Raw genomic sequence first — 121,896 nt, forward strand, 5'->3', positions numbered from 1 at the left:
CTTGTCACATATCTGAATTGCTATGTAAGGGGCAAGAATGTCAGTCTCATCTCTCAGATAAGGAGAAGGGCTCACAAAGAGGAGAAACAAGTTGCTCAAGGTCAGGGTGAGTCGATGGCAGGGCAGGCTCCTTGACTGAGATCTCCCAGTCCTCAGGCCTGGGCTGCACACTGCCCCAAGGCCATGCCAAGGGTGCCTGAAATTAAGTATATCTCCCACTTACATAAAGAAGAACCAACCTGAATGAACATTCTTGCCAGAGTTGGAAATTAATTGAGACATTTAAAGTTCAATCAGTTTCATTCTGCTGATAGGAAAGAGAGACTTAGCAAGATCACATGACAAAGCCAGGTCTATGACTTGCACCCAGTTCCTGGGGTTCCTGACACTGGATGTTACCTTCCTATCTACCCATAAAATGGTAGGCCTGGGAACCCCCCACACAATGACCTGGAGTCAGCTAGGCCCTCACCATGAGCCCACTGTCTGGAAATCTTAAGACTCATACTGTATTGGCTTTGGCCACCAAAGAGAAGAAACATGCTGCAATCCTTGAAAACTCACAGCTGAAGGGGGCGGGAAGAAGCATGTGGAGCCTTGTACTTACAAAGTCAAAAGGGAAAACATGTGTTTCCCATTTGTCTTGGGATGGGAAAGAAAAACTTTTCCTTTCACTTAATCTTGGTTCAAACAAACAGAGAGACTGCCCTTTTTGTAAACTCACCAAATGTCAAATATTGTTCACTAGCATGGCATCAACTTACTAAGCCACTACATAGCCACTTTCCTCACGTAATCCCCCCCGATTAGAAGGCACTTCAGCCTGAAGAGGGGCAACTAAACTAATACACATTTCCTCTGATGAATTGAATGAGAGTCAGCCCACAGAGTCAGGTTTCCAAATCTATAACCTCTGATTTCAGCCAGAGCCCGGAGGCAGCACAGCTTCACTCATGACTCAGGATTTTGTGAGTGAAAGCAAACACGTCAAGTGATATAAGAAAATTCCCCCATTCCCCCATCCCCCGGTGCCTTCCCCCCTGGGGAATTCAGTGGAAGAGCACTGGGTGTGTTGAGGGTGGGAGGGCTCATGTCCCTGAATGCCAAATTGCCTGGCACACCTATCACCATTGCAGCATTGGGTCAGCACCTGACAAAGGAAGTAATCAGTGACAATTCCTTTCCTCTTGGCTCGTGATCTCAGATAATTATGCTCCAATGTGGGTGAGAACCTCAGAAAATAAACCAAGAAACAGAGGGGCCAGGTCTGAGCTAAAGGGAAGTGTCAAAGGGAGGGGGTGGAGAGGCAAGCCTACCTTTGAAGTCACTTTGTTTGTGAAAGGTCTGCTGCACTCTCTTAAGGAAACTCCACTGGAATGAGGTTTCTGTGCATGGGGTTTAGGGCTATTGTCTTTGGCTCCAACTTTCACCTCAAGCCCTAGCTAGGACATGTATAAATCCCATAACAACAGCCTGACATGAAATTGCTCACCCTCTCATTGCATCAGGGGACTTTTATTCAGGTGGATTTTGAATGCCTCATTGTTTAATAAGACAGGAAGTTTATTCTCAATGTAAATGAGGAATCTCCCCCCGCCCCCCGACTTCCCTCCTTGGAAGATTTGTACAGAACTCTGCCTTGTTATCCCTAGTCTGGCTACTTCCAGGACAGCAGCTGTGGCTAGCAGCAGCTGCCTGATTTCTTTCTCAGAGTTGGAGTTTTCTTAGGACTAAAGCTTTAGGCAATCTTTCCTCTGGAGGTGACCTTGGGTGATGGGTCATGGTTCCACCCAGGGACAGGGTAGAGTTGGACAGTGTGACAAGAGCTGATCTTTTTTTTTTCAAGTTCTGCATTTTGATCTGAGGTCTCTTTATGACACATATACACAGAGGGAAGCCCCATCCCCAAACCTTATGATGCCTTTTCTCCTCCTTTGGAATATATCACATGGTGACCAGCCTGCAGGTGGAACAGCAGGCTAGGGCTCTGAAATCAAAATGTGCCAGACTAACAAGCATCAGCAAGATACCTGATTCAGAACTAGGGTTCTACTCTCTATTAGTACAAATCTCTGATAATAGAAACTTTAGAAAAAATTTTGTGGGCTCCCCCATCTCACGCCACATCCCATAGATAAACTCTTTAAAAGGTATAAGAATAACCCTCTCAACGTTTTGCTGGTCCCCCAGCCAAGAAACTGGCTGAGAGAGACCTTCAGAGACAAAGAGTTCACAGATTGAGACCCTCAAAGAGAAAGAGTTCACAAATTCATTGCCTTTTTTTCAGGGGGTGGGGTGGATCGAACTGGGGACCTTGCACAGCAGGCGCCGGAACCACTGAGCTAAATCCCCATCCCTTTATTGCCTTTTTAATCAAAGGAAACCAGACATAGGCAATGAAGAGGAAAATGACTTTGTAGGATGAGGAAGCCCTAATTTATTGGGTATGTGCCTCTAGAATGTTTTTTCCCACATATCTTAAAATAAATAAAGTGTTTTTTGTTTTGTTGTTTTTGTGGTACTTGAAATCAAACCCTGGGCACTCTACCACTGAGATACAACCTCCTGCTCTTTATTTTATTGTGACACAGGGTCTTACTAAATTGCCCAGGCTGACCTCAAATTTACGATCCTCCTGCCTCAACCTCATGAGTACCTGGGATTATAGGTGTGTACCACCATGCCTGTCAAATAATATGTTTTTAAAAAGAGAAAGAAGCCCAAGTGTGGTAGAGCCACACCTGTAATCCCAGCACTCAGAAAGCTGACGCAGGAGGACTGTGAATTTGAGGCCATCCTGGACTACATAGTGAGACCTGTCTAGAAAAAAAAAATGAGAGAGAAAGAAAGAAAGAAAGAAAGAGAGAGAAAAAAGAAAAAAGTAGGAAGTCAAGCACCATGCATAAGACTAGGGATTAATCTAAAGTTAAATTACCATCACAATTGTCTTCCACACCTTCCCAAGAGTCACTATGGTACACTTATTTGTTTAAAATTGCAATATCAACCAGAGTTGTATACATGAGTACGTATGTGCTTACGTTAGAATCACCTAATCACCCCCAGAGCTTTATTCACAATCCTTGAATGTCTGAGTGCTCAAGTGTCTGCTGCTCAGATTCTGGTTTAATTGGGCTGACCTAGGATCTGGACACAGGCTTTTTTTCTTAAGCTCTCCAGGTGATTCTAATGCATGTCTAGAGTCCCTTTCCACTGATTAGGCCAGTCCCCTAATGCAAACTCCCTACATTGGCCCACGATATTAGGCCACACATGCTAGCTTCTCACACAGCATTTTCCCCTACTCAGGCACTGGCATTTCTCTCATCTCCGTGGTCCTAAGCCTGGCTTTACTCTAGACTTCAGCATCTGGAATCTGGGGTCCTTTGTGACTATATCATGGCAAAAAATGTCTCTCTAAAATGCCCTCAAGGATAGCTTAGCAATTTAGTTAACACCTTCATACTCAATAAATATTATTCTATTTGTAATGAATCTGTTCATTCTCATTAACGAGGTGAGAAAAACCAAGCTGTGTTCAGTGGCATGTGACCACTTGGCTGGACCCTTTCTTGGCAAGCCAGTGAGCCAGCTTCCTAAGGGCTGGAGCAAGCACATCTTGTGCAAGGCTAAGTAACTACCTGCTGTGAACCTGCAGGAACCTTCAGGGCCTGCCACAGAGCTTGGCATGTCATAGGGGCTCAGCAAACTTCTGATTAAACAATATTAAGTCTGCAAATCCAAGGTGCTTCCCCAAGCTAATGTGGTTCTGGAAATTCAAATGACTGGACTGAGAAAAAGTTGTCCTAGTGATTACAAAATCTCCCTTAGAGAATACAGCAGCAAGTGGCAGAGCTAGCAGCTGTCTTTCCTACCTCTTCCCCTTCCCCAAACTGCCTTGGAAGCAACATTTCATGCCATTGCAGATGTAAGGCTTGGGGGCTTTCTCTCCACCCAGAACTAATTTAGTTGATGGAGTTATAAACCAGACCCTCTCTGGGTGGGGATGACCCTTTGTGTTGCAGTTTATAAATGGTGGACAAGGGGACTTTCTTTCATCTGTGTAAGCACCCAAGTAGCCCAAATTCTCAACATTACCCACTTCATCTCACTCTGGGCTTGTTTCTGGAAGGAGATAATAGATATTGAACCAGTATTTGTTGGTTAGTGGTGCTATTTTGCACTGTATTCATAGTATTTTTGGTTAATATGTTCTCATACTTGGTAGGACTGGCCTCTCCCAACTCTTTTTCAGAATTGTCCTTGTCATTTTCTCTCTCATTAAATCTAGATTTTAAATTTTTTCCCATAAAAACCAATGGCTTATTGGCTGAAGTTCACTTTTTAAATTTTTTAGTACATGTCTGTGATACATAACGAATATACTCATGATGGGAAGTTGATACCTATATATATTAAATCTTACTCATTTTTACTTCTCCTTTTCCTCCATTCTCATCTCTCTCCCTCCATCTCTAAATCCCCTTCCCGTCTCCAAAAGATCTTCCTCCCTGTTTCCCATCTTGTATCTTTTATTTTGCTCTTTAAATTACAGTGACACTTCAGTTCATGAATGCTTTTGTTTGTGAGCAATTTGGTTCACAAACAGAAGTGTTTGGGAAAATTTTGTTTTTGTTTGCAAACTCTGCATCAGATAACGAACATGACTGCAGCCATATTTTCCTGAATTGTGGAACAAATTAAGTTTATGAACTGAGGTACCACTGTAGTTATACTTGTGTTTCTCATATAAATACGGATTTTTAGAACAATAATAAATCTTGCCGGGGTTTTGATTAAAATCAAAATAAATCAGCAAATTAATTTATTGCATGAAAAAATTTAAATTTAATTTTCCTATTTATGAAGACGTTTATGAAGATTTTCTTCAAATCTCTAAATTTCCCAGTAAAATTGTGTAGGATTTTTTTTATCAGGATTCCATTTAGATGCTGGAGGTCCTGAGTTTAATCCCCAGCAACAAACAAATATACAAGATCCCACAAAACCTTGTTGCTAAGTGACTTATAGTTTCAGGTGCTGCTGTGAATAGAATATTGCGATTATGGTTCTCAGTAGTCTACAGGTAGAGATAAATGCCTTGAGTTTGTTTATCTTGTGTTTCTCTTGTATCCAGTCATTTTTCCAAACCCTTTTATTAATTCCAGTAGTTTTTAGCTGTTTCCTTTAAAATTTTAACAGAGCAGCCACATGATTGCAAAGAATGACATTTCATACTGATGTACAAGTCAAGGGGAGTAGTGATCCAATATATTAGCATCCTGGGGCTTCTGTCACACAGTGCCACAAACCAGGCAGTTTAAGACAACAGAAATGTATTCTCTCATAGTTCTGGAGGTCAGAAGTCTGAATCGAAGTGCCAGCAGGGCTGATCCCTTCTGGAAGCCCTGAAGAGAGAGAATCTGTTCCATGCCTCTATCTTGGCTTTCCCAAAGTTGCTGATAATCCGTGGAAATCCTTGGTTTGTAGCTGCATTACTTCAATCTCTACCTCTGTCTCCACATGACTTTCTTCCCCCTATGTCTGTGGATATCCAGATCTCTCCTCATAAGATATCAGTCCTTGGATTTGGGGCCCACCTTAACCCAAAATGACCTCATCTTGACTTGGTTACATCTACAAAACCGCTCTTTCCAAATAACATCAGTGGAATAAGGGGTTAGGACTTCAACATACATTTTAGGAAGATACAGTCTCATAGCAGCCACGGCAGGGTTCATGTCTCTGACCAGGCTACATTTACAGTTTGAGGACCACATTTCAAGATGTATATCAAAAATATTGCTTTTTATCTTGATGAAGGTGACCACACAGTGAAGGATTCTGCACCCACATGGTGTGAGAAATGGTTAGAAGAACTATGTTCACCTTGGCTCTAGGCCTCTGGAGGAGTATAATGTCCACCTTTACATAGCTACAGGGTTTTCCTGGTACTCTAAATGGTATAGTTCCAGGGGATGACACTCAGAGGGAAGTTGAGTTTGGCTTAATATAACTTTGGCTCAAAGATCCAAGCTATCTATCAAAGCCATGTACCTGCAGCAATAGCATTACCTCATTCTTCATTCATCTGACAAATAGGGACAAAGCAAGTGATTTGCCAGGCAGAAGGTCCTAAGCCAGACCTTGGGGCAATGACAGGCTTCTGAGAGAACCAGACCTTGCCCTCAGGAAGCTTGCAATCTATTGAGCCCAGAAAAGGTTCAGGCAGCCTGACTGAGCACATGAAGTAAGATGTTTCAGGGCATAGTGGTCTTTAAAATCCTTGAGAGGCCATATATAAATGAAACAGTGGTTTGGGGGGACGGGGGATTGGAAGATGAGAACATGAGTGAGATGAATTTTTTAAAAACCAAATTTAAATGAACACAGGATTTTCTTTGGCAGGACACATGCAAAATAGCAAGCTCCACCATCACACATGTCAGACCCTCAGAGGAGAATTTTTATCTGCACAAGTCTCAGATTCCACTCTCCTGCTTCCAATTACAGTGTCTCAGCCATACCCCACCCACCCTGAGTAACAAACTCTCAACAAACAAACAGCCCAGACCCACAATGGCTGCTGCGGTCCAGAGCCACCTCAGCGAAGAAACCAAATCTTTCTCCCACATTTCAGCAGACAAAGCATCCCGGACTCTAGGTGTTTCCCCTTCTGCCTGGGACACCCAGCCAGGGAAAGCAAAGCGAGAAGCACTAAATCGAGTGTTTTCAGCAGAACCAGGCCCTGGGGTAGAAGGGAGAGGCCTCTGCTCTCAGCGGCTGCTCCTCCTTAATGAGCCAAAACAAAGCTGGTGCCAGGGAAGTTAATCTGCCCTGAGACAGAGCAGAGCCGCTCCCTGAGGTGCCGAGGGAGCCTTGGGCCCAGGGCACTTTGAGGAGGTGCTGGAGGCCTCTGTGAGGCCCTGGTGAGGCCCTGGTGAGGCCATCCAGGGCTCTAGGAAAAGGAGCCCCTGTGTGCTTGAGTGTTGCCCTTTGGTCATATGAAAAGATAAATGCATGTTTTAGAAGATTTGTCGCTGATGCTGGGAAACGCCTGTTACTTCACATCAAGGAAGTTTCAAAAATCAGAAGAATCCATCTGGTCCAGATCATAGTGTTTTTGCCCTCACTGGCCATCCACGCCCTGCTTTTCCATGATGTGGACACATCCGTACCCAGCAGGCACACGTATTCATATACCAGATGGATCTATCCACCCTTGCAGACACATATCCTTATGAGTTTATACACACTTCCACATGCACACATTAGTGTGCACACATTCACCTCACACACAAGCACCCACATTCTTCTGCATACATGTACCTTCACATACAAACATAGCTAGATGTGTGCACACATTCTCATGCAACACAATGCTCTCATGCACAAATTCCTGCACATGTGTATCCTCACAAACACAGGTGCACACATGTTCGTACAAAACATACATCCTCACATGTAAATGTACACTTCATACACACACATATTGTTTTTGGTTTTGTTTTATTGTATTTTGTGGTGCTGGGGATGGAACCCAGGGCCTTGAACATTCTAGGCAAGCACTCTACCACTGAGCTACATTCCTAGTTGTCACATATTCGTTCTTGCTGATGCTTCTCCCAGAGCTGATTCAATTCTCTCCTCAACAAGACAGGTCCCATGACATTTTCCTGGGCCAGGTTTCAGTTTGAAGCTAGGCTAGTGCCCAGCTTAGCAAAGCCCCAGAGCCCTATGCTCCGGGGAACTTGTCTCAGTGACAATGGAAATTAAAACTGAGGTGAGAACAGGAATTTGAAGGTAAATACTTTAATTGAGAAGGAAAAGGAAAATGGGAAAGGGACTTCAGCTTGATAAGAAGACCTGAAGGAGCCACAGCTGTAACAGAGATCAGGCTGGCTGTTCACAAAAGAAAGGGGCCAATGTTATGGGGTTGCTGGTGTGGTCCGGGAGTTGGGAATTTTCCACTGGGTCACAAATGTGAATTTTTTAGAAATTTCTTCCTCCTATGTTAAAGGGTTTCTCCCTTGTGTAAGATATGCATTAGCAGGTACTCTCATCCTTGAAGACTTCATGGCACACACACACCCTGCTGTTACAGCACAACTGGCCCTTGTGATAAAACTGGGGGGTAAGGGAAGGGGACATTCCATATACTGTTGGCAAGGGAGGAAATGGAAGAAGATACATCTTCACTGTCTGGGCATCCTTCCATCTACTGTCTCCTTGAGGGTCTGTTCTACTTCACTACCACCATCTATCTATCATGTAGAAAGCCAGGTTCTGGGGCCGGACCAAAGTGATCCTCCCAGTAACTCAGTGACTGAGGGTAAGTTACACAAACTCTCTGAGACTGTTTTTCATCCAGAAAGGGGACTAAGAACATCCACTTCATGGAGTCAGAAAAACTGAAGATGAAGAGGTCACATAGTATAGGTTTTCAGGAGAGAGTTCATTCCATATTAAGGCCACTAGAGCTCTCCAGAGTCTCCAATTTTCCAGGGCCCTGGGCACATCACTTTGGGGATGGGATCTAATGAAATCCAAGCACAAAATACTAAGCACAATTCTTATTGTTGCTGGTCCAAGGCAGTTTATAAGGTATCTGGCTGTAGTGCACCCCCACCCATTTATGAAGTCTGGCCAGCCAACACATTTCCAGGGATCTTCTGAGGAAAAAAACAACTGTGTTTGAGTATTTTCAAAGGTGATGGGAAAGATGTAGGTCTTCATGTTCAAAACTACAATTGAAGAAAAACAGTTGGAAATTGGAAAAAAAAAAAAAAAGAGAGAGAAGGAAGAGAAGGTAGGGGAAGAACATCCAGAGAGACAGACCTGAAAGAGCTCCTGGGGCTGCTGCATGAGACATCTGGAACCATGCTAATGGGCATGAAGGGAAAGAGCAGTCGCCAGCCAAGCCAGTTCTTGGCACAAGCCCTGAGAGCCGCCTGAGGGGGCTGGAGCAGACGTTGGGACTTTTTCCCTAACTTATTACAGCTTCCTTCTGGAGCTGGCCCAGCATGGCATCTGAAACACGGAAACACGGTCTGAATTAGCTTCCCACCACCAGACACCTCTGGGCCTTGGTTTCTTTGTCTGTAAGGTGGGCATCTTCAGCTTGAAGATGAACAAGCTGTTATCTTTGAGAACAAAACAGAAATATAATTTTGTGAGAGTCTGACACCATACTAAGTTCTGTATATGCTTTGTCTCACTTAATCCTTTAAGACAACTCTGGAGGTGGAGGTAGCAAGTTACACTCATTTCAAAGAAAGGAGAACTGCTCAGAGAGGGTATGAGCTTAGTCTAAAATCATGGAGCCAGGAAGGAAATAGGGTGAGGATCTGGGAAGAGGGAGATGTTTCAAACCCAGGCCTGATTGCCTTATGATCCAAATGCTCTCTGGCTGAGGAAGAGCAGTGTTATTCTGCATGGTTCTCCCCCACACGGGAACAGCCAGGATGCTTGGAGCCCAGCTGCCGGAAATTGCTGCCTGCATGACCTCAGCTAGCCTCCTCCTTTTACAGCTGGGGAAAGTGAGAACTAGTGACTGGCCCAAGGTCACATTGCATCCTGTATCCTCTTTTCATTCCCGGACTTCAAGCTCCCCAAATGTCCCAGGACAACGCTGGGGAAAAACCTCCAGAAACATTCCCTTGGGAAGGCAGCTGGAAGGTGGGGACAAGCTGGGGGGCTCTTGTGACCCAGTGAGGAGGCAGTGATGAAAGGATTGTATTTCCCCCTTTTGAGAAACACTTTGGCATCAGATGGGTCTGGGAAGAGGCAAGAAGAAACTGGGAGGAATCTGGTTATAAGCCATCTGGAGCTGGAGTATGCACCAGAAAGCAGCTGCCCTTTCTGCTTGGTCCCATTTCCTGAATGTGGTCACAGCCCTCTGTGCACGGGAGGTTCAGCCACTGTCAGGCACTAGCCTAATGGAGAAATTCTAACCTCCTCCCTAACCAGGGCAGGAACATTCCTGCCATGCAATTGGGCAGGCTTCTGTCCTGTGGGACTGAGAGGGATGACCACACACTAGCTTGCTGACTCGGAAGTAAGTCTCACGTCATTGCCTCCAATGGGTGACATCTCAATCGAGGTCAGCATCACTATGCAACTCCTGTGTGTCAGGGAATGTGCCTAGCATTTTCTTTTTCTTGATTTATCCTCACTACGGTGCTGTGCAGGAACTGTTACCTGCCTCCATGTACATTGGAGAACCCAAGGATTTTAGCCAGGTGAAAAGGTAATGATAATGATGGAGCCTGATCCAGACATCTGAGGTCTGAGCCCAGGCTTCTACTCACAACATCAAATGGCACCTGTCACTGCTACCTAGCACCTCAAATGACACCCGAGCATCCATCAAGCTAATGGCTCACATCTTGGCTGTCACCCCCCTGCCCCACTTTCCCCTTTGAATTGGGGATTGTGACAGAGACAGAGCCCTAGGACATTCCACTCACCCCCTCCAGTTGGCCTTGTTCACCCAGGGATGAGTCAGCTGGAATTTTTGGACATCCCAGGCTGTGTGGCTATGGTACCAGGAGCTGTCAGGAGGCAAGAATTCAAAGAATGCAGTTCTGTGGGGCCAGCCAGAGCCCCCCCCACACCCCGTCTTCCCAGGCCAAATCCACAGAAAGGCTTGGGAGGCAAATGTCACAATGTTTGTCAAGGGCTTTGGACAACAGGTGCATGTGAAGATGAGGACAAAGACTGGCTCTTCTCTGGGGCTGCCAGCACAGTTTCGTGTCCCACCCACACATGTCTGAGTTCCAGGCCTGGATACTTGGAGCCCTGGGCTCTGGGGAAGGGCAAGAAACCACAGATTAGGAAGTAAGGGAAAAACATGTCCTAGCCCTTTTAAAAGACAGAAACAGTTGACTTCCTTTCTTAACTCCAACTTAGCCTTGTAATTCTGCCATCCTGGAACACGACTTTGATTGTGTCACTCCTCAAATGTCTTTATGCATCCATGTGGATTTTTCCAGCACTTTCTCTGCACAGAGCACTAGACATGGTGGTAAATAACATGGTGGTTATCTTTCCCACGTGGAGCTTTCCTTCTAGACAGGGGTTCAGACAGTAAACAAGTGAATGCGTGATGAGCGGTAACCAAGGAACACATCAAGTCTGTGATGGGAATCGGGAAGGGAGCTCCTTTAGAATGAAATCCACCCCTCAGAGTTGTGTGCTGCCTACATTTGTCACCTCTGTGTCTATTGAGCACATGGTGCTTCCCTGTTTGGCTGCCTTAGCTGGTGTCACTTCCTTCCCTAGTTGCCTCTTCCACCTTCCTAGGAGCTGTGCTGACCTGCCATCCAAACCCTTCCTCCCCCAGTTACCATTGCCCACCATTTCATCTCCCTCCCTGGATCATGAGCCCCTCAGGGACAAAGAGCACGGTCATCTCATGCACCAACATCTTGCCTGGTAGGACTTTTGTCTGACAACAAATGCCCCAGAACTTTTCACTGTGGTGCCAGGCACTGACAAGTACACAATAACTCTGTCTTTAGGGAGGGGGCATCCTGGAGTCTGGCTGACCATGGAAGGTCTGGGGGCAGTGGGGATCTGAGCCATGTTTAGGAAATGCTGTGCCAGGAGCCAAGCTGAACCCTAGGGATTCAGGAGGTCTATAACACACACAGGCTGCTCCGGAAGGAGGAAGGGCCGAGGGTAAAAACTGTTTGATCAGGCTGTCTTCCGGAAGCTCAGGCCCCCAGATGTAGCCTTGATTACCTATCAAGATGAGCAGATGCCAAAATTCACCCAAGGCCTTGCTGACGCAGGGCACTGGAGAGAGAAAAACCACTGGGCTGATTATCTTGGCTTTATCCACCACATCTGTTTTAGCTCAGCATCACTGCTTTTCATCTTTAAAGTGATGGCTGCAAAGTTAGAGAATCTCAGAGCCGGGAAAGGCCCCCAAGATCCTCATATCTCACCTGTTCTTTTGTAGATGGAAACGTGTCACTAAAAGGCCATTTCTCAGCCACAGCCACATAGCTGGTAGGAGGCCTCGCTGGGACCAAATCATGGCTCTCACCTCCCAGGCCAGAGCTTTTCTGTTTTCCAAGCCGTTTCTCTGATCTCACCAAGCCATTTTCAGGTTTGCCCTGTCAGGCTTCGTAAGTGACAGTTGCTGGCCACAGCTGATTCTCAGGCTCTTCCCTCCCTTCCCCACCGGAGAGGCAAGAGAGATCCTGCTCTGGAACCAAACAGATCACTTTGCTTGTCGTCTGATGTCTTGCACTATCTCCGCCACAGGCTCCCCTCCAGGAGTATAGCCATCTATGCACACACCATGTCATAAAAGAATATCATTCACCCTCCTGACAACCCTGAGAACCACAGGCCCATTCTCAACAGCAGAATCACACCCTGCACGAGTGCTGAGAAGCCAGAGAGAAGCCACTCTTCCCTGCCTATCCATGCTCTCCTTGGCATCTGAACCCCATGTCCTGAGTACTTCTGTTGGACAGTTACCTTTCACCCAGGCCAGTAGGCACACTGTCTGGAAGGTGCTTCACATCCATTCTGGGAAGGAGGGGTTATGATCCCTACTCTTCCCCATTTTTCCCCCTTTAACAGATGTAGATATTGAGGCTCAGAGAGGTTATGTTACCTGTTCATGGTCACCCAGCTAGTGAGTAGCAGGGTTAGAATTCAAACTTAAATCTCACTTCAGAGCCCATCTCTTTCCACAGGTCCTTTCCATGAGCTTTGAAAGAACTAGAGGTATCTCAGGATATCCCTGCATGCTCAGAAATAGTTCCCCCACTGGCTTGTTCAAGGGCTTGAAATCGTTCCCTTGCTGGAGTCATCTCTCAGGTCACTCCAACCTGGCCATTCCTTCCTAGGGGACAGGCTGGAGAGAAGAAGGAGGAAGCTACATGAGAAGCCCCTGGGCTTAGCCAGGCACCACAGCACATGGCTGTAATACCAGCACTCTGGGAGGCTGAAGTAGGAGGATTACAAGTTTGAGCTCAGCCTGGGTAACTTAGCGATTTAGTCTCTGCCTCAAAAATAAAAAATAAAAAAGGGCTAGAGACACAGATCAGAGTGAAGTCCCCAGGTTCAATTTCTAGTACCACAAAAAAAAAAAAAAAAGAAGGAAAGAAAGAAAGAAAGAGAGGAAGAAAGAGAGGAAGGAAGATAAGAAAAAGTAGAAGTAGTCTCTGAGCAAAGTTGATTTTTATAGGAAAGACCTGAGGCTTGACAGCAAAGCCCAGAAGGCTGAGGGCTTGGGCAAGCTTGGAGTTGACAGGAGGAATAAGGGATAAAGGGACCCAGAGTGCGACCCAGAGGCTGGTGGGGTCAAGGCATGAGGGCTCCCTCGGGGGAGTACAGGGGCCCCTCTCAAAACCCTCAGAGGCCAGCTCCAGAGCAGGGACTGGTTGGGGTAGAAGGTAGAAGGGCTCAGCATGATCAGGAGGCGTTCATTAGTCAGCAGGGAGGCTTATGAAAAGGCGAATTGTCCGGCCTTCCTTACTCACTGGGCCAACTAGGTCGTCCCTAGAGCCTGGGGAGCTGGGCTGGTATCGGGAGGGAGCAGGAACTCCAAGACAGTCATTGCCCAGGTTGAAAGGCCACAGCCTCGGGGGGGGCCAAGTGCGGGGCCCTACCAGGCTTTGGTGGCCTGTGAGTCACAGCCCTGGGCTGAGTTTCTTCATTGTCCACTGTCTGTAGGACAACAGGGCCAGAGCCCTGGCAGGAGGTCTGACTCCTCCCTCCTGGGATAGCAGGGAGCCCTTGCTGGCTCATGGGCACCCGTCCCAATCCTCACCCACTGATCTGCTGCTCCCGTCACAATCAGCAGAGCTGCTTCATCTCCCTCCAGCTCCGCCTGCTCCATTCATTCACACAGTCACTCGTTCTGTTGGCTGGTTTTGCCCCGATCTTTATTTGCAAAAGTAATTATTGACTATCACTAAGCCTTCAGAAAGAAGGAACTGGCACATGCTGCAACATGTGAACTTGAGGGGATCGTGCTAAGGAAATAGGCCGGACACAAACGGACATAGAACCTATGACTCCTCGTACATGAATGAGGTACCTAGGGTGGTTGGATTCATAAACACAGAAAGTAGAATAAGGGCTACTAGAGCCTGGGGCGGGGCAATGGGGAGTTAGTGTGTAATGGATACAGAATGTCAGTTTGGGGAGATGAATAAGTTCTTGAGATGGATGGTGGTGATGGTTGTACCACAGTATGGATATGCTTAATGCCACTGAACTGTACATCTGAAATGGTTGCACTGGGGCTGGGGATGTAGCTCAGTGATAGAACTCTTGCTTAGCATGCATGAGGCCCTGAGTTTGATCCCAGGCACCAAAAACATAAAAATCTCACCTTAACTACTATTAATAGTTTGGAATATTTCTTTTCAAACCTTTTAACATTCCTAAGTAATCACGTATGTGTGGCTAAAAATAAACTCTGAGGTAGGAAAGGAACACAGTCCCCAGGTGTTAGCTGTGTTCCTTGTCTCCATCTCTTTGAAGGACAAAGTCACGTCTGCCTCTCTGGGTGCCAGCAGCAAGGTCATGGCAAGGTCATGTCAAGGCATTAACAATACCCAGTATCCAGTGATGTCTTAGACGTGTCTGGCTCTGTGCTAAGCCCTTTACACGCATGAACTCACTTAATCCTTACCCCAGTGTCATGAGGAAGGTGTATTTTTATCCCCACTTCAAAGTCCATCTAATAAATGAAGACTTAGAGGTCTTGAGAGTAAAGGAGATGCACAGGTCACATGGCAGAAGGAGGCGGAGCAGGGATGGACCGTTAGGCTGTATTGCTGGAATTACAGAGATATCTCGGCCACATGTTTCCCTCCTTCAACACAATGGATCTTTCTGGGCACTTTCAGGATTTGTAATAATCCCTTAATTTCTGGCTTCCCTGTCAGCTTTCCCATGGAGAAGACTTGTGCCATCTTGCTCTCTACTTGGTCTTCCCAAAGCCCCGAACATAGTAGGTGTTCAGTAAATATTTGTGGAGAGAACAATTCTCATTCATTTCTGTTTGATCTTCCCCCACAGCCCTGTGAGGCAGCACATTAGGGAATATGATTGCCGCTGGTGTTAGTCATCTGGTAACCAGTCAAAATGACTCCCTTTGGGTCACACGGCTATGTCCTCTGAGCTGGAGTCTCAGGCTTCTGGCTTCCCTCCCGGGCATCTCCAATTCTGTCTTGGCTCCTCCTTGTTAAAGGACAAAGTATCAATTGGGAGGAGGAACCCTTTGAGTCATTACCAGCAATAATAATTACAATCAAATTCATTGTAATCTTTAATTTATATTATCCCACATCCTTAGCACCAATGAAGTAGGTGCTATTATAACCTCTAATAGATCATTCTACAAATAGAGAAGTTAAGTAACTTCCTCTACATCCCATAGCTCAGATATGGCAAGCTATTTCTTAGCTATATATGAGATTCTGGTTCCAGAGCCCATAGGCCACATGCTGCAAAAATGTTGATCCCAAGTAATATCCTCTGCTGGACCTGTGGCCTATGTGTTGGTGAGGATGGAAGCTGAATGAAATATATCCTTCAGGCCCTCCTTCATCCAGTCTATCATAGTCTGTCTTGGATCATAGAACATTCACTGAGACCCACCCGTGTGCTTTATAAGTGGCCTTAGGAGACACACAGCCAGAGCAGGACAGCCCTCCCTCCCTCCCAGGAAGCCTCTGGCCTGGCAGGAGAGGCAGCTGTGAAAGACACAATTACTATTAGAGCAAAGATGTGTGTCACCAAGAAGAGTTAGAGCTCCTAATGGCACCAAGCAGATGGGAGCTGGGGAGTACTGCCCCTTGGAGCTACACTGGCAGCTGAGACCCGAGGGCAGGTAGGAGGTCAGGGAGCAGAGAGCCAGAGAACTTTCCAAGATGAGGCACAGCCTCAAAAGGAGCTGGGCTCTGACTATGACAGAGATGGTTAGCACAGCTGAAGCTGACAAGAGAGGAAGCAAGCAATTGATAGGAGGGGTGGGGGTTGAGCCAGTACCAACTTTCCCAGTGCCCGAGTCCTCCCATTTGGATCTAGGGCTACTGGTGTCCTTACTTTCACTGTCATCCTCAGACAGCAAGTGGGAAGGGCAATGTTAAAGTCTCCATTCCTTGCCAGGTTGCCAGACTTGGGTAGGGCCTCCAATAAGCATTTATTCCACCACGCCATGTGGCTGTAACTGACAACATGCTCAGTCTTGTTTGACCTTTGCAGTACCTGGAGGGAGGGAAGGTAAGCAGATATCAGGTCCCTGAACAGAGGAGGAAACTGAGACAAGAAGAGGTGGCAGCTTCTGAGGTCCATGTCCCCTTTTCCCAGCAACCTTTCCTCCATAAGATGCATGTAATAGCACCTTAGTCTCTGTTCCACAGGAGGCCGTGGGGGAGCTCTCGTGACATAATTCAGGTAAAGAGGACAGCTGGTAAAGACTCAAGGCTGGCATTCAGTAAACGGTGGCTGGCATCATTACCATTATAACCACAATCGTGACTGTTATGATTCCTACCCTGAGTCCTGCCCTGCTGTGAGCCAGCACCGTGCCAGGGCTGGGAGGCAGGGAGGTGTAGAATGTTTCCTGCTCTTAGGAAACATACAGTCTAGCAAGGAGGCTGTTCAGCTTTGACTCACAGCAGCCAGTAAAGCACCAAAGGGTTAGGAGACTCTCATGGGCAAGTGTGCCAGGAGAGGGAATTAGGCTGTCCTTTGAAAGGCCCTTGAATCGGGAACCCCTTAGATAGTTTGTGGTGGGTGTTCCCAGGGCTGCAATGGTGGCTGGGGCTGGCAAGTTAGTGAAGGTCATACCTGAAGGACCTGGAACCATGACTCCATGTTCATGAATGAGCAGGTGCCCACCTCCTGGACCATCACAGTCAACAAAGCTATAAAAAACTAAAGGCTGTACCACTCTGTGAAGTGTCTGAGCCGCAGACAGATCCTTCTTTCAGTAGCATATATTTGAATTCTTTTCTAACTATAGAAGTAATTTCTTTTTAGACGGGGTCTCATTATGTTGCCCAGGCTGGCCTTGAACTCATGGACTCCAGTGATCCTCCTGCTTCAGCCTTCCAACCAGTTGGGACTACAAGCATGCACCACTATGGCCCATTTAGAGAAGTAAGTTCTGGGGCCAGGGACTTAGCTCAGTGGTTTTACCGCCTCCTGCACAAGAGCAAGGACCTGAGTTCGAGCCCCAGTACCAAAAAAATAAAAAGAAATATAGAAGTAAGTTCTGTACAATGCAGAAAAGGTAGAATGTTCATGTACATGGATGCACACACTTACCTACAATAGAAGGAAAAAACAAACTGGCTGGTAGCCCCCCACTCAAGATAGCCCTGGTTAACCTATCAGAGTATAACCTTCCATTTGTGTGTGTGTGCGCGCGTGCACGAGCACATGCATTCACGCAGTACAAGGAATTAAACACTAAATGCTGAACACTGAATGCTAAGCTACATTTCCACCCCTTTAAAAATTATTTGTTTATTTGTTACTTATTTATTTATATACTTGTGTATGTATGTATGTACTGGGGGTTGAATCCAGGGCCTTCAAACTGAACTACAGCTCTAGCCTTTTATTTTTTGTTTTGAGACAGGGTCTTGCTAAGTCAATAAATTGCCCAGGCTGGGCTCTAACTTTCATCTTCCTGCTTCACCTTGGTAGAGTGCTTGAATTACCGGAATGAGCCACTATACCTGGCCAACCTTTCAATCTTCTGTTTATTTCCTGAAAGGGCCAGTTCCAAATGCTGCAAGAACGGGAAGCCCAGGGAAGTTTGTGGTACCCAAAGAGTTCCTGGATAACCTTGAAGAGAAAATGGAATTAGGATTTGGCCTTAAAAGAAGGGAAAGATTTGGAAAGGCCACAGTGAAAGAAGAGGAGTTCTGGAGAAGGGAATCAGCAAATGAACAAGTGGCCTCTTTGGAGCACCTGCCCTGGGGTCAGCCTGTCCTATTATGTGTAATCTCAGTCCATCTTCCCAACAGCCCATGGGGTGGAGACAAGAAGAATGGCTTCTTCTGAGGGTGAGGAAGCAGGGTTTCCTGCCCCCAGGGATGCTTCACTCCTACAGTGACAGTGGGAAGCCTGGAGTGATGCCTGGAGTGGTTAGTGGGGACTGGGCCCTCAGGGTGCCTCTAAGGAAGGAGGACCCGAAGGAGCCAGGACCTGGGACAGGGTGAAGGAGAGGCGCGTGAGGGGACCTCCCATCTGCTCCAGTCTCAAGTTTCAGGGCCTTATCGTGTACTGCAGACCCTGACAATCACTGCTGCCCATCTGAAGCTGGGCTTCTTGCCCGTCAACCCCCGCCCCATTCTGAGGCCAGAGATAAGGTAGCCCTGGTCATGGGGCTGTTTGACTGTTGGTGGCCAAGAATAAGCCATAGTAAGGACAATGGCCAGTCGGGAGGCCTCCCCAGTGCCTTCTGACTGCCTCCCCAGATTTTTCTAGGTGAGAGAAAAAGAGCAGGCTCGGGTGATGAAGACAGCAATAAGAATAATATTTTAAACTCCTCACCACTCAGTGTGGTGATGCACACCTGTAATTCCAGCGCTCTGGGAGGCTGAGGCAGGAGAATCACGAGTTCAAGACCAGCTTGGGCAACTTAGTGACTTAGCCAGACCCTGTCTCAAAATTTTAAAAAGAGGGCCAGGGATTTAACTCAGTGGTTCCACCCCCTGCCTCACATGCGCAAGGTCCAGAGTTTGATCCCCAGTGCCAAAAAAAAAGAAAAATTTTTAAAAAGAAATTTTAAAGGGCTGAGGATATGGTTCAGTGCAAAGGCCTTAGGTTCAATTCCCCATGCCAAAAAACAAACTAAACCTCAAATCGTGCCTTTTAGTTCACAAAGGGGTCTAGTTCTGAGGCTGCCACACATGGCCTATGTGACTGTGAGTGACATCACCTCTCTGAGCCTGTTTCCTCAGCAGAAAAATGACAACTCTAATGCTGTCGTACTTTTGCCAAGGTCAGGGTCCAGCCAGCCTGTCCTCCCAGCCCCTTGCGCTCCCCAGTGCCTCCCTCTCTCTCAGCAGGCACCACTTTTGCACTGTGCCAGATGCCCAGGGCCTTGCCAGGCTGGGAGTTGAGTCAGACCTCAGTCCACCAACTTGCTGCTGGGGTGAACGAGCCCAGACAGCCAGAGAATTCTTGTCTCAACCCAGCAGCCAGTATTTCCCAGGCCCAGAGGAAGTTGAGTGGGGGGGGGGGGGGAAGAGGGGAGTCCCGAAGGGAAGGTTCTGATTTTGCCAGTGCAGTCTTTTGTGCTCTGGCATGCCAGGCCAGGGCTGTCCACTCTGCCAGCAATGAGACTGGTCTCCAACAATAATGTTTTCCCCCAGGTTTTCTACAAAGCATCAGCTGCTTTCTAATTCAAACCATGAGGAGGAGGCTTACATGTGCTGAGTCTTAAAATGTAGGAGAATACTGCTTCACAAGAGAGACAACAGCCAGTGGGGACAGGGCTTTGGCTAAGGGTCCCCTAAACTAGAGGCTGGAGCTGCTCCCCAAACCACCCCAAGTCCTGCTCAGGCCTCCCCAGAACATGCCGGCTGGCCCTTCATGCCACACTTGCCCACCAGGGCCCACTGTTTACCAGAACTTGTATAACACTCTTGAAAGGATTCTCCTGCCTGTTGTTGGCATTAATATTTATTGAGCATGGGTTGCCTGCCAGCGGCTGTGCAAAGCACTTTACAGTGACTATGTCTCAACCACTTACTAGTCGTCCAGTTCCAAGAGGAGAATGAGGAGGCTGGGGGAGGTCCAGAGACTTTGCCTGAAGTCCCTAGTCTCATGAAGGGTGGCCCTTTGGCCAGGATTGGACTCTAGGCCTCTGCTGCTAGGCCTCATTGCTCAGCGGGTTTAAGGTTTCTCACTTCACACCTCTTAGGATGGCAAGAATCCAAAAGTCAGATGACAGCAAGAGATAGCCAGGATGCCTAGTTGTGCCACACACCTGACATCACAGCACTTGGGAGGCTGACACGATAGGATCACAAGTTCATGCTCAACCTGGACAACTTAGCAAGATGCTGGCTCAAAATAAAAAAATTTTAAAGGGCTCAGGATATGGCACAATGGTAGACTGCAAAGCCCTGAATTCCTTCCCCAGTACTTCCAAAAAAATAAAAATCTTAAGGTGCAACCTTTAAGGAACTCACATGTGAGGGAGGACAAGGATACCAGCAAGCACAGACTGGGACCACAGGAGATGCAATTCAGGTGATTTAGAACCAGGTGATATTGGACTGTACCCTGATGAATGAGTCAAGCAAGAAAATGAGGGGCAGAAAACTATGCCACAAGTGGAAGGGGCGGTAAAGCCTGCTCAGGTCCTAAAGGGCTGAGGGGCTGGATAAGGGCAGAAAGAGGCTGAGAAAGGGTTCCTGAGTGGTGCAGCAGGGAAAGGTCCCCACCATCTGCTGCCACTCCCCTGTGTTCCCTTGACCAAAGCCCTGTCCCTCTCTGGACCTGAGTTCTAGCAAAAACCCTCCCACCTCAGAAGCAGTGAGTCTCCAAGGCTGAGCTCCATCAGAGTAAAGAGGGGCAAAAGATGGTAGACAGGCAGGCAGGAGGGTGTCAGAGTCTGGGGACAGAGGGACTGAGGCTCTCAGTGTCCCCTCCACCCCACCTCTAGGCCTCCCCAGGAAACACAGGGCCTGAGGAGAAATCGAAACAAAAATGCAGGTGTCTCTCCCTGGGCAGATTCCAAGAAAGCACAGAAATGGGCTTCCAGAAGAGACAGCTCGTGAACTTTGAAGGGAGGAAGGAAACCCAGGCCACAGAGGAAGCAAAAGAGAAGGGTAGGTGTGAGAGAGAAGCAGATGCCCTGGGTGTGGCCACACAGGGCATGCTACACACACACACACACACACACACTCCCATGAGTACTGCCCACCGATTGCTCCATTGGCCCCCCCATTCCCTAAGCCCCTAACACTCTAGTACTTCTACTCTGTGGCCTCTCTTAGTTCCTGTGGCCCTGGCATTTATAGGTCCTGAATCTGGAGCCAGAAGATCTGAGTTCAGCTTTTGGTCCTACCATGTCTTAATGACCTCAGTTCGCTCATCTAAAATGGGGAATCACCATTGCTGCTATCAGCCAATTCAGAGGAAGGCAAAGTAAGATATGAAAATACTTGATCCCTTGCTACTGAGGAAGCTAAAACAAGAGATCAGAAATTCAAGGCCATGTTCACTACTGGGTGTGATGGCTTATGCTTTTTATTGCAGCACTTGCAGGGCTGAGGCAGGAGGATTGCCACAAGTTTGAGGCCAGTCTGGGCTACACTGTGAGTTCCAATACCAGCTTGAACTACATAGTAAGACTCTGTCTCAAAAACAAACAAACAAACGAAAAAAAGAAACAACAAAAAAATTGCGAAGCCAACCTGGGCAACTTAGTAAGACCCTGTCTCAAAATTTTTTAAAGTATAAGAGGGCAGAGAGTGTAGCTCAATGGTAGAACACTCCTGGGTTCAATTCCAGTACTAGAAGGGGGAAAAAAAATCCCAAAAATGTTTGGTCAATCACGGAGATGCAAGGGCAGCTTGATGACCATGGCCATGATAACATTCATCTCTTGTACTCTTTTGAGTAGCAATTTCACCTTTTTCATTTGTTGACTCTTGGGCTCACAGCAATTATCAAGGAAGTCCAGACAGATGTCCTTACACCCATTTGACAGGAGGTAAAGCTGACGTTTATGGTGAGCAATGGGAATGTTGATCTCCTTGGGCCTTGTTGGCTCTGAGCCAGAGTTGATGTGATCCCTCTGGTTCCTCTAGGGTAGATACCGGCCCCACACCCCAAGTCAAACAACCTGGGTGGCCTGGAAGATGTGCAGTATGGCAGGAAATATTCACAATCATATTCTCAAATACCCAAAGGCCTTGTAGGCGGAAGCTGAATGAGGCTAATTCTAGGTTCCCAAGGACAGATGGAAGACGATGCCCTTGGAGGAACATGGAGAAGAGATGCCACCATGTCGAGGTAGTAACAGATGGAACTAGTAACAGATGGAACAGGCTGCCTGAGGAGGAGTCTGAGGATAAAGAAGGAAAAACCAATCCAACTCAGACTCAGTTTCTCCTGCTGTACATTCACAGCACAGAGCTTGCCTATGGCTTCAAAATGTGTGGGGATTTCTCCCCACCAGCAAGGAAGCATGACCCTACTTCAGGTATCCTCTAACCCAATCTACTCTGTCATGGTCTACCTGGAAGAGGCATCCAGTCCCACAGGTTGGGCTCCATTTCCCAGGACTGCTGTGTGTCTCCCCTGCACACTCTGTTTAAGACACCATCACATACCCAGGGTTGTCTTACTTGTGGTTCTGACCTACTGGCTAGAAATCAAGGTTCCCACAAACCCCTCTCCAGGTTCAATCAAGTTGCTGGAGTGACTCACAGAACTCAGGAAAACACTTAGGTTTACCAGCACAATGTAAAGGATGTTACAAAAGGGAACAGAAAAAAAGTGAGGCATGGAGAGGAAGAGACAAGAACCTTCCATCTCCAGGCATACCACTCTCCAGGGAGCCTGTGAGTGTTCAGTTTTCTGGAAGCTTCCAAACCAGCCTTTCTGTGTTTTTAGAGGACTTCCTGCACAGATTGAGTGGAAAAACCCATCAAGCCTCTCTGTTTCAATTTTCCTTGGCCTCTCAAAAGCATTCCTCCCTCTAAGGTGTGGGACATGACCCCTCTGAAATGATGACATACTATCAGACAAGGTAGATCAGAGTTATGACCCAGGAACCATGACCAAAGATTCACATATACATAGATAGATGGATATCTCATAGGACTTCCTACACTATGTGTGCTCGTAGGATGTGATGATCAGCTAGAAGCAGTAGTACAGAGGGGAACGTTTCTATGAGAGGCATTAGCTTAGATCTGGGCTTCTCAGCCTTAGCATGAGTGACATTCTTTGAAGTGTGGACCATTCTTTGTACCATAAGGTGTTCAATAACATCCCTATCATCCACCCATGAGATATTGGCAGTACTTGCATCTCTGGCAACCAAAATATTTCAGACATTGCCAAGTTTTCCCCGGTGCAAAATCATCCCCAGCCAAGAGCTATTGGTTTAGATGGCCTTTGAAATCCCCTGAGATTCTATGATACCATCATTGTAAACAAGGAACCACAAGAATCACTGTCATTTTTTGAGCCATGTGTGGCTTGCATGTTGCTGAGTCTTGGATGCGTCATCTCATTGAATGTCATAACTGCCTTGCTTGGTACCTCTTCTTACATCACTCTCCCCTACTCCCTGGCCAGGCTTCCTCAAACTCCTCCTCATGTCCCAGATGATGTGTCAGTCTCACTGCCAGCCCTCTCTGCCTCCCCCCTTATTGCATTCTAGCACACATTGCTCGCCTGTGCGCTTCCATGCCTGTCTTCCCACTGGACAGCAGGCCCCTGGAGAAACACCTGTGTCTTGCTCAAGTCTGAGCCTCCATATAGGAGATATTCAGACATAGGCACCAGAAAAGGGTGCATCCATATACCTAGCCCTGTCAGCTGTGGCTGCCTGGCCCTGCAGCAGTAGTGTGACACTGGCCTGAGCTGCCCACACGTCCCCCAAACACTCCCTCAGGTTGCTGCCTGCTGCCAGGCAGGTTCCCCATTTCTCTGTGCATAGGATTCTGACCCAGACACTGCCTGGTGTCCACAGGAAAGACCAGGGGCAGGACGTGTGGGCGGAGTCCTCCCCTGTAAGAGGAAATGACCTGGATAGAGAGGTGACCACAGCCTTGTCCACCAAACCCCAGACACCTGAGCAGTCCCTTCCTTCCAAACTGAAAGGAGGGCACTTTGGGATAAATAAGGGAAGCCCAGTAGAGTCCTGGCCTAGAACAGTCAGGTGGTAGGTGTTCCATTAACTGAATGTTCTGATTGAATGGAAGTCATAGCTCTCAAGATGTCAGGAAGTCTGCTGCCCTTTGAGGGACTGTGTTCATTTTTTTTTTTTAAAGTGAAATCAATTTGAACTAATTGGTGGTTTCCAAGCTTTTGTGGGTGTTTTTATTTTGTCTGTAGCAAAATAGCCCCTGCTTCTTAAAGGAGAATCTCGTGCAATATCCTTAAGTGGCCCTGGGTCACCTCCCAACCCCACAGAGCTCCCCAGAGGTCCAGCTGGAGCTCACAGAATTTCTCTAAAGCCCTCTGAACCTCAGTAGTTTGTGATTCTATATCCAAGCCGACGTAGTGGTGATATGTACCCCCCACATTACAGGGTGGGTAGTGAATGACTCGAAGGCCCTTCTTGCTAGACCTGGGGTGATCACTGTGACTCGGGTTATCTTTGAACATACTGAAATGGAAAATTGTGGTCATCTGAGTATTCTGTTTATTTCTGTGGGTCCTTGGATAAACAGGAATTCACAGTACCCGGCAAAGATAAACTTACCGAACTCACTACCCCCAGAAAAGGTTACAGGTCAAAGACTTGAGCACACTGAACAGGCCTATGTTTTTGATGACACAGACCAGAATAGAGAACATCCCAGCTTTGACCCTAGCCAGATAACAGCTGGCACAGCCAACAAAGATTGACTGTCACGAGGTCAGAGCTCTGAAAACCCATAGGAGGATTTATTTATCCCTGTGATGTTTGCCCTGTGGTCTTCTCCCCTTTTTGCTGACTGAGAAACAGGCTCAGAGAGGTAGAGTCCCTTGCCAGTAGGTAAGGCCAGAGTGTTCAGCTTTATCAAGGGGCTCTGATGCCACCACGAATCTGGACGGGGTCTCTTGACCTGGAAATTGGGGGTGTTCAATGAGTTAACTTTGCCAGGTAGCTGGTGGGGAAGCAGATGGAGAAGGGTTTGCTGAGAAGAGGATGTCTGTGCTGATCCACAGGCCGGGTGGGCAAGAGACAGAAGGAGGCAGTAGGAGCAGCATTTCCCACAGAGGGAATAGGGTGTGCTGAGGAGCAGAGGTGCTGCCAGGGACTCCTCCATCTCTCACTGGCTTGAGTACTGATGAAGAAGGATTCCAGGATCAACACTTCAGAGGACTAAAGTTTCTCCTTCCAGAGTCAGATTCCCAGGCTTAAGAGACCCTAGTCCTTCCTCTGGGGGAGATTTCAGATATTTATGATAATCTCTAAATCCAGTTCTTGTTGGAGCTGGGGAAACCCTTGAGGAATTGTACTGGTTCCCTCTGGCTGCCTTAATAAATTACCACAAGCCAGCTGGCTTAAAACAACAGACATTCATTGAGTTCTGGAGGCCAGATGTCACAAGGGCCACACCTGTCTGATGGCCCCAGAGGCTATCCTTCCTTCTCTCTTGCAGGTAGCTTCTAGAAGGTGGCTCCAGGTGTTCCTTAGTTTATGGCTGCATCACTCTGATCTCTGCCGCTGACCTCACTGTGATTTGTGTCACAAATCACCCTCAGCCTTTGTCTTCTAAAGGGATATGTCATTGGGTTTGGGACCCCCTGGATAATGTGGGACTATCTCATCTAGAAATCCTTAATTCCATCCACAAAGGCCACTTTGCCAAATTAAGTCACATTTTTGTGTTCTGGAATGTGGAAGTGTCTTGGGATCCATTCATCAGCCTGTTTTGCCACTGGGGATGCTGAGGCTCAGGCAGGAAAATCCTCTTGCCCAGGGCAACCACTCAGTGACACAGGGTGCCTCAGGTACCTCAGGAGCACAATGTCTATCACCTCAGGGGAGCCCCATTCTATAGAGGAGGAAGTGAGATACAGAGAGGTTGAGGAATGTGCCTGAGATCACACAGCTTGTCTGTGACCTACACTCTCCTTTGGGAATCCCATGTAGCTCCTGGTGTCCAGAACAGTCCTGACTTGTAGGGGTCAGGCACATATTTGTATTCCTCTGGGTGTCTCAGGGGCTTTGGCAGGCAGAGCAGTATTCTGGTCTAGCTGGGGAGACAGATGTGTCCAAGGACATTTCATAGGTGAGGGGGCAGTGGCCTGCCTCAGAGTGTAGGAGGAATACGCTCTGGGCAGAGGCTAAGGTTAATCATCCCTAAGGAGGAAAAAAAGACATCCAGAGGGAGAAGTCTGGGAAGGATGCTCAGGGCACAGGCTTGGATGTACAAAGGCAAGAGTGAAGGAAGCAGGAAAGAGCATGGTGTATCCTGGGGACCACACACAGATCAGTTTTGCTGGAGCACAAGCTAGAAAGTGGCAAAGAATGAAGCTGAGAGCTAGGCAGAGCCCTGGCTGAGGCTTTGGACTTGACCCTGAGGATACTGGGGAGCCACTGAGGGTTTAAGCAGGAGATACCTCAGTGAGTTTGTATTTTAGGAAGATTACCTTGGTTCTAGCTTTGACTTGGACCCTGGGCCAAGCCTGATGAGGCCAGAAGAGAGGATATCTCTGCAGGGACCCCTCCTGAGGGCTGCCACTCAGGGCTCAGCGCCAGCCTCTTACTTCCAGGTATAGAATGAAGCTGCAATTTGGGACAGGAGGAGCAGTGCTTGATAAACTCCTCTCCTTCTCTCTTGCTGTCCAAAACCCCAGGTCATGGCAGGAAGTCTGGGGGCTCAGAGGAGAAAAGATCTGAAGCCATAACTTAGCATGATGCCCGAGTCATTAGAGAAGAGTGCACAGACATGCTGCACACTCCACTGTCCCCTGTAGTCCTAAAGGTCTGAGAAATGCCACAAACGATTTTGTTAAACCTAGTGTTTCCTAAACTTTTTTATACAAAGTTTTTTAGTCTTCAAATACCAACTCCCTTGGGAATGGAAAGCAATAGAATCCACTTAGGGCAACCCTAGCCCAGAAGAAATTACCAGATCAAGGGTGAGATGGCTCAGGTAATCTGATCTTTGCCAGAAAACCCACCCCTTCTCTTGGCTTCTATTTTCTCCTTACTCCTACTGGACAGCAGTCCTGTGTACTGCAGTGACCACATGACCAACCTGTAAGGGGAACCTTGTGCTTCCACCTGGAGTTCCAGTGGTTGGCCCAGGGCCAGGTACAGAGTGGATACCAGAGTGAGAGTCTGCGATGAGGTCTGCCTCTCCAACAGAGTTACCAGGGAATTAAATGCATGGAGGCCTATGGTGTGAGTCTTATACAGTAGATTTTAAGACCCTGCATGCTTGGAAGGAACAAAGTTTTTATATATGTTTTATATATGTTTTTTATATATGTTACCCCCTATGGATTTGCCATGTGCCTAAAATTCCGCCATTAGTCACCTACTTGCCTTAGGGCACTGAGGCCCCCAATGAAAATGTCATTGTGTATCCTAGTGTGTCTCTGTTGAGCCACCAGCACTCTACACAACCTCATGTCATCACCACTGGCAATTCTAAATCTAGACAGAAACCAGTCTGGACAGAAGGATTCTGAGCCAGAGGGCACATAGGGTGTAAAAGTCATGCTTCTGGGTGTTCTGAGGGGCTGGGAGAACATGGCTGGACCACTGTCATGCAACTACCCTCAATCAGACAGGATTGGGCTGTTGCCTACCTCCAAGGACACCTGTCCCTGGGGGCTGAAAGGGGACAGCCAAGGTTATCCTATATGGCCAGAATAGTCTCTGGCCCAGGAAATCAGAGCTAGGCTCTACAGGAAGCCTGTGAGGCACAGCCTTCCTCTTGGGTCAGGCCAGGCTTGGGGCTGAGAGCTGGGGACAGGATGCTGCCTTAGGGAAGGATGTTGCTGCTGGCCCTGGCAAGATTGGGCCCTTCCTCCCCTCCTCCCTACTCTCACCTCTCCAGGTGGCAGCCCTGTGGCCAATGGCCCCTCCTCTCTGACCAGACGGTGAGATGAAAGGCGTTACTCTTAGGGGTTTTCCCCAACAGAGTTTAGGAAATACACTGCCTGGTCAATACTTTGCTCAATACTTGACCAGAGTGAACCATTTCTTCCTGTAAGTGGCCCTGCCAAGGCCATACAAGCAGCAGGTGGGGAAACTGAGGCATCTGCTCTTTCATCAGATCTCAGTCCCTCCCCAGGTTCTACCACAGTACCTGCATTGTTTCTTTCAGGACATTCTGTCACTAGCTGACCCCATATTATGTATTTACAGGTTTGTTTATCATCTCTTACACCAATTTGAATTGAGGAGCCATCAGAGCAGGATCCTGTGTTCAGCTGGTGTCTGGCACATAGTAGATATTTTGTAAATGTTTGTTGAACAAATGGAGGCTATAGGAATTAGGACCTAGAGAAGGGAAAAGACTTTGCCAAGGTCATTTGAAAGTTAGTGAAGGGACAGCTTTAGAAGGGTCTTTCTCCCCAGACCAGAGCTCTTTCTGATTTCTTCTAGACACTGTGTCCTTAGGGTGACTGAGAGATTCTGCTCACCATCTTCTCCATGTATGGGTCTTCTGCTCATAGCAGGGGACAGTTACTCCATGGGTTCTAGCTACACAAACTTCACCCTCAAGCAATTATTTCCAAGCATAGACCAGGGCTCAGCAGACTTTTTTTGCAGAGGGTCAGATGCTAACTATCTTAAGTTCCATGGACATTAAGGTCTGTATCACAACGACTCAATTCTGTTATAGCACAAAAACATAGCCAGAGGCAATATGTAACAACTATACATGGCTATGTTCCAGTAAAGCTTTATTTACAAAAATGAACAGTAGGCCAAATTGAGCAAATCTGACTTCAGGACAGCCAGATAATTGTAATGTCCTATGTTTTATATACAACCCCAGGCCTTCGGGGCAGTTTGTTGACCACCTTGGCATAGACACTGGGTTGACTTGGAACTCAAGATGACAAGAAAGGGGCAACCATGAAATGCTTACTGCACAGGTGGCACTGGGATGGGTGCCTTCCGTGTGTTATTTCATTTGTCTTCCCAGCAGCCAGTGAGGTGAACACGTAGTTTCCCCATTTTACCTATGAGGAAATTGAGGACTCAGGGAAGAAATGTCAGTAGTTTCAGTTTCCAGAGCTAGATCCCAACCCAAGGCAGCCAGGCTCTGAAGCCTACATCAACCTCACTTTATAATGTGAAACCAGGGCTCAGAGAAATAAGGAGATGGGTCTAGGTCACACAGCACTCGGGAGGCCTGCCAGGGACCAGAATGAAAGGTACCTTAGTTCCCTTCCCCTTCCTGCCCTTCAGCTTTCCAGGGCCCCTGTCTCTTAGCAGCCTCCCTGGCCTCTACCCAGTAGATGCCAGAAGTGGCCAATCAATAGTGTGTGACAACCAAAAGTGTCTCTGGACATAGCCAAATGTCCCTGGGAGGCAGACTTTGACTCAGACTTTGACTCCCTGAGGTGTGATCCTCTCAAGGGGCTCACGAGGGGGACCTGCACTCACCATCCCCTCCAGAGGCCCACAGAACTCCTCAAGCCTTTTGCAGAAACTCTCTGGACCTCTGGAGTGGTATCAGGAGCTATTGGGAAACCCCAAAAAGCAGAAGTAACAGTTTATCTTGACCAAGGTGTGATAAAAATCAGGATGAACATAGAGAAAATACTAGCTGTCGTGTGCACCCTTGTATCCCATAATAGCAGCCTTGATTCCCAGAGGTTCCCAGTCCTGAATGTGCACCAAGTGACCCCGGAGGTTGCTCTGGGGCCAGTCTTGATGGACCAAAAGAGACCCAGAGGGTAGTCCCAGAGCCTCTTTTTGGTGTTTTTCTCTTGGCCCACCCTGCTCTGTCCTCTCCAGCAGGTGTCTGGAGTTGATTCCCAAAAGCCCCCTAGAGGAAATGAAGTGAAGAAAGTTGGGCCCAGGGCTGCCCTTGGGGAGATGGAGTAGGGAAGGCCCAGGGTGCATGGATCGTGCCATGTGGGTGGCTGGCTGCTTTGCGTCAGGCTGGTCTGGTGGAGACAATGACCTCACCTGCCCGGAAGAGCCCTTGGCCGGCTGCTTGAATCTGGGGTCGGGGAGGGGTCCCGAGGGCCAGACAGAGAGGAGCTTCGGGCTGAGAACACCTCCCCCCGGCCTGGCTGCAGCCCAGCTGGGCTGCCTGTGGTCTGGCCCCAGAGCAGGGGACAGACCTCCAGTGTGGCTGGCACCCTCTCAGCAGCCTCTTCCCAGCCACGGCGGGGAAAGGGAGAGGGGCTGACGTGGGGCTGACCTCATGCCTGTCTCCCCTCCTCCAGCGTCTCCCTAGGCCTTCTCTGTGGCTGAGAAGTGAGACCAGGAGAAGGGAGGCAAGCAGAAGATTCAGCAGGCTGGACTGGGTGAGGGAGACAGAAAGGCTCCCCACCCCCATACCTCCTCTGCTGCCTGTGGAAGACCCGAGGTTCCCCTTAGGAGGGTTGCTGTGGGGGTGGGCCAGTGGGGAGGCTGTGGGAGTTCCAGAAATGAATCAGGGTGGAGAAGACAGGGACAGGGACAGTCAGGCAGGAGAGGCAGGGACGGCAAGGGGACACCTGGCGCGTTTGCCTTGCGTGGCATGTCTTATCACATCTACTTCTCTTAATGACCATGGAAGAGTCATTGACAAATGAGGAAACTGAGACATAGAGGAATTCAGGAAATCGACCTAATCTCCCACAGCTGAGAAGAGCAAAGCCAGGGCTCAAATCCAGTCACGTCAGAGTCATGGTGCTACGCTGGGCACTGAGCCTCAGCTCTTGTCAGAGGGGATGAACAGAGCCCCTGAGAATCGCATTGAAATGCAGATTCCATTTGAGCTGGTTTGAGGTGGAGCCAAGAGTCTGTATTTCTAAGCTCCCTGGAGTGTGGACTTGGCCAATCTGTGCTCTACTCATTTGATATAACGGAACAAGGTTAAGTGTCTGCTACAGGGCACTAAAAAATGGAAGCTATTATTGCTATGGCCCATGTCAGGTACCTACAATGTGCTCTGTGCATAGTAGGTGTTCAATAAACAGTAGGTCCTTGTGAACCATGATCATGTGAAGGAAGAACTTGGTGAATTCTAAGGTCCTGAAAAAACATACAATTGGAGCTAAAATGAACTTAGGAGACTCCAGCCTAAAGGGATAAAGGGATACTTCATGGATGAGATAACATCTGAACAGGTCCTGGAAAAGCCAGAAAGAATTTTCTGCATAGCAAAGGAGAAGTGACATTCCAGACAAAGGGAAAAACCAGAGCAAAGGTGTGGAGAGGTAAAAGGACATGGCATTTAACACATTCCCAAATCACTGTAACGGCCAAAGGGAAGCCACATGGAGAAAGAGGTGAGCCCAAGAGGTTAAGTTGACCAGGACAAGCTATATGATTTGCAAAATGGAAACACCAGGCCCCTTGCTCAAAAACATGCATTTTAGGGCTGAGGATTTAGCTCAGTGGTTCCACTACCTGCCTCGCGAGTGCAAGGACCCAAGTTCAATCCCCAGTACAAAAAAACAAAACAAAACAAAAAACATGCATTTTAAGAAAACAGCAATGACCACGAACAAGCTCAGGACCCTTTTGTCTGAGGACCCTGCACAATGACCTGAGTTGCACACACACAAAGCCAGCCTTGAAGTTGGGACCTAGATTTTAGTCTACAAAACGGAACTGACCTTACCCTGTTGAGAGTTTGGGCAGGAATTTTGAAGGCTTTTGAAGTGAGGAGGTAATTTGATTAGCCTGGAAACTTGGAGATGAGCACGAAAACTATTGTAACTGAAGGAAATAACAGGATTGTGTCAGGGACATAGAGTAGAAAGGAGGACCTCAGGCCTGATGGAAGCCAATTTGGACACATTTGATGCATACAGGTGGCACTGAGGTCTTGGAAAGTGCTGGGTGGGTATATTAGTTCTATTTAGTTAATCTATTTTCACTTACTGTAACAAAATACCTGAGACGATCAACTTAAAGAGAGGAAAGGCTTATTTGGCTCACAAATTTGGAACTTTCAGTCCATGGTCAGTTGGCCTTGTTACTTTTGGGCCTGTGGCAAGGCAGCACATCATGGTGGGAGGGCACATGGTGGAGCAGGCTATTAACTTCATGGTGGCCTGTAAATAAAAAATGAGACAGAACTGGACTGTATTCCCACAATCCCCTTTGAGACCACCCCAGTGACCTAAGACTTCCTACTAGGTCTCATCTTTAAAAGGAGCCACCACTTCCTATTAGCAGAACAGGCTACCAATCAAGCCTTTAACACCTGGGCCCTTGGGGGACAGCTATCTAAGCCATAGCAGCATCCTAACACAGTACCACAAACTGGGCAGCTTAAAAAACAAAAACCTGCCTCCACCTGCCCCATAAGCACAAGGTCCCAAGTTCGATCCGTGGTACCAAAAAAAAAACAACAACAAAAAACAAAAATCTATTCTCCCACTGTTCTGGAGGCCAGCAGTCTAAAATGACAGTGTTGGCAAAACCAGGCTCTCCCCAAAGGCTCTAGAGGAGAGTCCTTCCTGGCCTGTTCCAGCTTCTGATGGCCCAGGCATTCCTCACTTTGTGGCTGCATCAGACATCTCCATTGGCACATGACCTGTCTCCTCTGCTTTGTGATCTCTCATAAGGACACTTGTCCTTGGACTTGGGCTCACCTGGATAATCCAAAATGATCTCTTGGGGCCAAGGATTTAGCTCAGTGGTTCCAGCGACTGCCTCGAAAGCACAGGGTCCTGAGTTTGATACCCGGTAACAAAAAAAAAAAAACCCAAGCAAAATGATCTCATTTTGAGACCCTTAACTTCATGACATCTGCAAAGATCCCTTTTCCAAAATAAGGTCACATTCACAAGTTCTGGGGATTAGGACTCACCGTATCTTTTGGAGGTCACTATTCAAGCCACTACAGCAGGGACACCGGAGACACAGCTGAGTGAGACTGGACAAGAGCAGGAGCAGACAGGGGACACTGAGCTTTCTGAGCCTGTGGGCTGCCCATGTCTGGCTCTTGCCTGTGACACACTCGCATTCTGGGGAGCTGAGAGGGTTCCAGCTGGCCTACTGGGCACAGAGGCATGGGGCCTAGGGTGCAGGGCCAGAAGAGCGCCTGCTGACAGGTAGAGCCTTCCCGGCTTTGATTCATTGACCGTCTGGGCAGGAGCTGGACCAAGCTGCCTGAAATTACAAAAATGCCTCACATATTTTCCTCTCTGCCAGCGGTTTTGCTCTCAGCCAGCAGAGCAGGCCAGTCTGCTCGCTTACCCCTGCTCAGTCCCCATGCCGTGGCTGTCTGCGGCTCTCCTTCTGCATCCCACCAGGATGCCTGGTCATTAGGGCTGGCTCAAGTGGGCGGAGCTTAGCCACGTCCTCATAATTGAAATATTTGCCTCCTGAAGTGAGGCCAAAGCAGGGTGGAGCTCACCCCAAGTCAAAGGGACAGATTCAAGCTGAGCCCTCTGCAAGGGCAAGAAGAGATGCAGGAGGTGTCCTAGATGCTGCAGTCAGTGGCCCATCAAAGACTTTCCATCTGGGTCCAACAGGACCCAAAAGGCCCTGGAGCAAAGCAGGGTCAGAGACTCAAAGTCATCAACCCCCAAATCCCTCACCAGACATTGTGCATGCTTCTTAACTCTCTCCTCCCAGCATCCGACGGGATCACCTGGCAACCCTCTTTCAGCTTTCACAGATTCTCCAGAAGGGAAGAAGTCATCTTATGTCCCTTTTGTGGGTATATTATATGTCAATAAAAAGGTTTTTGAAGCCAGACATGGTTCACGCCTGTAATCCCAGCACTCTGGTAGGCTGAGGCAGGAGGATCTCAAGTCTGAGTCCAGCTTGGGAAACTTAGAGACTTAGCAAGACCCTATCTCAAAATAAAATTAAAAAGGGAGAGAGCCAGGGATTTAGCTCAGTGATTTCGCCGCTTGCTGCGCGAGCGCAAGGACTGGAGTTCAATCCCCGGTACCAAAAAAAAAAAGGCGGGGGGGAGTGGGGATGTAGCTCAATGAAAAGGCCCTGGGTTCAATCCCTAGCACCATTTTTAAAACAGATTTTGAAGCCCTGAGAGCATGCAGAATCTTTTGAGTCGTATGCAGCCCCTACCCTACTTTCAAGTCTCAGAAGTCCAGCGCCCCCCTGGGCCAAAGCCCCAGTTTGTGCCTGTGTCAGACTGGCTGCTCACAGAATCCCCTTCACTGGGTTGCACTTCACAGGGCTGGACTCTGGCTTTTGCAAAGACTGCTGCAGAAAAAGCCCCCCAGGAATCCACACGTGCTAAAAGGGGAGCCCACAATGTCACTCACTACCTGCCATGGTTTCAGAGAAGAATTCCCTTTGAGACCCAGACCCACTCCCAGGCTCTACTTCCTCTGCGCCTCCTCCCTCCTAATTATGAGAATCACATAATAAGATAACATTTCCCTTTTTCCTTTAGCTGCCAGGAATCTCAGAGCCATCTTTGAAGTTCAGCCATGGTAATTACATGGCGCTTGTGATCTGAATTATTTATTTTCTTTCTTTCTGTGGTCTTATTTTCTCAGTCTGTTTATATCTTCTCTGATGCTGATTCTCTGACTCTTTTATTGGTATTTTTATTATGTATCTTCTGTTATAAGCTGTGTTAGATGCTATTGAGAACAAAGAGGACTTTAAATTAGGAAATAAAGGCATTTCCTTTCCTTTATGATGTTCATGTGTATTGCTGCAAACATGGTTGTTTTGGTGTAGTAAATAAATTCCTTTTCTGTATCATCTTTAAATTTAAGAATTTACCTGGGAGATTCTCTTTCTTCTAGTTGAGCCCCTTGAGTATGAAGTCTGCTGCAGAGAAGCCTTTATCGGTCTTGACCAGGAACATGAACAGGACGATGACCATAAACATCAACATCAAGAGCATCTCATGGCTGGGGTGTAGCTCAGTGATACAGCACGAATTTAGCATGAGCACAAGGCCTTGGGTTCTATTCCCAGGCCATATACATGCATATCTGCATATGCGCTCACGTGAGCACATGCACCACACACACACACACACTCTCTCTCTCTCTCTCTCTCTCTCTCTCTGTCCCACCCCATCCTCAGTTTCTTCATCTGTATAATAAAGTGAATATGCAACCCTAACTTCACAGAGGGGTAGGGTGCATCTAATGATAGGTGAGAAAATGCTTTGTAAACTCTAAAGTGCAGGCCCTCATTGAGCCCTTGGACTTGTATATGTAGTAGGGTAGCTGTTGGCAATTATCCTCTTAGATCGGAGGGCCCTATGTTCTGTTGGATTCCTGAGAGCAGGGATGGGGAAAGGCTCGGCTGGGAATCTGGGCAGCCCACGTGCTCCACCTCATACCTAAGGTCACACGGCCTCTGTACCTATGTGTCCTATGGGCCTGAGACTCAGGTTGCCCACGAGGGAACAATCTGTTTGTCCACTCTGCTCACCCCATTCTCATCATCAGCCGAGAGGTGGCCTAGAACTCAGCTGTCTAAATCGTCCCTTCCGCATTCTCTAGGGGAGAGTGACCCTATCAAGGGCAAAAAAGGCACCAGGGATCTAAGATTCATTCTGCTTCACATCTCCCTCCACCCCAGGATGGTCAGGCTGGGTCCCAAGAGACACAAAATTCACCCAGCATTTCTACCCCTGCTCTCTGGTTCTTTTGGGAGATAGAATGACACCCACCACTTACTCTTCTTGCAATTTCACAGAAAAGAGAGCTGAGCTCACAGAACGGGTCCCAGGCTGGATTGAGCAGTGATAGAGCCGGACAAGGGCCCTGGCTGGCCCTTCCCAGTCAGCAGGCCACCTCCCTTCCTCTACAGATTGTTTTGCCTCTCATTTGGAGGGTGGCCCAATAACCAGTTAGTGGTCTATTGTTCTTTCTGGCCTGGGTGAGACCCTCTCCCTGGTAGAAAATTCCAGACACCTGGACCATCTATCCAGCCCCACAGATGGCCACCATCCCCGTCATTCCCTCCCTTTCTGTGCTTTGGCATTTGTTTTGTTTTCCTATAGTCTCTTACCAAAGGTTTCTTTAGAAAAGCTTTACCCTTGTTTTCCCTTGGTGATGGAAAGGATACCCCCACCCCTGGGTACTGCAAGGGCCTACTGGCAGGTATGGCCTCAGAGAGCTGGAGGGCAAGACCTGGGGCCACTCCAGGTCTCTGTCTGTGACTACCCAATTTGAACCTTACTTGCTCCCCCAAAGAAAGGGTCCCAGGAAGCTGGGAAGAAGGTTGCTATGAAAATTATGCTCCCAAGTGTAAGGCAGGACTGCAGCAGGGCCACTATGAGCTGCTCAGGCCCAGGAAAGACTGACTGAGAAGTCATCAAGGTGGCAGGTCAACTCTGGCCTGTGTAAGTGCAGGAAGGACTTTCTCCTTCTTGCCCTGGAGTCTTTTAGGCCTATCCTTCTTAAGTCCTTCTGGGTGGTCAATGACCATTTCTGGATAATAGAGACCTCTGCAACTGGTATCTTCCAAGTCCCTAAAGTTCCACATGGAGGAAAGAACATGAGATTCGGAATTGAAGAGGTGGCTCTAATTGTTCCTAAATACTTCAGATGGCCCTGAGCATTTGGTTTCATCTCTCTGAGCCTCAGTTTCTTCCTCTGTTAAATGGGAATAAGTCAGTGGGGTTACTGTGCGAATTTAGTGAGCAGCCAAACAACACCCCTCCCCATAGATGAGCGATTCATCCCCTTCCTTGGTGGCATCCCATTACCTAGACATCATCCACTTTCTGCCTGGCCAAAATTCCACTCACCCACCCTGTCAGTGCCAGAACCCTTGGCCAATGGAGGCTCCCCACTTTTCCCACCCTCCTGCCCTTTATCCAGCTGAGTCCCACCCAGGTGGGCAACCAGGACAAGGCCAGTCCCTACCCTTCCTGTCTCCCCACATGAATACACTCCAAAGTACTTGCCAAGATTCTTTATTAGTTTCTCTTTTTTCTTAAAAAAGTATTCCTTTAGTATAAAAAATAAATATTTTAAATATGACATTGAATAAATAAAAATAATCTGTCTTTATGAAACATTCCCACAGGGTACATTCATCAAAGAGGAATTTATCAGCCAAGGCCAAGTCCTTTCCAGTGGAAAGGAAGGAGGGAAACATCTAAGGCCCCACAGTAGGCCCACTGAGCTAGCAGTGCAAATGGGAGATGGAGCCCAGGTACCAGGGCCAGGTATGGGGGCTCTAGATTATTCTGACATAGGAACATCTGTACTATCTGAAAGGAAATTGCTACCTCGCTAGATTCTGAGGCTCCAACCCCATTCACTAAGTCTGCTCTGGAGACCTGGCAAAGCAGGGCTGAACTGACTTAATTAGGGTTGGGGATAAGAAAGAGGATGAGGAGAGCCAAGTAAACTAGCAGTGCTTTTGTGGTTTAAATTTTTAAATAATAAATAAGGACCCCTATACTTCTTTTTTGATAAACTGCAAAATGACTGTCTAGCCCATCCTCTGCAGAAGATCCATCCTTTATCCTCTAGCCCAGGCACATGACCCACCATGCCAGGTGGGAGTTAATACCAATAGGCAAAAACATGGAAATGTACTGCTCGCAAGGCTGTTCACATAAAGGCTCCATAATTCAGTGATACTGTGCAAAGTGGGCGCCGATCTGCCGGAATTAGATCTAGAAAGAACACTGAGGATTGAGTCCTTCAGGCAGAGTCCAGGCTGGACAGAGAGGTCAGGGAGCCAGGGGTTGTGCAGGGAAGGAGAAGATTCTGTTGGTCCTGAGCCTTTTGAGGCTGCCAGGTGGGTCCAGGCCAGGGAATCCATGTCCACAGGGAGATGGGATGATGGCAAGCTGAGCTGGCCCCAGGCTACGGAATCATCCATCCTGGATTCCAGACAAGCTGTCTTTCTTTTTGCTTGGCTCAGAAAGTGCAGCCATTCCCAAGACATGCCGAAAGGAGCAGAAGAATAGAAGAGTGGCAGGCTGTGATCTTGGGACAGGGGTGTGACCCAAATTGAAACAGCATTAGAAGAGGCACAACTGTTATGACCCCCTTGGCCACATGCGCAACATCTTAGTCACACTGTTGGGACGCACAATTCCTAACCTTCCTTATCTCAGACCTCGGGGCCCACCCACTGGCTGCCCACCTGCCATCCAGGTAAAGTGCTTAGAGAATAAGAGAAAAAGGTACAAAGTGAGTGTGAAGTACCATCTTCAGTACCGTAATCTTGTGCCTGAACTACTAGGACTGCCGCCTGCTCAAGGTTTGAGAAGCAGCCAGAATGCTGCTCTCAGCAGCTGCCCTGGTTTGGCTGCCTCCCTCCCTCTCTTGCTCCCAGACCGAGGGCGTTTCTCTGCTCTTCTGGCCCCGGCGTAAAGGAAGAGATCAGATCGGGTTCCCTGCCTGGGAGCCCAGACATGGGTGGGAGTGGGAAGGAGGCACTGTAGCAGGGACCACAGCTTCCTGGTCTGCTTCCCAAGCATCTCAGGTCTCACTTTCCCTGCTCCAGAGCACAGGGGCAGCTCCTCAGTCCGCACACTGCCCCAACATCCTGCACACACACTTGGTGGGTGTTTAAGCCACCCGAGGAGCTTCTCCACCATGCAAGAGTGTGCAGGGTCTTGGGTCAGGCTCATTCCCATTGTGTGATAAAGAAGACATGGGAGCAGCCTTGCCCACTCCCCCAGGGCCATTCATTTCCACTGTGAATGGTGCCAACACAGCACAATTCCAGGGGATGCTAAAGAGCACGGTGGGAAAGAGAGCTCCTTCCCCTCCACAAACTGGTCCAGCCCCTGCTGCCTGTCCCTGACACCCCCAAGTCTAGAGAGAAGGGAGCAGGAACTCTAGCCAGATGTCTCAGACTCTGACCCCCTCTGAGCTTCACCTGTAAGGCTAATTCCACTTGTAACATGTCAGCTTCTAGACCAGGCCCTGCCAAGAGGCTCAGCTCTGGTTCCCTGCTGGGTAGGAAGCAGGGGAAGGGATTAACTTTACCATTTAAAGCACCAATAAGTTAACATAAATAGGACATCATAATAAATAGATAATCACGGTGGGCCAGACACACAGCAAGCTTGGATCTCAGGCTTCTCTGAGACTCTGACCTCAAGTTCTGTGGGCCTTTGCTCTAGGGACTCAAAACAGGTTCTGGTCCCCGTCAAGTACCTTTGTGTGACTTCACAGGGCCTCTACAGGCCTCCAATGTGAGCTGCTACTCTGAGCTACTTGTCCCCTTCCTGTCCCCAAGAGGAAGATTCTAGGACCCCTCTGGACCTCCTCACCTGTCTCTGCAACCTGCCCCTACCCACTTCCATGTACCCGATTCCAGACCCAGCCACCAGAGATCCTGGCCATGCCAGGCTGTAGGAAAAAAAGGTGCAGAGAAGAGGAAGAGGAGCCCATCAAGGCTTTGGGGGCCTCTCTTCCTTCCAGCATCTTCTTTCCCAGGCTTGAAGGTGGCCTCTCTGCCTCCCCAAGAGCCTGAATACCAGTGCCCAGCTGGAACCTTCTACCTGACAATACCTAGGCCTAAGCTTTCTGATCATGTTCAAAAGAAGACAGCATCCTACCCCTTCTCTATCTTCTACCCACTAAATTTGTAAGGGACAAGGAGTTCTTCAAGACCTCAGTCCCTCTGGCCTGTCCATGTCCCAACTAAGCCTTCCAAAGTCTACCTAAGGAAAGGCAAAGCCACAAATGGCCGTCATTCCACTGGGAGCTGGTGACACCCTTCACGGCCTCACTGTCAGGGGCTGCTCTAGACAACTTGTTCCGTTTGAGCAAGGTCTGAGGGGACAAGTGGAAGCAGAAATGCTCCCTACATGTCACTCCCCAGTGTGACACCCTGGTTACTGTCTCCCAGAGGAAGGGTGCCTCCTTCTGGGCAGTGCTGTATATAGGCCCTGACAAGCTGGGAACCCCTTGGGGGCTGCCAGCAGCCCCCAGTTGGGATAAATGATGCCCATCAATGATGCCCAGCCATACTGTGAGAATCTCCCACATCTGGATCCTGCTCCTGAGATCCCTCAGTCCGTGACACACTTCAAGACCTAAAAGGACTGAGTCACTACGCCAATGACTTGCTTGTACTTCCCCAGCAGTTGACATCCCAGCTTCTTCTTCTGGAAGACATCCTTGCCTGAAGTGTCGGGGCCATAGGCCACGTCCACATGTGCCACGTGGTACTTGTTGCACAGACGGCAGTGTACATTGCTGAGGACCCCCCGCATAACATCTGCAGTGGCACTGAGCTTGCTATGAAGGCTGAGTGCATTGGGGTTCAGGAGCTTCTGGTCCTGAGTGATGTTGCCCAAGGAAGCACCAAGGTAGGCGATGATGCGATACAGCTCCACCAGCTTGGCCTTCTCCGTGCCATTGGCATGGAAAGCCGGGAAGTCCGTCACATTGGGAGCGCACAACTTGTCCAGGTTGCTGGGGAATGGATCCCCCTGGGCTGTGTACTGAGGAGCAGAAGAGCAGAGGGCAGGGGGAGTCAAGGGTTGGAATCCAGCCCTGCTACCAGCCTCCAGCCAAGCTTGAAAGCTTCTGTTTCCCCACCTATAGCATGGGGACCCAACTCCTTCCCCTGCAGGTATCCAGAATTGTCATGAGAGCTGGAAGTAATCACAAACGTAATCAAACTTGCTAGTGATCAAGGCCTAGACCAGCCATGGGGAACCTTTTAGAGCTTTCAATGATAATGAACAGCCAGCTGCGGCACGTGTGCCATAGGTTCGCTGTCACTGGCCTAGACCGTGTAAACAGTTGTCATCATCATCACCATGACCATACCGGGAAGGAAAGGAAAATGTGGCATCTCACTGGTGACTCCTCAGCGGGTACACCACACACACTTACTCTTTCACTTACCACACCCACACGCTCCCTCTTCCTGGGCGTCCCTCCAGACACCCACAGCCCCGCTTTTCTCCTTGTCCACTCACTGCCTTATTCCCCTTGATCTATCACAAGACTAGAAGCACCAGGGTCCTCCTCATCCCACCTCTGCCCTTCACTGGCCAGCCACCTTGAGAAAGTGGCTTCCAGTCTCAGAACCTGGGGACATGAGGAGGAAGGGCTGGGAATCTGGATGTCAGTTAACCAAACCTATTCTCACTGCCTCCTTCCAGCTCCAAAAGGGTCCCCTTCAGACAAGGCCAGCTACCCATATTTGTAAGTCCCTCCCTCCAGGTATCCTGCAGGGTAACTTACATAGAGAATAAAGAGGGCATTGGCGCTGCTATTGAGCTGTGCCAGTTGGTTCCTGATCTGGCTCATGACGCTGCTGTGACATTGGTGACGCGTGGCACAGGTGGCGTTGACAGAGGGAAGAGGGCTTCCTGCACCATATTTCCAGTGCAGAACCAGCAGCAGGGGCATGACTCCTGGGAACAGGAAAGGGAGCGATGAGCATGATGGGTGGCTTGGGCTGCATAGCACCCTGGATGGGAATCGGCCAAGGGGCTCACAGGACAGGATTCCCATTCTGCCCTCTACCTCATCCTCTGGCTCCTCTGGCCATTTCTAGTTTTCCTCTCATCTTTTTCTCTGTCTCCCTATCTCCAGATCTCTAGCTCTGCTTCTCTCTGCCTTCCCATCTCTCCCTACTCTCTCCTCGGTTGAGTGACTGGGCAAGAATGCAAGAAGGAGCCCTTCCACCAGCTGGAAGCTGGGCCCAGAGCAACTGTCCAGCCTTCCTTCAGGAAGGTGAAGGCTCCAAGCGTCCTGCCCTCTGTCCAGGAGGCATCATTTTCCAGGGGAGAGGAGATCCCTGTCCTCCCACCTCCCAGGATGGTCCAGATGCCTAAGCCCTGCCTCACACTCACTGGCCCATTTCAGGCCAAACCTCCCAAAGGACTCCCTGGGGACAAGGTTTGGGAGCTTCTGTTGCCCCTCTTATCTAAGCTGCCACTTGATTCTGGCTTCATGAGCCAATTGCCCCTAATTCTGCTATCCTCAGCCCGTCTCTGTCCTTCCCAGTGTGGCCACTTCCCTATCCAGGACCCTCAACTCCACCCCCAATTCTGCAAGTCCCTCTTTCCAGCCCCAAATCTTCCATCCTTTGGGGTGGGGCCCCACCCCCTCCCCAGAATCCATTCACTCTCCCCCCGGGTCTATTGTCTCTGGTCCCAGGCCCTGGGTTAGGGCAAGGACCACCTGGCTTTGGGAACGGAGAGAAAATGGTGCAACCAGGAAAGAGGAAAGGGAAAAGGTCGCAGGCAGCTGGGGCCGGGAGGGTGGAAAGTGAAAGGTGCCAGGAGAGCTGGGAGCTGTCCGGGCCTGTCCCGCTCACCCCTCCCCCCAGGCGCCGGAAACCCCTTCACCGCAGGCACCCCAGGCCTGCCTTTCCAGGACCCAGCAGAAGGCGCCTGAGGGTCCTGGGGACTGAGAGCAGCGGACCAGAGAGGCTGGAGACCTCCGGCAAAATCCCCCTACGGGGACAGGAGCCTCAAGTTCACTTCCTCTGGGTCTCCTTCGCCTCCAAGCATCCCCAGGCCGTGTGAAGGTGCCAGAATGGCTCGGGGAGAGGGCCCGCACCCCCATCTCACCTAGCGCAGACCTCACGCTTTCCAGGCACTAGCAGTTGGAGGCAGCACCTGCTCCCGTCCCGAGCCGGAGTTTGCGAGCTGCTCAGCGGCCCGCGCCCCTCCCAGGGAGCAGCCCGGGACGCAGTTGGAAAAGAGAAAGCGGAAAGAAAGAAAGAAAAAGAAAAGAGGGAGGGTGAATCCTGGAGAAAGCGGAGAAGCAACAGCAGCGCGGGAGAGTGGTGGAGCGAAGAGGAGGAAGGCTGTTCGGCCCCCTCCCTCGCCTCCAACCTGCAGCCCGGCGGGCTGGGCGCACGGAGCCCGGACCATGTGCCGCGCTCGCTCCCGGTCGCCTCCCAGCGCCTCCGGCGGGCCGGGCGGGCTGCTCGGGCGCCCCAAGTGTCCGAGCGTCTGCGGCGGGAGGCGTCCCGCGGGTGCTTGCCAAGCGCCCCAAGCTGCCGCCGCTCCCGCCGCAGGGACGCGGAAGCTGGCACGGGCCAGTTGGATTTACCTGCTGCCAAGACCTTCATTATGGACTGGACTCCAGAGGGCCTTGGAGGAGACCTGAGATGCCGGCCGTTTTCAGAGGTTCATGCTCAAACGGGGAATTTGCCTGATTTATATACTGGAGCCTGTGTTGTAAGACAGAGAAACAGCTATATTTAGCCGGGATCCCCGGTCCAGGAAGTTGCTTGAGGTGCATCATAGGAAATTATGAATGGAAGAAAAGTGAGAGTGAAGGGGGGTGGGACAAGTGAGGGAGGAGGGTGGGGAGGGCAGATTTTTTTTCCCTCTTCTAAGAATTTGATTGATAAAATTATAATGAAGTCGTCAACAGAACGAAGGCCCTGTGGTTTTCCTGAGAGGCTTGCCCTGGGTGGTGCTTGAGGATGGGCCTGGTGGGGACAGAGCCCCAGGCCCTCGGTGAGGGGTCCCTCTAATCAGGGGCAGCCCACATGGCCCTGACTCACCTAGGCTTGGGGAAGTGGCAAGACAGGAAAGGCAGGTGGAGACTGATGCCTGTGGTCCCTGATGGGGGGCTTTAGGGGTCAGCGGGAGGAGACAGACTGGGGCCTGGCTGAGAAGAAGGTTCCAGGAAGAGGGGCTGGGGCCTGGTTTGGACTTTAGACAGTAATAAAGCAGAACTGAGCATGGGCACTGGAAGCCACCTAAGAGCTGGCCTTCTCCAATGTGCCCATTGCCACTGGGCAAAGAGGGGCTCCAAAGGGAACATGCCACCCAGGATCCCAGAGGGCCAGGCCCCGGACAGCCAGCAGTGCACCTGCTCTGCTGACCAGCTGAACCTGTTAGGCTGCAGAGGGGCTAGGAAGATATGAGGGTGGCTGGGGCCTGTTTGGGGAGGACAGTCTGGGGAGGAGCTCCGAGAAAGGAGCTCAGCATTACCCTTCTAAACGGGTCACCTGAAGCAGAGACCGAAGGATGTTTGGCAAAATCACACCCGGGCTTCTTCCTCGGGATGGCGAAGGATGGCTGGGGAAACAGAAATAGCAGGCATCCCAGACCCTCCGTGAGAATCCCTTGGAGCTCAGCCTCAGAAAATGATGGTGGCTTCCAAAAAGTGCTTCTGGAGTCCCTTGAGACAGTTCTGGTGTCCACCCTGGGCAAGTAGATTGGTGAATACTTGAGGGGCAGCAAGGAATGGTGGGGACCAGGGCAAAATGAGCAGAGGGACTCCTCCTCAATGAAAAGCAGAATAAAGAAAAATAAGGCAATTGCGTTCTGGCCAGACAACATAATACATCTGGGGCCATGCTCTCCCTACAGGTACCAGGTGCCTCTGTACCACGAGCTGTCTTCTTACCTTGGGGACACCACCCCAACTCTCCTGCCTGACCCTGGCCCAAGGTCCAGGATGGAGAATTGGTTTTTCAAGTCCAGGGGGTTCTTGCAGCCTTGCCTGACCCCTGGCCACCTCTTACCCATTCTCTATGCCCCCAGCTCCCGGCTCTTACCTCATCCCAGACCTGCCCAGCTCCTCCCCCAGTCTTGCCAAGATGAACCCTCATGTTGCTGCTCTCCCCTCCTTCACGCACTCCATGCCCTAGCCAGGCTCCTCCATGGCTTCCTGGCACAGCCCTCATGTGGAGTGATAAAATTGCCCATCCCAGCTGGTACTTCCCAGCAGGCAGGAGGAAGGAGAGCCAGTCTGGCACTCTCCCAACGCCTTGTCTCTTTCTTGGGGTGCCATGGAGGGCCCCATCTGGGGTCAGTGCACACCCCCAGGTTCAGCAGCCCCACCCCTCCCATGACCTGACCTGACCACTCAGAGTGCAGGAACTCTGGATCAGCCTCTAGTCCCACCCCGCCACTCCCCGGCCTGGCTCACTTAACCAGAGACCCCAAATCCACCTGACCAGAGCTGCATTGTCACCACCATCTAGCAATCCCTTGTCCCCCAGCCCCAGCCTCTCAGTAGGTGCTCTTATGCTCCTAGAAGCCATCATCTGTCCCCCTTTGTGCCAAGGCCCAGCCCTGCAGCCTTCTCAGGGGACTTCCAAGCCTTATACTGCCCCGTGGCTCCTCAGACCGCACTTTAGCCCTACAGTTCACCCCCAGTCATGGTTTAATCTCAGCCCTACCCAACAGAAGTGGGGACAGGGTCTAGAAGACTGGTGCCAGAGCCATCAACTCCATCCCTGACTGGCTCTCTCCTGTGCCTCAGTTTTCCCTCTCACGATACCTGACTTAGTCCGTGTTCCCCAAGTGCTCTGGGCTCCTCGGAACCCCAGGCCCAGCCTCCCCCTCCTGTCCATGTCTGGGGACCGCCTGCGCTGGGCCTCTGGGGAGAAGCTGGACAAGGTCTTGGAGATGAGTGTCCGTGAAGAGCCTGCAACGTGGCTGTAGCTGGAGTTTGTTTTCTTCCCTCCCTCTCTCTGCTGCTCCTGCTGCTGCTGCTGCTGCTGCTGCTGCTGTTGTGTGTGTGTGTGTGTGTACATGTGTTTTCCCCCTGCTCCCTCACGGAAGGCATCCTCCCTTGTTGGCTGTCTGCTTCCAAGGTCATGACCTGAACCCCACCCTGGAGTGGCAGCCCCAGCCTGGCCCCTTCCAGCTCTGACTTCATCCAAAGCCTGTCCAGCTCCTGCAGACTGGGCCTGCTATGGATTTGACCAGTCTCTGGATGAGTAGGATAGTCAAGGCCCACACAGGGACCCCTTCAGTCTGGGCAGGGACTGGGGTACTGTCCTGTCTCTGAGCAGTAAGCAGGTCAGCTTCTCCCATATGCCCTTTGGCTCATGTAGCCAACCAGCAGTCTTTTTCTGTTGATTTTCACTCAATATACTCAATTCTCTCCTAGAACATCATAGTTGCTTTTTTTTTCTTTTGGTACCAGGGATCGAACTCAGGTCCTTGTGCTCGCAAAGCAGGTGGCGGAACCACTGAGCTAAATCCCCGGCCCATAGCTGCTTATTTTTCACATGAGAAAACTGAGGTTCAGGAGGCAAAGCCCTTAATCAAAGCCACACATATTTGGCAGTAGAGGCAGATCTGGAACCCACGCCTCTGGCTGGCAAGACCCCCATGGACTGTAGCAACACGTCACTCTTTGGGGGCGGGGTGGGCTCTTCTGGAAGTCCCTTGACCTCCTTCAGCCTCAATGGCCTTGTGCTGCTGGCCTTTGTTTCAAGTCACCATGACTTTCTTATTCCTCAATCTTTGTGGGCTTGAATGGGGGTCTACTAGTTATCTGGACTCCTAGCAGCAGCTGTTTAGGTGATACCCAAAGTAGATGCTAAGAATTTTTTGAGAGCATTTTATACTTTCCAAAAGCTGTCCATGCCAAATCTCTCCTGGAAAGGAGGTGTGGAAGGCTGGTGGTTTGAAGTGCAGACTTTGGCCTCATTCATAACCACATTGGAGGTTTGGCTCTGCAGCTTGTGGGCTGCGTACCTTTGGGGGAAGCAGCCAGCTGCTGGCCTGTTTCTTCATCTGTAAAATGGGAATGATGGTAGCTACACAGTGGGTTTGCTAGGAGGCCACTGTGGTTCCAGGCACCCAGCAAGTCTTCTACACCCCAGCATGGACTGTGTTGATTTCCCTGGGAAGGAAGGATTCTTGTCACCATTTCACAGATGAGGAAACTTTGGCACACTCCAGGGCTAAGTGTGAAATGAGAAAGAGAGGGGACATCTCTGTACCCCACGACCTCCAGTTTCAGGAGAGCTGCAGAAAGATCAGGTGGGGTTGGGCTGGCAGTGTGCTTGCCATCCTTGTGGTCCCCCACAAGGCCTGAGCTGGGGCAGCTGCTGACCCAGCCTCACCGCCCCCAGGAGCTGATTCACTCCCGGGCCCCATCTGAGAAGGATGGGACATAGCTCAGCTCAGAGGGGCTTGAATCACCAGCCGCCCCCTGCGGAGCGCCCCCCAGGATGTGGGGGTGGGGGCCAGCCCCCTGCCTGCCTGTCTGTCTCTTTCCTGGGCCCCCAGGGCACTCAAGAGAGGGCTACATGGCAGTGGCTACTGACGGGGTGGCAGGGAGTTGCCCTCTCTGCCAGGCATCCTGTGTGGGCAGCCAGCAGCCGTTACTCAGCAGGTAAGCAGCTCTCTGGGCATCGGGAATTCCCCAAGACCAATGACCCAGATACAGAGAAACCCCCACTGCCCAGGCCATCCCCCTCCTCCCTCCCTCCTCCCGGCTCTGATCTCAGTTCTCTGAAAACCAGACTAACCTTAACCCCTGGCCTGGATGTTTCCACCTGGGAAAGGAGCACAGAGTTCTCAGATGGGCCTGAGGGTGGTGAGGGGTTAGTAGCCAGAGAGTGTTTCCCAAGATCAAGACTGGGGACAGGTAGCCAAAGGAGACAGGAGAACTCGGAAATTCCTGGCAAGCCCTGGCAGTTTGGTGTCCTGCCAAAAAAGGCAAAAATACCTCATTATCTGATATTTGAGAAATGAAGGTGTGACCACCTGTGGCCCCTGCCTCCACCCTACAGCTCGTGGAGCCATCTGGATACCTGGAGTTGGCAAATCAGCTTTGAGCAGAGTGGGGCTGGGCTGCTGGTGGTGGGTAAGAGCATAGCCTTATACCCAGGCAGACGTGGGTTCAAATTCTGCTCACACTGCAAACCAGTTCTCTGTTCTCTGACCCTGGGCAACTGACTTCTCTCTGAACCTGTATTTGATCTGATAACGAGGATGCCACCGCACCATATGAGGTTGCCCTGGGGACATTACCTGGGAAATGCAGATCAAGTGCTGGCCATTTAGACTCAAACACCATCCCAAGTCAGGCCAGCAGTGGCCTCCGGGTCCTCCCAGCACATAGAGCTTGGTGCGGGTCCTGGAGCCCCAGGGAGCCTCTCAGCCTCAGCAGAGATGTACAGAGCACCTCCCTGCCCCCATGGCCCTGCAGAGCCCAGCCACACCGGCCTGTAATCTGCCCCTTCCTACCCTCACCCCACCAAATCGCTGCCTGTGACCAGCAACACTCCCTAGGGCCACAGGAGCCAGAAGCCACTCTGGCCTCCTGCCAGCTGCCCCCAGCATCACCCTGACATTTCCCGGCTGGTTCTGCGTCAGGAATCAACCCTCTGGAGGTGAATCAGAGTGGCTGCATTTTTTTCTTCATTTCTGATAGAAATTGCAAGGGAAGCAGCAACCCACAGAGCCCTGCTCATCTGCAGGGCAGACAGCTGACCATGGCACTGCGTAGGGCCCGGTCTCACCCAACTGGGCTCTGGCCTGGGCATCTCCACCTGTAGGATGAGTCGCTGTATTCTTGGATCACAGCGCCTCAAGGTGGTGGCATTTGGACTCTGCGAGCACTTTTACATCCTCCAGCCTCCAAATCGCTAGCCTGAGATCATCACAGGCAGAAGTGGAGACCAGTTGTTGTCACACTGGAGATCTCTACCTTCCAATGGATCTTGAGTTCAGCTTAGAGAGTTTGAACCAGCACTTTCAAAAAGGAAATGGAATGGCAAAATCATTGGCCTCATGCAGAGAGCAGGCAGGCATTGTTCTGTGAAGCGCCCCCGCCTCCCCACCCCCTCCCCGCTGTCTCTTGGTGTCACGGTGTTTGTCTTCCGGTAGCAAGGTGCAGCATGTTTCTTGCTGTGAATCACAGTCAAATCTGAGAGCCGCTGGTATCAGTGATGCAAACCAGGCCTAGGAAGCCTGAGTGACTTGCCCAAGGTCACTCAGCAGTTGGTAGTATAGTGTTCCTGTCACCTCAGCTGCTGCCTGTTCTAACTTAGGAATGGGCCAGAGGTGCCACAGGATAAGATGGGAGGGTGTGGACCAGGTACCCACAGTGCAGGCAGAGACCTGTGCCATAACAAAGGCCCTCCCGAGCATAGCCTCTCACCATCCCCTCCCTTCCCAGCCTCAGACCCCTGGGCTCCCTGCCTTGCCCTACCCCACCTGGGTGGGGCCTGAGACAGCCACAGACCTTTCTTCACTCCGAAACTGGAGCCCTTCATCCTCACTGCAGGGTAGGTGAGGGAGGAGGAAGTGGCCACAGCCCACCCTCGGAGGGCAGCCCCAGGCCCAGAGGCCCAGCCCAGGTCCAGAAGCACCCTTGGGAGTCCCATGGGCCTGGTGGCAGGCCTCCGTCTGTCTGTCCATCTGACTGGGTCTGAGTAGACATCACTTTTTATTTTCTTGCATAGTGAGCACTTAGGTGTATCTTTGCACATCTCTGCCCAGCCCTGTGTATGTGCACGTGTGGGTGTGTTTGTTTGCACTGCCTGTGTGTGACTGGGAGAGAGCCAGGCTGTACACACCCCGGATGATATTGTCAGTCCTCTGCATGCATGTTTGAGAGAGAGAGACACAGAGAGAGAGGAGGGAGGGAGAGGAAGAGAGACTCATGCCTGAGTGAGTCTGTGCAGAACAGCAGGTCTCTAGGTACAAGGACTAGATGGTTGGGAAGGCAGGACCGTGTGCACACATGTGCATGTCTGTGTGTCCCTGTATGTGGTTCAGTGTGCATCCCAGAAATCCCTGCTCGTCACCGTCCAGGCCCCGCCCCTGGGAACCATGTGGCAAGCTCACGTCACAGGGCCACCAACAACTCGTTTCCTCCCCCACCTGACCTGGCCCCCCCACCTCGCCCTGGCCACCCTGACTCTTGGCTCAGGGACAACGCTGATGTCAGAGCTGAGCTGACAGCTTCTTTCTCCCACTGGTTTTTCCAAAAGAGAGGCCACAACGCAGCTCCTATTAAATAATCTCACTGGGAGTGGGGGATGTGTCACTCAATGATTTCCTGAACAGGAGGCAATAAACAGAACAGGAAGCAGCCATGGACACACTTGGCCTGGAGCTGGCCATAGAGGGGGGCTTTGTCCCCTCTCTTTCTCCTCCCCCAGAGAAGCTCACTGAGGCCACCTTGACTAGACCAAGAGATGATGCCAGGGAGGTAGCTGGGACCCCTCCCCAAACTGTCCCTCAGTGCCCAGGAACCCTGAAGAAATGTTCTGAGGATGCTCTGAAGAAGATGACAATGGTAATAAGATAGAAAGAGTAAAGTGGTTTCATCCCAATGAGCAAGGAGGGTGGAGGGGATGAGACCTGGTGGTCCTCTTCCCTGAGAAGAGTGGGGAAAATGAGCTCCCTGAAGTCAGGGCAGGGACAGGAGCAGCCCACTCCTGGCACCTGTCTCCCACCACTGCTGCACACTTGGACCAATGCAGATCTTGAGGAGCCTTCCAGCCCAGCTTCTCATCCTTTCTGGGGCACAAGGCTGGCATGTCACAAGCCCCAAAGACCTCAAGAGCTACTCTCCACAGACCTGGCATTTAGCTCAGTGGTTCTACTGCCTGCCTCGTAAGCACAAGGTCCCTAGTTCGATCCCTGGTACAAAAAAAAGGAGCCACTCTCCTGCTTCCCCAAAAGCCAATTATTGTAGAGTATTTACCAGACCCTGGATGTTCTCAAGCCCTATTCCCCCATGCTTTGTGGAGGGCACTTGAATCCTCCTTTGACAGACATGAAAACTGAGGCCCAGTGAGTGGAATGATTTGTCCAGGATCACAGTGTCTAAAGGCCCCTGCCCCACACAGCCCCATCCTCTCTGACACACATCTGGGGAGATCCAGGTGTGGTCTGGGGACCAGGGGATGCTCACAGCACCAGAGGCCGTGTGGGGGTCACTGGGACAGGTCACCCCCAGGGAGTCCCTTCTTTTGCCTGGCCAGGCGGCTCATGTGCTTATCAGCTGCAGTGCTCCATGACACAATCCTGCTCTGATCTTCTGCCCAGCCAGGCCTCCACTTCCACCCCACCCCTGGACCCCATTTCCGTTTCCTCCCTTCTGGGTGGGACCCACCCCTGACCCTGGCGTCACAGTGGGCTGTCCAGGCAGCATCTGCCAGCCCCTTAGCTACTGAGGCCTCCCTGCCCCCACTCTGGCCAGCAGGCTGACAGCAGAGGACAGCATAGAGGGAGGATGGTGCAGAGAGAGAATGGTGAACTGTGGCTCTCAGCCTCCGTGCTCTCGAAAAGCCCACCTGCCTTCCCAAGCAACTCAGCTGGGAGGGAGCTCAGGACGCGTCATGGCCTCTGCTGACCTTAGTATCCCTCCCTGCTTGTGAAGGGAAATGACTGAAGGTAATGAGGCTGCATGGTGGAGGCAAAGGGGGCACCCAGACACTAGGTCCAATCCCAGCTCTGCCACTATCAAGACTGTGCCACCTCACAGAGGTGGCCTCACCACCTAGACCTCAGTTTTAACATCTGGAAATGGGGGGGGCCAGTGCTTTCAACCTGTGAGGTTGGCATGCCCCCTCTGCAAAGCCTGGAAGGCCCTGAAGTTGTGCCTTTATCATTGATATTATTATCTTCACTGGTACAACTTCAAAAGGGTTACTTTTCCAAGACCACAAAGTATATCAGTGGGCATCCTCAGTAGCATGGGGGCAGCTTGCCTCTCTTGGACTTCCAGACAGTTAGACAACGCCGGAGTTGCAGTCCTGAATTGCTGGTGAAAATTCCAGAAAGAAGCTTTTTGGGGTCTCAGTTATCCTGCACAGATCAGCCTTGCAGCATCTAGAAAAGGTTCTAGGAGGCATAGGCTGGGATGAGAGTAGAGAAGGCCTCCCAGGTTCCCCGGAAAGCAGGGCACGGGGCTCCCTGCTCTGAGTGCTCTAAGCGGCTCCAACCCAGGAGCAGCAGCGCCCCCCACCGCCCAATGGGTGGCAGACACTGCGGCCACAGCCAAGAGCGCTCGGCCTGCTCAGCGGGTGCCTTCCCTAGGACGGGAGGAGCGAAAAGGCCCGGCTTGGGGGATTTGAGGAAGTGAGAGGGGCTGCCTGAGGCTGGGAGTGGGGGCGGCGTGCCCCGGCCGAGGTAGAGGCGGAGGCATCGCTATGCCCTGCCCGGCACTTGGCGGGGGAGGAGGGCGAGAACACTGAGGACTGGCCACGAGGGGGCGCTAGGACCGTGAGCGGTGGCGGTGTGGGGTTGCAGCGTAGCTGTCAGAGAAGGAGAAGGAGGCAGCTCTCCTAGCCTAGCTGACCCTTCCCACCCAGTCCTCAACACAACTCCTCCTGATGGGAATTATGCGCTTCGTTTTATAGAGAGGGAAACAGAGACCCAGAGAGGTGATTTGAGCTGCTCAAGGTCAGACAACAAGAAGCAGGAACTGAAGTGAGCTCACGAGTATTCACTGCGGAGCCAGGACTGCTGGGCTCCTTGCTGACCTGCCACGGCCCTGCACTGCCCCAGCACTCAGGAAGCCCCAGCATTCAGAGCTAGAACAGGCCCGGGGAAAGTCTCCCTCCACCTGTCACCCCTTCCGGTCGAGACCTTCTGCTGGAAGACTGAGAATGAGCCCCTTCTCCAGGCGTGGGGGCTGAGCGCCCTGCAGGGCTCTGTGTGGACCGTCCTTATACGTTTTCTCACTTTCCTCCACGACCCTTCCCAGCTGGTCCTTCCACAGTTGGGCCCCCTTTAAGGAACCAACGAGGTACAGAGCAGCCAGGCCCTGCACTAGCCCAGCTCAAAAGCAGAGGGCCCATGACAACGGATTGCACTCTGGAGCTTCATGACCCACTGCAGCCTCTCCTGGAGGCACCAGGACCCTCTGGTCCCACAGCTCCATCTGAAGTAAAGCCCTCCACAGGCTGACAACTTTCCACTGCTCTGGAGAAAAGGGACTGGAGAGTCCCTTGAGAATCAAGACTCCCAGAGAGGTGAGTGTTCGGTAAACATGCAAAGCCAAGATTTGAACCGAGGCCTCCCTCCATCCTCCTTGTCCAGTGCTTTCTCCTCTGCCCTCTAACCCGTCATGATCTCTAACCCCTCACATGTCCATGTGACACTTTCACAACTGGTCCCTCCTGTTTTGCCTCAGCATCCTCTGAGAGGTTCAGGACATGTCTTATGATGCCATTACACAAATGGGGAAACTGAGGCCCAGAGAGCTGCATGGGCCCCCAGGTGTCCCCTGATGCATGAGGGAGTGAGTGATGTTTGCCCATGCTGAGGATAAATTTGGTGTCCACCCCACAGTCCTTCCTAGCCAGGGAAACCTACCGTGTTTTCTGCGTCTGCACTTGGCCCTTGAAATCAGGAAGGATATTCGCCAGCTCTTCAGGGGGACACCATCGTCTTCGGGGCCAGGCCCCCTCTGCTTCCCTCTCCAGCTGAACCTTCTCTGGTGTCAGCTCCTCACCCCGCCCCCCTTCCTGACTTCCCGTCCAGGGCTGGTGGCCCCAAAGCTCCCCCCACTTCTACCCCACCCCCAAGATGAGGGCCAGGGACAACAGGGCAGAGAACCCTGGTCTCACACACACACACACACACACACACACACACACACACACACACACACACACACTTCCCCAGACTGTGCCTGTCACAGGGAGGAGGCTGGGGTCATCTGAGTGGCCATAGGGAGAGTCCAGGCATGGGGAGGGGGTGTCCCTCTGCCCGATGCCCCTGCCTCGGCTGCGTGGCGAGGCCACTGTGGCCTGAGTCACGGCTGACTGGGCCACGCCCAGCCCGCCTGGGTGACCCGGGCCAGCATAAGGCGATGACTGGGCCACCCTCCACATGACCGGCTGGGGTCGGCCCTAGGTGTTTTGACTCAGACCTGCCACAGACCGTGTGCACCACGGCCATCCTCCCCTTGTCCCTGTGTGCAGAAGTCACAGGACTGTAGCTGCCCTTTTGGACACAGTGGCCCTCAAGCCATCATTCCCTGCCCCAGCACCCACCTCAAACCTGGGGAGCCAACTGGCCCTTCTGATCTGCCCTCCAGCCCAGACTGCAGGGCCCCACCTGCCCAACCTCTCTGCCTTAGAGAACTTCGCCCCTCCCCGAAGCAGCCCAGCCCTTGGGGACGCCCCAAGGCTGACCGTGCCAGGGCCTCCCAGAGTCCAGGGCTCTGAGCATGGACTGTGACCCTTCCTCAGTGCTGGAAGAGGAGTTCTGGAGACATCCGGGGTCCCGGGCCTAGTGTGGAGGGTGGGAGGTTATGGTGGGGACAGGGCCAAAGAGCAGAGCTGTAATGAAAGAAAAACAGTAAGGGGGAAAAAATGAGAATAAAGAACATTGCTCACATACCTACTTAGGGACAATGATAACATCAGCATCCTGGCTGTTATCTCCTGGGACATCTTTATTATAGCCAGGAGGTAGGCCAGTATAGCCTCATGGTACAAAGAGGGAAACTGAGACATGGACCCAGGCAGGTTACTGGGGAAGACTAAGGGTTTGGGGGTGGATCCATTTTACTTAAGTCTAAAGTACTTTCTCATTTCTTGCTTCTTCAGAAAAAAATAGCACATTAAGACTGGAACAGGACTGGTAGAGCTCTTCCTAGCATGCTTCAGGCCCTGGGTTCAATCAGCAGCAACGTGGAAAGAAAACTTGGGATAGCAAAGGGTATAAGGACTAGAAGACCCGAGTGTGCATCCTACATCTGCCATTTCAAGCTGCAAGTTTGTTCTGTAGATAAAAAATAAATGCCAGGACACAGTCTCTGCCTTTTTCCTGAAGTCTCTGCTCTCTAGGCTCTCTGTCCTAGGGAAAATTGTGTGTGTGTGTGTGGGGGGGTGTTACCAGGGATTGAATCCAGGCCCTCTCTACCACTGAGCTACATCTCTACCCCTTTTTAAATTTTTATTTTGAGACAGGATCTGGCTAAGTTGTCCACACTGGCCTTGAACTTGCAATCCTCCTGCCTCAGCTTCCTGAGTGCTGGAATTACAGGCATGCACCACCATGCCTGGGCCCTAGGAAACTTTTAATCTGTGTGTATGACATGTAATGTTGACTGAGAGTCTGTAACAATGACCCTAAAAAACTTAAAAAAGAAACACAAAAAAACAGCTCTGAATGGGTCCAGGCACAGAACCACTCCAGGATCCCTTTGTCTTCCTGAGTTTAATGCCAGCTCACTGCTCTGCATGTGTGACTGCCTTGTCCCTTCACACAGGGAACACATTTATTTGCATAGTTCTTCCAGGGGAAAGTGCCTTGTGGGGACTCAGCTTACTTTGGGGCCAAAAGCAGGTGCTTTCAGAGCTCTGACCTTGTGCCTTTCACAGCAGATGGCTGTGGGGACCCAGTCACACAACCAGTTCATACTATAAAGGCTGGAGGTGATCAGAGGAGGGCTCCTTCTGCCCAGGGCTGATGTAGACCCCACAAGTGGCCCCTGCAAGCTTCCCACAGCACCAAGGAAACCCCTTGGTGGGACAGGGGAACAGGGGATTTGAACTACAGGGTGAGGGGTGGGGAAGGTGGAGGGTTCGGGTTTGCAGGAGGCCAGACTGTTGGGATGAGCTAGAGACCAGCTGAGCTTGCAGAAATGAGCTGGCAAAGCTGACCAGGCCCAAGAGCTGTGGACCCCAATGCTGTGATAAGGAATTTGGAATTGAAGCTATGTGCAGAAGGGCTGGAGGGAGACCTGGTAGTTTTGTGAGCAGAGGAGGTATGATAAGAGTGAGATTTTAAACCAGGAGCCAGACCCTGGTTGGCTTGATGATAGGGAGAAAAGGAGGTATGAACTGTGGGCTACTGTGAGAGAAACCACTGCACTAACGATCCATGTGGAGAGGAGAGGCCGAGGGGGGAACAAGAGTGCAGCCTGGAACCTTAGGATGGGGGTAGGGGGATGGGGGAAGAAAGCAAGTGTGGGACTTGGGCGAGGATGGTAAGTTTGGCTTCAAACTCCAAATCCTCCTGGGGGCAGGAAGAGGGGAGATGATCATCTTGGGGTTGGTGGTGTGGGGTTACCTGCAGCTGTGGCTTATCAGGGTGCACTACAGAGATGACAAGTCCTCAGAGATGCGGCTCCCAAAACCCCTCCCCAGAGAATAGAGCACCCTTGTCTGCTTCTGGTGGATGGGTACTGCTGCAGGTCACAGGCAGCTCAAACGCCCCTCCTGGATAGCAGAGGTGAGGGCAAGCCGGGGGTCGGAGAAAGCCTGGGCTTCCTGTGAAGATGACCTCTGCTCTCTCCAAGGGCAACCTTGTTGCACACCACAGGGATGGCTCCCGGTCCACCCCTCTCACCCATAGCTTCCCAGAAGCTCAGACCAAGGAAACCCCTTCTCCCTTGCTGGGATGGGATAGCTGTGAGTGGATCGAGCCCCTTGCTGCTGGAAAGACCTGGAGCTGGGGACAGCCAGGGCATTGGGCTGACACCTGTAGGATGGGCTCCCTGGTGCACACAGTGCCCCAGTTTTCCCTGTTGTCTCACTTGCCTCTCTCTTCTCCTTTGCCCTGCATGGCTCCTCACTGAGCTCCTACTATGTGCCAGGCACTGCTGGGTGCCAGGGCCAAATGGAGCAAGCAGAAGGTGGCTCTATCCTTGACAGCTGCAGGCCAGTATAGGAGACAGTTGGTAATGGGTTACACAGGGTGGGTGTAACCGAGTTGCTGGACTCAGACTACTGGCGGGAGGAAAAGTTACTCAGGATGCACCCTTGAGCTAACAGCTAGCAAGGAGGGGAGTTGGCATGACCAGAACAAAAGAAGACAAGGAACTGCATGTTTGACAGAGGGAACAGCATAGGTGGAGACTGTGGTAGGGGAAGGGGGAAAGGGGTGCCCAGTGGAGGGCAGTAGAGGGCCTTTATTAGTACTTAGTAAATAGCCTGTAATATATTGGGCAGCTTCCCACAATAACTGCTAGTTGGAAATTCCGGGGGCCAGAGTTCTACCCCAATCTTGCACTAATGCTCTGTAACCTTGGGCAAAATGTTGCCCCTCTCTGGGCCTTTTTGATAAATCACAATGCCCTTACTCAGTATACTCTGATCCTAGAATGCTGGGAGCCTTTGCCCCAGCTGTTCCGATCAACCTTCCTGCGTGTCATCCAGACCACAGGGCGAACGTCATCTCTCCAGACACAGCCCTGACCACCCACATCGCTTGATTCTCATTCTCTGTATTACATCACTCGACTTTATTTTTGTCAAACTCATATGCAATCTCAGATGCTCCTGTTGGTTCTTTTGCTTGTCTATTGTCTGTCTGCCCCTTGCCCCGGAGCTCAGTGACTTTAGAGACTCTTGCAATTTTCAGCCAAGTTGCAGAGGCGGGTTCAGTGGGGGAGACCAGCAAGAGGTCCCACCCTGGAGTCCAACAGGCCTGAAATCAAACTGTCCCTACCCCAGTTACTTTGTTCTGAGGACCTGGGCAGGCTGATCAGACTCTCTGAGCCTTGGTCTTTTCATCTGCAAAGTGGATCGGACCTCATGCAGCATCCTCCACCCTGATGCAAGACTTGACTCCCAATTCCAGGAAGTGGGGGTGGCCAGGAACTAATTCAGGTCAAGGTCAAGCCATTGCACATTTTAGGGAAGCAGTCTACCACTGAGTCATATCCCCAGTCCCTCATCCATTCTGGGTTGTTTGTTTGTTTTTAACAGTGAAAAGAATGCACAGAATTTATTTTATGCCTAAAGCATGGACATATTAAACTCTGACTTCATCTGTGTCTGTTGCCCTTCCCCTGTAGCTGCAGCCTCCATGTGTCATTGGTCTCTCCGAGGAGGGGCTCCAGCATCAGATGGAAACTCTAACCCCTTGGAGTCTTTCCGGGAGCAGTTTTAAGCACACACCAAGTCACGGGCTCTGTCTGAGCCAAGACTACTCTGAGTCTGTCCATTTCAGAGATGAAGAAACAGGCGCTGAGCCCCATCCATTCGCCCAGGGTTACCCAGACGGTTGGGAGAGGGGTGAGGTGAGACTCTGAGCCCACCCAGGTCTGTCTGACTCATGCTGTGCTTCTGCCCACCCTGCACGATGGCCCTGTGCACACAGCAATTCCTTCGTGAGTACCTGTGTCACGGGCTGGGCCAGGGGAGGTGTTGGCAGGGCATGGCTGTAAACTCACACGTCGATTTGTCCACAAATACTTAGAGTACCCACTGTGTTCCAGGCACAGGAAGTGTCTATGTCCTTCTGGGAGATCCAGGATCATGTACAGAGGTGATGAGATGTTGGCACACATGTGTGCTTGTGTTTGCACAGATACATGCAGATGTATCTACATATGCACACACACATACAAAGTATTTATTCGCCTATCAACACCCAGGCTTCAGGAGGTGAAAAAAGACACAATAGGGGCCAGGGATTTAGCTCAGTGGTTTCGCCGCCTGCTGCGCAAGTGCAAGGACCTGAGTTTGATCCTCGGTACCAAAAAAAAAAAAAGACACAGTACACATTGGCACACATTGCACTCAGCACACACGCACCCCAGCCACACACCCCTGGTATACAAGCAACTCACCAACTCAAGCTTTCCTCTATCCTCTCTTGCCCTCCTACCCCACACCTCTCATCCCCAACATCTTAAGAGAGACCCATCCAGCCATAAGAAAAATATAAAAAGCCAGGAGTGTTGGTACATGCCTGTAATCCCAGATGCTTGGGAGGCTGAGGCAGGAAGATTACATGTTCCAGGCCAGCCTGAGCAATTTAGCAAGAATCAGTCTCAAAATAAAAAGGTCTGGCCATGTAGCTCAGTGATAAAGGGCCCCTTGGTCCAATCCCCAGTACTGGAAAAAATAAATGAATAAACAGATATGAACTGTCTCCATGGCCAGAGCCCCCAGCTGGCTGGGTCATGTGACTTCCTTTTCTGGACAGAGTATGGGCATCCAGCCCACCTCCAGGCGTAAACTCTTTTGGTCTTACCACCTAGAGACTGCCTTCCCAGCACCCCAAATCCTCTCCCATGAGGCAACAGAGAGACAGGAGCTTTAAAAACCAAGCAAGTTTTAAATATGTTAGCAAAATATTATTAACATTAAATATAGATCATAAATAAGCCTTATAAATATGAACCTGATTACAAACTGATAAAAAAAAATCAATAAATTAGTCACGCCATCCAAAGAATTGACCCAGGGGCTTCTGGGACCCTCTTCCAAGGCTGTGGTTTCAACCTGAGAAAATTCCATGATTCGCCACCAGAGGGAGCAGCCAACTGTGCAGAATCAAGACCGGCACATTCTGGGGGCTGGGAGGCCTCCTACAGAGAAAATTCAGCATGAGTCCACCCCAAGGCTATTTGCACCATGTGTCCTCATTTTCGGAGAATTTGATGTCCATCTTATATCACGGAGTCCCAGAAACTGCCAGGCAAAGGGAACCTTAACGCAGTGTCCAAATTCCTGGCTTCCCAAAGAAAAAACTGAGGTCCAGAGAGGTAAAGTGATCTGCCTGAGGTCACTTAGTGAATGAAGGATGGAGTTGGGATCTGAGCCTCATTCCCCTAGACCTGCAGATCAGTGCTCCTTCTAGGGCACACTGCCCCTGCCATAGCTGCCTAAAGTGAGGTCACTCTGATATCCAGGTGTCTAGCCTGAATAGTGATGAGGCATAGGAGGGAGGCCAGCTCAGGCCCTGACCGCCCCTTGGAACCCTGCCACCACAGAAAGGAGGAAGTCTGGGGGCAAGAGCCCCACAAGTCATGAGAGGGAAGGGCCTCCGGGGAGTCTGAGGGGGCAGTCAGCCCAGCCATGAGTCAGCTTATGTCATCAGACCCCTGAATCAATGGAAAGTCGGCCCCTCATGGCCTGACCTGGCCACCCCACCAGGACTGGGAAACTCAGGCTGGGAGCACTGCAGCCTGGCTCTCCCCTAAGCCCAGCAGAGGTAGAAAGGGCCCGAGCAGCTCCATTTTTTAAAGTGCACTTCTGAGTGGTGGGGGACGGAGGGAGCAGATTTGGAAACCCAGGAGGGAGCTCAGCATCTTGCAACAGCTCCTCACATCCATAGAGCACCTGCTGGGTTCTTCACCTGCAGGGGCTGCAGCTCTCACTACCGGAACAGCTGCCCCCTGGGCACAGGCCTCTTGACCCTTCTGGAGGGCCTGGCCCTGCGGGCCCCCTTATGCAGGGCCCGGCGGGGGCTGTGTCTCCGGTTACGACTCAGGCTGTTCCCCCACTCCCCAAAGACCTGCCCCACAGAGCCCATGAAGCGGTGGTAGCCACACAGGAACTGGCAGCCCTCCAGCTTGGATTTGAAGAAGTTCAGGGTAGAGGGCATCAGTGTGGCCCGTGGGCCAGGCAGCAGGGGCTCTGGCGTCTCTGAGCAGTTGGTGAGCAGCTCTGACATGCAGTAGATGTTGTTCCTGACGCCCTGGATGTTCCTCGTGGCCACCTGCATCTCTGGCATGTTCTTGCCCTTCAAGAGATGCTGCTGTAAAGCAGCCAGTCTGTGCAGGATGCCGTTCAGGGTGGCACTGACAGTCTGCAGAAAGCCATGCCTGCTCAGCCCCCGCAGGGTGTCCTCACTGGGGAAGGCCCTGGAACATTTCATGCAGGACTCTCTCAGGACAGGTGTGTCCAGGCCTTGGAGGCGGATCTGGAGGGACAAGGGAGTTAGGATGTGCATTCTGGAGCTCCCCTCCCCCCAAGCACACACACAGATGAGTCTGCCCTGGCTCCCTTTGAAATAGTAGACTTGACACATCCCTATGTGCTCTTCCCATCAGATAGATTCGGAAACCAAGGCCTGAGAGATGGCAACTCTAAGATCATGAAAGCAGGGTAGGGTCAGGGGCCTGTGTGGTGACTACGTAGGCAGTGGCTGGCATGGGGGTGTGTCAGTGGGAAGAGGCTTCGGGAGGGTTGGACTCTGCTCACTGGTACATCGGGTGCCTGGCACAAGGCCCGGGGAAGGGGCCGATAAATATGCCAGACAAGCAGGTGGATGAGGGTTAGAGTTGGGAGCTAGGGAACCTGTGCTGTCCCCGCAGCTTCTCAGGGTTAGGTGTGGAATAACACAGGGACTCAGTTTCCCTACACTCTCCATATCGAGTGGGGCCTGGGCCAGGTTCTCCCTGCGCTTACTTCCTTGCTAACCCCCTGCCATTCTCTGAGGCTCAGATGCCACAAGGGGCCTGGTGCTCACAAAGGGCTCCAGGAGGCAGCTGGTGTCCTTCATGAGGTTCGCCTGGCTCCGGAGCTGGCCGAGGAGCTGTGTGTAAGAGTTGGAGCATCTGCACATGGCCACTGCCGCCTCCACTGCTGGGCTCAGGAGCAGGAGTCCGAGGACCAGACCTGGGGCAGAGAAGGACGGGTCACCGGCTTGGTGAAGAAGCTACAGGTGGGAGCCCTGGGGAGGGGCTCAAGAGGGCCTTGGGGGCTGGCCACAGAGCAGGGAGCCTGTGTGTGCACAGGAATGCCACTAGGGTCACCACCAGCTTCCCAGTGAGTTACTGCCCAGGGCCCAAAGCGGGGTTCGGGGTTTGAGGGATCAATGGCTGTAATTTAACACCCAGGCCTGTGGATGGAAGCTGCTGAATGCGACCAGCCAGGTCTATCTTGCCCACATCCCAGGCCTAACCTCAGGTGCTGACAGCAGGTGACTCAGGGGAAGGGATTATTTTCAAGGCCTCTGGGCTAAGAACTGGCCATGGTCCCAGGACTTCTCAGCTACCCGGGCCCCCTTAACAGACCACGGCCCTCTACATAAGTGCACTTGAGAGGGGTTTGGGGCAGCAGCCCAGAGCAATGGGGTGCCCTGAGCTCTGGGCACCAAGACAGGAAGAGCCAAAAGGGTCCACCTTTCTTCCCAAAGGCTTGGTATGGCAAGGACATGGGAGCTCATCCAGCACATGTGCCTATCTTGCTGACAGGTAAACCAAGTCACAGGAGAACACCTTGCGTGAGTCACAAGAGGCCAACCCCCCACCCAGCCTGCCTCCTGTGTCCTTAAGTGGCCCCTTCTGTCAGGGCCACCGGCGATGCCATGAGCCCGTGGGAAGGTTTCAGGGGGCCAGTGCAGTTATGGCTCACTGCCCCTCACCCCCACAGGCACCAGCAGCCACGTGGTCGGAAGGGGCCTGTGGCGCAATGGCCCGGAAGGCGGTGACACCATCCTTCCCTTCCTACAAACCGCGCAGCCCCTTGGGGAGGACCAGCTGCTGGGAAGAGCCGAGGGGCAGGGCGCCCAGGCGTGCCGACCGCAAGGCACCCTTGCTACTTCCCCAGGTGACTCGGTCGGGATCTGGGAGGGGGACTCGCGGCACGTGTTTGGCCGCAATTCCATGGGACCAAGAGTCAGCAGGGGTGTGTGACCTGACCCACAGGAGCCACGGGAGCCCCGAGCCTGATCACCTGGTGGGCCTGGCTTCCAGGTGAGGCTTCCCAGGTTGGTGAGAGTGAGGGCTGTGGGTGATGTCACAGGGCTCTGCGTGCCTGTCACCACGTGGGTGTGGCTATGTGTGACTGTGTGGGCTCCACGGCCCCTAGGCCTGGCTGACTTTCTATCCATCCCAGACCCCAAGAATCAAATCGGGGCAAGCAGGAGACCCTCTCTGCCCACACATTGCCCCACTTCCATCCCTGGCTGGGCAACTTTCGGTCCCGCCCCGCCCTTGCGCAAACATCTTCCACCTGCCTCCTGCTTCCCGGCCTCTTCCTCGCCCCAGTATTCCCAGAGTTGCCTTATTTCCCCTTCCCGCTCGCCTTCTGGGTAGACCCTGTCTGCACATGTCGAGTTGCTGGGTTCTCAGCGGAGTCCTCCCCTCGCCTGATCCTGGCTCTCTCCCTTCCTCAGCATCCTTCTGCCCCGTGCCCGGCTGATCCAGGTCCTGGAGGGCAGGCGCCCTGTTCCTTGCTGGTCCCCTGGGCACAGCACATGGGTGCTGGCTCAGAGGAAGTACTTACTGAGCAGCGTCCTCCATGTGAGTTGTGCCCGCATGCTGGGTGCCTGCGCTCCGGCCTGTGCCTGCTGGGGGTGATACCTCCAAGCTGGGAGTCCTGCGGGCTGGCAGCCACTTTATGCCCGCTGGGGCGATTGGCCAACACCCCGTGAGGTGGGTGGGGAGGGGGAGGGGGAGGGGGAGGGGGAGGGCAGGCCTTCTGGGAACATGACCCCAAAAACCAAAGTTTCCAAGGCGGCCAATGGGCATGCCTGCTCCTCCTCCTGTTTTCTTCGAATTCGTTCTTCGAGGTCAGCCCCACGCCCAAGGATGATGCAAACCGCAGCCTCAGGCTTCTTGGGGTGAGTGGGGAGCAGGGGGTCTGTGCCATCTTCGGGGGGCTGTTCCCAGGGTAGGAGCCAGGGACCGCAAGCCAGGCCTCCGGAGGCCCCCAGCCGGTCATGGCCCAGGAGCTTTTGGCCCAGCAGGACACCAGCAAGGTTTGGGGCTGAGGGGAGCAAGACATCTTCCTTGTTGAGTGCCCTTCCCGCCCTCTCGCTGGGGCTGTTGGGACATCTGTGAGCGGAAACCACCAGGCCCTGGGCACAGAGCCAAAGCCAGGCCCAGGCTCGCAGCCCCGAGATTGTGGTTCTAGCATCCTCCAGCCAGACTGCCCCAACTCCATTCCCCCATCAGCCACCCCACCAGACTTCCTATCCCGGGCCACTGCCCACAGCCATGTCCCTTCTCTGCAGGCAAGGCCCTCTGGGAAGAACTGGGCACATGAGCAAAAGAAGCAAGAAACAGGGTTCACAGGCCTTCTGACATGCTGTGTGGCCTGAGCCAAGTCACTTAACCTCTCTGGGCCTCAGAAGCCCCACCTGTTAAAAAAAAAAAGGGAAGAGAAAAGCATTTCCTAGGCCGCCTCATAGGGCTGGTGCCACCATGGACATAAAAGGTAAAAGCCCTCAGAAGGGAAAAGATAAAACGAAACTCTATTCCAAGTACTAGCTGCTGAGGGGAGATGGGGGAGATGGGGAAGCTGTGAGCTCAGAGGGGAAGCCTGGGAGGGGATCTGCTGCGCCAACGGTTAGAGACAAGGTTTCACTTTCTCTGAAAGATAGCGATCGTGGGCTGGTCCTCGCTCCTCAAAGCCTAAGGCATCAGAGCAGCCTTGGAGACAGCACCTCCCTAACAACCTGCTAATTACTAGGGTAAACTGAGGCATGGGGACGAGAGGACAAGGAGGTGTGGGGGCCGGCTGAGGCCTGCAGGAGCTGCCTGACAGCCCCAGCACAACTCGAAGAATTGGAAGAGGATCCCTGGCCTGTGCCCTCAGGAGTCCCGAGGGAAGGTGGCCCCCAAAAGGCTGGAGAGCCAGGGCAGAGCCTTGGGGCTTCCAGGGGGCCCAAGCTGCTGCAGCTGAGGGCACTGAGCCTGCAGAGCTGACAAGGAACTCAGATGTGGCCAGAACAGAGCTCCTCCCACCTGCTCTCCACCTCTGCAGACCTGACCCTCCATTCGTGTAGTCATTCAACAAACGAGTAAAGGCCCCACTGCATCCCAGCCACTCCCAGGTGCTAAGGAGCTCACAGGAGGCAAATCCAGAGCAGCTCCAGGCCCAGGCAGCTGCTCCACACTCCACCCTTCCCCACATCCAGCGTGGCGCTCACTGCACGAAGCCCAATACCACACCTTGGCCACCCTCCTGGCCAGTTCTGGATTCTCATCCTAAGAATGTCACTTCCACTAAATTCCTCATCTCTGCTCGCCCCCACAAAGCTGTTTTCTGGGGCCCTGGCCAAGTGGGGATCCTTCTCCATTTCACATCCCTGATCGCGTCTTACAGCAGCCTGGGAGAGAGATAGCTCATCTTGCTTTGCTGAGGTGGTGAAGCCCCCGGAAGCGCAGAGGCTGGCTGAGGGCAGAACAGCCAGATCCAGCCAGAGAGCACCTGCCCCTCTTGGCTACTGCTGCCAGACCATGAGACTTGGAGACTGTCACATGCCTTCACCTTGTTCTGTCCCCTCCTAGTCCAAGCCAGGTGTATTGTCTCCGGGGTTTAAAAGGCCTCGGGCTAGGGATTTAGCTCAGTGGTTCCGCAGCCTGCCTCCCAAGCACAAGGTCCCGAGTTTTATCCCCGGTACCAAAAAAAAAAGGGCCTCAAAGGCACAGAGAGGGGAAGTTGCCCCTCTCAGGCTGCACAGCAATTAAGACAGCGTTCAGACTGAACCTGTCTAATTAATTTGAAGGACCATATTCTTACCACAGGGCTAATCAGAGTGCTGTGTGGGACCCCAGGACCAGCATCAACAAAGGCAAGAAGAGTTTGCACATTCATTTGCCGGGGCTGGAATAACATTACAGTTGTCCCAGGACATCCACCAGGGATGGGTTCCCTGAAATGTGTCTCTTGCATAAAACGGTATAGCATTTGCATACACTTGTCCAATCTGCTGCCTCCATGCCACTTACCCTCTGTTTTTTAATGTTATAATTATAAAATACTTAAATAGGTGTGAAGCTAGGCATGGTGGCACATGCCTGTAATCCCAGCACTTGGGAGGCTGAGCCAGGAGGATTGACATGAGTTCAAGGCTACCCTAGGCTACATATTGAGTTCGAGACTGGCCTGAATTACATAGCGAGACTGTCTCAAAAACAAAAACAAAAAAAGCGAGGTGTGGTGGTACATTCCTGTACTCCAGCACGCGAAGCCTGGGGCAGGAGGGTTGCAAGTTCAAGCCCAGTCTGGACAACTTAGTGGCTTATTGAGAGCCTGTTGCAAGGTAAAAAATAAAAGGGCTATGAATGAAGCTCAGTGAGAAGACCCTGGATTTGATCCCCAATACCACAAAAAATAAATACTGTAGTTAGATAGGAAGTTTTGCTATTATTAATTGTATTATATATTTTATATGTAGCCCCAAGACAATTCCTCTTCCATTGTGGTCCAGGTAAGCTGAAAAATTTGACAGATTGATACTAAATCACTCCTAAATTGCTTATAATGCCTAACACAATGCCAGTGCTATATAAATGATTGTTATGCTGTATTATTTAGGGAATAATGGCAAGGAAAAGAAAGTGTGTACAGGTCCGGTACGGATGAAACCATCGGAGGCCTAACTGCATTTCCAGTTTGTAGGAGGCTGAACCTGCAAGTACAGAGTCCATGGATCCCAAGGGCTGACTGTACCACAGGCTGGGAGGCTTCAGCAACAGAATTTATCTTCTCACAGTTCTGGAGGCCCGAAGTCTGAGGTGGAGGTAGAGGTGGCAGTGTGCTTGGCTCCTTGGCTTGCAGATGGCCTTGGCATGCTGTGTCTTCACATGGGCATCACCGGTCTGTGTGCCTCAAGGATTGGGCTCCACCCAAAGACCTCATTTTACCTTAATCACTCCTTCTTGAAAGCCCTATCTCCAAATACAGTTGCATGTGCAGATGCTGTGGATCAGGACTTACACAGACAGGGCTGTGGGGAAGATGTGACTCAGCCCACAACAGCCTGCAGGAGGCGGCATGGTTGGAGGGCTCCAGGAAGTGGAGACGTTGTCAGGGGATGCACCCAGGGGATGCACAGGAGCACAAGGAGTGGTGGCTGGAAGAGGCCTGGGCACTTGACCATCAGAGGGGAGAGTGAAGGAAGATGCGTCAGCGTTTCTGGTGAGGTCAGTGCCCAGTGACGTCCCTCTCGCCAGCAGGAAAAGCTTGCGACACGGCCCAGCCAGTATAAATAGGATCCCCAACCACAGGGCCTGGGCTGCCCCCTCTTTCTGAGCCACGTCAGCCAGCTCCGCGTGATTTGGAGAGGGAGAGGACAGGCTTGGTTCCACAGAACTGCTATTCCCCAGGCTTCCTGGCCCACTCTCTGGAAGTGGGGCCCTACTACTTTAAATGCAAGGATAGGACCTGTGATGGCTTGGGTAAGAGTCCTAACCCACTAGGTGGAGAGAAAGCGCCCCTCCCCAGGCGGAGCTGGAGAGTCAATTTCCAGTCTCAATCTGTTTGTGAGTCAGTGTCCTTGACCCAGAAACATCCCATTTCTGAGCCTCAGTTTCCCCTCCATACACTGCAGTGACACAATGACAAAAGACTATCCTAGCCAGTCACAGTAGCACATGACTGTAATCCTAACCCTCAGGAAACTGAGGCAGGTGGATCACAAGTTTTAGGCCAGCATGGACAACATAGCTCAAGGCCAGCCTGGCCTACAAAGTGAGACCCTGTCTTTAAAAACAAACAAATAAAAAAGAAATAAATAAGAAAATCCAATTTAGGCCCAGGCATGTAGCTCAGTGGCACCACACCTGCCTGGAAGAGCAAGGTCCTGAGTTTGATCCCTGGTACCAGGGCAGGAAAAAAGAAAAATCCAATTTTAAAATGGGAAAAGGATTAGAATAGACATTTCTCCAAAGTAAAGACAGACAAATGGCCAATGAAAAGATGCTAGGAGCCAGACTCAGTAGTACACACCTGTAATCCCAGCTACTCAAGAAGCTGAGGCAAGAGGGCCACAAGTTTAAGTCCAGCATGAGCAACTTAGAGACCTATCTCAAAATAAAGTTAAAAATGTGCTGGGGGTGTAGTTCAGGGGTGGAGCACTTCCCTAGCAGGCACAAGGCTCTGGGTTCAACTCCAGTACCACCTAAGAGAGAGAAAGAAAGAAAGAAAGAAAGAAAGAAAGAAAGAAAGAAAGAAAGAAAGAAAGACAGACAAGTAGGCTGGGCATGATGCTATATACCTCCCAGTACTCTGGGAGGCTGAGACAGGAGAATCCAAGTTTGACCACAGCCTGGGCAAATTAGCAACTTAGTGAGACCCTGTCTCAAGATAAAAAATTTTAAAAGTCTAGAGATGTAGCTTAGTGAAAAGTCCTTGGGTTTAATCCACAGTAGTAGAAAAAAAATACTTGGCATCATTAGCTATCAGGGAAATGAAAATTCAAACCAAGATGAGATACCATGTCACACCCACTAGGGTGACCATAATCAAAGACAGATAACAAAAAGTGTTGGTGAGGATGTGAAAAAATTGGAACCCTTGTGCGTTACTGGTGAGAATGTATGACGTTCCCTGGAAAGCAGTTTGGCAGTTCCTTAAATGGCTATACATGAAGATGTTATACAACGAATAATTCCACTCCTAGAGAACCCAAGAGAACTAAAACTATACATCCAAAAAAACTTTTAATATAGAGAACACATATATCCACACACAAGTTTGCAAATGGTCATAGGAGCAATTATTTACAACCTCCAAAAAGTACAAACAACCCAGACATCTGTCAATAGTAGATGGACAAACAGAATGTGGCCTATCTAATAATACAGTGGAGTATTAATGAGTCACAAACAGGAATGAAGTACTGACACCTAGTACAACATAGATGAACCTTGAAACCAGCACACTAAGTTAAAGCCGCTGGACACAAAAGGTCACACGTTGTATGGGGGTTTTTTGTTTGTTTGTTTGTTTGTTTTTTGAGACAGGGTCTCACTATGTAGTTTAGGCTGGCCTTGAGCTCACTATGTAGCCCAGGCTGGCCTCAAACTCAAAGTGATCCTCCTGCACTCAGCCCTCCGAGTGCTGGGATTACAGGCGTGCACCGCCACACCCGGCATATGGTGTTATTTGTATACAGTGTCCAGAATGGGCAAACACAGAGACAGAAAATTGATTAGTGGTTGCTGGGGCTGGGGACCCAGGAGTAGGAAGTGACAGCGAAAGGGCATAGGTTTTTTTTTTTAGGGAATGGGGGGGATGATAAAAATATTCTAGAATTTGCCTGGTATCCTGGCTCTTGGAGGCTGAGGCAGGAGGATCACTGTGAGTTCAAATCTAGCTTGGAATATACATAGTGAGACTGTCTCAAAAAAGCGAAAAAAAATTCTTGAATTAGACAGCAGTGATGATTGCATAACTCTAAATATACAAAAAACCACCAAATTTGATGGTATGTAAATTGCAGCTGAATTTTTAAAAATGCAGGGACTAATGCTACCTCTTAACACAGTCAGTGTAGTTCGGTGAGATGATCCCAGCCCACAGCAGGTGTCTGGTAAACATGTACCTGACAGTCACCGGGGCAGATGAAGGCACACATTTGCTTATGTCACAGGGTGGCTTTGAGGGCAGTTGAGAAAGTCCGTGTTACATAAACTCTGGAGTGAGGCAAGGATTGACCAGTTCAAAGAGGTCACCCTGGGTGCCGGGATCCCTTGACTCACAGTCTGCCGCTGAGTCCTTCTGGGGCCTGGCCTGTCCACAGGTGCAAGAAACCATGTCCCTTGTGCATGATGGTGACTCCCCACATTGGGTAACTGACCCCGCTTCCAGGGGCCTGAACACCTATTCAGGAAGTACAGCAGAGAGAGAGAAATGCCCTCTGCTCCATAACCTCTTACTGACCAGTGTCCCTAGCCCCTCAGACCTGCCCCTGCCATGGGGAATCCCCAGATGGAGGGGTGCAGCTGGGTGGGATGGCTGTGAGCACGCTGGCTGGGTGGCAGAAGATGAGGTGCTGCCCACTGTCCATTCTCTTGCTGGCCTGGGACCCCCATGCACACGTTCTCTGACCCCAGGTCCTATCTGGGCTGACAGGTGAGATGACCTCAGAGCAACCACAGCCCTAGAGAACCAGAGGTCCTCAGGGGCTCTCAGTGCTGAAATAATATGCTAAGTAAAAACAACTCTAAGCAGTTAATGGGATAAGCGAGTCCAAATGGATCCTGATTTTCTCATAATGACAGCATATAATAACACTTCTAAGTTTTTGTCTTGTTTTGATTTGTTTTTTGAGACAAGGTCTCACTCTGTAATTCAGGCTCACTATGAACTCACTATGTAGCCCAGGCGGGGCTCAACTCATGGTGATCCTCCTGCCTCAGCCTCCTGAGTGCTGGGATCACAGGTGTGCCCCACCACACCAAGCTACAGTACCTCTTTTGAAACATCAAATTCTTGCCCAAAATGTTTGGGTGCCACCAGCATATTTCTGGAGCCCCATCAGTGCGCAGGGCCTAGTATTACACATTTCAGCTAGGGTGCCCCTTAGGAGCCAGGATCACTGTTTCTGCCCTGAAGATGGGGAAACCGAGGCCTGAGAAGCAGAGACCTGAGAGAGATCCAATGCAGCCTTCCAGAGACAGGAGATCCACCTCCAAGCCCAGGATATTGTGCAGGACTGATATTGCCAAGTGACTCAAGGTAAGCGGGAACACTTGTCTCCTGAGGGCTTTGGGAAGAGAGCTCACCTAGGGGAGGCTGCCTCTGAAGCAAGGCAGCCCAGGACTAGGAGAGAGGCGATGGGAGTGACCGGAAGCCTGACAAGGACAGAGGAAAATAGGCAGGGGGTCACCCACACTTGCTGGGCTTTGCAATCCCTGGGAAGGGGCTTTTACCGCACGGCCTGGTCACACCCCTTGCCTAAAACACTTTCCTGGTTTCCTGTTGTTAAAGTCATGACCATGCCACCAGGCCCTGCCACCTCCCAGTCTTACACTTACCTCTTTCACTCACCCTCTTCTTCACCTTCCTCGGTCCCTCAGGGGAAGTGAGTTCACACCTCAGGGCCTCAGCACATGCTGTTCCACACCCTGAGCCTTCCACCTTCTGACCTGCCACCCAGACCTCAAAGTCCAGCCTAAGTCTTGCCCCTATAGGGAAGCCCTCCCTGACCTTTCTCCACCTATATCCTCAGCTCCTGTGAGGCTAGCAGCATCACATATAGCTCTGTGTAGCACTCGTTAAGGTGTGCATTTTTTAAATTGGGCATGGTGCCACACATCTGTATTCCCAGCACGCGGGAGACTGAGACCAAGACAGGAGGATTGCCTCAAGCTCAAGGCCTGAACTGCAGAGCAAGACCTTGTTTCAACACCCTCCCCTCCAAAAAAAGAAGTGTGCATTTTGTGGGTTGTCTCCCCAGCCAGACTGTAAATTCCAAGAGGATGTACACCGTGGTCTGGCTCCTCTTTGTCTCTCTGGTGTGTGGTTAGTGCCACAAAATGTAGTAGGTGCTGAAGAAACCCAGATGTGGCCATCTACAGAAGCCTCTGGAAAGATGAGCCTGGCTCCAGCCTTCAGGAAGGAGATGCATCCCTGTCCCACATCTGGCACACCTGGACCAAGCCTTCCAGAAGCACAGAGCTACTGACTGCTGGGTGAATCACCCGCTCCCACAGCCATTTCCATGAGTGCTCCTGGTTCCTTTTCCAAAGAAATCTGATTTCTGCCATGCTCAATGCACTGCACCATGTGATTCCAATTCTGGGCAGCCTCGATTTGAAAGACGCTGACTTTTTCCTTTATGATAACTTCTTTTAAAAAACAAATTCAAAATCTGCTTTTTCACCCATTGCAGATTGCAACACTTTCCTGGAAAACAAACAGAAAAAGAAAAAGCCAAAGCAGTTTTCCTGTTTCCTTTAAAAAATTCATTTCGGAACAAATTCCACATGCAAGGCACAGACTGGTCACAGGAGGAGCCTGGTCTTCTACTGAAGGGGACGACCCTCTATTTTGTAAAAACAAAAGACAGATCACAGTGGCTTTTCAGTCCCTCATTTAACCTATAAATTGGGCAGGAGCCAGGGGTGAATCAGCAAGAGAAGGCTTATGGTCGAGTGAGTTTACATGATTACTTTATCCCAGCCAGTACTGGAAGGGTGAGCAAGCGTGCACACACACACACCCATACATGAACCAACACTCTGCGTGCAAGGGACTGGAAGACCCACTTGGCAGATGCCTGTTTTTCACCCCAGTGAGATGCCCATGGCCCCAGTGCCTCAGGAGGTGGCACCCAACCCACCCTGGCTTTAGCAGTACTCCGGGGTCTGCAATGCACCTATTCATCCTGAGCAGGACCAATCAGAACCCTTCCCTGGGACTGACATCACACACAGGAAGCACACCTCTGCCACATGGCTAGGGTTCAGATTCCTGATACCACAAAGCGACCCTCACAGGAAACCAACCTTCCCTGGCCCCACAGCGCCAGAGTGAGGTTCTGGAGAGAGGGTCAGGAGGCAGCCAACACAGCCAGGGAGGCCAAGCCATCTCCCTGACCCCTGTCCCTGTTGAAGCTAGGGTCAATCCGCAGTGTGTGCCTGCACAGGGCAAGAGTTAGCCTCCTCTTTGCTGGCTGAGTTGGTTTTCTGGCACTCGAAGCTAGGGGCCCTTCCTCCTGCACAAGCCTGAGGAGGTTGGGGGGGGGAGGAGGGAGGAGGTGGGCTGAGCAGGAACCTTCTCTTGATGCCAGCCACCTGGGCACAACAGTGCAGCTGAGGTCTGAGCTCTGCTCCACAGAGAGGCAGCTAGAGAAGGGTGGTGGGAACAGACCGGATCCCCACAGGGTTAGGACAGAGGCGGGACTCACTCCCAGGACTGCCAATCACTGCCCCAAGGAAACGATGTGGAGCATGTGCTGGGGAAAGAGTTGCTTTCTTCCCCTTCTTGTTCTTGGGGAGACCATGAGCAATCCCTGGCCATTTAGCTTGCTACCAAAATGAGAAATCCTTCGATTCCAAGGAGAGAGAAAGTCCTAAACGTGTGCTGTCTCCAAGGACCTACTGGTGGCCGAGCAATAGGTGGTGGGTATGATCTGCTGGAAACAAGTCATCCTCTCCATAGAATGAGCCTGGAAGAACGGAGAAATTATATGGCATTATTCAAATGCTGGGTGTCTCCACAGCCTATAAAGCAGAGCTTAACAGCAAAAAGGTACAAACAGCCCAAATGTCCTTTAAAAGATAATGAATCAGGGCCGGGGATTTAGCTCAGTGGTGCTGTCACGTGCCATGCAAGCTCAAGGTCCCGAGTTCCATCCCTGGTCCCCCCGCCCCCCAAAAAAGATAATGAATCAACAAAATGTGATCTACACATACAATGGAGTATTATTCAGCCATGAGAAGGAATGACATGCTACAATGTAGACAAACCTCAAAAACATTAAGTAAAAGAAGCTGGATGCAAAAAGTCACATATCGTATGATTTGTGTATTTGAAATACCCAGAAGAGGTAAATCCATAGAGATAGAACCCAGGTGGATGGCGGCCAGAGACTGGGGGAAGGAGGACTAGGTAGTGACTGCTTAATGGGCACAGGGTCTCCTTTGGGGGCAATAAAATGCCATGGAACTAGATAGAATTGGTGTTGTACAACATTGTGAATGTGTTGAAAGCCACTGAATTATTCACTGTAAAATGGTTAATTTCCCCTTCAGTACTGGAGATTAAATCTAGAGCTTTCACACGACACCACATCTCCAGCTCTCTTTAAAATTTTTTTTTTAATTTGAGACAAGTTCTCACTAAGTTGCCAAGTTTCCCAGGCTATACTCAAACTTGTGATCCTCCTGCCTCAGCCTCCAAGAACAGTGGGATTACAAACATGTACCACCTGGCTGGCCTAAAATGGGTAATTTTGTAGTATATGTGAATTGCTTCTGAATTAAAAAAGAAATTTAAAGGTAGCGCTTAAAAATATAGCAAGGGTTAGAGGTGTAACTCGGTGGTCGAGCACTTTCCTAGCATGGGCAAGGTCCTGGGTTCAATCCCCAGCACTACAAAAATAAAACAAAACCAACAACAAAATCAGCAACCCCAGGACAAGTAGGGGGACCAGAAGGCAGAAAGTCAGGCTGCAGAGGGCAAGAGCGAGTCAGAGGCCCCCTGACCTTCTGTCGAGCTGCCCCATGACTGCTGGTCCACAGGCGCTGCTTTGCAGACTGAGAAAAGGCCAATTTAGTTTCAAATGCCAGGCTGCCGGGGTCCAGGACAGGGCATGAGGGCAACCTGCAGGGGGCGCTCTCGGCTGTGGGAGAGAGGCAAACTGGGAGGTCTCCAAGGCTGATGCTTGAGCAAAAGGCCGTCATTAGGGAGGGAGGGGACACTTACAGGGTTGTACTGGGAAAATTTTGCCTTGGCAGCCAGATGAAAAGGGAAATAGAGGCAAGGAGAGCAACAGGGAGGTGAGGCCAGCAACACAGGTGAGAACAACCCTAGGCCGAATGGGAGCTCTGGAAAGGGTGGGGTGCCCAGCTTGGTGGGAGCATGGGGCTGGGGCTGGGGAGGAGCTTCCTGGGCTCCGGGCAGGGAACCTGAGCTGCACAGTGGGCAGAGGACAGGGGCAGGCTTGATTGGGTCTGCAGACAGGAGAGGGGCAGGGAAGTGGGCAGAGGGAGGAGGGAGGCTGGCCAGGCTGAGGCCAGTGAGAGAGGGCAGAGGAGAGGAACGGGGGCAGAGGTACCAGCCAGCCTCCACTATCTGGGTGAGCATAGGAGAGCAGGGCCTTCTGATGGCCAGTACAGCAGTGCCCGTCTTCCATTAGGGCGAGGCAGGGAGGACGGAGGGGATGGGAGTTCAGGAGAGAGAAGTGGACAGGAGGGACACACGGGAAACTGTAAACATGAAAGATACTGATACATGCCTGCACACTCACTCTCACTAATATAAAAACCAGCCCTGACTAGGTGTCGTGGAGCACACCTGTAATCCCAGCTACTTCGATGGCTGAGGCAGGAGGATTGCAAGTTCAAGGCCAGCCTGGGCAACTTAGCAAGACTCCATCTCAAAATAAATAGGGCTGGGGGTGTAGCTCAGAGGTAGAGCCCTTGCCTAGCATGTGTGAGGCCCTGGGTTCCATCTCTAGTACCACAAAAACAACACAAAATAAAAATGCCCCAGCCACATACAAACACAGGCATATGGACACATAGCGCTTCATGCTAACATGTGCATGCGCACGCACACACACACACACACACACACACACACACAGATGCAGACACAATGCAGAGATGGAGCCCCCAGAGCTGACATTCATGCATCACAGATGCACTATAGCCATAGACATCCAGATGTCACCGCAGAGGTCCAAGTAATGGCTACATGGGGACACCCTGTCCCTTCTACACACATGTAGGTTGTCACATACATACACACACTCTACTGTTAAAACAGGCTCATATTTTTCTTTTTTTAGTGCTTTTTAAAAGAGACAGGGTCTTGCCCTGTTGTCCAGGTTGGCTTTGAATTCCTGGCCTCAAGTGATCCTCCCACTTCAGCCTCCCTGTGCCTAGGACTGCAGGTGAAACTACAGGGTGTGCACCACTGTGCCTGGCTTACACAGGCTCATGTGTGGTGACACTCACTGCAAGCATAAGTCTGCTCACACACACCCATGCAGCAAACACACTTAGAGCAGATGCACTCACGCGCGTGCCCACACACACACACACACACAAATAGAGGCCATGCACACACCCAGGCAGCACATAGCCGTAGGACACCACAACTGACCCCATGGGAGGAAACTCTGGGCACCTCCGTAAGAGGCAGCATTGGCTCGGGAGCCCCAGCCTAGGGGCCTGCTGGCCTAGGGAAAGTGACACACAAACCAAGGCCGTTGCCCAACACACCCACCCTGCCTAGCCCAAGGTCAGGGAGGAGCCAGGGCAGGGCCTCACGTGCCTGCCCTGCATCCGTTGCCACCAGCAGCAGATACCCGGCCACCTACGCAGACAGCTGGGGCTGCTTGCAAAACCTTCCCCATCCCTCAGGGTTCAGCTAAAGTGTCTCTTTCCCCCCAGGGAAAGTCCCCTGGCTTCTGCAGACATATGTAACCTTTTAGAATTCTGGTTCTATAGCACCTGGGCAAGTCACTTCACCTCTCTGCCTTTCATTCTTACCTGTGTGAAATGAGAATAACAAAAGCCTGCGTGAATATATATAGATATAGATGGCATAGATATATTGATCAAAATATACAGTGAATGTTTAAATTTTTAAAAATCCATTACAATAAAAGACACCTTGTCATTAATCCCCCTCAAAATCCTCCCCCTCACTTCAAACACTCTGATCCCATCAATCTTGCCCTTTTCTGAAGCAATTCTGGAAGACCTTTATGAAGTGTGATCAAAAACACGGTGAATGCTGGTGCTGAGGGTCATACAACAGAAAGACAGGCTCATAAAAACATTACAGCGTGTCCTCATCCACTTTATTCATCGGATCTGGCTCTGTGCAACTTCTGGCTCTTCCCCAAAGCCAAAAATCACTATGAAAGGTAAAAGTTTTGAATTGATTCAGAACATCAAGACAGCCACAGCAGTGCAACTAAAGACACAAAGGAAGGCTTCTAGGACTGCTCTGGAAATTGCAAGAATAAGCTAAGCATGGTGGCTCTCACCTGTAATTCCAGCACTTGGGAGGCTGAGGCAAGAAGATTGCCACGAGTTCAAGGCCAGGCTGAACTACACAGCAAGACCTTGTCATTTGAAGTGGGGGGGGGGAGTATCTTGGGGGGGGGTGTTAATGGCAATGTGTCTTTTACTGTAATAAAATTAAAATTGTTTAACATTCACCATTATTTTTCCATCATTCCGCATATGTGAACTGAGAGGGTACATTCTGCCCCTGCCGAAGAGGGCACTGAGGGGCATGGAGGAAGCAGCCTCTTTGTGCTCATGCCATCAGCCATCTGCTGATGGGCTGCCCTCCCCTGTCCCTTCCTCCTGTCTCCTGCTCAGGCTGGAGACTGGGGTCTGAAAGAACATCTGGGGGACATGCAGTTTCTTCTCTCTCCTCTACGATGGACCAAGACAGGCCCTGTGGGGCAATTTGGCCAGTGCAGTACTAGAAAGCCCTCCCAGCAAGGATGGAAATGAGGGCTTGAAACTCTGAATTTCTGCTCCCCTATCTTTGAAGAAAACGGAAGAGGTCACTTCCTCTGTATGGGCAGAAAGATCCGAAAGAGTGGAAATGGCCTGCTGCCTCTCCCTGGCCGAGGGTTCCTCATCTCTCATCCCCACCCACCCGGCCACCTCCTCCCAGCAGAAGCTGGAGCCCGGGCTGGCTGCAGAGCCCTGAGAGCAACTTTCTGCTACCCAAGGGACTGTGGCAGGACTCACCTGGGCAGCAGCTGCCGTGGTCACAAGGACAAGCTCTCAGGCTCTCTGCAGTGCTGGGTAGGACTAGGAAGTGAGGGACATGGGCTGTGTCCTGGCAGTGCATGCCCAGTCCTGCTGATGAATGACCCACATTGAGCCCAAGCCCAGGCCCAGGCTGACCTCTGGTTTCCTTTGCCTCAGGACCCCCTGGAGGCCTGAGTGAGACAAGCTTGAGGTTTTGAACCCCTGCCTTAGCCTGGGAGAGCTCAAGGCCCATCATGAGGTCCAGGGTCACATCCCTGAAAGGTGCTTCCCTTCTCAGCCGTGTCCCTGGGGCACCCCCCAAGCCCTGAGCCTTTGAACCCAGTGGGTTTCCATCTCAGTACACCCAGAGTACACCTCTCTGCTATGATGTGCTGGATGGTGAGGTCCAGCCCCAGGGCCTGGCCCTTTGGCCCCCAAGGACATTAATCCCAAGAGCTAAAAATCTTTTGCACAGACAAACTGAGATATGTGGTCAAGGTACAGGTGGGTACACTGACAACTAGACCTGGGTCTAAGTCAGACAAGCCTGTTGGATGTGCCTGTGGTCCTCACTCAGGCCAGCCCCATGAAGAGCCCCAAGAACTAGCCAAGGACAGGCTGGAATCTGATTTAAGGGACTGGGTCAGGCCTGAGGTCCTTCAGTAGCCATGATGACAGAAACACCCAAACCAGTGACTGCCATGGGTGACCAGACGACATGGGGCCAGGAGTGCTCTAGCTGCAGGTTAGGCAGCATCAGGAACCCTAAAGCCTCCACCTCCAGTCCAGGATGCCTCCCAAGCCAGCCACACACTAGGCATCCAGTGAGAGGGACCAGGACTTTGCCCATCCTACCCTCATCACAGACAGGACTCCAAGGAAAAGCTCCTCCCAAGACTCCTGAAGGAGACTTCCTAGGTCTCCACGCACATGAGGGAAATGAGTCTGAAGGGAAGGGGCTGGCTCAGGTCCCCCCCTCTGCTCACTCACCGGGCTGCAGCTGTGCTCTTGGCTCATCTGATCTGCAGCCTGAGGCCCGGCTCCGGGGTCCCCAAGGGGCAGGGCAGGCACACTGCCAGAGGCCTGGCCTCTGTCCTAGCTTTTCTGGGGAGGCACCACAGCCTCTGAGTACACAGAAGTCACACCCTTGGGTGGGTCTGGACTGAGGGCACCTGATAACCCCACACACCCAGTGCATCTGTGGGGCCCTCTCAGGCTAAGGGGATCCTGGCCTGGAAGGGAGGTGGCTCCTGTGGCAGGAAGACCTTGACCCCAATGTGCCCAGGGGCACAGCCTTCAAAGATAGAAGGGCTCCGGGCCCCAGTTCCCTTCTCCTAGTTTTACATCTCAGCACAGAGAAGCCCGGTGGCCAGGGCCTCCTGCTGCCACTGCTCTAGAAAAGCCCTGTTGGCAAGAACGGACCAATCTCTCTTCCCTCAAGACAGTCAGAATGCAGGTGAGACTCCAAAGAAAGCAGGCCTGGAGCAAAGGTGCTCTCAGGCCCTTCCAGAAGGGAGGAAACCCGGAGGCAGGAGGGTCCTGCTCATGTGCACAAGCTCCTGGGCTACTCTGGAAGCAGCAAGGGATGAAGAAAGGACCCAGACTTCGCAAGCTGACAGCTGTGGGTGGCCGTAATGTGACCTAGGCTAAGTCATGTCACATCTCCAAGCTTCATTTCCTCATCTGGAACACGGAGATGGTTCACGGATGGCTCAGGGCACCGCCGTGAGAGGCGAGTGAGATGAGGCGAGTGAGATGAGGTGAGCGTGGTTGAGCCAGCTACATGGGGAGAGCCTGGGACCTCAGAGAGCCACGGCCGAGACTCAGATTCACATGAACCCCAAGGACTACAGCCCAGCTAGAGCAATATAAAGTCCTTTAGTAACATTCAATTTAATAAAAGAAGAGAGAGATGTAAAAATACTTTTCTTGGAGGCCCTGGGATGGGAAGGCACTGTCAGAACCTGCCTGGCCAGGGAGGTACCCAGCCAGGCAGGAGGATTGAAGCCCTCCTGGGGGGCAGCTGGCCCCAGGGAGTGGGAGAAAAATGGCTCAGGCCTCAGGCAGGAACTGTGCAAATGCCGAGGCCATGAGAGGAGTGATGGGTTTGGGGCTTGGGCCCAAGCACCGTGTTCCCCTGCATGTGCAGACATGCATGGGCCAGCACCTGCTTACTCAATCTGCGGGCGCATACAAGTGCCCATGAGAGAGCGGTGCCTGTACGTAGCTTACATAGAGAGCAGAATGAGGGGTCCCCGGGCAGGAATGGGGGGCTCATCCCAGAGACTGAGGCAGTAGCTTAAAGAAGTCTGTGGAAGTCCAGGGGAGACAGACAGCCAGGTGCCAGCTCTGCTCCCTCCAGGCCTTAGGAGGCCAAGCCCTCCTGCCGTCGCTGGAGGACTTCGATGACACTGCTGATGTCATCCTCAGGCACCTAGTGGGTGGGGAAAGTGGGCAGATTCAAAGCTGAATCTGGCCAGGACTACCCCAACTTCCTGGCCCAGCTGGTACTACCTCCTGCCCACTCACCCTTCCGGGCCTCAATTTCCCTCCAGGAGCCCCTCACCCCAGCACACAGCACTCACCAGAGCATGATCAAAGTTGAAGGTGCTGATGTAGTAGGCAGAGATGTCAGCAGCAGCCAGGGGACCAGCAATCTGGGCAACAATCCCACATTCATCTAAGGGTTGAGGAGGGACACATGTGACTCACACTGGCCTCTACAGATACCTCAAAGGCCTTCCGTACCCCCCAACACAGGGAGCAGCCCTCACCAAAGCCCAGGGGCTGTCCACCGATGCGCACCATCCTCCACAGCTCCCCGGAGGAACTGGTCAGCAGGAGGTTACTGGGGAACCTGGATAGGCAGATGGTGGATAGCAGAGCAGCCCATCTGTCCCCACCCCACTGGGAGCCCCTGGGGAAGATCCACCTGCTGGCCTCAGAGTCTGCACTCTGCCTTTTCCTTTCTTGGGGCTGACCTGGGGTTTGTAGCCCACCCAGGGTCAGGGATCACATACTTTTTCTGCGTCTCGGAGTCCATGACAATGGAGATGTATCCCTCAATAAGGGAGAAGGCAAAGAATGGGATGGAGCTGGATTCAGGACTGCTTGAGGCTGCCTCCTTGGTGGCGCTGGGGAAGGACAGCAGGATCAGAAGCTCTACAGGGCACCCTGCCCACTCCATCTCCTCACCACCGGCCTCCAGACCCCAGGGAAGAGGCTGGCACGGGTGGCCGTGGCCAGGCCCTTACATCCAAGGCCCTGACCTCCTGAAGGTGCTGGTGAAAATGGGGGAGGAGGACACTGAGCCCTGCTCATGCCAAAGATGAAGGACCCCAGGGACAGAAGGCCTGACTAAGGCCTGGCTCAGGTGTGGCTCTGCCAACACCACAGGAACAGGCCTAGCTTCAGGATCAGGACCATCCCTGTCCATCAGTGGAGGGCACGTGGGCATCATGGGCCAGCAACCCTGAGACACAAGGCAGGGCACAGAGTGGCTGAAGAAGCACAGGGAACAAAGGTGGTAAAAGAGTGTACAGGATGGTGGTGAGTATAGAGACTAAGCACACACACCTGTGTGAGTAGAAGAGGACATCGATGAGGGTGGTGGCAATGGCTGGCAGCGTCTCAGGGTCCAGTGTGAGGACACAGAAGCGGTTCTGTGGACTCTGAATGGGATGCACCGTGGGACTTGGCCCTGCTGGGGTAGATAGCTCCGGGTGAAAGGCATTCGTGGGTTGGGGCGACCCCTGGTGGCCAGTTGGGGGAAAGCCTGGGCTAGGCGTGGGTCGCGTTCTCCAGGAACCAGCCTGGGCCCTCCCGATCGCCCCGCCTTCCCTCTTGAGAGGCGGCCAGTATCTTCTGGTCTCCCGGGGCCCACAGTCATACCTACACAAGGGAAGGGCCCCCGTGGGAAGAGGAAGACCGGCCCAAGTTTGAAGGGCAGGGAGCGGACCTCACCAGGCTGGGTGCGGGGAAAGCCATTGCTGGAATCATCAATATCAACAGGCACAGGCTCCCCGCCCACCTCGCGGTAAATGTCGAACTCCTGGGCCAGTGTATGGATCACCACAGATAGGTCCTGCTCCCGCACCTGGGCCAGATGCAGATGGCAAACCATGTGGCTCCCTCTGACACTCATGCCCACCCTGCACTGTGCCAGTTCTTGTGGGAAACTCACCAGGATGAAGTCTGTCTGGTAAGTGGACAGCATCAGCACGGACACGTGGTGCTCAGCCAGTGGGGTGATGACAGAGCGAGCGATCTTGCTGACTCCAGCAGCCTGCACTGCCGCGCCACTGTGAGAGGACACGTTCATCACCAGCCATGTGGCATCAGCCACCTGCAGGAACTCGGATGGGGGCAGCTCTGTGGGCAGGAGGCACATGCCTAGTCAGGGCCTGGCCCTCTCTGATCTTGAATTTCCCTGTTTCAAGGCGGGTTCTAGCAAAGAAAAGGCAGGTCTGGAGCCTGGGTCTATCTCTCCCTAGCTCTGCTGGGGAAGTATGCAAAGACTAAGTGCTTCAGTGCTGATCGGCTAGGGATGGAGCAGCAAAGATCAGAGCTCCAGACTCAGATCTAGATTCAAATCCTGGCTTTGCAATTTACTTGCTGCGTGATGTGGGGAAAGTGATTTAAGCCTGTTTCCTCATCTGAGCCTTTTTCCGTATCTGTAGAATGGGATAACATCATTCCTCAAGACTGAGTAACACACATTGCATCACCTGGCACCACCAGGGGGCGCCAGCAGCCCATGTTTGCCTCTGCGGATATCCTTCCCCTTTTGCAGCCTTAGACAATGTGGTAAGTACAAACGGGGAAACTAAGGCCCGGATGGAGCAGCGGGGTGGGCGTGGGGGACGGGACAGGCCAAGCTCCAATTGGCTAGCTTGAGTCTCTACGCCTGTGAGGCTGGAAGAAGCGCGAGCCAGATGTCAGCTCCAGGGCCCTGGGAGGGACCAGGCTGGCATCCAGTTCTCAGCAGGGGCCAAGGCCGCTGCTGTTCACCCAACCACAGCCAGGAGGCCCCCAGGACCCTGCCCTGGGATGGCTGCCGGCTCCTGCATTCCTTCCCCAACCCTCAGACTCCTGGAGCTCCCAGACCAGCAGAGGAGCTGACCCGCATTGGAGAGACTAAGTACAAGGGGAAATAAGTAAGCCCTCGGGGGTTAAAACCGCGACAGGAACCTGGACTCTCTCCTGAAACTGTAACAGTGCCCCTGCCCGCCAAAGACTGCCAAGTGACCCTCCCTCACACAGCTTCTCATGGGCTTTAAGTTTAAAAAGCCCTCACAGGACCCTGTTAGAGTACCACCATAATTATATAATTTACCTAGGAGGAAAAAGCTGAGAGGGGAAGTGATTTGCTCAAGGGCACACAGCCAGTGTAAGTGGTAGAGCAGGATTCAAACCCAGATCCACATCTTTAAGGCCCAAGCTCGTGGGTCACTGGACTCCAGTATCTAGTAACAGCCGTGTGGAGGAGAGCACGAGTCCAACCCCCACCCACCTTTAAACCCCTCCTCGTCCACCATGAGCGTGTAATCCTCGGGGGTCTCGGTCAGGCTGAAGAACTTGCACCTGGTGGGGGATAGGGCAGATTTTCAGCTCGGACGACGAACAGGCAGGGGTTGGGGAAGAGGCCTAGTGGACTTCGTCCTGTCCTCCCCGAAGGACCCCCCCGCCGGGCGCCTTCCTTCCCTAGCCGCCTCTATCTCCTCACCTGAGCAATGGGTGCTCCCCGGCCCCGTCTCCAGGGCCAAGGACTATTTTCCATCCCTACTCCTCTCCAGGAGGGAGGAGAGGCTCAACCGAGGCGACAGCCCTGGGAGCGTCAGACCTTGGGCCTCCCTCGGCCGGACCCTCTGGCCTGGTGGGAGGCGTCTGGAAGGAACTCCCCGCAGTGTCCCCCACTTCCCGCGGCTTGGAGTTAAGCATTGGGAGGGGGCACAGGCCCAGGCCGGATGACAGCCGATCTCCCCACTCGCCCCACCCGCCTCGCAGAAGTCCTAATCCTCTGACCCTGGCCCAGAGCGACAGCAGAGCCCCCACCCTCATCTGCGCCCCCGAACCCGGGCGCGCACCGGCTGCGGTGGGGCAGGAAGAGTAGCTTGATGAGCGGGTGGGTGTAGAGCCAGAGACCCTGGCGGGCGAGACTCAGCACCCGCACCCGGTGCTCTAGGATGTGCAGCTCCATCGCGGCTCGCGCAGCCCTGGCCCCGCCGCTAGCTAGACCCAGGCCGAAGACGGGGCGGCAGGGTGGCGCCCGGGACTTAAAGGAGAAGCAGTGCGGTTATGTCCACACCGCCCGCTTTGCTGCGGACCGGTCCAGCCCGGCGCCCAGTCAGACTTCTGGCTCCTTGATGGCCACGCCCCGCTAGGCTCACAACCAATGCAAGGTGGCCACGCCTCCTTCCAACGCCAGAACTTCACCCAGCTCGTATCAGACCGCCTAGTCCCACCCCGGAAGGCTCCACCCCACTAGCCCTGGTTTAGGAACCGGTGCCAGACCCCAACCCTTTGGCGTTCTCCAGGCTCCGCCCATGCCATACCCCCTCCCCGGCCCCGCCCTTCCGCAGGACTCAGCTACCCTGGGTTTGGGAGCATACCGGAAGCAGAGGTCATGTCCCTCTAGGTACACACGTGGATAGACTGAAGTCATTGAGAAGGCCTAAAGAACCGGAGCTTGGCTGGGACCGGAACGCTGGCCCGAGCCCCTGGAGCGTGGAGAGACAGAAGCCAGTAGTGCAGCCTCGGTGACCATGTTTTGCTCCCCAGTGTCCGGGTGCCTTTCTCTGTCCTTGCTGTAATGGCTCTAATGGCCCTGGAGGCAGAGGTGACTGAGGTGGGATCCCCAAAGTAAGGACTGCCTAGGATTGGTATTGATAATACCCCTCCCTATTTTGTGAGTGGGTGCTGACCAGACCTGGGTGGCCCTGTTTTTCTCAAATTCCAGAGTAGAAGGCTTCTAACCTCACAGAGATGCGAGCCCTAGCCACATCTTTCTGAGCAATACGTGGAGGGGTAGTGCACTGAAGGTGGCCTGGGCCTCTGACTTGAGGTCCCTCAATACAAACCAACCCCAGCAGTGCTTGGGCTAGGATTGCCCGGGACCCAGGCTTTAAGGGACAGAACCATGCAGTCGGCCTTACTGGGTACTCAGACCTCAGGCCAGAGACTTGAGTCAGAGGCTGCCCCAAAGCCTGCAGTGGTTAGCAAAACCCAACTGGCCTCGGCACATCTGAACTGGCTTCAGCCCCTAGGAGGCCCCCAGTTGGCAGACACCAAGATCTTATCCGGCCTCTCAAGCAAGCATCAGCAAGCTCAGGTTGACTCCATGGCAGGACCCAGCATGCTGCAGAGGGCTCTAATCTGGCCCAAGCATCCTTAGGGCTCAGATCCGGGCCTCTGAACCAAGTAGGGTAAGCAGGCCTCAGGCATGATTGGGCCTGCCTGCTCTGGAGCCTTCACCACAAACAGAAGGAAGCCTGGCTAAGCCTCATCCCTGACCTCTTGGGATTCCCATGGAACACTGCAGCCACCACATCCTGGCCTGTCCCTTGGAGGACTGGGGGGCAAGGAGGAGTGTTTCTCAAAGGCTGAGCCCTTCTCATCAATGGTAGGTGCAGATTAGGGTGGGAAGCCAAAGGAGTGAGGGGCAGGGGGGAGGGAGTGGGTATTCTGTACTGAGTCTCCTGCGGCCATTCACTTCCTCAGTATCCCCAGCTGTATCAGAACACAATGTTCTAGGCCCAGGGGGATGCCTGAAAGCTCAGAGGCTCTGCTTCTCCCTCTTGCTCCCCCACCCCCTCCCCCTGTGGCCTGGCCCAGCTTGGTCTCCTGCCAGGAACAGCAGCTATTGTTTGACTGGAAAAGCTGCTTCCTCAGCAAGGGGTGGGGGTGGGGGGCTGCTCTCCCAGGGACACCCTGTCCTCACTCTTGCTGGTCATCAGGTTGTCACCAAGCATGGGCCTGGCCCCTCAGTGGGAGAGTCAGGTCACTTGGTCAGGAGAGGAAGCTGAGGGGCTCTGGGTGAAAGTGTGGTTCTGCTTGTAGGGGTGGGTTCTCACCCCACTCCTGTTTTTACCTATCAGGCATGTCACACAACCAGCCCAGCATGGCACATAGTAAGTGCTCAGTAAATGGAAGGCACCATTTTATCAAGGACCCAGGTTTCCTCCCCTCACCCATCTGTCTACCATGGAGGCCTGCCTGAGCATGTGAGGACATTCATGGAGCCTCACTCCTTGTGCCAGCCCCTGATCCAAAATGAGTACTCGGAAGCTAATTGGGGCCTTGGAGGGGGAAGAGCCTGACGCCACCTCCTCAGGAACCCCTTCCCCCTTAGGGATGAGTAGGGAACAAGGCCTCGACAGTAGGCTCCAGCCCTAGTGTCCCTAATCTATGGCAGTAAGTGTACATGGAGCAGCAGGGATAGGGTGAGGGAAAACAGGAGCCAAGAACAGAGGCTGGCCCTGTACTTGCTAACTCCTCTGCCAAAGGCACTTCTCAGAGAGGCTCAAGCTGGGATTGGCACAGGAGGAGCTCTATATGGTGTGAAATAGAGATGCTGAGTGTCAGGGCAGCAGCCCTTCCCTGGCCCTCACTGCACACCAGCTCTTTACACAAGCCTGTTTATTTCTGTACAAAACCACATTTCTATTTTACACAAAGAGCACCCCACATGCTCCCCTCATGCCAGCACCCTATCCCTAGGAAACAACCCCAGGAGAAGCGGGCTGAGTGAGGCCCCACCCTCTTGGCCCTGGCTTCTGCCTGTGCTGGCTGGGCCAGCCTGAGCTCCACTCTAGAGAAAATAAATAAAGAGGCTCAGGCAGAATCTGTGGTGGGCCAGCCAGACTGTCCCAGCTTAGTGCCCAAGCGTTTGGGCCCTCAGGTAAGCAGGCCCTGGAGTGTCAGTCTTCGAACCAGGTAAGGCAGGTGTGGAGAGACCCTGCCCCGGAGGCCCAGGCTTCGGAGGTTACAAGTAGGTGTCCTCACTCTCTTGGGAGGTCAGGCTCTCTTGGGAGCAGTGATGGGCTAAGTCCTGAGGAGCTGAGTCCTGGGGGACTGGATCCTGGGAAGCTGGGTCTTTCAGGGTCATATCCTGTGGGGCACATGCATCTCCTCCAGTGGTCACTGCTGTGGCTTGACTGGGGGCTGGGACCTTGTCCAGATTCCCACTTGCTATTTTGTGCTTCTTCTGCTCCTTCTGAGCCTGTGTGGACAGTTTGGGCTTGGCCTTGGAGCTGGCGAGAGGTACATCTGGGGGCAGCCGGATGGATGGTGAAGGTTGCAGGGCACCCCGGGGACTGGGCTCCGCATCCAGGATGGCCTTGGCACCATGCAGCCTGGGCGGGGAGTGGCACTGCAGTTCACCCCGGGTCTCCTGCCAGCGCCGCAACTGGATGAGGTGCTCACGCTCAATCTGGTGCTCTGTCACGGGCAACTCCACCACCTGTGGGGTGAGTTAGGGGGAGATGGGTACTAGGAAGAATGTCCTTTGCCTTCTCCTCACCCCCAACCTGAGCCCCACTTTCCCTGGCCTCAGGAAGGATGGGAATCTGTTCCAAAGCTATGGCCACAGGTCCCAGAGCAGACTGCCTGGTGAGCTGGATGCAAGACACTCACTGCCTCAGAGGAGAAAACTGCCCACAACTCACAAGTCCACTTGCCTTACTTACTGGGTAAAGGTGTGGTGCTCAGACAGGGCAACACCCACTCTCAGCCAACATGTCCCACTGCCCAGGGCAGCCACTCAGACTCCAGTTCTACCACTTTCTGGCTACTGACTAGGGGGAGGTGCTTTGTGATCCTGCCTCTGGGAGCCTCCATTTCCTCATGTGTAAAGTGGGCATAGTGCCACAGCTCTCAGCAGCTGCTGGAGAAGCAAGTGCACAAATGGCCACTGCTTCTGCCCTGCACACTGGCACCACCCCTGCCCTTGCTTGGCTCTGGTTTCCACCCAGAGAAGCTGATTGTGCACGTGTTACCTCCTTACAGTTGGAGAGCCAGGTATCCACAACAGAGAAAATAAAGCCCAGGCAATGACTGCAGGACCAGGGAGGAAGAATTACTGGTCCAAGCTCCCACATGGCTTAGATAAGGAAGGCCTGCAAACCTCAGCCTCTCTGTGCCCTGCCCTCCTCACCCAGACAGGACAATGAGCTCCACCTGCTGTCCTAGGCTGCCAAGCCATGGACCTGGCACAGATGATTCACCTTGATTGGCAGGGGGTTACCAGGCCTCCCTCCCCATCATGGTAAGGGGCAGATGTGGGCCACACCTCCTGAACCAGGAATGCTTCCTGCATGATCTTGGGGCTGAGGCTCCGAAGTTGCTCGATGGTCTCATACTGGCCCTGGCAGGCTTTGAGCTTCTCAGGAGAGCCCAGCGCATGCTTCAGCAGCACCAGCCCCACCCGGAAGATGATCTTGACTCCTGCATGGAGGGGTGGGGGGGCAGGTGGTGAGTGCAAGCGGGCCTGTTGGGTGGTTCTCTGGCATTTCCCAGTCCAGCCCAGTACCTTCACAGAAGAACATGTCCCAGACGCGCAGCACAGAGCTCCAGGGCAGGGTGCGTGCAAAGGCACACATGAACCACTCTGTCATGTACAGTAGTGGGTCGATCTTCTGCCGACTGAGGTGCTTATGGGCCACAGGTGACACCTTCTGCAGCAGTGAGAAGAGGATCTCACCATCCAGCTGGATCGCCTCCTGGGGGGACAGAGTCCACATGGCCATGAGCACCTGCACGGGCTCCTAGCACCAGGTAGACATTTATTTATTTATCAGGTGGCTACTGCTTGCAAGGTGCTGAGATACAACCATGAGCAAATTAGACACAGCTGGTCCCGCTCACAGGCTTACAGTGCAAAGGGGCCCCGCCACACAGGCACTGGGTAGAGGTGAAGGGGTGAGTGCCCCAGGCATGGAAGGTATGAGATCAATCAGTGCTATGAAGGCTCCTAGCTGGTGGGGTCAAGGAAAGCTCCCCTGGTCTGAAAGCTGAGGGAAAACAGGAGTTTTCAGGGGAAGGAAAAGGAAATGGAGCTTCAGACAGAGGTTTAAGTCAAGGCTGAGGCAAGAGGGAACTTAGTGCCCTGAAGAAATTTCAACCCTGCCAAGTGGCCAGAGTAGCTGGGGACAGAGATGGAGGTAAGTGTGGAACCAATGATGTCAGTGTCCAAAAGACTTGACCCTGGCAGGCCTGGAGGGCTATAGAGATAAGGGCCACAAAGGACATTCAGCCTGGAGCAGGGCCCGGGTCAGCTGAGCACTCACCAGTTTCTCACTGTAGTAACCAGGCAGGTACTTCTCACAGATCTGTACCAGACACCAGAAGGCTTGCTGTGGGTGAGAGAGGCATGAGACCTTGCTGCAAGGGTTCGTTCCCCCACCCGCCCATGCCCAGGGCTGGTGGTACCTCAGCAGGCATATGCATTAGCAGAACGGCAGCAATGGGTGCCTGGGCCTGACAGTAGCCCTCCTCAGGTCGATACAATGTATAGGCCTTCAGCACACGGAATAGGTCCTGCTGGCTGTGGAGAGAGCAGGCAAGGCAGTGATGACAGGTATGTGACTCTGCTGCCTACCACCTCTCCTGTCCCCACCAGACCAGACCTGCCTCAGGATCTCCACTTCCCTAGAGAAGGAAGGTGACCTGCTTGTGGTCATCAGGGGTCCGTCTCCCACCATAGGACACAGACTCTCACATGATCAGAAGGCAGTTGGGAGGGACTTCCTCACAAAGGTGAGGGCAGGGGCAAGACCAGGGCAGGACACTAGAGAGATACAGGACAGGAAGATGCTGGGAGCTGGAGGCAGGGACCCCTCACTGAGCAACTTTCTCCTGGGCATCTGTCTTGCTCCCCTTGCCCACCTCATCTTTCCCCTCCTGCATACCCTCTGCTCACCCAATCGCCTCTAGTTCTCTCTCTCTCTGACGAAAACCTGTTTCCAAAGAAGGCTAAGCCAAGCCAGCTCTAGCAGTCTGGGGAATAAATGATGAAAGCTGACCCAAGAGTCAAAGGAGATGCTAATAACACTATCAGACTCAATCCAAAGGAGTGAAATGGTAACAGTGGAGCTTAGGGCACCCAGCTCCTGGGTTCCTGAGATACCCTAAATTCACTCCACCTGCTCTCTTCTTTGAGGCATAGGGCCTATATCTATCTTCCACCCCATAGGCCCAGCCTGCTCACCCATGCCCGCCCCGGGACACAAACATCTCATGGAAAGGGAACTGCCGGTGCAGGTCACGCTCGATCACGTCCAGCCACTTGGGATCCCCAGGAGACATGTCCAGTTCCTGAAACAAGGGCAAGGGCACAATCAGGGCAGCATTCCTAGCAGGATGTGGCTGTTCTACCTATCAGAGAAGCCCTCTACCAGGGGCAGTGCTCACCCAATCCCATCACGGGACCAGGAACAAGTGAGGAAGCCTGGAGAAGAGCAAAGGAGAAAGGGAACAGGGGCCTGGAAAGCCTGTCAGGTGATCCTAGATCCAGGAAGGCCTGTGTGGACAAGAATATCCATCCTGGTTGGGCTATTTCTAGGCCAGTGGTGATGAACCTATGGCTCACATGCTGCAGCTGACAGTTATCATTGAAAGCTCTAAAAGGTTCGCCATCACTGCTCTAGGCCCTTTAGTCAGGACTCGGTATATTTAAGGATGATGTTAGTCCCTAAGATAGAGAGCTAATTATTCAAGCAATAGGTAGCACTCGTTTCCACAGCTCAGTGCTAGGCACTGACCTGAGTACCTGTAGGCTTCACTGATGCCTCAACCCCAAAGACAGGTCCTATCACTGCACCCTGTTCACAGATGAGGAAACTGAGAGTCAAATGAAAAGTCACTTGCCTAAGGCCTTGTAGTTAGAAAAATGATAGAACCAGGACTAGAAGTGTGTATAAATTTTTTTGTTGTTGTTTTTTTTGTTTTGTTTTGGGGTTTTTTTTTTTTTGGTACAGGGGATCGAACTCTGGTCCTTGCGCTTGCGCAGCAGGCGGCGAAACCACTGAGCTAAATCCCCGGCCCCCAAGTGTGTATAAATTTAGAGACACCAACCCCAGCTTCTCAGCTGCTCAACTCCCCATGCCAGTGCATCACCTGTGCAGGAAGGGGTGTGTGTGTGATCTGCACAGAGCACTAGCTGGGAGGACAAAACCGTCACACCATCAGCTTTCACTGGCTTCTCTGCGTGCTGGCCTTTCTACAAAGTTGTACTCTCTTCTTTGAACTTCCATGAACATTTTAAGCATGTGAGCCTTTATAAAAACAACAAAGCTATAAGAAAAATCCTTTCGAGCCAGGCATGGTGGCACATCAGCACTGGAGAGGCTGAGCCAGGAGGTTTGCCATGAGTCTGAGACCAGCCTGAGCTACACAATGAGTTCAAGGCCAGCCTGAACTACACGGCAAGACCTTGTCTCAAAAGAAAAAAAAGGGGGCTGGGGATTTAGCTCAGTGGTTCCAATGCCTACCTTGCAAGCACAAGGTCCTAAGTTCGATCCCTGGTACCAAAAAAAAGAAAAATCCTTTCTCAATCATTTGAAATGTTCTCTATCTTTTTCTTTAATGTTCTCTATCTTGATTTGCATGTCATTACATGGATATGTATTAACTGTCAAAGTTCACTCAACTGTACACTCAAGATCTACGTATTTTACTCTATGTAAATTCATCTCTGAAGTTTTAGAAAAGAAAGAAAAGCAAATGTGAAGGGAACATAGAGGGTTGAGCAGAGAAACTGAGCAAGTACAAGTTGCCTGCAGGGCAAGAGTGACATCAGGGAGGGTCCTAGGGAGCAGGCCTCAGCAAACCCATCAAGTAGGCATAGACCAGGTACCAGCCCTGGCTGGCAAGTGACCTCATATAAGGCTCTTTCCCCTCTTGTGTCCCTCAGTGGGGTGTCACAGTACTGAACTAAGGGATCTGGAATACCTGGAACTCAACTAGACAGTAAGTCCTGCAAAAGGAGTGCTCAAGGCTGGAGAATGGGGGAGGCTGGTTTCACACAAGAGTGGGTGGGTTACCCTCTGGAGCCCCATGAGCCCTCAAGATGGAGCCTGTATGTGTGTCCTGTGCACTTCCAGGTGCTATCTGAACACAACACAGGGTTGCTTGTTAGAGGGGAAAGAGGTTCCCTCAACTTCTGGTGGTTATGAAGTACAGGACCTGACACCCCCTAGAAAGTCAGTTCCTGGGTTATTTATCTGGTACCTCAATAGTCCAAGGCATCTGGACACAAATGGGTTAGTGAGAAAGGAAAAGGGGTAGCTGCAGGGCCTAAAGGAGAAAAGGTGCCAGGAACCATAGCCAGGTGCACCGCTGGCAGACTGAGGCTGCAATCACCAGGCCAGTAGCCTCTGTGAGCCTGAGTAGTGCTGCTGCCTTGAGATGGAGTCAGAAAAGAAAACCAAGTATAAAGGTCCTGTCTGCCCAAGGAAGGAGGAAGAAATAGCAAGTGCAGGGGAAAACAGAGTCATGAAGGCCTGTAGAACTTTACGTGACTGCCGAGGTAGGGTCAGCTGCCTGGGCTGAGATGTTGACAGGAAGGCCCTCCAGCACAGGAAGAAGTACAAGTTACCACCACAGCCCCTTCACTATATCCCTGTAGGGCAGTATCCCATCCCTGTCTGCTAGGTCATCCTTCCAGGTATGCTGATAAACCACCCTTCAGCCCCCAGGACTGCTGTAGGACCCACCACTCAGCTTCAGGACATAGAGAAGGCCTTCTAGGCAAATCTACCTCCTCACACAGCAACCTTCCAGGCATTATGAGGCTGGCCACTTCCTCTGTGGACATGCCACTCCACATACACATGCATGACACCCCGTGCTCTGTGACACATGCTGTGGATGCTCCTGCTAATCTGGGTAACCAGGAGGCTGGCCAGGCTGCCCAAGTTCTTGGCCCTCCTTCCTGGGCCTCTAGCAGCCTGATACAAGCTACAGACCTGGGGTGGGGCTCCAATCCCTGAGCCTCCCACTCTGGCCAGGATGTAGCCCCTTGCAATGGAGGAGATGTAGCTGGGAGGAAAACTCTGAAGTTGCAAGGCTGCTCTAGTGGCACCTCCTATGAGTGCTCTGTGGGATAATCCAGTCATCCTGACTCAGCACTGCCCCCAGAAAACATCCTACCAGGGACCCCTTCCCCCCAGCAAAGAGTTTTCACCCCCTCCAGGTCAAAAGCAGGAACTCTAGGCTGCCCTGCTCTGCTCCCACCACCCTTCTCCGAGAATAGCTCTGGCCAGACAGGAGTGTTCACTGAAGCATGAGGGATATCAACAAAGAGCTGGTGGCTGGCAGTGCTGTCTCACTGTCTATCATCAGTCCCAAGGGCCTGGAAGAAACTCTGAGGCCTAGGGCCAGGTCTGGCAGGTAAGTTGGGCAAGCATGGGGAAGCCAGCTGTCTCCTCATAATTCTCTAAGGGAAGCAGGCTGGAGGAGCTTCCCAGCTCAGTGAGCAGAGCAGGGTTGTACGCTGGCTACTATGGGCCTGGGGCAGCAGAAGAGGGAAGGGGGAAGAGGGGGGAAGCGGGCACCTTTTCTGGCTACTGACTGGCCTATGACCCCTGAGGATAGTTTGACTCTGCCATTCCAGGGCCGATGGCCCCTCAAGCAATACCAGTAGGCTATGTCTCCCAGGCTTGAAGGCAGGAGAAAGAACAGAGGATTCGCGTGTAGAGGGGCAGTGTGGAGGGGCCCGTGGTTCTCCTAGGTAAATCCACAAAGGCCCAGAGCACAGGCCTAAGATAGTCAGGGAAGTGGTCTGAGTGTCCCCTGTGACAGAGCTGGGAGACAGCACACTGAACCCAAAAAAGCAAACCTGAGTGGTTATTAAAAGAAAGCCGGCGTAGGGGGTGAACAATCTGTCCATCTCATTGAGGACTGTTCAGGGCTAAAGCCCTGGACAGACAGAGCTGCCAGCAGTCATGGGTCCCTAGGACTAGGCCAAGCTGGCCTGACTGGAGACTCCATCATCTTGCTGAGATCCAGGTAAGAGCATGAGGGATGACCGCCATGGGAAGGTACCCAGCCCAGAGACATGGAAGGAAGGGAAACTCACGTCAAACTTTCCAGGGTTCTGCTGTAGCTTCACCTTGCCTCCTGACAAGTACTGCCAAGCACGGCCTCGTAGAGAAGGCGGGATTCCCTTCTGGCACCGCAGACGGATCTGAAAGTCAAAAGGACAGCTGCGCCTATGCATCCTGGCCTCCTCCCCCTGGCAGGTCCTTGAGACAGGCCCCTCTCCCAGGGCTTAGCAGGACTCCAGTGAGCACATCTGCAAGAGCAGAAGGGGAAAAAGGAGGACTTTCCTACTGTTGCTACAATGCAGATCCTGTGGTGAGGCAGGGTCCTGCAGTTAGACATGTTACCACCAGGTGATGGCAGAGGACACATCCCCTGGTCCAGTGACAACTCAGGCATTCCTGAGTTGCCACAGAACTCTGGATCCCCATAACTACAATCATCCCTCAGCATCCACAAGGATTGGTTCCACAACCCCCTGCAGACATCTCAATGTGCTAATACTTAAGTCCTTCATACAAAGAGGGAGAAGTATTTGCACATGATCTACTTATAACATTTAAACAGTGATGGTGAACATTTTAGATACAAAGAGTCCACTGTGGCACACATGCCATAGGTTCACCACCACTGCTTTAAACTATCTGAAGATTGTTTATAATACCAAATACAATGCAAATACTGTGTAAATAGTTGTTATACTGTGAGCCAAGCATAGTGGTGCATGCCTGTAATCTCAGCACTTTAGGAAGCTGAGGCAGGAGGATGGCAAGTTCAAGCCCAGACTAGGTAACTTAGTGACTTAGCAAGACTGTCTCAAAAATTTAAAAAGGGAAAAAAAAAATTTTTTTTTAAAAGGCTGGAAATGTAGTTTGGTGTGAAGATCCTGGTTCAATCCCTAGTACTGGGAAAAACAAAACAAAATAAGCAAACAAAAAAACAAAGGAAAATTGGGCCGGGGATTTAGCTCAGTGACACTGTACCTCCCTTGAAAGTGCAAGGTCCTGGGTTCAATCCCCGGTACCAAAAAAAAATGAAAATTGGAAAATTTTCTCTATAGTAAGTAAAATTATGACCCCACATTCAGAGACCCTACCACCTCCTTGCCTGCACCACACAGACTGGAGGGATCCAGCCCTGTACACTTTCTGCTTCATTGGCCTCTCGTAGATGGACAAAGAGGCTGGCTTCCCCAGGGCTTGAGCCCAGAATGAGCCTCTGAAGGCAGCTGCCCTGACCCACTAAGGAGGGTGAAGGTACAGGCACTGTGTCTATGGAATGTCAGCAGAGGGGTTTGGTGGGCAATGAGATTCCCTCAGCCCATGCCCTAAGCAGCCTAGCCTGGGATCAAGGAGATAGGCACCCAGGGCAGGAGAACAGCTGATGTGGGTTTGAACCTTGTGCTAACCTGGGGCCAATCACTGCTCAACAACTTTAAGATCAGAATGATGTTACCTACTACAGTACTTTGCAGAGCTACTAAAAGGATTCCATTAGAAGGGGAAAAGCATAATCCACAGTGACACAGAGTCTGGATTCAGTGAGTGACAATTTCCTCTCTACCCTCCATCCTAGAAAGATGCTTGCCATAGAAGCCCCAGGGCCTCAGCTTCTGCCTTACATCCCCTCACCTGGAAAGCCCCTTAAACAGTCCTGCTGGAAGCTCTCCCAAGGGGCACAAAAGTCCTGCCCTTCCTGATGATGAGCACAAACAAGAGAAAATTTTCCAAGGGTCAGAGAGAGTCAAGAAGCAGGAAGGAGACAGCAGGCAGGCTATAGGCAGGAGGAAGAGTAGCCAGACTGCTCATAAGAGCCAAGCTAGAGCTTCTGGGACTGCCTGGAAAAGGGAAAGAGGAAGGGAGCAGAAGGGAACTGCCCCAGACTCTGGGACAGTTTCTTCCTGCTGTGAGACAAGGGTCACCTTAAGGAAGCTATTTTGGACAGGCTTTGGCAATGGATAAGTACAGCCCAGAGTCACAAGTCCTTCAAGGTCCTGACCAGTCTCACCATGAGGCAGCTCCATCATCACAAGCCCATTACACATGGTCTGTTACAGGAGGCCCTGAGGCATGTTCAGTCCACTGAGGTTCCCTAGGAGGCTCTGTCCTCCCTCAGGCCCAGGGCTTGGAACTGGGGATGGAGAGTCAATTGAGCCACTTTCCCATCAGGCCTCTGAATCCTCCTCAGAAGTGGTACCCAGAAGTGGTAACACCTTGGGACAAGAGGTCACTGAGGACAGCTCAATGAGCCCACACCCTGGGAGGGCAGGGATCCTACAAAGGAAGACAGCATTCTAGCCACGGCCCTTCCTTACCTGGGCCCAGATTTCTGTCCTGGAACTAGCTGGAAGAAAGGCACACTCCCAGCAGGACTATGGATGAGTCCAGGAGAAGTCTGGGTCTAAGCCTACTTCCCAAAACAAGTATTGTCCTTCCCAGACCCAAGCCTCCACAGCCAGGCAAGAAGAGCCCATGGGGCACAGCTAGCTGTGGCCACAGATGAGCCACAGGAAGAGTGCCCTGTAGTGGTCTTGGTCTGCAGGAGCAGGGGGGTCACAGCCTGAGGACAGGATGGGTTGTGCATGCAGTGGAGGCCTCTGCTGAGCAGGGCAGCCCTTGGACTCTAACCACAGTGCCTGGGAAGCAAAAGGGAAGAGGAAGTGTTGCTCAATACTCTGCTGAGAGAAGCTCCCCACAGCTCCCTCTGGAATTCTGTTTGCCAGGGAGTCTGGAGAGGCAAGAAGGCCGGCAGCACAGTCCCTGACAGCCACCAGTCACCACAGACAGCTGGAGAGCAAGATACAGCTCAAAGAAGAACCTGAAGAAGGACAAGACAGGAAAACATACCCTAAAGTCAGGCAGGAAATAGTTGATGAGTAACTGCCTTAAAAATATTTAAAAAGAGAGAGAGAAACATTTTCTAATAAGCAAAAAAACGAGTGTCCCAAAGCCCACATGGAACAGCAAGAAAGAACCCAGGGTTAGGTGAGCCTCTTCACAGAGCTTTACAGTCTATAAAGCATTTACAGTCACCACCTTGGGGGAGCCTCTCAAAAAAGATTTCATTTCCACTTGACCAGGGAAGCTAAGGCTGGGCAGATAAAGTGACCTGGCCAAAGTTATACAGCTAGGCATGAGCATGGGCCCAAGTGCATCCCTGACTTTCTGCTAGACCCTGCTACCAGCTGGGCAAGACTAGACCAGGGCTTACCCTGTGGACTAGAAACTTATGCAGAGAGACTGAAGCTGTGAGCATCCACACAGTGCTCCTAGGACAGGAGATAACTAGGCCCTGCCAGGGGTGGTCAACACCACCAACACATAGGCCTCAGAGTGGTGGGCCCACAGGGTGAAAGAGCTAGTGTCTAAGGACAGCCTGACTAGAAAAGCAGTGCTGGGTGTTTAAATTTTTATAAGACTATTTGTAATCTGTGAGGTTACTTTTCTTTCTTTTTGCTTTACCCAGGAGGCAAGAGGGAAATCATCAAATTAATCTAGAGCGCGAAGAAGCCCCTTCCTGTGCCAGTTAAGAGGCTAGGTGCTAAAGTTCAGCTCTTGATTCTGCAGGTCATCTATAAAGTCCAGATACTGCCACCACTGCTAACCTCATAGGGGTGCGGTAAGAATTACTGTGGTCAAGACAAGCACCCTCAAAACGCTCCCAAGTTAGCTGTTATTAGTACTACAAGGTCTTCCCTGAGTGTGGTTTGCATTTGGGGCCTTTTCCTAGCAGGGCTAGAGAAAAGCTGACTACTAGGGCCACTGGGTGCAAGCAGCTTTAAGGTTAACTCCGGGACAAAGTTCTGTGTGACTCTGACGTAAACTGCCAGGGCCCAACCTTCCCTGTACCCTCCAGCCAGCTTCTGCCCCACCCCCACCTTTGGTCCATGGAGGATACTTAAGGCAGCATGGCAGCTGGAGAAGCCCCTGCTTTCCTAAGCTGATGCAATTTTCCCCTCTTCTTTCTCCTCAGGCTGCCAATTCCCAGCCTAAGGCCCAAGGCCAGGTCCCTCACCTTTTTGTGCTTCTTGGCCATCCATTTGTCCCAGTTGTTGAGCATGTCCAACCACTTGGACTCCCTCTGCCTCAGCACATCCAAGGGGACTTCTTCCAGCCTGTGAAGCAGAGGGCAGGGCCTGTCAGACACATCAAGGGAAGCAAAGGCACTGGCTGCAGCTCGAGCACCACCCTGGCCGGACCCGAATCCCCCTGCCTGTCTCTGCACTTCCCTTCAGGACTGCTAACTCATAATCACCCTGGGCAGATGAAAGGGAATGTGCCTCCTTCCTGGAAGGCACAGGCCAGAGAGGCAACAGGTTCAAATGCCCATTCCCCTTATGTATCAAAGGGCCAGGGGGCTACCATACCTCTCTGGGGCAGAGTCTGAGCGTGTACATCTGTGCACCAAAGCCAAGCATTCCTTTCTTGGGCCTACCTTGGTAAATAAGCCTCTTAAAAGGGCCTGTGTGCTAGGAGCAGAGTTGCACACAAAAACTAGTCTAACAAGTACAGAAATAACATACTCACCTCTTCATATGAACCAAACTAGTTACTCGGAGTTTCCCCAATTACACCCTGGCCCTTTCCCACCTTTTATCCTTTACCCATGCCAGTTCTTTAGCCAGAATGCACCCTAAGTTGTCCCTACCTATTAAAATCTTACACTTCATGCTGGGGATGTAGCTCAGCAGCACAGCACCTGCCTGGCAAGCGCAAGGTCCTGAGTTTGATCCCTGGTACCAAAAAAAAAATCTTACACTTCATGGGCTGGCATTTAGCTCAGTGACGCCATGCCTGCCCGGCAAGCACAAAGTCCTGAGTTCAATCCCTGGTACAGGAAAAATAAATAAATAAATAAAATCTTACACTTCAAAGGTCCTTCCCAAGTTAGCTGTTATTAGTATTACAATACACCACTGCTCAGGCCAGGGATTTAGCTCAGTGGCACCACACCTGCCTCGCAAGCACAAGGTCCTGAGTTCGATCCCTAGTACCACACACACACACACACACACACAAAATGCACAACTGCTTGTATTTGTACAACACCTACTGACTGAGCAGCTATCACAACTGGATCTAGGTGAGGGCCTCTGGGTGCACTGTAAGGATGTGTTGCTGAGACTAGAACAAACTCTTGAGCCTTGTGGAGACAGCATCTGGTGTGCGCTGAGGCCATCCCCAGGCAGGCAGACGAATACCAATTCAGAAACAGGTGGACTGAGGTGGGGATCCCTGTCTTGGACAGAGGGTGCATCAACTGAGTGGACTTTCTCCAAGGAGTGAGTCCTGGAGTTCATGAGTTCACAGAACTCGGAGGGGCAGACAAAAGAAGTCAGCTAACCTTTGCAGTCTAGGCATTCTACACATGCTTTCTTAAGATTTTTTTGTTGTTACCAGGGATCAAACTCGGGGCTTTAAGGACAGGCAGCAGAACCACTGAGCTGAATCCCCGGCCCTACACATGGCCTTTCTTAAAATTATCTTAAAGTAGTGGATTACAGATATTTTACATTTCTTTCTTGTGCTTTTTGTGGTTTTTAAATTTTTTCAATTAAAAAAGTATTCAAACCGGGTATAGTGGCACATGCCCATAATCCCAGCACTTGGGAAACTCAGGCAGTAGGACTGCCATGAGTTTGAGGCCAGCCTGGGCTACTTAGTGAGGTCAAGCCCATCCTGAACTACATAGCAAGACCCTAGCTCAAAAAACAAAAAACAAAAAAAAAATACTTGATGATATTAAGAAAATAAAAATATTAATGACACGAGGAAACAGAGGCTTAAAGAAATAAGATAATGAGGGAGAGTATCTTGCTCAGGGTCAAACAGCAAATTACTAGGAAAACTGAGACTCAATTCCAAGCTGAACCTAGCCCAGAGCTGGCACTCAGTCCTGCCTGACTTCCCAGAAGGGGCACATCAGCTCTTGGGAGCAGAACAGGACATGGCGCAGCTGGGGCCTAGCCCAGGCCTAGAGGCTCTGATTCTCCCTGTGCCGGAAGGAAATATGCTGCTGTAACTTTTACTGGCTAGAACAGAGGGAGGGGCCCTGGCAGAGCTGGGGCCTCCACGACACAAAAGGGCAGGTCCTCTTCTTCAGTGCAGTTTATCTGGGGAACTGCTCAGGCTTTAGAGCAGCCTTGGAAATGCACAGCTGAGAAGGGACAAATAAGATCCCTCAACACACTGACACAAGACACAGTCCTTCAAACTGTGGTCCTTCTCCTCACCTAGAGGCAGAACTAGGGTGCAAGAACATTCTCTTCTCTTCTTCATAAGAGAAAAACAAGGTTCAAGCCTTGAGTTCAGGTACTTTACAAAGAAACATTCATCTTCAGGCAGCCCCCAAACCCCTGAGGAGCAGAAACCAAAGGCCCCCAACTCTGAAGGCCATGGTGACTTCTACCACCTACAATGTACTCACTTGTGCAGCAAGATAGGGGATCTTTAGTTAATTAAATGAGCAGCTGCCTACACTGAGTCAACAGGAAGTTCTGGCAGTTATGGATGTGATAACATTGATCCAGCCCCCCTTACAGATGAGGAAACTGAGGCTCTGAGGGAGCAAGGCTTTCATCTAAGTCTGCCAGTTTCTAAAGAATCTCCCCTCCTTGTGATTAAATACATACCCCATTGACAACTCAACCCCAGGGTCTGGCTTTGTTGGTAAAATCACATACAAGGCAACAGAGGTACTCACTCTCCTAACTGCAGATACATGGAGGAACATGATGAGTTCTACTTTAACTGATGACAGATAACAGCATTGGCAGTTTCAAAGCCCCAGTGTCAAACCTCAAACCGGAATTTCAGCCGGGTACAAAACAAATGACTGTATTTCCTGGATACTAAGACACTACAGATTTTTAAATGTATCACTGCTTTCACAAGATTTTCTCAAGAACAGACAAAATACACTGCTTTAAGTGTACATGTCAGTCAAAAGGTGTTTTGATTTTTAAAACCTTAAACTGAGAAATTATTGTGGAAATGTGATCACTTATGCAGCTTCTCCTTCAATGGCAGAGGTTTTGCTTTTTGCTTTTTTTCTATTTTATTTGCAGTACTGGAGATTAAACCCAGGGTCTCACATATCCTAGGCTGGTATGCTGTCACTGAGCTACATCCCCAACTTTTAAAAATTTTGTTTTGAGACAAGGTCTCACTAAATTGCCCAGGTTAGCCCTGACCTTATAATCCTTTTGCCTCAGCCTCCTAACCAGCTGGGATTATAGGTGTGTGCCATCATGCTCATTTGCCAGAGTTTAATCTATGTGGGGATGGTGAGAAGAAAGACATTAGAGGTCTTGCCAATTCCCAGCACTCAGCACATGCTCTAACTACAGGTAGATGTCTCTTTCTGCATGGCATGTACTCCTGAAAACTTGTATACTATACTTTTTTTTTCTTTTTTTTTTTGGTACCGGGATCGAACTCTGGTCCTTGAGCTTGTGCAACAGGCGGCAAAACCACTGAGCTAAATCCCCAGCCCAACTATACTTTTTTTTTTAATCAGAAAGTTCACATATTCGTCAATAGAGTTATGAGAATTCCAAAGGCATCTGGTTCTACTATCATCTGATATAGGAATGGCTTTTATAACAGCTAAGTCCCTTTCCCTCCAGAGCCTCACTTTCCCTATATGTTTAGACAGTATACATTGTGAATTGACCCTCGAAGAATGCCCAAAAAGGAGCTGCGAAGATCAGGTATGGGGGAGTGGTCTGTACAAATCCCGTAAGTGTCCAAAAATGCTGAGGTGGCTTTCTCCTGGCAGTGAAGAAAGGGCAAGCACCAGATACTAGGGAGAGCATCTGATCCTATATAAGGGACCAAATGGTCCATTGGGGACATTATATGTCAGGACCTCTTTCACCTCCAGAAAACCACTCTTTCCTGAAAGTGGCCTAAGCCTACTTATAACAGTCAGTAGCCTCTGGTAATAGTCCCCGTCTCTACCGGAACTCTGCCAGAGATGGGGCCTCATTACCTCCTGGGGAAGTCATCCTATTTAATAGTTTCTAGGGCTAAAACTTTCTCCTTCATATTATGCCAAAATTTTTCTGGTATCTTCTACCTATAATTTCAATACCCCCTGCTGAGGCTGCACAATTCTCAGACCTGCACACATGCTATCCATCCTTCCCTACCCCAGAACACCTTTTCTTCTCCCCTCTCTAAGTCAGCTTCCCTTTATGGCCCAATATACCATTAAAAATTCCAATTGGGCATGGTGGCTCACACCTATAATCCCAGCACTTGGAATGCTGAGGCAGGAGGATCACCACGAGTTTGAAGTCAGTCTTAGCTACATACTGAGTTCAAGGCCAGCCTGAACTGCATAACGAGACCCTGACTCAAAAAACAAATAACAACAAAAATATTTTTTTTAAAACTCCAACCATGCCAGCACTCTGGAAGACTGAGGCAAGAGGATGGCAGGTTCAAGGCCAGCCTGGGCAACTCAGTGACTTTGCAAGACCCTATCTCAAAATAAAAAATAAAAAATGGGCTGGGGACATAGCTCAGTGTAAAGGCCCTGGCTCAAGCAAAAATAAAAACAAAAAAGCCCTCCAACCACAACAATATAATATCATCAGCAACAGGAATATATATCTTACTTAACAATTTCTTTCTCCATACTTTACATATATTTATTACAAGTATATTTCTTTTTGGAGGGGGGGTGGTTCCAGGGATTGAACTCGGGACCTGCACTTGCGAGGAAGGCAGCAGAACCACTGAGCTAAATCCCCAACCCCTATTACACGTATATTTCATAATATCCCTACCATAATATTTTCCCAATTTCACAGTAGATGCCAAGACTTAGTAAGGTTAAGTGACTTGCCAAAGACTGTATACCTGTTAGGGAGGAGAGAGCTACAACTAAAACCTAGGACTGTCTGCCTCCATAGTCCATGCTCTTGACACTTGCACTATATCCACCCTCACAAGCTAAACCCTCAGTCTCCACATAGCCTACACTCCTGCCTGCCTGGGTGTCATTAACTGCTCTCCAACCCGAAGACCTTCATCCTGGCTTAGAACATTGTTTTTTCAAATTTTTCAAACTTAAACCCTCTAAGAAATACATTTCACAGCCAGGTGTGATGATGCATACATGGGAGGACTACCATGAGTTTGAGGCCAGCCTGGGCTACATACCGAGTCCAAGGTCAGCCTGAAATACTTAGTAAGATCCTGTCTCAAAAAAACCAAACTAGGGCCAGGGATTTAGCTCAGTGGCACCGCACCTTTCTCATAAGCACAAAGTCCCGAGTTCGATCTCCAGTACAAAAGAAAAAAAACCAAAAAAACAAACCAGACATTTCATACCAAGTATACATATATATAACTAAAAACTATTTTATGAAATGACTTCTCTTTACATGTACAAATGTACTGTGAATTTTTCAGTTAAATTTCATTTTCTTTCTTTTTTTTCTTTTTGAGACAAGATCTCACTATGTAGCCTCAGATGGCCTTGAACTTGTGATCTTTCTGCCTCAGTCTCTGGAGTAAATCCTGGGATAATAGGTCTGTGCTACCACACCTGGATTTATTTCTTGTCTTTTAAATGCTGGTCACAATTCCTAAAACTGATTTTAGCACTCAAATTGGTCAAGACATGAATTATGAAATGAGTACTTGCTTACAATTTGTTCATATTGCTCAGCACTGTTCCTCCCAAATGGATACCAGATCTTGAACGACTTCTGTAACTTCCGTCACACTCCTCACAGATGCACAACAGGTTCCTATCTGGTTTTCTCCATGACAACATTACTTTCATTTGCACTGTATTCAGGGCTACAAATCACTTTTGCCTTAACAATTTTATTTGTCCTAATGACCAGCAAGGGGAAGCCCTCATAGATTAACTACTATTTCCATTTGGCCCATGAGAAACTTAAGCCAATCAGAAAAGTTGTATGATTTGGGCAAAGTCACAAAGCTAATAAGTGGCTGAAACAGGGTTTCCCCTTTGCAAGTGTCTCATAAGCTGCCTCTGCTTACCCTAAAGAAAGCCGTGGAAAAATGAAGCCCTTCTCCAGATGCTGCTGTGTGGCTCAATCTGTCCCCTGCCGCCCAGGCCTATAGAGACACTCTGACTCCCTCCTCTACTGTTCTGACCAGTGAATGGCCTACAATCCTCAGTGAGGCCAAGAGGCTAGACAGGAATCACTGGCAAGTACAACCTAGGTTGGAGATGGTAAGCCTGGGCCATCTGCTGTCTGCTACCAGTCCAATTTCCTGAGGAGGAAAGGCTCAGATGAGACAAGGAAGTCCGTAATCACAGAACCTGTCAGGTTCCCAGACTGAGCTAGGCTGAGTTATGCTGGCCCATCCCATGACCCATGAGATTTCATGGACCCTATTCCCTCCAGGTTCCAAGTTCCCTTAGCCTTCTCCAAAAATCCCAAAGCTTGGAGACTTCCAAAAGCTTGGAGGGACAACTGGATCTGAAGGCTGGAGTTTTCTCTCCTCTTATCCTCCCAGACATCTGCTCTCAACCTCTCTAGCTTGGCAGAATCAACAGGGGTGGTGCCCATGCCCAGAATTCCTATATCTTACAGTGGAAGATAAACCTTGGTTCCAAGGAATCAGTCCAACCCCTTCTCCAAGGATTATTCCCCAAACCAGCCCAAATGAAGACAAACACAATCCCAAGTAGAAATCCTGAGGTCACAGACAACAGAACTGATTCCCTCATCTCACCCATCAAGAAGGCCAGTGGAACCTGGTGGGTAATAAACAGAGTGGGGAACGTGAAGTCAACCAACCTAGGTATCTATTCCAGTTCCTACATCTACTAGCTGGAAGATCATGGGCAAAACGCTTGACCTTCTAAACCTCAACTTACTTATCTTCAATGGGATCATAATGTATACCTCATATTTCATAAGACTGTAATCCTCATTGTATACATAAATGCATACAAAAGCCAGGGATTTAGCTCAGTGGTGCCACTGCCTGCCTCACAAGTGTAGGGTCCTGAGTTCAATCCCCGGTACCAAAAAAAAAAAAATGTATACAAAGCCCAGCCTGGTATGTGCCCAGCAAAGGGTAGTTATTAGGCAACTGAAGTTTTCAGTTTAGCTAAAACTTTCACATCTCTTTTCTCATCTGACAGGTCCCCATAGACAGCCCTTAAAGGTAAGATAGGCAGAGCAGGGTTATTACCATTTTACCTAGAAAGCAATTAAGGCCCCAAGAGATTATATAATTTACTCAATGACACACAAACCATAATTCCTGGCTTCTGATCCCTGCTTTACTACTTTACGGCTCTATGAAACAGGAAACACTTCTCTATTCTCTGAGCTTCCGGTTCCTCATCTGTAATACTGGGCCCATGCCACCTCCTCAAACAGCAGCAGTAAAGACGACATGAAGCAACAAGAGCTGACATGGCACAAACACTGGCCATGTACTAACTCTGCCAAGGCACACAGGCACACAGTTCCCTACAGAAGTAGCTTTTATTACCTCCATTCAACATACAAGAAAACTAACATTGAGCATAGTTGAGTAATCTGCTCAGCTATACAGCTTGGAAGTGGAAGCTGCCACTAAACCATCTAATAGATATAAAGTGCTCCAACATAATAGAGGCTCAATCCTGTCACATTCCATTCCCTTTTCCACCCTCCAAGCTGAGAAGAGCAGAAGTAAAGAATGTAACAATGGCCTTCCACATTTGGGTTTCCAGAATGGAGATGAGGATACTGAAAGAAACCCCACCATGGTGAGGAAAATTTAGGTGTGGATATGCAGAGAAAACATGGCCAGTCCTGGATCCAGAGACAGTGAGGGTGGAGGAACATCCTTTCCCACTACCAACTGGAAAGAGAAGTGAAGATAAACAAAAGGCTGACCTACTTTGCACACTAGGTAACAACCTCTAGAGTTCATTACCCTTGCCGGGCATAGTGGTGCACACCTATAATCCCAGCACTCAGGAGGCTGAGGCAGGAGGATCACTGTAAATTTGAGGCCAGCCTGGACTACATAGTGAGTTCAAGGCTAGCCTGAACTACATAGTGAGACTCTGTTTTTAAAAAACAAAACAAAACAGAATTCATTACCTGAAGAGGTGGTAATGACTGAAAGTATAACAAAGTTTTAGGACAGTTTCATAAGAAGTGATGATAGAAAACCGGAATGCAGGAGAGGATGGGCTAGTGGTACGAAAATGGCTCACAGTCAGGCCTATGAGAGCAGCCATTGAGTCTATCCCTTCCCCAGACAGCTGGGAGGTCTGGAGCCCAAAAGGTAAAGTGATCCACCACAGCCACACCATGAGTGATGTGGGGAAGGGAAGATGGTCTACAGCAGCCTGCCATCTCCTTTGGCAGCCTGGCCACCTTGCCTGGGAATTGGCTGGCCATGGCCAGGCCTGTCTGGGTAAGAGTCTGGCTTGCTTCACTTTCCCTTGCTCCTAGCACAGGCAAATGCTGGGCCTGCCTCTCCTTCCCATGAGGCAGTCCCTGGCTCTGCTCCTTCCAGCCTTGGGTCAGTGCACAGTGGTAAACAGGTTCTCTCCACCCTTCACTGGCCTTGGTGCTTGGGCCTCTGCCCAACTCTCCACTCTGTTCAGCTCCACCCCACTTCAAGTGAGACAGAAGAAATGGCTCCTTTAGCCACAGCCTTGCTAGCTCCAAAAAGCAAGAACCCCTCTTCTCTGTCCACTAAACTAGGGAAGGGTGCAGACCACAACAGAAACCCCACGGTAATTTCCCTGACAACTGCAGAAAGCTATTCAACAGGAAACATCCCTTTGCCAAACGCCAACATCTACCAGGCAAAGAGGTACGTGAAATTCCCTGCTAGTGACTGGGTCCTCTGTCACAATCTCACTGCAGGCCCCTGAGGGCCACCCTGACTCATATTCACCCTTACCTATCCTTACCAAATTGCTAGCTATTATTGGTAGATCTTACCAAATTAGTCTTGACTCACTGTTTATATAAGGCCCCTCCTCTGTCTAAACTCCTTCATGGCTCCCTATTGCCCTCCTTCTCCAACAGAAACCTCAGGCCCTGGTTCCCCCGCCCCTTCCTGTACATTGGTCCTTTCCCTTAGTCCTATGTCTAGGTGTCCCTCCACTAAAGCAACCCTTCCCTCAGCCTCCTGGCCCCACCCCACCCCCTACCTGTAATTCAGCCCCACTCATCATCTCATCATCAGAGGCCTCTCACCTCTATATCATCCTCACTGCTCCAGAGACGGCACAATCAGCACCTCCACATCTCTCTAGAGCCTGTGCTCTGGCCCTGAATTCACAAAGATGAATAAAATGCAGTCTCTGCTCTTGAAGAGGTCAATCTGGCAGAGGAGAGAAATGAATGGGTAAATAACTAGCACACACAGAAGAGCGAATTCCAAGCCTGTGAAAGGTGCTAGGAGCTGCAAGAAGTCCACAGGGTGAGGCAGGGTGTTTAGAGAACACTTCAGATGGGAGCTCCCTTTTCAACTGGGGTTTGAAGGGTGACAGGAAATGGCCAGGCTGAGAAAGGGCAAAGGACACATCAGGCAAAAAAGGCCCAGTGTGTCTAAGTGCACATTACTACAAAGGACGTGATGTGTTTAGGGAATGTGAGCACTCTGGTGGAGCAGGGAGTTTTCTCACCTAGCCAGTCACTCTGCTGAGGCAACATTCCACTAGGAGGTGAGTTCCTAGAGGGCAGGGCTCTGTCAGTCTCAATCTCCGCACTGTGTCCTGGGCCGAGAACGGAGCCTGGCACCTAGCTGCTACTCAATAAATGTGTGCTGACCAATTCTTTACTTTTGTCACCTCAGGCATCTTCCTTTCAATGTTCTCAGCAGTGAGCTGGGAATACTGTCCTCTACCTTGAGACCACATGGGTCAAGGACAGTGAGAGCCAGATAAAGAACACTCCCTCTTTGCCTTGACACGTACTGCGGATCTTCCTCGAAGGCCAGTACACGGCTGAGCACAGATCTGCTTGCTGATGGCCTTTTACAACATTACACTTCTAATATTCAATTAACTTAACTGAATGTCTGTTATAACACTTACCAAGCAGTTGCTCTGTACCAGACCCTGCTCAGCACTTAACATTATTACATTTAATCTTGGCAACAGCCTCATGAGATAGATCCTCTAATGATGAATTCCCCTCCAGTCTACCTTTTTTTTCAGCACTGGGCACTAAACCTAGGGCCTGCACACTGAGCTACATCCTCAGGCTTTTTTTTTTTTTAATTTTGTGACAGGATCTTGCTAACTCACTAAATCGCCCAGGCTGGCCTCAGCCTCCCAGAGTTCTGGGATTATAGGCATGCGCCACCATGACTGTCAACCCCCTTTTGCACATAAGAAAACTCGGGCCTGATGGTGAAGGTCTATAATCCCAGCATTCAGGAGGCCGAGGCAGGAGGATTGCCATGAGTTTGAGACCAGCCTGGGGTACACAGTAAGTTCAAGGCCGGCCTGGACTACACAATGAGACCTTGTTTCAATAAAATAACAAAGAAAAACTCAGGTTTTCAGCCAAACAGTGACTGTTAAAGTCCCACAGCAAGCCAGGACACCATGGGGAGGTAAGTCCAGACCCCACTGTTTTCTGGCTTTGTCACCAACTCCAACACTGGATGTTGTCAACTAGGCTGGCAGTTTGGAACTCAGTGAACTCAGAGCCATAAGCTGTGTGATGCTTGGCAAATCACTTTCCTTCTCTGGAATTTGGTTTCTGCCTCTGTAGAATGGGGATTATGATGATAATTATATTTCCCAGAATTAAAGGTGGGACAAGTAAAAGCCCAGTCCACCATACAGACTCCTTTGTGAAATGGCATTACTGTGACAATACTGGGAGGCTAGAAGGGGTTACTCAGAGCCAAGGCAGGAAGTCTAGAATGAACATCTATTAGACACACAGAAGAAGACTGATGGTAATTAGAAAAAACAAAAACAAAACCTTGGTCTCTTCCCCAGGCGACTGCCACTACCCAGGAGGGCAGAGGCCCCATGCTACCCACCCTCTGCTGGCACCCTGGGGTGGAAGCTCTCAGGAGACCACCTATGCTCTCACTTCTGCTTTCTCTTCACAGGCCAAGGAGAGGGAAGAGCAGGCTCTCAGAGTCACAGCTGCCTGAGGGCCTTCCTCCAAATGACTCAATGAAGAACTGACAGGGGGTCTCCTAACCTGCCCTGGCAGGCCAAGAATCTCCTGACCAAAGGCTGAGTGGGCCTCTGGGTGAGTGTACAGAGCACATGAAGGAAGCCAGATTTTCATGCCCAAGGCTGGTCTTGTTTCCCCATGATTACACCAAAGAACCTCAGAGGGTAACGCACACTCTAAGTGTAAGAGCCATTATGTGCCACAGACACTGAGCCCTTACACTGTACCAGGTGTCTTTCCTTTGGCAGGGGGGCGGGGGCAGGGGGTGAGACAGGGTTTCACATGCAGTTCAGGCTGGGCTTGAACTCACTATCTAGCCCAGGCTAGCCTCAAACTCACAGTGATCCTCCTGCCTCAGCCTCCCCTATGCTGGGATTGCAGGTGTGCACTACTACACCCAGCCTGTGCTAGGTACCTTTCTAACATCATCTCCCTTAGGCCTCATAGTGCTCCTCTCTCCCAATGCTACTGCTGGTCCAAATGAAAACTTAGTGTTCACATGCCTGGAAAATAAATATCAGAAGCAGGACTCAAAAGTAGGTCTGCTGGTGCCTTGAACTTGGGCTCTTTCAGGCTCAAATTTAGGTTGTTCTTTCTTGTGGAGCCAGGACAGAGTGAGAAGGGAACAAAGCATCATCCTCCAAAAGTGATAAGTCAAGAAAGATGAGCTGGGGAGAATCTACCACACATGCGTCCAGTTGCCACCATGTTGTGCTGCCTCACACAGGCCCAAAAGTAAAGCAAAGGGTGAAATGACCATGGACTGAAACTCCACACTCGGGCCCTCAACACCCTGCCACTGACTGAACCCCTCGGCTCCAGGCCAGGGCTGGAAAACCCCTCTGAAACCATCCAGGGCATACGGACTTGCACATGGAGTGAAAGGGACAAAGGTGCACCCTGTTCCAGGACCTCCACTTCTGTCTGTGTCAGAGATGGACTTTCTGTGAGGAGTCTTAATTGCTTGAGGTTGAATATGTTGAAGACGGGGAATAATGGACTTTCAAGTCTCACTCTTGACATTACTGAGAATGCATTTAATGATGCACCGTATTAGTCAAAGGAAACACAATGTTGTAATAAACAACTCCAAAATCTCGGTGACTTGGCTGAGCCCACAGTGGCCCCAACTTGCAAAAGTATAATACGAATGCTGTACATCAAGCAGGTATCCTTGAAGCCAGAAATCCAGAATCATTCCATCTTGTGACGGCGCCACTTGCAACTCATGACCTCCAGATTTACTGCACAGGAGGAAGGAAAGAAGGTAGGGAGGGACAACAGGACAACAGCTCTCCAACCATCTTGGCTTGGGAACTGGCTATGTTGACCCTCATTTACATAAAAGGGATGGAAAATATACTTCCTGGCAGGCTACCTGAAAAACAAAACAGAGGGGCTGGAGATTTAGCTCAGTGGTTTCTCTGCCTGCCGCACAAGCGTAAGGACCCGAGTTCGATCCCCGATACAAAAAAAAAAAATTTCTTGGGCTGGGGATTTAGCTCAGTGGTTCCGACACCTGCCTTGTAAGCACAAGGTCCCAAATCTGATACCCAGTACCAAAAAAAAAAAAAAAGAAAAATGAGCTGGACATAGCAGCACAAGCCAGTAATCTCAGTAATGGCAATGGATAAGGCACAGGGATCACTACAAATTCGAGGCCATCCTGGGCTACATAGTAAGTTGAAGGCCACATAGTAAGTTCAAGGCTACATAGCAAGACCCTGTCTTAAAAAGAAAAAGAAAAATGCCAGGCATGGTGGCGGATGCCTGTAATCCCAGCACTTGGGAGGCAGAGGCAGGAGGATCGCTGTTGAGTTCAAGACTAGCCTGGGCTACATAGTGAGTTCAGGGCCAGCCTGAACTACAAAGCGAGACCCTGTCTCAAAAAACAAAAAGCTGGCCGGAGATTTAGCTCAGTGGTTTTGCCTCCTGCTGCACAAGTGAAAGGACCCAAATTCGATCCCCGGTACCAAAAAAATAAAAACAAACAACCAGGCCTGCCGCCGAGGCCCCTCTGTGGTCCCCAGGAGCGACCTCAGAGCAACCACCCAAACCACTTCATGTGGTAGGTGGATCCGCACGAAATAAATCAAAATGAGTTATACAGAAAAGCCCAATGAAATCACAAAAGACGAGTGGATGGAAAAGCTGAATAACTTACATGTCCAGTGAACAGAAATGAATCATCTCATCATGAACTACCTGGTCACAGAGGGCTTTAAGGAAGGAGCAGAAAAATTTCGAATGGAACCTGGAATTGAACCGAGTGTGGGTCTAGAAACACTTGATGAACAGATCAATATTCGAGAGATGTCTCTGAAGGGTAAGATTCAGGATGCCATCGCCTTAATCAACAGCCTCCATCCAGAGCTCTATCTTTACTTTCATCTGTAGCAACAGCATTTGATTGAGCTGATCTGCCAGCGTGAGACTGAGGCAGTGCTGGAGTTCGTCAAGACACAGCTGGCAGAGCAGGGGGAGATGGAGCGCACACTGGCCCTGCTGGCCTTTGATAGCCCTGAGGAGTCACCCTTCAGAACCTCCACATGATGCAGAGGCAAAAGGTGTGCAGTGAAGTTAACCAAGCTGTTCTAAATTATGAGAATCGTGAGTCAACACCCAAGCTGGCAAGGCTGAAACTACTACTTTGGGCTCAGAATGAGCTGGATCAGAAGAAAGTAAAATATCCCAAAATGACAGACCTCGGCAAGGGTGTGATCTAGGAGCCCAAGCAGAGCTGGTGCAGGCAGACCCTGGCATTGCCGTGATGGCACAGGACTCACCTCCCCTCAGACTGCGACTAAAAGATTTTTGCTGTAGCAGAGAACCCTTTAGCCCCTTGTACTTTTGTTTTGGCCCACAATCTTTTTTAGAAGGGAATGTGTCCCTTTCTTTGGAAGTCTGAGCGGTCTATGCACTATGGTACATCCTAAGGATTTCGACACCTTGCTGGTTACTATCCTAATGCTCCTGGTGTTTCTTAATCCTAAGAGTTTACCTTATCATTGAGTGCTGCATTATTAGGGAGTATCAGCTAACTTAAGGCCTCTCATTCAAAGTACATGAAGAGCACTGATCATTCTTTTGCTGTTAGCTTGCAGGCAGACAGTATGTTTTCTTAATTTTCCTAAGTGCTGTCAGGCCTTTATTTTCAGTGTTTTCTTACTCCTTGTTTTTCATTTATTTTTTGTTTCATTTTTCATAGGAAAGAATATATAAATTTGTAAATCTTAATTCAAAGATGACTTTTGTGCAAGGGTACTGAGTTTGACTTGTTTTTCCCCTTTGGTCCAAGCTGTGTGGTTTTTGGGGAGATGTGTGTACAGGGCATGGGGGGGTGTGTTTTTTAATTTTTTAAATATATATTTTGGGGCCGGGGATTTAGCTCAGTGGTTCTGACACTTACCACGGAAGGTCCTGAGTTTAATCCCCAGTACCCAAAAAATAAATATATATATATATATATATTTATATATATATATATATTTATATATATTTTGGTGCTGTATGTGAAGAAAGACTTGCTTATAGTAGATCAATGAACCATCTCTTGTAGGCATATTCGTTGAAAATAAAGGTTTCTCTTTGATTTCAAGAATGACCAAAAAACAAAAAAACAAAAACAGGGCCGAGGATTTAGCTCATTGGTTCTGCCCCCTGCTTCACAAGTGCAAGGTCCCAAGTTCAATCCCCAGTACCAAAGAAAAAAACAAAACAAAAAAAAGAAAGAAAGATTGCTCTGGACTTACAGCAGCCAGGTCCCAGAGTGCACTGAGGAGGAATAAGAATTCCCCTCCAACTATGTGCCCTCATTAGGCATTTCACCACCCAGCTCCACCTCCCTTGGAGACATATAAGGAGCTGTGTGTGCTGATGAGAGACAGGTGCTGTGCCATCCTTTGTAAGAAGTCAGTCAGAAAAACAACCCAATAACTGTAGAAGCAAGAACTGCAGCTGGGGATTTAGCTCAGTGGTTCTGGCGCCTGCCCCACAAGTGCAAGGACCCGAGTTTGATCCCCAGTACCAAAAAACAAAAAAACAAAAAAAAAACAAGAACTGGAGATTTAGCTCTGTGGTGCCGCTGCCTGCCTTGCAAGCGCAAGGTCTTGAGTTCGATCCCTGGTACAGGAAAAAAAAAAAGAAATGTAGAAGCTTGGGGTTGGGCTAAAGTCCTAAGCCTTGGACAGGCAGTGGGAGAAAAGGTTACACAGCGGCCACTAGTTTTGGTGAGATGGAAGACTGGAAAGGAGGAGTCCCGGATTCCAGGCCCAGCTCCATCACTTGCACAGCCTCAGTTTCTCTGTAAACAGGGTAAAAGAATCCTTATCCTGAAGTGGGGTGCATTGGTACACACCTATAATCCTGGCACTTAGGAGGCTCAGGCAGGAGAATTGAAAGTTTGAGTCCTTCTTAGGTAACTGAGCAAAATAAAATAAAATAAAATAAAATAAAATAAAATAAAAAGGCTGAGACATAACTCAGTATGAAGGCCCTAATCCAATTCCTAGTACCATCAAAGTAAATAAATAAATAAATCCTTACCCTACCAATTTCCCAGTGCTCCGGGTTACTGGAGACTACAAAGCTAGACAAATCAGCCAGCTATGGTGGTGCATGCCTGTAATCCCAGCACTTTCAGAGGCCGAGGCAGGAGAATCACAAGTTTGGGCCCAATCTGGGAAACTCAGCAACTCAGGAAGACCCTATCTCAAAATAAATAAAATAAAAAGAGCTGGAAGGGCCAGGGATTTAGCTTAGTGGTTCCAGTGCCTGCTTCGCAAGCGCAAGGTCCTGAGTTCCATCGCCAGTACCACAAAAAAAAAAAAAAGAGCTGGAGATGTAGCTCAGTACAAAAGACCTAGGTTCAATACTCACCACCACCGAATAAATAAATAAATAAAGGCTAGAAAAATGGAAGCATTCTTTGAACTGAACACACACCCACAGACATGAGGGACACTAGTCCAGCACACAAAGAGAAGCCCTCTCACCATAGGACCAGAGCATGGTAGAAGCACCAGCTTCTGTGGAATGTGCCCTGATGACTCCTTGTACTGGGGTGCCTACCACACAAAGAACCTCTCAAAGCACTTTTCATATACTCCAAGGTCCACCTCGGAATGTTAGAAGTAGATAAGTGTTTTAGTACTATTCTACTCAAACTGCCTTATATGTAGGGGAAACTGAGATTTGGAAAGATTAAGCACACTTCTCAAGGTCACACAGCCAGTTAGTGGCTCACTGAGGCCCAGGATTTGAGTTTCCAGATTCCTGTTGGGCAGCCTTTGTTTACACTGTGCTCCTAATCCAGTTATCTTGTTTGATTCTCACAGTCCTTTGAACCCAGCCATACTTGTAACTACCAGTTTAATGTCAGACTTGCCTGCCAGGCTGTAAGTCCTGTGAGGGTAGGACTGGTCTATATCCTGAGCCTGGCACAAGGCTGCATAGAGGCAGCATTAGCCATATGGTCAGATGAGAGAATGTGTCTTAGTCACAAATCACAAGGGTTGGTGGGGAAGCACCCTGACTGGCACCCTGACTCCTGTGCCTGATTCAGAGTGCCTTCCCTCATGTTAGTCTAAACCTACATTTCCACCTAGAATCTCTCCTCTCTAGGAGTCACTGGTAGTACCCTAAAGTGCTGAGAAGTTTGCTGCCAATAGATGTAGAAGTTGCTTCCACCCATTCCAGCCAAAGCACCAGCTCCAAGAAAAGACTTAAGATACCAGGTGAGCCAGGTGTGCTGGTGTATGCCTGTAATCCCAGCATTCTAGGAGGCTGAAGCAGGAGGACTGCCAGGCAATTTGAGCCCAGCTTGGGCAATTTACCAACTTTGTGAGACTTTGTCTCAAAATTTAAAAAATAAGCCAGATGTGGTGCACACCTGTAATCCCAGCACTCACAAAGCTGAGGCAGGAAGATCACTGCAAGTTCAAGGCCAACCTGGGCTACATAGCAAGTTCAAGGCCAGCCTGAACTGCAGAGCATGACCCTGTCTCAAAACAAACAAAAAACCCTAAACAAATAAATATTTTTAAAAGTGCTGCAGATGTAGCACAGTATGCCCTGGGTCCAATCCCCAGGACCACTAAATATATAGATAAGATAAATAATAGATTGGCTGGGGATTTAGCTCAGTGGTTCTGGTGCCTGCCTTGTAAGCACAAGGTCCCGAGTTCAATGCACAGTACCAAAAAAAAAAAAAAGATAAATAATAGATAAGATCAAGCCAGCTCTCAGCTGTCATCTGCCTTCCCTTGACCAACTTATGTTGTTCCCAAAGCCCAAACCTACCCTCCCCACCTGGCACTCCACCCTAAGGTAGATTTTTCCTCTCCTCAGGCCTCACTTCCCTCCTTGGAAAGGGGCCTAGCTCTCTTTGCCATCCAATATGTTTACCAGGCGGAGACCACAGAGTTCAGTATTACTCACCCTACTCCCTCCCCAACCAGATCAGCCAACTTGCTTTCCTACAGGACAGAAACAAAGAGCCCCTTGATGTGCCCTGGGCATGTCTGCCAGGCCTTGTACCTTGGGGAGCCCAGTGCTACGAGTGCTATGACAAAGCCTAGTCAGCAGCAGGAGTCACCAGCAAGCCACTGTGGAGGAAGGTACAGCTGGCCTTGACTCCCTACAGCCAGAAGGCTCCAGCATGGGCTCTGTAAGAGCCTCATTAGTCCACACAGCCAGTCACGGACTAAGCCCTAAACCTGTCAGCCTCTTCCCCCTCATAGCGCCAGACTTCTCCTAGGTCTCACTCTAACTCCTTTGGAGCATCCTGGATACTCTCACAGGTCTCACAGCCGGTTGTCCTGCTCCTTTTTTGCCATCTTCCATACCGGAGCCAGACTGATCTTTCTGAAATACAGTAGGCCTCGGCCTGACATTCAAGGCTAGCCTCAGTCTTCCTAACCTCCTTTCCTAGCTACCCTTGTACTATCCTTCTGCTTGCCACTCTTCTTGTTATCACTGCCCTTGGCGCAACATTTCTCAACAGCTTTTGGGGAGAATATAGCACATGGGTTCCTCCCATCCAATGGAATGCCCTTTTGAGTCCTAGATCAAAGTCCCCTTCTTTCTAGGCTCCTGTAGAAGATGGCTGCTTCCTCCTATATACTTGCAAGCAACTGCATACCTCAATTACAGCTTTTATCACTCAACATTTCAAAGATTTGTTTGTGGTTGTTTTCCAACCAATCTATGAACTCCTTGAGGCAAGAAGTCTTGTTCAGTTATGCATCCCTTGTCCCAATCACAGGGTCTGGCAGAGTAGATGCTCAAAAAATGGCTAGTAAATAAGCTCACTGCTAAAAGGGCTAAGCTAGCAAAAATAACCCTTGGCTTGCTCACCTAGGCTGCTGTGTCTACTGCCTACTTCCCTACCTGAGAGAAGTAAGGAGCTAAGACAGGACATGGAATGGAATAGGATTAGGGTATGGGTAGGAAAGGTGGGGAAGAGAAGGCTGAAACAGAGAAAGCCAAAGTTGGCAGCTGCCCCAAAATCCTAGGTAAGTGCTCCTAAGAAGGTTAAGTATGAGGAGTGCTGGTTTGCCAACAGGGCAGCCAGGTTTCTCCCTCCAAGGAGGGTCCTTGGATCCAAAATAGCAACAGATTTGCCAGGGGCAGACTAATTGGCTAAAAGAGGCTTCCTCATTGTCAAGTGGACAATCTGCAGGATAAAGAAAGTGATCAGCACTGACAACAGGTGGACAACGCAAGGTCTTGCTCTGATGGCCAATGCATCTTGGGCCTGGAGCTCCATACACTCTACAGTGAGGAAGAAAGTGGGCAGTGCCACACAGCTGGAGCCCTGGGCTGACAGTAGGAAGACCTAGGATCCCTCTCTGATCTGGTTCCTGTAAACTAACAGCAAGGGTTCTCCATGGCACAGGTTCCTCACTGTAAAGGGAACACAATTCTTGCCTTTCCACCAAACACTACAAACACTTCTGCCAAAAGGCACAGACTAGATATCCAAGTCAGTTGGGCATTCTACAATATTTTGGGGTCAAGACCAATGCAATGGAGACTCTGGCCTATCAGAGGGCTAGGCCATGCTTCCAGGGCCTCCCCAAGAATCTTCTTCTCTGGGCCTTTCTCCTACTTTGATAGCCAAGAACTTTCACTACCATGAATCACCTTGCCCTTCACACTGGGATGGGGGATGGGGAGGCAGCCAGTTTCCTGCTAACTCCTGCCCTGGGTGTGGGGACCTCAGGGATGATGAGGATCTAACACCTTGCCTCCTAACACCTTAGCAAGGCTTAGTCACAGTGCTGAGAAACAGGTTCTAGTTCTAGTTCTATCATTTATCAGGTGGCAAACTCTGGGCACTGTCTTCTCAGATATTTAGTGTGCTCATCCAGAGTGGGGCCAACACCTCCTGGGTTAGGGTCACTCCTTCCCACAGGGATGAGGCCTTACTCATCATCATGACCAGAGATGAGAAGTAGAAAATGAAAAGGCAGGACCAATGTTCAAGAGGGGGAAGACCTGTCAGCAGCCCTGCAAAGTGGGTATTATCATATAGCCATTTTGCAAGTAAGAAATTCAGGCCCATAGCTGGGCATGGTGGCACACACTCCAGAGGCTGAGGCAAGAGGATCACCTTGAATTTATGGCCACCCTGGGATACACAGTAAGTTCAAGCCTGAACTATACTGCAAGCATGACCCAAGAAAGGGAAGGGAAGGGAGAGGGGAGGGGAGGGGAAGGGGAGGGGAGGGGAGGGGAAGGGGAGGGGAGGGGAGGGGGAGGGGGAGGGGAGGGGAGGGGAGGGAGGGGAGGGGAGGGGAGGGGAGGGGAGGGGAGGGGAGGGGAGGGGAGGGAAGGGAGAGGAAAAGAGGAAGAGAGGAAGAAAGAAAAGAAATTCAGTTTCAGAAGTGAAGCAACATGTCCAAGGTAATACAGACAGTGAGACTTCAGAGCTCTTGTCAGGAGAGTAAACAGGGCATTTTCTTTCCCCCACTTCACTGTAAATTGGTTGAGTAGCTGGATCCAAGCCAGGCCTCACTGACCCCTGGAGGTCCTATTTCAGACCAGATGCAAGGAGGACAAAACATCAAGCAGGCTCTATTGTCTTATCTCTTTCCCATAGCTTAGGGTTTCATATCAAGCGGACATACAGGCACCTTCCCAGGGCAGTAGCTGGTAAGCTGGTCCTCTCCTTTACCAAGTCAGGTCTTGTCTGAGGCCCTAAAACACCCACAGGGCTACCAAACTGGATTTTCCCTTGAGGTTGAGAGAGGGAAAGAGGGAGACAGCAGGGGAGGGCCTGTGGTCTAGAGTCACAGAGCGGAGCCCCAGATGTGTAGCTGCTTCCTTCCAGATGGGCCACCCAAGGGACCACTCAATGTAAGTTCCATGATTTCCTGGGATCTGTAATAGTTCAAGAAAAGAGTGGATGCTCTGAGCTTACAAACTAGAGAAGGTGGTAGGAAAGCAAGGAGGCAGGCTCTAGCTTGCCAGGATGGCCCTGGTCCCACCTCAGCTGGCACCAGCAGTCTATAAGGGATGCTGATTAAGCCAGTTCTATGATTTCTAAAGCTGTAGGTCTGTCAGAGATGGCTAAAAGTAGAGGGTTCGTTTTGTATATAAGGAGGGTAAGAAGGGGGCGGGGGAGCAAGATATATCTTATACTGGTACAAATTCCCTATAATGAATATTATCATTATGTATATCTAATATGTTTTGCTAAATGTATACCAATAAATGTTTTGCTAAAAAAATAAAATAAAAGTAGAGGGCTCAGGGAACAGGGGAACTGAAGAAGGCAATATTGCTGTTCCAGATGTTTTTCTGAGTCTAGCTCAGATCCCTCACTCCCTTAACAGGAAGTCAATGCCCACAGGATCCCAGAAAGCATAGCTCATCACCTCATCTGTCTTGCAGATTGAGCACACTGAGGGTGGGTGGGACACTCAAGCCTCCAGAGGCCAGTTCTGACAATCACATGGGAAGAAGAGAGGAAAATCAGAGACCCACCTCTCAGGCCATTTCCCTTGGATCAGGGGACCTGGTATTCAACTTACATCCTTCTTTACTTTCCTGACCACTTCCTCTAAGCTGCAGAAGGGATACTGAACAGGTTTGATCTTCCTATTCCAAAATGATTGAAAGGGTAACATCATTCTTCCCACTTTTTCCTGCGGAGAACACTTCTTTCTCCTTACCTGGTCTTCCCTGGGCTTCAACACCCACTTTAGCCTTCAACCAAGCCAGAACTAATGCTGCCAGCACCTCTGTCTGTGCAAGCCTCCCACAGAGTCATTTGCTAGCTGATTGCTTTCTTGCCTATGGCTACTACTGCTCCAGAACAGGCAGGGAAAACTTCAGTCCCACTAAAGGTGCCCTGCAGAGTGGGCTGAAAAGACAGATAGGGTGAAGAAGTGGAAAGGCCTAGGCTTGAGAAATGTTCTGGGTTCAATTCTCAGCTTTGTTCCTAATAGACTGGAAAGGCTAATCGTCTCTCTCAGGCTTCAGTTTACCTACCAATATGGTGATGGCCATTTCTAACGCCACTCTTACCTGACTCGTAATGTCTGTCAGTAAATCATTCAGTAATATAAATATTAATTGAGCATTTCCTCCACTGCAGGCCTGAAGAGAAAAAGACAAATAAGCCTTGTCCCTAGTCCTAAGCTGATGAGGCTAATATACTGGTAAAGACAACACACTCTTATCCTTCTGGGCCATCCCTATTAACGTCCTACACTGCTGAGGAAATCAAAGTGCTGAGCTAAGCTGGAGATGAGGGCAAGTGGGTTCTTGGTAGACATCTTCAGTCCACCTGATTTCCTCCTGGGGCCATGGGGCATATTTATGAATAGTGAACATGGTGAACTGGGAGTCTGGTTGTTTTGTTTTTGAGACAAGGTCTTGCTATGTAGCCCAGCCTGGCCTTGAACTCATGGAAATCTTCCTGCCTCAGCCTCCCAAGTACTAGAATTATAGGCATGTGCCACCATACCCAGCTTCTGACCTAGGAATCTGAAACCCTGGGTTCAAATCCTAAGTATGTTGTGTGATCTTAAGCAAATTATTCTCCTCTCTTGGCCTGCTTTCTCTTCTGTATAATAAGTAAGGGCTAAACTGATAATTTCTTCTTAAGATCTCTTCCAGCTCAAACAGCTACCAGCAGGAGGTAGCCTCCAACCTGCTTTTTTTCCCATTCCCCCATCCCCTGGAACTATTAAAAGTGACTTCTCTTGAGACAACCTTTGGCCCAGGGTGGCAGAAATGGACCTTTAATCTTAAGCCAGAGTTCCCACCATCTCTGCCACAGCCATCAGTGCTAATGTTTCACTTCTCTGGGACAGCACATGGACTCCTAGCCCTCATGGGACTGTGTATAGGCCAGTCACCCTGAAACTTCATATAACTTCCCTCCTATGGCCTTGGGCAAGATTCACTCCTGGCTTTTTGGGAACCATAAGATTAAACAAGGAACATCCAAGCTTTCTAGTACTGACAGCCTCAAGAAAGTAAGGCAGGGAGAGAAGAGTAGGCTTGGGATTCCACTTCAGCTCTATTCCTACAGACATCAAAAATGTAGAGGGCCTCTGCAGAGCCACATCCCGGGTTTGTGGTTGGAGGGGTGGGGAAGACAGATGTCTGGCTGCCTGATTGGGGACTACAGCCAGAGGGAAGTGCTCCCACTGGGGCCTCTCTCTGCCCATAAATACCAGAGGTATGCCCTCATTTTTCTCATCATTTCTCCAGCCCTTAGAAGGAAAAGAAAGGAAACTAACATTTTCTGGGTCATGGCTTATGCCAGGCACTGTGTGCTAGGCATCTTCATACACCCAATTCTCACCCGACCCCTGGCCCAGGTCTCAGCTCTATTCACACACCCTCTGCCCTTAGTAATGTTAGAAGTAAATGCTACAGTTGCCCTTTACAGTAAGTAAACATGCTCAAAGATCCAGGATCTTGCCCTTGGCCTCACAGCCAGCAAGTGTGATTCTTATATCCAGCCTCTACCACTACATTACACTGCTCTGCATCCTGAGATCTTGTTACTTGCCTGGTAAGCAGGTAGTAGGAATTCTCATGCCCTAGAATTCAACAACAAATCTGAATTCTTCCTTTCAAGATCCCACAAATGAAACTGAGAATTCCTTCCCCAGCTCTCAAGACCACACCCCTCCCTGAGCCCTGGTAACTGTTCCCCAATTCAAAAACATATCCAAAGTCCCCTTTGGGTTCTCACAAGCTAATCCTGAGGAAAATGGAATAAAGCATCAAGTCAGGGAGAAGGATGAGAATCAGGGGTGCTCTCTGAGTCCTGGCTTTGTGCCTGCCATGAGCAACTGTGGGGGGGCTGTGGGGGGGGCTAGAGGAGACAGATCCAGCAGGTGAGAAGAAACTTCCCTTAGGGGAGGAGCCTAGATTTCTCCTAGGAAGAATGGTCTGGTGAATAAGACGATTTAGATCCGGAGAAAATCCCAGAAGAGATAGTTATGGGGTTGCTAGTATGGGGTGGGGCTCTTAGACAAGGCACTTTCATAAGTCATAAGAGTGGATATGGGCGTCCTGGGCAATCACAACTGGTCAGAGGAGAGGAAGAAGGATACCTTCTGGAGTAAAGCCCCCAAGGATAACTGATGAGCTGACTCTGTTGAACAGAAGTCACACCAGGAGGGAGGCTTGTCATTTCTGTGTGCAGCACTGGTCTCATGTGACATGACAGCTGGGATGGAAGTGGGGTCTGCAGTTCATCTTTCCTAAGGCAACCATCAGCCTGCACATAATGATCGCTGGGAGCACTGGGCACAGTGGGTTCTGGGAGGCAGAGTGTGGCTGCCCAGCCTGCCCAACTTGGAGGGAAGGTGCTGAACACAGCCTCAGTTTTCACCATCTGCCATCTGAATGTCCCAGAATGGGGTGCCTGGATATGCTATTTGAGCAGGGACCTTGCTATCTCCCTGCCCACCACTACTCCAGATCTGGATTTGGAGAGGAAGATTCACATCCCTACAGCATCCATGGAGTCTCCCTCCTGGCTCCTGTGGCTGTGGGAGCTGACAGTGTATCCTGGATAGAGGTGAGGTGCTGTCACCCTGTAGCTACCAGGAAGACAGAGCGTCTGCCTACCTGTTGCCAGTGACAATGGAGAAAGCTGCTTTTGAGGGGGAAGAGGAACACTCTGACCCTCCCCTCCCATGAGAGAAAGGACTGTCTGTCCCAGGATGGGACTGGCGGGGGGGGGGGGGCCCTGACCAGAATCAGTCCAGCGGGGGGGGGGGGGGCTGACCAGAATCAGTCCAGCCAGAGGTCTGTTGTCTTGAGAATCAGTCTGTCCTGGAATGGCATGAGGACAGGGAAGTCAGTCCTTTTAAAGTCTGTCTAGGGTTTGCTGGTGTGGGGGTATTCGGGTGGTGAGACAAGGTATGGGTCCATAAGGGAGGGGAAGGATGGAGAACATCTGTATGGGGGAGGAGGGTAGCCATCTGTGAGCCTTCCAGGAAGTGGCAAAGTCAATCAGCCCTAAAGCCAGGGTGGCAGCGGTGGGTATGGGTCAGGTGTCCATCACTGGCCCACAGTGAGATAAGCTGGTCCTCCCTGGGGGCGGGTCAGTTTGTCTAGAGGATAGGGATGGGGTAGACGGGGTAGGATGGCCTGTCGGTGCCTAGGTCGGAAGTAGGGCTGTCACTGCCCACAGGGACAGGTTCCTGGGGGAAGAGACGGAATGGGGGTGGCGCAGAGGAGGAAGAGGTCGAGTATCCCTGTTAGAAAAAGGACGTGTGGGTCGGTCCTCAGGGCGACTCTGTCCGAATCCGGGCCTGAGCCCACACCCGCGCGGAGCCCGCGCCCTGGCCCGAGCCCCCCCCCCCCCGGCCCTGGTTCCGGCTCTACTCACGCGTCCTCTGCCCCCTGCGAGCCCACGATGAAACCAAACTTGTCGATACGGTGCTCGGCGAAGCCGTTGGCCTCCGAGTCGGAGCCAAGAGAGCTGAGCTCGTCGGCGGTTGCCGCGTCGGGGCCCTGCGCCAGGTTCTCCCGGGTCCCCGACAAGCTCCCCGCAGTCGCGGGCGCGTGCGGCCCATTCTCTCCGCTGCTCTTCGCCATCCCGGGCGCGCCCGCCGCCTCTGCCCCAGCGGCCACCTCGGCCACCTCAGCTGCCTCAGCCTCCTCGCCTCCTCCGACGCCGCCGACGCTCCGCCCACGCGTCGCGCCCATTGGCCACCAGGATATTGGGGCGGGGCCCCAGGCCCACCGGGGAGCTCCCCCCCCAAGCCCAAAGGCAGCCGGAGATTCTGGGCCCCGCCCACTCCCCCAGTCTGGCGCCAACAAGCCCGACGTGAGGAGGCGGGGCAGCCGTCACCGGGAGCGCGGGGCTGCCAATCACGAGAACTCACCTGGACAATGTCCTCCGGCCTTTCCGGATTGAGCCAGAC

At 50.9% G+C, this 121,896-nt stretch overlaps 4 protein-coding genes, 1 long non-coding RNA gene and 1 pseudogene across 22 annotated transcripts; 2 read left to right on the forward strand and 4 right to left on the reverse strand.

Moving 5' to 3' along the window:
* Positions 1-36,701: 36,701 nt before the first annotated feature.
* On the reverse strand, positions 36,702-44,533 carry Lif (LIF interleukin 6 family cytokine). 4 transcript variants are annotated; one of them, XM_087198023.1, is made up of 3 exons: positions 42,591-44,533; positions 40,987-41,159; positions 36,702-40,235 (listed from the first exon to the last, which is right to left on the reverse strand). In XM_087198023.1, exons 2-3 carry the CDS (start codon positions 41,152-41,154, stop codon positions 39,825-39,827), a joined length of 579 nt encoding a protein of 192 aa, XP_087054149.1. In that variant the 5' UTR covers positions 41,155-41,159; positions 42,591-44,533; the 3' UTR covers positions 36,702-39,824. The 4 variants fall into 4 exon arrangements, with proteins under 4 accessions (XP_087054149.1, XP_021112851.1, XP_087054148.1 ...); XM_021257192.2 differs by having other exon boundaries at positions 42,324-44,532; XM_004843430.4 differs by having other exon boundaries at positions 36,703-40,235; positions 42,811-44,531.
* A 13,966-nt stretch (positions 44,534-58,499) lies between these two features.
* Positions 58,500-62,583, reverse strand: Osm (oncostatin M). The gene is made up of 3 exons (XM_021257193.2): positions 62,402-62,583; positions 60,642-60,790; positions 58,500-60,092 (listed from the first exon to the last, which is right to left on the reverse strand). Exons 1-3 carry the CDS (start codon positions 62,433-62,435, stop codon positions 59,547-59,549), a joined length of 729 nt encoding a protein of 242 aa, XP_021112852.2. The 5' UTR covers positions 62,436-62,583; the 3' UTR covers positions 58,500-59,546.
* On the forward strand, positions 60,699-75,230 carry LOC110348860 (uncharacterized). 9 transcript variants are annotated; one of them, XR_015446243.1, is made up of 8 exons: positions 60,705-60,836; positions 61,311-61,368; positions 61,547-61,723; positions 61,822-61,869; positions 62,292-62,418; positions 65,441-66,048; positions 69,464-69,586; positions 70,179-70,788. It is a non-coding gene; the product is annotated as an uncharacterized LOC110348860 (long non-coding RNA). The 9 variants fall into 9 exon arrangements; XR_015446249.1 differs by lacking the exon at positions 61,822-61,869 and having other exon boundaries at positions 60,699-60,836; positions 70,179-75,230; XR_015446245.1 differs by lacking the exons at positions 60,705-60,836; positions 61,311-61,368; positions 61,547-61,723; positions 61,822-61,869; positions 62,292-62,418 and adding exons at positions 62,587-62,738; positions 63,132-65,333 and having other exon boundaries at positions 70,179-75,230.
* Positions 67,548-82,636, reverse strand: Castor1 (cytosolic arginine sensor for mTORC1 subunit 1). Of its 6 annotated transcripts, XR_205181.4 has the most exons (10): positions 82,386-82,636; positions 81,812-81,882; positions 80,483-80,670; positions 80,263-80,395; positions 79,876-80,002; positions 79,320-79,433; positions 79,074-79,156; positions 78,885-78,979; positions 78,532-78,733; positions 67,548-72,020 (listed from the first exon to the last, which is right to left on the reverse strand). XR_205181.4 is itself a non-coding variant. In XM_004843432.4 (9 exons), exons 1-9 carry the CDS (start codon positions 82,496-82,498, stop codon positions 71,925-71,927), a joined length of 1,017 nt encoding a protein of 338 aa, XP_004843489.1. In that variant the 5' UTR covers positions 82,499-82,636; the 3' UTR covers positions 67,548-71,924. The 6 variants fall into 6 exon arrangements, 5 of the variants coding, with proteins under 5 accessions (XP_004843489.1, XP_004843488.1, XP_087054344.1 ...); XM_004843432.4 differs by lacking the exon at positions 78,532-78,733 and having other exon boundaries at positions 79,876-79,999; XM_004843431.4 differs by lacking the exon at positions 78,532-78,733.
* A 2,285-nt stretch (positions 82,637-84,921) lies between these two features.
* Tbc1d10a (TBC1 domain family member 10A) lies at positions 84,922-121,678 on the reverse strand. Its single transcript, XM_013071658.3, has 9 exons — positions 121,359-121,678; positions 96,352-96,451; positions 92,375-92,482; positions 88,505-88,611; positions 87,727-87,841; positions 87,585-87,650; positions 86,828-87,017; positions 86,588-86,742; positions 84,922-85,759 (listed from the first exon to the last, which is right to left on the reverse strand). Exons 1-9 carry the CDS (start codon positions 121,676-121,678, stop codon positions 85,283-85,285), a joined length of 1,638 nt encoding a protein of 545 aa, XP_012927112.1. The 3' UTR covers positions 84,922-85,282.
* On the forward strand, positions 96,450-110,262 carry LOC106009294 (glucose-induced degradation protein 8 homolog pseudogene; annotated as a pseudogene). The gene is made up of 2 exons (XR_015446331.1): positions 96,450-105,155; positions 107,421-110,262. The product of XR_015446331.1 is annotated as a glucose-induced degradation protein 8 homolog pseudogene (transcript).
* Positions 121,679-121,896: the final 218 nt, after the last annotated feature.

The sequence above is a fragment of the Heterocephalus glaber genome, unplaced genomic scaffold (genome assembly GCF_053883595.1).
Source record: "Heterocephalus glaber isolate CG9 unplaced genomic scaffold, H.glaber_assembly_v1.0 deba00001687, whole genome shotgun sequence".
In the NCBI taxonomy this organism is placed as follows: domain Eukaryota; kingdom Metazoa; phylum Chordata; class Mammalia; order Rodentia; family Bathyergidae; genus Heterocephalus; species Heterocephalus glaber.

Excerpts from the sequence above, each read along its gene's own strand:
- Lif (XM_087198022.1), bottom strand. The coding sequence starts at position 41,259 with ATGGGAATCCTGTCCTGTGAGCCCCTTGGCCGATTCCCATCCAGGGTG. Across the intron at positions 40,236-40,986 it reads ATGCCCTCTTTATTCTCTAT|TACACAGCCCAGGGGGATCC; the intron begins GTAAGTTACCCT and ends TCTGCTCCTCAG.
- Osm (XM_021257193.2), bottom strand. The coding sequence starts at position 62,435 with ATGCGGGCACAACTCACATGGAGGACGCTGCTCA. Across the intron at positions 60,791-62,401 it reads CACATGGAGGACGCTGCTCA|GTCTGGTCCTCGGACTCCTG; the intron begins GTAAGTACTTCC and ends TCTCTGCCCCAG. Across the intron at positions 60,093-60,641 it reads GCTGCCTCCTGGAGCCCTTT|ATCCGCCTCCAAGGCCTGGA; the intron begins GTGAGCACCAGG and ends TTGTCCCTCCAG.
- Castor1 (XM_004843431.4), bottom strand. The coding sequence starts at position 82,498 with ATGGAGCTGCACATCCTAGAGCACCGGGTGCGGGTGCTGAGTCTCGCC. Across the intron at positions 80,003-80,262 it reads CTTTCCCCGCACCCAGCCTG|CAGGGCCAAGTCCCACGGTG; the intron begins GTGAGGTCCGCT and ends TATCTACCCCAG. Across the intron at positions 79,434-79,875 it reads GTCCTCTTCTACTCACACAG|CGCCACCAAGGAGGCAGCCT; the intron begins GTGTGTGTGCTT and ends GTCCTTCCCCAG.
- Tbc1d10a (XM_013071658.3), bottom strand. The coding sequence starts at position 121,678 with ATGGGCGCGACGCGTGGGCGGAGCGTCGGCGGCGTCGGAGGAGGCGAG. Across the intron at positions 87,842-88,504 it reads GTGTCCCGGGGCGGGCATGG|CCAGCAGGACCTATTCCGTG; the intron begins GTGAGCAGGCTG and ends CTCTCTCCACAG. Across the intron at positions 86,743-86,827 it reads GGACATGTTCTTCTGTGAAG|GAGTCAAGATCATCTTCCGG; the intron begins GTACTGGGCTGG and ends CCCTCCATGCAG.